This window comes from Aristolochia californica, unplaced genomic scaffold (assembly GCF_029961685.1).
Source record: "Aristolochia californica isolate CCGP_79_NKW_82.1479 unplaced genomic scaffold, dmAriCali1.0.hap1 SCAF_15, whole genome shotgun sequence".
NCBI classification, from domain to species: domain Eukaryota; kingdom Viridiplantae; phylum Streptophyta; class Magnoliopsida; order Piperales; family Aristolochiaceae; genus Aristolochia; species Aristolochia californica.
The window spans coordinates 1,708,364-1,816,754 of NW_027181826.1; the positions used below are offsets into that span (position 1 = coordinate 1,708,364).

At 38.0% G+C, this 108,391-nt stretch overlaps 13 protein-coding genes and 1 pseudogene across 15 annotated transcripts; 10 read left to right on the forward strand and 4 right to left on the reverse strand.

The window, feature by feature from the left end:
• Positions 1-392: 392 nt before the first annotated feature.
• LOC137952378 (protein NRT1/ PTR FAMILY 4.5-like) lies at positions 393-2,447 on the reverse strand. The gene is made up of 5 exons (XM_068799532.1): positions 2,378-2,447; positions 2,071-2,288; positions 1,514-1,954; positions 1,311-1,435; positions 393-1,244 (listed from the first exon to the last, which is right to left on the reverse strand). The coding sequence occupies exons 1-5, from the start codon at positions 2,445-2,447 to the stop codon at positions 404-406; spliced, it is 1,695 nt and encodes a 564-aa protein (XP_068655633.1). The 3' UTR covers positions 393-403.
• Positions 2,448-6,137: 3,690 nt separating this feature from the next.
• On the forward strand, positions 6,138-8,986 carry LOC137951551 (serpin-ZX). The gene is made up of 2 exons (XM_068798284.1): positions 6,138-6,630; positions 7,964-8,986. The coding sequence occupies exons 1-2, from the start codon at positions 6,241-6,243 to the stop codon at positions 8,744-8,746; spliced, it is 1,173 nt and encodes a 390-aa protein (XP_068654385.1). The 5' UTR covers positions 6,138-6,240; the 3' UTR covers positions 8,747-8,986.
• Positions 8,987-10,539: 1,553 nt separating this feature from the next.
• Positions 10,540-15,256, forward strand: LOC137951322 (nucleobase-ascorbate transporter 3). The gene is made up of 14 exons (XM_068797904.1): positions 10,540-10,990; positions 11,983-12,080; positions 12,191-12,367; positions 12,498-12,598; positions 12,704-12,779; positions 12,919-12,978; positions 13,062-13,246; positions 13,341-13,437; positions 13,522-13,608; positions 14,111-14,169; positions 14,279-14,370; positions 14,461-14,538; positions 14,629-14,789; positions 14,866-15,256. The coding sequence occupies exons 1-14, from the start codon at positions 10,840-10,842 to the stop codon at positions 15,100-15,102; spliced, it is 1,659 nt and encodes a 552-aa protein (XP_068654005.1). The 5' UTR covers positions 10,540-10,839; the 3' UTR covers positions 15,103-15,256.
• A 597-nt stretch (positions 15,257-15,853) lies between these two features.
• On the forward strand, positions 15,854-16,746 carry LOC137952130 (reticulon-like protein B13). Its single transcript, XM_068799198.1, has 4 exons — positions 15,854-15,893; positions 15,976-16,162; positions 16,298-16,509; positions 16,577-16,746. Exons 1-4 carry the CDS (start codon positions 15,854-15,856, stop codon positions 16,744-16,746), a joined length of 609 nt encoding a protein of 202 aa, XP_068655299.1.
• A 946-nt stretch (positions 16,747-17,692) lies between these two features.
• On the forward strand, positions 17,693-18,322 carry LOC137952131 (secreted RxLR effector protein 161-like). The gene has a single exon (XM_068799199.1). The coding sequence runs from the start codon at positions 17,693-17,695 to the stop codon at positions 18,320-18,322; it is 630 nt and encodes a 209-aa protein (XP_068655300.1).
• Positions 18,323-20,539: 2,217 nt separating this feature from the next.
• LOC137951738 (probable disease resistance protein At4g33300) lies at positions 20,540-24,000 on the reverse strand. The gene is made up of 5 exons (XM_068798618.1): positions 23,286-24,000; positions 22,673-23,064; positions 22,227-22,582; positions 21,922-22,127; positions 20,540-21,835 (listed from the first exon to the last, which is right to left on the reverse strand). The coding sequence occupies exons 1-5, from the start codon at positions 23,974-23,976 to the stop codon at positions 21,003-21,005; spliced, it is 2,478 nt and encodes an 825-aa protein (XP_068654719.1). The 5' UTR covers positions 23,977-24,000; the 3' UTR covers positions 20,540-21,002.
• Positions 24,001-26,838: 2,838 nt separating this feature from the next.
• On the reverse strand, positions 26,839-37,535 carry LOC137951433 (serine/threonine-protein kinase SAPK10). Its single transcript, XM_068798091.1, has 9 exons — positions 37,009-37,535; positions 35,944-36,018; positions 35,753-35,854; positions 35,626-35,679; positions 35,429-35,521; positions 35,090-35,182; positions 28,103-28,207; positions 27,914-28,012; positions 26,839-27,560 (listed from the first exon to the last, which is right to left on the reverse strand). The coding sequence occupies exons 1-9, from the start codon at positions 37,183-37,185 to the stop codon at positions 27,279-27,281; spliced, it is 1,080 nt and encodes a 359-aa protein (XP_068654192.1). The 5' UTR covers positions 37,186-37,535; the 3' UTR covers positions 26,839-27,278.
• A 5,299-nt stretch (positions 37,536-42,834) lies between these two features.
• LOC137951803 (protein TRI1-like) lies at positions 42,835-46,740 on the forward strand. Its single transcript, XM_068798727.1, has 6 exons — positions 42,835-43,321; positions 45,137-45,251; positions 45,365-45,533; positions 45,742-45,795; positions 45,864-46,036; positions 46,366-46,740. Exons 1-6 carry the CDS (start codon positions 42,996-42,998, stop codon positions 46,489-46,491), a joined length of 963 nt encoding a protein of 320 aa, XP_068654828.1. The 5' UTR covers positions 42,835-42,995; the 3' UTR covers positions 46,492-46,740.
• Positions 46,741-55,024: 8,284 nt separating this feature from the next.
• On the forward strand, positions 55,025-58,102 carry LOC137951480 (myb family transcription factor EFM-like). The gene is made up of 5 exons (XM_068798156.1): positions 55,025-55,366; positions 55,521-55,762; positions 55,904-56,273; positions 57,340-57,416; positions 57,513-58,102. Exons 1-5 carry the CDS (start codon positions 55,156-55,158, stop codon positions 57,792-57,794), a joined length of 1,182 nt encoding a protein of 393 aa, XP_068654257.1. The 5' UTR covers positions 55,025-55,155; the 3' UTR covers positions 57,795-58,102.
• A 3,019-nt stretch (positions 58,103-61,121) lies between these two features.
• Positions 61,122-68,297, forward strand: LOC137952244 (uncharacterized). 3 transcript variants are annotated; one of them, XM_068799345.1, is made up of 10 exons: positions 61,122-61,511; positions 61,755-61,862; positions 62,126-62,227; positions 63,122-63,167; positions 64,659-64,737; positions 64,808-65,174; positions 65,368-65,617; positions 65,902-66,144; positions 66,888-67,007; positions 67,580-68,297. In XM_068799345.1, exons 2-10 carry the CDS (start codon positions 61,791-61,793, stop codon positions 68,026-68,028), a joined length of 1,728 nt encoding a protein of 575 aa, XP_068655446.1. In that variant the 5' UTR covers positions 61,122-61,511; positions 61,755-61,790; the 3' UTR covers positions 68,029-68,297. The 3 variants fall into 3 exon arrangements, with proteins under 3 accessions (XP_068655446.1, XP_068655445.1, XP_068655447.1); XM_068799344.1 differs by having other exon boundaries at positions 61,122-61,330; XM_068799346.1 differs by having other exon boundaries at positions 61,122-61,278.
• A 3,616-nt stretch (positions 68,298-71,913) lies between these two features.
• Positions 71,914-73,815, reverse strand: LOC137951943 (LOB domain-containing protein 36-like). The gene is made up of 3 exons (XM_068798942.1): positions 73,234-73,815; positions 72,823-73,135; positions 71,914-72,093 (listed from the first exon to the last, which is right to left on the reverse strand). The coding sequence occupies exons 1-2, from the start codon at positions 73,813-73,815 to the stop codon at positions 72,857-72,859; spliced, it is 861 nt and encodes a 286-aa protein (XP_068655043.1). The 3' UTR covers positions 71,914-72,093; positions 72,823-72,856.
• A 7,517-nt stretch (positions 73,816-81,332) lies between these two features.
• Positions 81,333-86,460, forward strand: LOC137952108 (uncharacterized). Its single transcript, XM_068799176.1, has 3 exons — positions 81,333-81,765; positions 83,120-83,249; positions 86,005-86,460. The coding sequence occupies exons 1-3, from the start codon at positions 81,379-81,381 to the stop codon at positions 86,235-86,237; spliced, it is 750 nt and encodes a 249-aa protein (XP_068655277.1). The 5' UTR covers positions 81,333-81,378; the 3' UTR covers positions 86,238-86,460.
• Positions 86,461-87,172: 712 nt separating this feature from the next.
• Positions 87,173-92,933, forward strand: LOC137951756 (mitogen-activated protein kinase kinase kinase 5-like). Its single transcript, XM_068798644.1, has 11 exons — positions 87,173-87,860; positions 89,966-90,589; positions 90,693-90,780; positions 90,888-90,950; positions 91,048-91,211; positions 91,352-91,427; positions 91,510-91,569; positions 91,656-91,775; positions 91,860-92,072; positions 92,156-92,226; positions 92,336-92,933. Exons 1-11 carry the CDS (start codon positions 87,325-87,327, stop codon positions 92,523-92,525), a joined length of 2,205 nt encoding a protein of 734 aa, XP_068654745.1. The 5' UTR covers positions 87,173-87,324; the 3' UTR covers positions 92,526-92,933.
• Positions 92,934-95,242: 2,309 nt separating this feature from the next.
• On the forward strand, positions 95,243-102,414 carry LOC137952132 (mitogen-activated protein kinase kinase kinase 5-like; annotated as a pseudogene).
• The last annotated feature ends 5,977 nt before the right edge of the window (positions 102,415-108,391 follow it).

Genomic DNA, 108,391 nt, shown 5'->3' on the forward strand with positions numbered 1-108,391 from the left:
TAATATCTTTTGATGTGATAAGATGCATCCACTGACTAATGTCTTTAGATGTGATAAGATACATCTATTGATTAGTGACTTTTGGAGTGATAAGATGTATCTATTGATTAGTATATATTGAATAGTATAAATACCCATGTACTCAAGCTTTGTAAATAGAGCAAACAATTGTATTAAAGAAATTCCTTTTCTTTTGTCACTCTGTTTTTTCTTCTTCCTTTATCTCTGGTTGATTTGGTTGATTTGCTTGTCCACTATTGCTTTTAACGCAGTCAAACTCGTAAATTGACAACTACATTTGGCAGATATCTTCTCTGATTAACTAATAATGCAAGAATGAAGAAGCTGCAAATTATTTTTAATCCAAATACAATCGTGTTCGTCAATGCGAATTAAGAAACTTTTATCTCTCTATGAGTTCATGATTGTTGTTCAGATCATGCCTGACCTCTACCTCCTTGTACTTGTACCAAGAAGCACAGACCAAGTAAAACACAAAGTTCACCACACTCAACCCAGCCAAGAGCCAGTAGAAGTAGTTCAGTTTATCTCTGTTCAAATTGTTGCTGGCCAACCAACCCCCACTCGCCTTGTTCACCACCTCCACCAAAACGGAGCTCAGAAAGTAGCCCAACCCCGTAGAACACCATGAAATCGCAGTACCTAGAGACTTCATGCCTGCGGAGCTCTCTGTGTAGAAGAATTCCATCAGACCCATGAGAGTGAAAGTATCAGCGGCCCCGAAGATCAAGTACTGGAGAGACAACCAGAAGAGACTCATCGGCAATGGGGTTGTTGAATCAACCATGTTGCGCTCAAAGGCAACGTTCCTCCGATGTGTCTCGACTACTCCGGCGACTGTCATTGAGATTGCAGAGAGAACGAGCCCGACTCCGATCCTCTGAAGCAGTGTGATGCCGGTAGGGATGCCAGTGATCCTTCGTGCAGCTGGGACGAACACCCAGCCATAAAAAGGGACGAAAGCCAGCGTGAAGATGAAGGGGATGACAGGGATTGATGGCGCCGGCACCTTGAACCCGAAAAGGTTAGGATCCATGGTGAGGCCTTGTTGCACAGAGAAGGTCTGGAGTTGAGCATTACATGTGTTCATGAATATTGTACTGAGGATGATGGGCAGCATTCGAAGTAGTATCTTTGTCTCTTCCACTTGGCTTATGGTGCACATTTCCCACTCCGACAATCTTCTGTCTGTGGTCTTTATTATTGATGCTCTGTCAAAGAACCTGCAGGGAAAGAGACTCGGTCATTTCTCTGAAACTTGATGTAGTGAGTTCTCTTCAATCTCATACCTTAGCTGATCAGTTCTTTTCAGGATTTCGGTCTCCATTCCTGCCTCCTGAGAGTCCAACTCGTGCAATTTGTCATTTGCGGTAGGCAGTGGCAGCCTCCAATTCCGCACAGCAGCCACAAACACCTATGACAATCAAAACCATAACTCTGTTCATGTATCGTACGCAGAAGGCTTCTTCCAGATTCACCCAGGATAGCTTACCTGTATGATGCGAACGATGGGGCTTCTCCCCTTGGGGACGTTGTTTTTGAAAAAGGGCTTGCCAGTGGAGATGATCACAACAGAAAGGAAGAGGCAAACGGAGCAGATACTGAACGCCCAAGTCCACCCCAAGTGGGTACTGATCCACACCAGGACGGTCAGCCCAACAATAGCACCAAGGGTGAGGCTGAAGAGGAACCAATTGAAGAAGATGGAGCGAGCCTTGGGGTCTCCTTCATCAAACTGATCAGCCCCAAGTGCAGGCAGCCCGACCTTGATCCCACTTTGTCCGAGAGCAACCAAGTACAAGGCAGTATAAAAGAAAGCCAGTTGGCGGCTGTCGGCAGCCTCACACTGATCACCGCGTACAGCCGCGGCGCCTAGGCAAGGAGCAGGCCTCAAGACATCAAAGTGAGCTTGCATGGTGAGTGCAAGATACCCCTGTTACAGAACTCAGCTTCAGCTTTTAAGGACAGAAATGAGGGAAACTCCTCCCCCCCCCCCCCCCCCCCACCCCCACAAAAAAAAAAAAAAAACCGAAAACGATCGGTGCCCACCATAATCTGAATGCATCCAAAGACGAGGCATGTCATGAATCTTGTCAAATAGGTATCAGAGATGACACCACCGAGAAGGCTCAAGACAAAGGCAGTGCCCATAAAATTTGTCAGAGTATTGGCCGCTTTGGGCAGATTGAAGTTCATGTAACCTCTGAAGTAATTCACCAAGCTGACAGCATTTGACATGGTGGTCGTGAAGTCCAGTGCTTCCATAGCTTCATGGATCAAGCAACACAAATCCAAGTAAGAAAAACTGGAAAAACATCAGCTATAGTTTCATATTGACAGTGATGAGAGTGATGACCATAGACAAATAGAGCAGCCTTAGCTCCACCGATCTGTGGCTGTTTGTCGGATTGGAGCTTTTTATCCATGATGAGAGTGGCCTAATCATGTAGAAAACTACAGGAGTCAAAATCGAGAAGAGAAAGGATACTGTTTTGAGAGAAGAACTTCCGTCGTCTTACCCAACGAGAGAAAAAGCCCAGAAACCACCGATCTGATGACAAGACAATCAGTGGTTTCCGCTATCGATTCACAGCCTACTCTGTTAATCTGGACACATGTTTATATACACAACTAGTTCTGAAAGAAAAGAAAAAGAAAAGGTTAGGCTTGCAGAACTTCATTTCATGCATGCTTATTTACGGCTAGGAAAGCTGATGGGATAATAGATAAGGACCACAAATCAAATCAGCTCACTGGAACACCACAAAACCTATCTACTCTAAAAAATGTGGTAGCAGCCAAAGTGAAGACGTGGGTTTCTTGGGATTAAGGTCTCAGTTCTCCCTTCTTGGACTCCCTCTAGCTATATATTACTAAGACTGTTAGTTGCTAGGGGTGACAATTCGGCCTGACAAAAAGGCCAGTGAGAGTCAGATTTGTGAAAAAAAAATTGATTTGAACATGCTTTGTTTTGTCCAAAAGGGTTCGAATCCGTGTTTGTTTGATTGAAAATTTAAATTTGAACAAGAACTTGACATAGAGGTCTAACGTTTTCAGGCTTATGAAGTAAAATTTTCTGGTATAGTTAGCCATCTTTATAAATTTCCACTATATACATTAAGACTCATCTCATTTTTACTCTTATTGAATAGGTAGAAGGGAGTCTGATGATGAGAGGTACGTGAATGAGACTCATACATATAGTGGGATCGACTTCCATTGATGCACAACCAGGTGAGAGATGAAGGAGATCTCATCTCGTAGAAGAGGATTAACAACATAACCAATGAGAAAGAGTGGATGCCGTCCACAAAGACAATAAGATGGTAAAAAATTGGGATTGAGGGACCTTTGTTCCTCTCTCTTTACTTATCTTCTGGGCAGATCAGCCAGTAAATTTGCAGAACTAGACGACTAAGTACTCTAGCTAGGTGACTGAAGGTGATCACAAGGTGTGATAGCGGACTGTCTAGATGAAATCGAAGAAGAGGGCACCTGGTAAGAATCAACTGTATCTTCTGAAATTCTTCATCTAAAAAAGGACTGATGAACTCCTAACCTTCTTTATTCCAAACTCATTCACTTTCTTCATCCAAAGTCATATTTTTGCTGATAATTATCTTCTTTAATATAGGACTATACAATTCATAATCCTTAGTGTCACTATTATATCCCACAAAGATACATTTTTCACTATTAAACATGGAAGTGTTTAACATTAGGGGTGTGGTCACTTCAAGCTTCAAAAGGTGAATTGAAATCAAGTCCTAGTCATCTCGATAATAGTTATGTTCTTCCTCTTTGGCACCCTATTTTGTCGAGGTGTACATTTGGCAATCATTTAGGGTTTAATTATGTAATCCTTAAAATAACCATCCCCAACCAAATATATTGTGCCCTATTTTATTCTCAAAGTTTTAATAACAACCCCGCTTGGCTTTTCAATATAGGATTTGAATTCCTTAAACAATGTCATAGTATATGATTTTTGTTTAAGAAAGTAAAGTCTCGTCTTTCTACTGAAATCATCTACGAAAGTAATGAAGTACATTTAACCACTATAAAAAGGTATCTCTAGTAGTCCACATAAATCAAATGAATCAACTCTAGAGGTTTTTTTGACACGCCATGATTGTTTTGATAAAAAAAAACGTGTCTAGTTTTCTTTCATGTGACATACACTAAGTTAGGAGAATGAATGACATACCCTTTTTCTAACAATTGTCCCATGTTGAGTAGATTCTAACGTACACATTTGCGAGGTTTCTATGGACTCATCATTGGCTGAAATGATGTTGTATCCATTCCCCATGATTTGAACTCGGATATTGTTGCCGAATTTCACCTCTTACCAAATAATACTATCTAGTGCTCCAATAAGTTTATTCAAGCCATACATGTGACTATTACATCTTGTCTTTAAGAACTAAATATTCTTTTGATCATCCTCTATAACATCCAGGTGAGTAACTATGCCTTCTGGAGATATGGGTCACTATCACTTTCCTTTGACAATTTGGCATGTTGATATAATGCCCATACATTTTAAATTGAAATGCCGAATTATTGTTTTGTTTTTGCTTTTCTTAGTTTGTGCACCCTCTTCCCTTGTTCTGGCTTCCTTTCTTCTAGAGTTATTCCGCCTTGCCCTTGTCACACTTAAGAGTCATCTGGCTTTGTAAATCTTGTGCAACTTTTTTCTTCTTCATCATCCTTGAACCGAATCCCATATGCTTAAGTAATGATCTAAGTAATGAGTTAAAGGTTCATTTTCTCAAATCATTGATTCTTCCATGGCGCTCATTGTAGCTGAAACTTCTTATTGACAAACATCTTTTCTACTAATTTTTCATGGTCTCCTCATTATCCTCCATTTGGTTGACTAGAACCATGCGCCTTTCAAAGTATTCTAAAACAATCTTTGAACTAGTCATCTTTATTGTTTCAAACTATAGTCATAAATATTGTAATTTCACCCTTTTGATTGTTATCTCTCCCTTGTAAGTTGCATCAAACATGTCCAAAGCCTCCTTGAACCTACTTGTTTTATGTACCTTGTACATGATTGTTACAATGCCTTCATATCTTTCTTTTTCATCTCCTGTTGACTCTCCTCTCTTCTGGAGTCTATGTCGTTGCTTGATGTCAAATTTTGGAGGCACAAACATACGATTAGAACTATTGTTGGAGACCATTATAGATTTTTAAACACAAAATAGAATGTAGAACCCCTCTAATCTCCTTGCTCTAATACCAAATGTTGGAGAGAGAGAGAGAAAGTTCCTAAGAAGCTAAATTGCAAGAGGAATAAAAAGAATTATCGCACAAAGGGAATAAAACACTCCTATTATGGTATTTTATTGAAAAAGATCTCTTAAAATCAAACCAGGCAATTCCCTTACACATAGAGTTAGTCTCCTACTTTATCTGTTACTAAACTTAAAAAATAGAATACCGATAAACAAACTCTATGTGTAATATACCATTACTTTATTCTTAAGGAAAGAAAAGAAAAGAATTATTTTTTTTTGTAAAAGTCGGTTATTCTTGTAATTCCACTTTTTCCCTTTACTCGTCATATTTTAATTAAGAATCATCATGTTAAAAAACTATTTTAAGACTTAAAAGAATTAATTCAATTCAAAATTTTGATTGAATTTAAAATATATTATTCAGCTTGGTTTATTTTAAGCATATATTATAGTTAAGTAATTTTTTTGATAAATCAAGTCCACTATTTATTATGATTATTAAATAAAAATAAGGATATAAAAATAATTAAAATATGTTATATTAAAAAAATATGGAGTATATAAAAATATTATTTTAAAATATTATTTTTAAAAATTTGGATTTTTTAGAATTAATAAAATTTTCCTTTTCCATGCATCTTAATCAATTTCTTTTAAAAAAATCCAAAGAATTAATTTTCGTGGCGACTCGGCGACAAAGAGACCATCCACTGAGAGTGTGCCATTGCGCCGCACCACGTGTCCGCCTCGTTGAAGACCAAGTTTTTAAATAACGGTGAAGCCTACCGAACTTCATTCCGCAAGGGCCACTTGTCGTGGACCCAAACCTAAATATTAAGTAAATCAAGCCCCGGTTTGGAAATCTCCCCCTGTTTATGTTTTGGTCGTCTCATCTTCTCTTCTCTCTGGAGCAGTTTTCTCAACTGCGGCTCTGTGATTCCTCTTCGGACTTTCGAAGCTTGGAGCTATGGATCTCAGAAAATTGATCGGCTTCCAGACCGAGTTCGCTCTCCGGGCAGGGCGACACGTGCTCTCCAAACGTTTGAGAGAGTCCAACGTCGTCTTCTCACCGTGTTCTCTTCACGTCGTCCTGAGTTTGATCGCGGCGGGAGCCAAGGACGGGACCCTGGAGCATACCCTTTCCTTTCTCAAGTCGGAGAAGGAGGAAGATCTCAGCGCGCTCGCTTCCCAGCTCGTGGCGATCATTTTGGCCGATGGATCGAGCGGAGGGGGGCCGCTTTTATCGTTTGTGAATGGCGTTTGGGTCGACAAGTCCTTGCCTTTGAAGCCGTCTTTCAAGGAGACTGCCAGTGGGGCTTACAGAGCTGAGGCTAAGGAAGTCGATTTTCAGGCCAAGGTGAGTTCTTTCCTTCTCTTTATGGACCCCCTGTAGGGATTCATCACTGCTCTGTTCTGGGGAACCTTTGGCGAATTTGTGTGCTCTTTCGGCTCCTTTTGGTTTTGCTGGAGTCATCATCTCATCCCAGCCAAAGTACGGCAAAGCTGCACTGCCATGCTCTTCTTCTAGTATATCAACAGCCTTTCTCTCATCAAGCTCTAGATATTCTTTATTACTTCGACAACTCATAATACATATTTGCGTATTAGATAATGCACATATACTGTTTGTGAAAGTGGCATTGTCGGGGTAATCTGTGGTTACCCAGTGGTTGTAAATGTTGAAATATATACCAGGTGCGCTGAGGAAAGACAGTTGTTACTGTTTTAACAAAGCATACTTGTGTCCCCAGTTAGTCGTAAATTTTTAAAAAATTTGAAGTATCTAATTCAGTTCTTCTGAGGATACTTCTTTATAGCTCCCATAATTTACGGATCATGTACTTTGGATGAAATGCTTTTATTGATGCTTGTTTAATGCTTCCGTACTCATTGATTAAGAAATAAAATTTGGCATCTATGAGTGCCTGTCATATGATTTAATTCTTTCCAGAAAACAAAACTCTAGAGTACTTCTATTGGAACTAAAATCTACTTATCTGTGATTAAGCGTCTGCTGCAAATGAGTGCTTCCCCTTCAAGAAGGGTGTGGATATCGAAAGGGTCGTTGTTCAGAGCCTATAAGCTATTGTGGATGACGAATGTATAAAATCATTGGATTAAGATTGATCATGATATTTGCAAGTGGATTATCGGCACCAATAAGGTCACTGTAGGCTATAGATGCATAACTGAAGTGAATGTGCACTCAAAATCCTTGGTTTGCTCTATCAAAATGGTACATCCATTCTTCTAATTTAGATCTCTGGGTTATTTTGTATGCCTTAATCCTTAATGTAAAATGATAAATGATGAAGATAATTCACTTCTTGAAAGTGAAGATTTGTCAGCATAATGTACGCCTGACTGGGCCATCGTAGACCAACCTGATCGCTTTTAAGGACGAACACACAAGTATCTTGTTACCTGATTATTCAGGAAAAAAGTTTACTCTGATTAGTTTCCTACCATGGCATAATCATCTAACAGCTTGTTGTTTACTTACATCTTTGATATCAATTGTTGGAATTCCTTGGAAGTTATATGGCATCATTTTCTGGCCATGATGCTTATTCTGAAAATTTGTTGCATTGATGCATTAAATATGTTTCTGTTAGGTGGGCACCTTAAAGATACTATCAAATAACTTGCATTGATTTTGTATCGTGATAATGGTGTTTTTGGCATTGAAGGCTCTCGAAGTAGCTAATGAAGTCAACTTGTGGGCCGAGAAAGAGACCAATGGTCTCATCAAAGAACTCCTGCCATCTGGGTCAGTTGATAACTCTAGTAGGCTCATTTTTGCCAATGCTCTCTATTATAAAGGAGAATGGAAAGACAAGTTTGATAATTCCCTGACAAGAGAGTTTGATTTCCATCTTCTTAATGGAACCTCTGTTCAAGTGCCCTTCATGACAAGCAATAAGAAGCAATTTCTCACTTCTTTTGATGGCTTCAAAGTTCTCACACTTCCATACAAGAAAGGCGAAGACAGGAGGCAGTTCTCCATGTATTTCTTTCTACCTGATGAGAAGGATGGTCTGCAGAATCTGCTGGAGAAGATGGGTTCGGATCCTGGCTTCCTAGATCGTCACATCCCACTCCAAGAAGTCAAAGTCAGGGAATTCAGAATACCCAGGTTCAAAATCTCCTATCAGTTTGAAGCTTCTAATGAATTGAAGGAAATGGGACTCTTGTTACCTTTCAGTGGCGAAGATGGTTTAACCAAGATGGTAGACTCAGCTGCAGGTAGAAACCTTTATGTTTCTAGCATTCACCATAAATCCGTCATTGAAGTGAATGAGGAAGGAACCGAAGCTGCAGCTGCATCTGCGGCTGTAATAGCGTTGAGGTCTTTGCTGATGGATGAACCCATAGACTTTGTAGCCGATCACCCGTTTGTGTTTCTAATCAGAGAAGACATGACAGGGGTGGTTCTCTTCATCGGACATGTCATCGATCCATATAGCTACTAACGGAATGTAGATGTGTTAAGCTTGGGACTGTACTGAATCTTCAAATTGTTCTCTGCTTACTGTAATTGGCCTTATTAAAAAGTGAAGAGTTATTGTATAATATTGAGAAGTCCCCACAAGGTAACTGGTGACCCCTGAATTCCGGTCCCATATTTTATCTGTTTGACTCGATTTATATTTGCAGAAATTCACTGTGCACTGGTTAGACAAAGAACTGGAATATATGTTAGATCATGACTCTGCTTTTCTTGTGAAGCACCTTCTATAGTTAGACATCAGCATGACAGCATCCCATTCTCTATCTCTTTATCGAGAAGTCTCTTAACTCAAAAGCCAGTACTGTAGAGGAGGCAAATTAGTTGATTATTATAGAGGTCTCCCACATTGTTTATGATGGTGATAACTATTCAATAAGGTTGGAATTTGCATCTTGGTTGAGCTGTTTCTCGCAGCAAGGGACACAAGCATCGCTACTCCACTGAGAAAACCTTTTTCTCCACACAGCAAAGAGGAGTTCCATTAGTTTATTAGCTTCAAAAGGTGAAGCAATGCCGCCTTAAAAGTTTGCTTTTTATATTGATGATGGGAAAATTCACTATAAACTTCGTACCAAGTACAAACCTTTCACTGTAAGCTATCTTCTCTGCCAAGAAGCAGCAGCCAGAAGTAACCAGAATGTCAAATGCGTAAAGAAAAAGCTTCCATGTAATGGAGTTGTCTTGATTTAAAAATACCCTGTGTGAACCAGGTGTCTCTGCATTCATCAAGATACAATGTGTCGTAAGAGAAGGATATCTCTTTTACATCAAAGAAAACAGAGGTGGGACTTCCCCAAATACTCTATTATGATATTTCAATCCCTGTGCATTTGTCGATGTCGAAGAGCCTGGATTTTTCTCTCCATTCATCATTTCACAACCTCAGAATTCATTTTTCTACACAAGCGGTCAGCATTAGCTTGTTTGATGGCTGAAAAAGGTGTCTAGCTTTAAACCATGATAAGGGAATTTGGAGGTGTCTTTCAGTGAAGCAACGGAATAATGGGATCTGCGAAATTTTTTATCCCACTGACGTGATGAATGAGATTGATAAGATGGAACACCATCCATTACGGTCAAAAGTGTTGGGATGATTTTAATTATTTAAAGCTCAGGGGCCTCTCTGAAGATCCGAGTGGACTCGGGCGAGGCAGGTCTACATTGGATCCGAGTGGACTCGCCTGTCGATAGGCACTCGTCGAATCGAAGCAGGAGAGTTCGAATTCCAATGACGTTGACCTCCTCACGTGCCATCGACACGTGATGGCAACCCGGTTTGGCGGTCGCACACGTGCTTGGCCGGGACGTGGAGGAGGATAGAGGCGAGGGGACGCGGAAAAGACGGGTTCGTCGGTGCCGGCCTTGCAGGGACCGAGGTGGGCCCGCTTTCAGAATCCGGTTAGGAAACGCATTCCTCGTAGTCTTCCTACCGACGTCATCCTAAACTTCATCACTCCAAAATGAATTTTCCTCTCCGTCCCCAGTGTATCAACCATATTACGCTATTGCCACCAAGGCAAGGCAAGGGAATAGCAGAGATGAGTCCCAACTCAGTTTGGCTCGTAGTCAGTTAATCGAACTGAGTTGTCCCTGCGAGTCCTGTGACGAGCCTTGATTATTGCCCCGAGGACGGTGGTGGGAACGTAATTTGCAGCGTCAATGGGGGACATTCGCGGCGTGCGAAGCTTGTAAGGCGAGACTGAGTAATGACTTCATGGATCTCAAGGCGAAACTCCCACGCTGAGTCGTCGTCTCCCATACTTCTCACCTCGATGGAGACAAACCACCTTAAAAACCTAATCTCTTTCACATTTTCCTCTTGTAAATCACTCCTTTCTTAAGATAGTTTGTCTCGTTTTATAGATTTTTTCCCCTCTCGTTTCTGCTGCTTTTGTAGTTTCTGTAAAGGAAGAATGCTCGAGAAATAAGACAAAAACGAAGACATTTATCAGAAGAGTGTAAAGAAGCTCGTCAAAGAAAATACTAGGTTCAGATTGATATCAGACGGAGGAGGAGGAAGTCGTTGCCTCGTGGGAGTGGAAGAGAGAGACGAAGATGGTGGAGACGAATCATCCCCCACCAGTTGCTGTTGCTGCTGTTGCAGCAGCAGCTCCACCAACTGCGATTGCAAGAACTCCTCCTGTTCTTCCTCCGACGGAACAGCTGCATCAGATGAACTTTTGCATCCATACCCACCCTTCCTGGCGTTAGTTTGTTATAACTTTGTTCCTTTGTCTTTTGTGCATATTGATATATATCTTCTGGCCTTGTACAAAGTCTTACCTGTCAGCTCTCGCGATTGAAGGTGTTTCGTTTTCTGCTTAGTCTACATGCATGGTCTGGATTTCTTAATTCCGATTGTATTTAGACTACTCGAGAGTTTTGGCTTCTGGGTACTAGTGATTACTGGTTTCTGAATCTTAATCTGAAGTTTTCTGAGAGAATAGTCGACCGTACTTGATGAGAATTCTTGTTTATTTTGTGACCGCTTGTTCTGAAAGTAGAAATTCAAGCTTTTACTCCTTCAAAAGCAAAAAAAATTCACGTTTCTATTCGTTTGGTCCGTTTCAGTGACGCTTACGCTTATCTGTTCCCACGGTACAGTCATCTCTTCATGGACAGTGAATTGATTATTCAAACGATAAATTCATATATTCTTTCGCACTTATGATTCGAATATTCATATTGTTGAGATATCGACCGGGCCGGTCCCTGTATAAGGTCCTGTGCCTGAGTTTTGAATTTGAGTTGAATACATGCAATGGATTCGCTTTAGTAAATTCCATGGAATTTCGACTCTTGAGCCTTTTTCAGTTCTAGGTGTTTGTGGTTGAAGTTTGTCCAGTCTTGGTCAGAAAGGGAAAAATGACTTATGCATATTTAAACCCTTTTGGGCATCTTCTAGTTTCAGATTTAACATTCAATTTCTCAGAAAGATGGCTTCAAGATTCTCTCTGCATCTTGCTCTGTTTTACTCTGTTCTACTCTGTTTTCTTCTTTAATTAAATGTCTGCCTTTGTATTTTTACTGTCATCTCCTCCTGTTCCTCCACCATCCAGTAACCTTCTGAGAGTTGCGTTTCAGTTGCAATATTTGTCTCAACTTCTGCTTGTTAGCAGTCAAAATATTAAAATTTTGGCTTTTGTTTGCTTTTATTTGCTCTCAAATTAATCAGCTCCACTGAATTGAATGTAACAGCTGAAACGTTGATACTAGCTTTCCAACATTATATAGTGATGCTAGGAACGACAGTGATGATATCTACCTTTCTGGTACCTCTAATGGGTGGGAACAATGTAAGCTCACTTTTTATTTCGTTCTTTTTATTTAAGCACTGATCAGTTACAGCAGTTCTCTTTTCAAAAAATTTATTTTTTCTCCTTCATTTGTTTGAATTTTGATGAAGAGGGACAAGGCGCGAGTGATTCAGACATTACTGTTTATGAGTGGATTGAATACTCTTCTTCAAACACTTATCGGGTCTCGTCTCCCAACAGTCATGAATCCTTCTTTTGCATTTGTCATCCCTGTGCTGTCCATAATTCGTGATTATCAATTCCGGAACTTTGCAAATGAACATGAGGTGGGTAGCAATCAAATTGTTGGGATGTGTATTCTCTAGTTCAAACGAATTGCCAAGATCATGATATGTAGTACTAATTGATCCAGTGCTAATTCAATTCTGTTACTGACTATTCTGAGGGTAATAGCAGAGATTTACCCACACTATCCGAGCTATTCAAGGAGCTCTGATTGTTTCTTCATTTCTGAACATTATAATCGGGTATAGTAAAGCTTGGGGAAAGTATTCGAGGTCAGTGAATTTCAATCTTACAAATGAGTTCTAGTGCCTTTTAATGATCTCTACAAGGTTACTACTGTATGAGGTAACTGTAATACATGATATTCTTTCGTCCAGGTTTTTCAGTCCTGTGTCGATAGTACCTGTTGTCTGTGTGGTGGGACTCGGACTGTTTCAGAGGGGCTTCCCTCAGGTACTTGTGTTTCTCACACATCCATGCAAGAAATTTAGTAAAGAATTAAAAACACGAGTTTTATCATCATCATTTGAGCTCTGCAACATGAACATTTGTGGTAAACTTTTTGAAATTCCTTATGTTGTGTAACTTTCAGCTTGGCAAGTGCGTAGAGATTGGGCTTCCGATGCTAATTATATTGGTGATCAGCCAACAAGTAAAGGGTTCTTCAATTTCTTATTTTTTTTCTTATTCTTTCCTTAGATATGAAACATTTACTCATTTCTTTCTCTTGTGCAGTATGTCAAGAACTTCCATCAGAGAGGGCACTCCATACTGGAGAGGTTCGCTCTACTTTTATGCATTGGGATAATATGGGTCTTTGCGGTGGTGCTCACTGTTTCTGGAGCATATAATAGTGTTCCTGAAAGGACTAAGCGACACTGCAGAACAGATAGATCATATCTTCTGTCATCAGCACCATGGTATGGTTATCGATAAGTTATTCACTCAAATGGGCAGTGCTCTCTACCTTTGGTAAATTGTCATCTGAATACTTTCAATGCTTCCTTGTCCCAGGATTAAAATTCCATATCCATTTCAATGGGGAGCACCAATATTCAGTGCCAGTCATGTATTTGGGATGTTAGGTGCTGTGCTTGTTGCAAGTGCTGAGGTTCGACAAATGATTCAAAGTCACTTATATTAAGTTTTGCCAAACATCAGTCACTGAGTTTATTTACTCAATTTTTTTATGTAGTCCACTGGAGCTTACTATGCCGCTGCACGTCTCTCAGGTGCTACGCCCCCTCCGGCTCATGTGCTTACTCGAAGCATTGGCCTCCAGGTTGAAAACTCTGCCCATAATTTTATGTAATTCTTGTATGAGATTTTTTTTTTTTTTGTTGATTTTCATAAGCCTGCTGCGCAAAAATAGGATACGCATTCGAAATAGATGTCTGAGTTTCCACTTTGTTTTTACCTCTCCCTCCAGTTCTCATCCCATATCAAACATTGTCTGGCAAAATCCAGCATCTTATTTGACCAATGAAAGATGTCTGTCATTTCTGAACATTTACAAGTACATTTGACCAATGGCAGACAGCCTTTTATAACAGTAATTTCAGATGAGGAACTAGATGCAGAAAGTTCTAGCTGAATCAAGAAGTTATATCATCATGTAGTTTTGATTTTGTATAAGGGAAAACTTCCCTTCTAGGGAGTTCAAAAACTGGTTTGTAGTTCAAGTCATAAATTCAGATAAACTATGCCTGAATTTTTAGAGATGACCATAGCTAAAAGAAAAAAAGAAACATGAATCTTCAAATTCTATTTCTCTGTGAACACAGGGTATAGGCATGCTACTTGAGGGAATATTTGGTGCTGCAGTTGGTTCTACTGTATCAGTGTAAGCAAATATTTCTTCCATCTATGCCCATTCTTCCTTTTCATGATTGTGTTTGAAAACTTGTTCAGAAATCGTTGTTGCTTCTGAACAATCCTATGCTCTTTGACAGTGAGAATGTGGGGCTACTTGGACTAACCCGTGTGGGAAGCCGACGAGCAGTGCAGCTCTCAACTGTTTTCATGATCTTCTTCGCCATCTTTGGTCTGCTCAAGCTTCTACAAAGCAACTTACTGCATTTCCCATAATCTATACTCTGCGAGTATGAACAGAGTTTTTCTCATTTCATTTCAGGGAAGTTTGGGGCGTTTTTTGCATCAATACCACTCCCAATATTTGCTGCCATATACTGTGTCCTGTTTGGACTTGTCGGTGAGTTCAAATCTCAAAACCAAGATACTCCTCTCTCCTCTCATGACTGAAACCTCTTTGATTGAACATCTGCTACTTAACTATTTTCAGCTGCTGTTGGGATCTCATTCATTCAGTTCGCGAACCACAACTCCATGCGAAATCTCTACATCTTGGGCCTCGCTCTCTTTCTGGGTATATCTGTTCCTCAATATTTCAATGAATTCAGAGCCAATGCTGGTCATGGACCTGTCAAAACAAGTGCTGGTTGGGTAAGTGAAAGCAGTTTATATACCGCAACTATTAACTACTAAACAGTCAATTCACTCGGTTTTTCCATTGTTGCAGTTCGATGACATACTGAATGCCATCTTCTCTTCACCTCCTACGGTGGCTCTGATAGTTGGAACTTTACTGGACAACACGCTGGATGCTGCCCACACTGCCATCGATAGGGGTTTGCTTTGGTGGGCGCCCTTCCAGAGCAGGAAAGGAGATGTCAGAAATGCAGAGTTCTACGGTCTTCCTCTCAGGATACACGAATACATTCCCACAAAATTTCAGTTTCCCACAAGATTTCTGTAAAATGAAAAAGGGAAAAACAATTTCGCTGTGCTTGGTAGTGCTAGAAATTTGAGTGGGTTTTCTTGCTTGTAAATTTTAAATTTTGGGTTTCAGGAAATTTGTAGTGATGTGGAATTGAGCAATAACCTGTCTAATCGAGCTTCTTTACAGTTTACACCATTTTTTTTTCTTCTTTTTGGGCTTTTGGTCTTAATCTTGCAATTCTGCTAGGATAGTTTATATGCCAGATACATGAAAAAATATCAGACTGGCCGATTCTGCTGCGTCAATTAAATCATATTCACTTTCATTGTTTTTTGGTTTTTGTGTTGTTTTAGCTTAAACAAAGATGGAAGATCAAACTAAAGCTGAGAATCATAAAATGTTCAACGATGTATCGACCAATGGATTGATTCCGTGTAGTAAGTATTTTTAACATAATTGATGATACATCGTATTTTAGCAATAGATCGGTCCCTTCCAGGATACAAATGAGACTCATTTTTCCATTAAATTTAGTCTTTTTCCTGTTAGTCTAAAAGACTGGCCTTCCATGCATCAGTCCTGGGACAAACACGTCCTACAAGAAGACCTCCTACGTGTCTGCAGCCCTCTTCGTCCTCCCTTCTACGTGTTAATATCAAATTTCCACTCAGCACTCACCAAATCCTTGAAGATTCAAGGCAAGCGTCAAAATAAAAACGACAGATTCCTGGTTCCCACCATCAGCTGAAATCGTTAACTCCGCTGCTGTTGTCTTCTCCATTCATTCATGTCGACTAAAGAGCAAGAATACCCATTGCCAACCAGAGGTAAGCTTCTCAAGATCAGAAATAGAAGAAACAACAGAGACACTTTAGTACCCGCGCGTCTTTTACCTTCTTCTTTCTGTAGATACATTGAGAGACATATTTCTGTGGAGGAAGAAGATTCTCAGCGCAGAGATCCTAGTTGTTTCCACTCTAATATATGGCGCGCTGGAGATTTACCAGTACAAGTTTCTTCCGGTGGTTTGTTGGGTTCTAATGACTATCTTCTCATCAGCTTTTCTCTGGGTCAATCTTCTTAGATTAGTCAGCAAGTATATATTCTTGTACCCGTATATCTGATCTTCACTTCGAGTTTCTTGAACAGGGTTTTGGAGATTCCCAGTCCATGGTTTCAAGTTCTTCTTCGAAATTAGTAGCATTCAATTGTTGGTTTTTTTGGCGTACAGGGAGGTGCCAAGCTTGTCAGGGTTGGAAGTTTCCGAGGAATCTGCATTGGAGGCTGCAGCAAAACTAAAAGCACGCATTGAAGAAACAATCAGATGGATGTTCGAGATCACAGTGGAGAGAGACTGGTTTGAATTTGTTAGAGTTGTTGTTGGGTTGTATCTGCTCTCCTTGCTTGGTCGCCAGTTCGATTTCCTCGTAATCGTCTACATAGGTGATCAACTCTGTCTCTCTCCCTCTCTGAACTCTGTTCAGACTTCTGAAAAGAGCTGATGTCTCAGGTGAGCTGATGGGTTTTGTCGTTCCAATCATATACACCAAGAATCAGGACAGACTAAGATCATGGGAAGAGCGGGTGAGAATGAAGGGAAGAAGATGGTGCAACATGGCGAACGAGAAGATAACCAGTATGAAAGGAGGAAAGGTGCATGAGGAGAAGAAGATGGAGTAGATGAGCATAAGTAGTGCTGTGAAATGTGCCAGGGAATAGAGAAGAAACGTAATTTCTTTTCTTCATTTTGTTGTTGTATTTGTTTCTACTCCATTAGACGATCTTCGTTTTCCTGAATCAAACTCAGTCTGCGATCTTCACAGAGTGTCTGTAATTCCCTTAACAGAAGAAATATTTGTTAATAAAAACATCAATTCATTGAAGGACAAAAGACGACATAAAAAATTCACACCAAATTTAGAATGTTTATAAACATGGATAACCTTAGAGAACTAAGAACATAAAAAATTCACACCAAATTTAGAATATTTATATACAGGGATAATCATAGATAACTACGATAAGATAATAAAAGAGGAGATGAAAACTGATAAAATCATGACTATACAGCACAATTATGATTGCAATTGTTGGAAAAGCTAGCTAATTAGCTTCCAGGATCAACTGGTGTTGTGGACAGGTCTTGACTCAAAATTTTGCTATTAGAACAAAGCACCTTTTTTCATGAATTAACGAAACAGATAGAGGTTAAAACATTTGAATAGTGCAAACATAATGTTGTTTAAGAAAAAAATAAAATAAAGATTAAAACAACATTTAGGGACGAAATTGTAATATATATTTCTAAGGGTATTATTGTAATTTTTGTTTTAAATCTCTATTCTATCATAAGTGTACCGCGGGCACGGTCATTCTTCTGGTTTATGTGGATGACATCATTATTACTGGCACCGACTCTGGACTGTTTACCAAGCTACAACAGGTTTTACATGTCATTTTCCATATGAAAGATCCTGGCTAGCTCACGTATCCTAGTTAGCTCACGTACTTCTTAGGCCTAGAAGTCCATCATCGGGCCACTAATATTTTCTTAAACCAGTATAAGTATCTTCAAGATATTATTACCTTGGCTGGTTTGGAGGACACTTCTTCTGTTGATACTCCTATGGAGGTAAATGTCAAGTACAGGAAAGATGAAGGGGACCTTCTAGATGACCCTACTATCTATCGGTACTTGGTTGGGAGTCTCATTTACTTGACCATTTCTCATCCCGACATCTCCTATGTCATTCATCATGTCAATCAGTTTATGTCCTCTCCTCGTCATCTCCATATTGTTGTTGTTCGACGTATCATCCGTTATCTTCGAGGTTCTCCTACTCGTGGGTTATTCTTTCCTACTGGCTCCTCCCTTCAACTTATTGGTTATAGTGATGCTGATTGGGTTGGGTGTCTGGATACCCGTCGCTCTACTACGGGTCGGTGTATGTTTTTAGGTGATGCCTTACTTTTTTGGCGATGTAAGAAACAGGATCATGTTTATAAATCTTCTACTGAAGCTGAGTATCGTGCCATGCCTACTGCTTGTTCTGAGATTGTATGGCTACGCGGTTTTCTTGCGAAGCTTGAGTTCCTTCCTATCCCTCTTCATGTTGATAACACTAGTACTATTCAGATTGCCACCAACCCTGTTTTCCATGAACACACCAAGCATATTGAGGTCGATTGTCATTCTAACCGCGATAGCTTGGATAATCGAGTAATTTCTCTTCCTTACATTTCTTCGGATTTCTAAGTGGCCGATGTCTTCACTAAATCAATGATCGGCAGCGGCATCAATTTTTGGTTGGCAAATTGTTGTTAGGTTGATTTCCTAAGCATCAATTTGGGGGATGTTATGGTGGACGAAATTGTAAATATATATTTTTAAGGGTATTATTATAATTTCTATTTTAAATCTCTATACATGTGTATCGAACAGAAAATCAGGATCCTTCTTCGATCCTTCGTTTCGGAAAATAAAGCTAATTTTCAGAAACTTTGTCGGTATCATGGGTTGGATCCATACAGGATTCATGAATCAAGAACAGAAAATCAGGATCCTTCTTCGATCCTTCGTTTCGGAAAATAAAGCTAATTTTCAGAAACTTTGTCGGTATCATGGGTTGGATCCATACAGGATTCATGAATCAAGAATGAAGCAGCAAGCCAAACAGGGAGAGAGGGGGAAACCAAGGGAGTGAAGAGGTAAGGGACGGAATGTCTAGCTCCCATTTCTCTCTCTCTTCACAAATTCTTAGGGATGTAATTTCTCTCTAAGAGGGAGAAAGGGAGACGAACGAGGAGCAACCCCGAAGACTCTTTTGTCGGACAGAGACAAAACCGAAAGACTCTCTTCGGTTCTCTCAATTTCTTTGCCATGATCTCTTTAAGTTGGAGTATCTTTTTGGTAAAAAAAAAATATTAATTGTGTGAATGAAGCAGAATGGTTGATGAAGATCACATTAAAGGGTGGAAACCGGTGGAGAGGAGACAGAAGAGAGTGAGTGAAGGGAGAGGAGATGGAGGAAGACAAAAATTAGGTTAACCGAGGTTGGTCTGATGTTTTTCTAGGTAGTAGTTTTCCAGCATCTCGTGGCTGGAAATCCTTATCTGAAAAATTAGATATGCATTTCTTGGAAAAACCAGGGATGCATTTCTACCTGAAAATATTTTTCTAGCTTTTTCTTAAAAAAACGTACTAATAGGGTCATAGAGTAGTAAGGAATGGAGCATTTTCGAGCCCAAGAACAATAGGTAGGATTATGATTGTACTCTACTTTACTTAAATAATATATCTATTTACTGGATTCGGTGCGTATTCCTAATTGGTATTTGGGACGACCAGCGGTCAATGCTCTGATTCATTGAACTCGAGATCGAGTGGAGAGAAATAATTGAGAAGCCTTATTGTGTTTCTCTTCCTTTTTCTTCTGCTTTGTTTGTGAAAGTGACAACAGATGCTTCCATTTTTTCTTCTCTGAGAACGATAATTCTTCTTCAAATAGTGACCCGAGTCGTACCCATGTTCTGAGTATCGACGCATAAGGTTCGAAATGTCTGGTTTTCTGGCCCAGAACGAAGGATAGAGATGGAAGATGAAGAGCAAGACAGATGCTTGTAGAAAGTCACAGGCATTTAGCAGACGACGGCATGGACTTTATAATATGTTCTATTGAACCCTTCACCTAAAAGGATCAGAACAGTGAAGATTCTTATTGAAATTTTAGGCAAGCATTCGGATTTCGTAGGGCTCTCTACAACGCCAAGTTATTCATCAGCATAATTGGCACGAAAAAGTCAGCAGTTATGATTGATGGGATTCATCTCTGGTGGTTGTTGACGAAGACTATGAACATCAGGAAGGTGGAGGATAGCGTCAACCGTCCTTGAGAGTTTGGAGTCCACGCTTTGCTCCAAACTGCCACGTGAAAGTTTCAATCAGAGGTGGAAAACAGGGTAAGATGGGTCGGCTGGAAGTGAGCAGGAGTAGGCACTTTCGCCACCTCTCTCACATCTTTTATCACTAGTCAATAAGTCTACAGAGGGAAGCGATGGTCTCTGATTTCCTTTTCAGAAAGGGCTCTGATGCAGAGAAAACTTTGGCCTCCGTAAGAAACCAATGAATACTTCCAACGACCCATTTACTATGACAAATTCTGATGGGTGATGAAATTGACACTGGCTGGTCCGCAATCTGCACAGGATAACCCACATAGCTGGTTATCTGTGAGGTTCTAGCAAATACATGTAATTCCAGTGAAAAAAATCATTTCGTGATCAGGATTCACACGAATATATGTATTTTAGAGAATTTATCATCATGAACTACAGTTGGCTTTCTATGTTCCTTTTGCTCTATACCTGATTTGGTTCTTTGTTTCTAGCATGAAGTAAAATTTGATAATGTGGAAGGACAGATTCTCAAATGTTTCCTTGAAGTAATACCTTTAAGAGGATCACTGTGAACCCTGATCATGCAGTGAAGGAACACCAAGAACTGGAAAAGCTAGTAGCACACTAGCTTCCTGGTGAATTGAGTGATATTAACTAACAGAGAAACAATACATGATACACTGGGAAAGATAATCAAGATTCCACAGCAGGAGTGTATACAAAACCCCTAGTTTGGAATGAAACAATTTCTTCAAATGCAAGTTGAAACAGAAATTACACCAGCTACTCTTCTCTCCCAAATAGCAAGCTCCTATGTACATACAACATGAAGACACCTGATTGCCTAGCTATGGCTACTCAACCAGCAGAACTATTAAGGAGACTTACATTTGTTTCCTACATAGAGTATGTTCAGATGTTCCAAAGAGGCTCCATTTGGCCCTGTCCTTCTGTTCTCTGTATTCGGTTAGCAAACAGGGCTTCAGATTTGTGACTTACAACAACATAAATAATCAGTTTCAATTCTTAGGGAGAACCCATCACTCCACCAGCCAGTCAAGTGTAAATCGCTCTTCTGCCACCTCAATGCGGAGCTCGGGTATCATCTTCTCAGCTTCTTTCCAGAAAATTGCAACCTCTTCATCACATATGACATGTCCCAAGGATTTTAATGATAATGCAGACAGTGGTAGATCCATGATTAGTGAACATTCTCTCATGTCTATCTTCTCTAAGTTATCCAACTGACCTATTCCTTCGGGGAGACTCCTCAAGTTAACACATCGAGAGACATCTAAGTATTTCAGTCTCTTCAGTCCACAAATGGTCTGTGGAAGCTTAGTCAATGAAGGGCATGCATACAGTCTGAGAATCTGAAGAGAACTTAACTTACCTAACTGGACTGGTAACCCAACAAGATCATGGCAGTTGGTGAGGTTTAAGCTCTCAAGAGTCTGGACTTCACAAATGCTTGATGGAAGCTCTTTGAGATCAAGGGAATGATCCACTGTGAATTCAGAGAGCCTAGGAAAGATGACTGGGAGCTCCCCCAGTGACCCATTCAAGCTTTCATTGAGGTTGCAAAGGACCAGAGAGACTTTCTGCAAATTGGACAGAGGGACCGTTTTTCTGCTGAGTGGAGGGACTGTTATTCTTTCTAACCAAAGGCTCTTCAAGTCAGTGAGGGAGGAGAATACTGATAGATTGTGAAGGACAGCAGTAGAGTTTCCATAGTTTAGTAAAACCAGACATTTAAGATTTGGCATTTTCTTTGTGAAAGGAGGCAGGAAATAGGCATTGGAAGCAAAGTTCAGCATGAGAACTTCTGCATTAGGAAAGTACATGTCAAACCAGTCCGATTCCTTCATTTCACCTATTAAGAAGCAAATTTTAATTGAATGTCAGTGACTTCATGTGGATCGAGAAAAATTGTATTAAAGACATGAATGGAAAAGCTACCTGTATGAATAGAAACAATCTGGGCAGTGAATGGTTGATCTTTATTCCTGAGCCAATCTTTAGGCAGGCCGCTTTCTCTCTTCGGCATGATCAATCTCTTTCGCTGGGATAAGCTTCCACGGTTGTTTATGTGCAGAGCTAAGTCCCTCAATATATCATGCTGAGTAACTGAAATCTCATTGTAACTACAATAAATATCTCCAACCCTGTTTCAGCAGTCGGAAGAAATTGCAGTGAATTTATGTTTCTTTTGTTCTAGCAAATATAATCAAACCAGCAAACCCAAGAAAAACTCGACTGCTTACCTGCTATCTTTAAACAAAGTGAGAAGATTTTTGTCAGAAAGCTCGAAAAGAACAGAGAAAGCATCTACTTCATCAAGATCGTGGGTTTCCAACCATATGTTGATGAGCACATCCAGTGGGATCTTTCTGTCTTCCAGGAAAGATCCCAAATCAAGAAAACACTCCCGAACTCGGCTCGACAAACGGTCGACACTAACGGCCATCCTTTCCAGTAATTTGACCTCATGAAACTCTGAAATGGGTTCCCCTTTTGATAACTTGTTCTTGGCACTTTCCCAGATTAATGGAGGCTGACCCCGAAGGGATGCTCCAATTACTTTTAAAGCTAATGGCAGTCCTTTACACTCTTCAACAACCTGAAAAATACAGGAATGTCTAGAGTCTCAATAGGATTAAAAACAAAAAAATAGCAGATGTGAAGCTATGTGTGCGTTTATTAAACTCACCTGCTTCACCAGTTTTTTATTAGCGGCGACTGGAATCGAGTCTTGGTGAAAAGCAGACTGGCAGAACAGAGACAGAGCTTCCTCTTCTTTGAGCAACTCCACTTCATAACTGCTTTTGATTATTTCGGGAAACTGAAATCTAGATACCACAAGTATTTTGCACCCAGGTAAGTTGAAAATTAGCTGTTCGAGCTGGGAAATGGACCAGACATCATCCAGAACAACCAAAGTGGGTCCCCTCGTCATCTGCTCAAAACGAATTCTCCATTGAGGAATTGATTCATAGGGATTTGTTGAACTAGTACCCAGAAGTTGTTCCAGGATATTCTGCTTGAGGTGTTCTACGTTTGGTGACTGGGAGACAGTTTCAAAGATGATTCTGTTGAAGAAACCTGTTGAATGTGCAATGAGGAGTTCAGGATTTTTCAGAGTGACGGATACTACTGATAGTAAATCAAAATATTTTCGACCCATTAAAACCTGCACGTCCAAAACCTTTAAACTGTACGAAGAATATCAAAATTAAAAACAAAAGACGCCAAAAAATGGAGCGTGCAACATATCGTAAGAAAAATAAATGGGTAGAGAGAAGAAAGAAAAGAAAGTGACATACTCTTTATCTGTTTATCTCTGCAAATTTCCTTAGCCAAAGTCGTTTTGCCGCTTCCTCCAATCCCCCAAATGCCCACGACACTTAAATCTTCCTTGCAGGTCAATATCTCCTTCACCTTCTCCTTTCCGACTTTGATCCCATTTCCCAAAGTACACCCAGAGTCAAACCCTTCTCTTTCCTCCTCCGCCCTCTTCATCAGCTCCTCCAAATACCCAACTCGATCCTGACCCACTTTGACATTCCCAAGCCTCTGCTCGAATCTCTTGGCAAAATTCTCCAACCTATCAAACCTCTCAGCGCACTCCACCCTGATGTGGTGGACGTCGGCGAGTATATGAGCCTGCATCGGCCCGTTCAAGAACTTGGAGACGCTCTTCTCCAGCTTCTCCATCTTCTTGGAGAGCTGGAGATTAGAGTAGACGTTCCAACGGCTGGAGTCGGAGGCCTTCTGGACGAGCTGGACCCCGTGTCGGAGCTTATCTGAGAGCTGGCGGAGCTGGGAGAGACGGGTCTGTGGGAGCTCCACTCCGGCATCCTGAATCTCCTGAATGATGGGAAGCAACTGCTCCAGGGACATCTTCAGCTGGCCCGCGGATTGGCGATTGAAGAAGCAGGCTTTGCGGCAGAGCGTACCCAGCTCTTTGAGGAGCTCATAACTGACTTCTTTGGCGAAGAAGAGATCGGTGACCATGGAGTTACCTCAGGCTTCCGAGAAAGAGAAGTTGTTGAAGCAAGGTGGCATGACTTTCTGCTTCTAGTCTTCGTTTATAAAAAAGGCAAGTGAGAGTAGCCGGATAAAGGGTACTTTAGGAAATAGATAAAATAAGGTAGTTAGTACAGATAACAAGGGAAAAAAGAATAAGGCGGAGGGTATTTTAGTCTTTTAATATTGATTTATTGAGTTCTTCTTTACTTAAAATTCAAATTTTCTTTTAAAAATAAATAATAATTTTTACTTTATGAACCTATATTAATATCAAAGCTTCAATTAAATCGGGTTCAATTAGACCTAATCCTTCAACCAAATCAAAATACTATATCCCCAAAATCCAAAAACGGTGTGGCAAATTCGTCTTTACGACTTTTCTGATCTTATTAATTGTTCTTATAAATTTTGTTTAGAATTTTTTTCCAAAGAAATCGTGAATCTTTCGCTAGTATTAAAGATCTCATCGAAAACTTACAACAGCTTGCCAAACAAGTGCCAAGAGAAAAAAGAGTAGAGGTACTCCGATTAGTTGAATATTTATTTGTTAATTGGTTCATTAGTAGCATTGGGTACCCTAATCAAATTTACTTTAAGCTACATAATAATGTCCAATGATAGTTACATTTTTCGTTTAATAGTCACCCATGTGTGTACTCATATTAGGGTTGTAATGGGTAAAAATACTTAGAAGAACTAGGAAGAGATTAAACCATTCTTGTTCTAATTCATGATGCTTATTCCTCTATTCACTTCATATGCAATGAAAGATGTTTTTGTGACTTGTTTATTTATTTGATCAATTGACTATTTTGAGCAAATACATGGATATATTAAGTGTTTAAAACTGATAATATAATTAAAAATAATAAAATATTATAAAAATATGTAAAGAACTAAATACCTTGACTATGTCAGTCGCCTATAAGAATAGGACCCCTCTGACTCCTCTTAATCACCCTTTTGTTTGGGTGGTTCTTATTGTAAAATTATATATAAATACTCTCTAAATCAATACAAAAACGTGGTTCAGTTCAGTCTCTTATATAGTTTGAGCAGATCGTTAAATCCTCTGTATTTGTTTTCTTCTAGATTATTTTTTTCAAAATTTCTTCCTCTTCCTCTTTGCCTTTAACACTCTCTATGCAACAGCCACTGACACTATCATTGTGCCCGCAACTCGTTGTTCTTCAACAACCCGTTTGAGCTTTTATCACCATCAATTGTTCATCCTCTATCACTTACACTAGCTTGCCTAGTGCAATGGCAAGACATTAATAATCAAAAAAATATAAATAAAAAGGCTCCAGCAAAAACTCGTACAAGCTGAGCTTTTGTGTGCCTCCAACGAACCTTTCGAAATGATCTTCCGATGTACACTAGTGGTTGTCTAGGCACGAAAAGCACAACCGTCTCTGCTCCCGACTTTGCATGTAAGCGAGTCACATGGTGTCAATTTTGCACATGTATGAAGAAAAAGAAAAAAAACTCAGAGTCCAAGACTCATTGTTTCTGAGTTCCAATTCACTACCTACACTCAACCAAACCAAATCAATGGTTGTGTTCACTAGGAAGGAAACTCCAAATATTAATAAAGTATATAATTAAATTATTCTAAACTAAATATTCTTTAGAAAAACTCTTTTTATACACTATTATAATGTAATAATTTTATTTTTTATTACTTTTTCTATTAGTATAAACTTAATTTTCTATTTTTAATTTATATATTAATTTTAAATTAATTAATTTAACATTTTAATATTATAAAAATATATATATTATAACATAACTGAGTCTTATTGAACTCGATCACGATACCGATACCGTATGCGTCAGCAAGCATAAACGGGGGTCGCACCCCTTACCCGTAGGATGACGTCAGAATTTTAATTTGTTTACGTAAACGCGGTAAAATGAAAACGATGGACTGACGACAACCCAGAAGCTCAGCGAAAGCGGAACCGTGTGAGAAGATAAACCTTCCGCTGAGGAGAAAGAAGAAGATGGAGAAAATCAAATGAGCCAAGCAACGCGCAGAGGAGCCAAGAACAACAAATGAGATCCGACTACGCTTTCTCCACGCGCAAACGTTTACATCACACGAATACGATCCGTTGAAATCGGAGACGCAAAAGGACATGTCTCTCCTTGCTGATGATGCTTTCTCTCCGCAAAGAAGCGTTCGTCCGCCTTTTCAGACAGCAGCCGGATAAAATCCTTCGGTTCCTCCAGCTCTGCTTAAATTTCTTGCTGCGGACTCCACGCGACAAAACTCCAACCAGCCAGACTAGACTGATTTGATGGTTTGCCGCAGTTTTAAATTTTTTTTCTTAATCTCACACGTTTTTTACTGAAAAAGGGTGTTCTATCATCATCCTACAAGCTTAAGTGTGAACCCTTGTTTTTTTAGTTTGAATGCATTATACAACTGGATAAATCCAAATCTTCCGAATCTAAGGAGACTTGATGTAGAGACCTCGATTAGAAACTCCCCCACAAGATCAATTCATTTCAGATTTTTTAAATTTATTAATTTTTAATAATAAAATAATAAAATTCTTATAAATATAATAAAGTGAATGAGACAAAGATAGTTTAACAGGAATTCCTGAAATATAAGCATAATTGGTTACACTCATATAAACAAGTGCCACATCCTTATATTAAGTTGATCTAATTATCCAATTACCAGTACAGGCACCAGTTGTTAGAGAAACTGATTAGCATGGAAAAACAGATTCTCCAGAGGTAACAAATTAAAAGAGAGAACACATGCAGCAGAAACCATGAAGAAGGGAACCAACAAAAGAACATCTACGGTGAAAGTGGAAGAACACATACAAGTCACTGAAAAGTAAGAAAGTATAGCAAAAGAGAAAAGAACCAGTAGCATAATAAAAGAAAGGAAAAAATGAAAAACTAGAGCACAACATCTGAAAACGACAGAACATCAAGAAGGAACAACAAAGGTTTTCAGGGGATTTTCAACACCTAGCAAGCACAGACCAAGTAGGTTGTAAATATTTGAAATCCCCTTTGATAAACATAAAGCTTCCAAACATTACAAAGAAAGACATGGGGCAAGAGCTACATTTCAACAAAAGAAGTCACACTCTTGACCAGCTGGAGACTGACCAGAAGTAGAGAACTGAAGGGGCTCACTCACTCCCTATCTGCCCTTTACACTATCCTTGTTGCCTCCCTGCTCCTTTCAAGCACCCTAGGATATGGCTTTGAGGCACACTAGAGTCTGTAGGACTTTCGACTTTCTGAATCATGTCCTATCACATTGCATAGACTATCTCCCCACTACTGTCCACATCCAGTTCAGGGTCACTCTCTAAATCCTCCATGTCATCATCAAGGTCAAGGCTTTCCATCAAGGGGTCACGCTGGGTTCCAGCGGCAGGAACGGTGGCCTCCGCAATGATCAGCATAATCTGATCAACGCTCTGCATGGGTTGCTCAGGCTCTTCATATTGGTTCATTGAGTTATCATCCATGAGATCAGCTGGGAGGTTCTTCAGAAACCATTCGTGGTTTTTTATATCAGGAATGGTTATTCTCTGAAATTTAAGCAGCAGTACAACATAAGTCTCAGGTTGTGCAAGGCATCACACAATATATAATATCCTCAGCGCAGTGTTTGTGTGTGTCAGTGTGAGAAAGGGTAGGAAGCCAAGGTTTCAGTTATCCAACAAGCACATGTTCAGAACTCGATATGAACTTTTTTTTACCTCCATCTTATCTAACATGCAGATAAAAGTTCTTGAAAAGATTTACTAATGCTTTCCAACAACCGCACATGGGAACACAGTAATTAATAACCATTACTGCAGATCTCATGAAACAGGAAAAGAACTCCACACACATCATCTAGAAGAGATTAAAGAGTTCCATTTGAAAATTTATCACTAACCATGGCAGGATTGGCTACAAAGATCCTTGAGATAAGGTGTTTGCAATCAGGAGATATGTGAACATAGTCTGGGATTGAGTACTGTACATTTAAAATCCTCTGCAAGATATGAAAGGACAACTATTAAATATGAACCTAGAGATGTCAATTTCTTTCAGATTAATGCATTTCTAAAAATTAACAACTTACGTGTATCGTCTTCATGAAGTTCTTGGGCTCCTCAGGGTCTTCAAAAGGGTATGCACCCACCAGCATTACATATAGGGTGACTCCACATGACCACACATCTGCAAGCTGAAACATGTCAAAAGAAAGAAAAAGCCGAGCCAGTAAGGAGAATAATACTGAAAATGTAATTAAAAAACAATCAGAAAATAATTTCAATTCATGTATCTCAAACTGTTAATATCCCAGAGTCTATTATACATGAATCTAAAACAACTATTAGCAATGCAGTGCTCTTGAAGAAGCCAGTCATGAATTTACATTCCATATGCAGGGCACAGCAGGTGCAAACTAAGCTCTAGAAACAGCGCCAATGCAAATCTGGTAGAGGTTTACATGTGCAGCTAAGAATTGATGATTCTTTCATTTAACCACTAACAATTTTTTTTTTTCAAGTATCACAGTTCAAATGGCATAAAACTACTCCAACTTTCAGATGATATGTTTTCTCTGTGGTGACTCCATTTTACAGCCTGCGCTTCCAATCTTTGAAGAAGGCTCTACTTGAAATTTTTATCAATGAGAATGAATACCAGCTGGAGGACATGGGTTCTTGCATATGCCTCTTGTTAACTACTATCCCTAACTTGTAACTAGGATTTTCCGTTTCTTTGTTGATTATTAATGAGTTCCAGGTGCAAAGATTGGCAACTTCCATGGAAACCTTGCCCTTTTAAAGCAAGCTGTTTAAGGCCTGTGTGACTGATAAAAACAAGTCCTCAACAATGTCCTCTCTTTGTTTTCATTCTACTTCAGTTTAGTGCTGAGGTAACAAACTATCTAGCCGTAATACAAACGTAAAATTGCGCAGGATGGGGATTCCTCCAAATGACCACGACATTAAGCAGTAAGCTGCCTGAAAAACGAAGCTGCTTTTCTTATCTGACTCTGAATTTGATGAGTTTAGGTATTCTCATTATGATGCACTTGAATCACAATAAGTAAAACTTCTCAGTTAAACCCAGCTACTTTATGGAATTGCAATAGCAGCAGCTATCCTTTTTTTTAAAACACGAATAGCTTAGCTCACATCACTCGAAAAGGGTTTCTCTATAACCAGGCTATAAGGCATCTCAGTCCAAGCAGAAACCCACAATTTAAATGAAACCTGAAGTTGGAAACTGACAGAACGACTACGACAGAACAACTGATTCTCTCGAGATGACTCAATATTGAATAACTGATTCTCCGGTTAACCACACTGAAGATTCATTTAAGAGTCTGGATATAATCATATAGTTTTGAAGGGACCACTTCTAGCATTTTTTGCAAACAAAATGCTTCTTATTCTGTCCTTCCAATACATCAGAAGTGGTGACAGCAAGGTTTGCTATTTGTACTCATATTAGGAATATGACATGATAGGCAGCTTAACTCTCGAGCAAAAAGACAGGAAGCTGGTTAAGGAGCATGGGATAAACCTTATTTTGTGAAACTTCTAAGTCTAACAAGGCTTTTTAATGGGCAGTCACAAGTGAGGAACTTAAAGGCATGATAGAAGTGTATATAGAACAGCCAAGTAGGAGTTAGTGACAAAAGAAGGAAGAAAACAAAAGGGAAAAGCAGAAGCAGATAAGGTAGAATGGGGAGAGAAGAAGATCATGTGCCGAGACGGTAGCATTAACACATTGCTCTCAAAAAAAAAAAAAAAAAAAGAAGAAGAAAAACAAGAAACTGGGGAGTGTGGACCGAGCATACTCTGAACTCAAGAATCTTTTGATCGAAGGCAGACTGATAGATAACAACAGCAGGAAAGAGGGAGAAGTGAAACATTTGGAACTAGCTTCCATTTGTGTCTTTGTTCAGGAGAACAAAAAGAGGCACAAATATATGATTCTATTTCATGAAAACTTTGACAAAGAGAGGCAGAATTGTATGTTTTGAAATGACAAATGATCTTTTTGTAAAACCAGAGACCTGGTTACAGCATATCTATTTCTGTTCCATGCCTGCATCCAGGCTATTAAAATACAAGTTCAGGGGTATTTAGGTCATTTCTTAAATTTCCAATATTAAATTTTTCTCTTATAGTATGGCTATTAGATAGAGAATGTCTTATTTTATCTCTAGTTAAATTTTCATTCAATTTAGACATGCATTTTAGGAGATATGTAATTATGAGTATTGAGAGGCATTTTTGTCCTATTGTAAAATTTCACTTAAACCCTAATTATAAAGAAACAGGAAGGGCCTTTCTGGCTCACATTCTCTTCCAGAAATCCATTTTCTCTTCTATTTTCTCCCCAAATCACCTATTTTTCATTGTATCAGAGCAGTAACGCAAGTCTTGGGCAAGTTTCTTTGGATTTTGTGGATCTTCTTTCCATTTTTAGCAATCTCCTTGAAGGCTTTCCCCACATTTCTGGACTGGTAGGGTAAAATTTCCATTTTTCCCCTATTGGCTAATGATTACTGCTTCTATTTGATTGAATGTTAGGATTTAAAAGTGTTTAATGATCCCAATTTGAGGAAATTTCTCAAATCTGCCTGTGTCGTCAACCTAATGCTTGATTCATCATCCATATAGCCTACACCATCTTGATTTCTTGCAATTAGGTCATTCTTTCATTGCTTTATGGTCTCAATTGCTGGAATTGATCACTATTGGTTCTAAATTGAATGAATTGAGTGCAGCATTGCCCTAATTGAATTCGGTGTGGGGCCCCCTTGACTACGCAAATATTGAAATTTGGGGAAAGTGTTTCCCTTTGGTTAATTGACGCACTAGTGTACTGAATTGTGGTGTTTGGTGATATTTAATGGCTGATTCCAGCACACGGGTTGTTGTCTAAAGGACTGCTGAGAGCTCAAATGTGAAATTCTCTTAGTCTATTCAGATAACTACGATCCGGTTGAATGGATCAAATTATGTAAACTGATCTAGATTAGTTTTGATGTATTTGAGGGCCAAAAGAATGGCAAAATATATAAATGATGATCCCCCGATACCTGTTACTGAAGATTGGGTGGCAGAAGATAATTTAGTAATGACCTGGTTGGTCAATAGTATGGAATCCAGATTTAGTGATCAAATTTTGAGTTGCAATTCTACTAAGGCAATGTGGACTACATTGGCGTCCATTTTGTCTCAAGAAAGTAATTTGTCAAGGATCTATGAGTTATATGTAAAATTCTTTACTATAAAGTGTGGAGGTACATCAGGGACAAATTATTTCACCGAGATGAGGGGAGTGATAGAAGAGATTAGTACATTCCATCCTTTTACTACGAATATTGAAGACATCCGCAAGAAAGAAAATCAGATTCAAGTAGCCCGTTTTTTGGATGGCTTGGGGCATGAGTATGATGTTAGAGCCCGATTGTTGGTTAATGAGGATGTGACCACTCTTGAGCAAGCTTTTAACAGAGTTCTTCAAGCTAAAGGTGAATGAGTCAAGTGGAGCCCTCTTAGAAGCAGTTGCTCTTAACCTTCAATTTTCTACAGGTAAGCCCGACGGTCAGTTTCATGGTGGTAATAATAGAGGTAGAGGTCGCTCTTACACAATCCGTGGTCATGGCCGAAATGATTGAGAGGATCGAAAATGTGGTTATTGTGGTAGGACTAATCATATTTCTGAGAAATGTTGGGACAAATTTGGTAAACCTACTTGGGCCAATTCTATAGTCACAGATAAGGACCGCTCCTCACACACTAGATCGTATGAGGAAATTCAGTAGTTATTACAGCGACTACGTCAATTGACTGCTTCTCAGACTACTGAGACTCCTCCTTCTTCCTCAACGAGTGCCACGATGGCTAGTAAATGTGTCTCATTCCCCCTCTTGGATCATTGATTCAGGAGCATCTACACACATGTCAGGTATGACCTCTCTATTTCAGTCCATTAGTCCATCTCATTCATATCATCGAGTTACTTTAGCTGATGGATCCACCTCTCCCATTTAGGGGGAGGGTATAGTTCGCACTACTCCACAAATATCCTTAGATTCTGTTTTATTTGTACCAAAGTTTCCAGTTAATCTCTTGTATGTGAGCCATATAACTAAATCCTTAAACCGTTCAGTAACCTTTTATCCTACTTCTTGTGTTTTCCAGGACTTGCAGACGAAGAGGACGATTGGTTCAAGACATGAGGAGGGAGGGCTCTACATGCTGGATGATGTAACCGTTTCTCGAGTTGTAGCACTACACTTGTGCAATCTGCGCTTGGAACATCCCTCGCCAGCTAAGTTGTGTTAGTCTTTTCCGTCTCTGCCAGCCAATATTTTATTTAAATGCGAATCCTGTCAGCTGGGAAAGAATCGTCACTCCAGTTACCCAGTTAGTTCTAGTCAAAGCACCAAATTGTTTGAATTAGTCCACTCTGATGTATGGGGTCTATGTCGGGTTCCTAGCCCATTTGGTTTTAAGTATTTGGTATCGTTCATTGATGATTTCAGTAGAGTCACTTGGGTGTATCTCCTATGGGAGAAGTCTAAAGTATTTGATGTATTCCTCAATTTTTCAATGAAATAAAAAATCAATTTAGTGCATGTGTTCATGTACTTCGTATTGACAATGGTTTGGAATATCTTAACCATAAGTTTTCAGTATTTTGTGATTCTCATGGTATTACCCATCAAACATCCTGTCCTTATATACCACAACAAAATGGGGTGACTAAACGTAAAAATAGACATCTCCTTAAGGTTACAAGGACATTGTTATTGCATATGAATGTTCCTAAATCTTTTTGGGGGGATGTAGTTTTAACTTCGTGCTACTTGGTTAATCGTATGCCCTCAACTGTTTTGAGTGGTCAAGTTCCACTTCAGGTTTTAAAACCCAATTATAAATTGTTTGGTGTGGTTTCTCGTATTTTTGGATGTACCTGTTTTGTTCATATGCTTGGAACTTCGGTCGATAAGTTGTCACCTCGGTCTATCAAATGTGTTTTTTTGGGATATTCTCATCAACACAAAGGGTACAAATGTTATAATCATGTTCGACGGAAAACATGTGTTAGACAATGTGACCTTTTTTGAACATACTCCATATTTTTCATCATCTACTGAGCTTCTTGTATCACCTGAATCTCCTTCAGACTGTCATGTTCCTATTGCAGTTTTGGATGTACCAGCATCATCGAGTTCTTCATTGCCTCTTCGTGTTTACAGTCGTCGCTCTCGTACTCCTACAGTGCCTCCAGCAGTTACCTCTACAGAGCTCTCTCCTCATGATCCGCCAGCTTCCTCATTGCCTGCAGATCATGTTGTCTCTGATTTAGACCTGCCTATTAGTCTACGAAAAGGTAAACGGTCTTGTACTTCTCATCCGATATCCAAATACGTGTCACTTGATTTTTTGTCCCCATCCTTCAAGTCCTTTGCTATGTCATTGTCTACTTCCCATATACCTCGTTCAGTGCAGGAAGCCTTGTGCTTTCCAGAATGGAAACAAACTATGGATGATGAGATGAGTGCTTTGGTATCTCGGGGAACATGGAATCTATGTGATCCACCTGCAGGAGCAACTATTGTGGGGTGTCGTTGGGTTTATACTATCAAATATAATGTTGATGGCTCTATTGAATGGTACAAAGCTCGGCTAGTAGCGAAAGGGTATACGCAGATTTTTGGAGTTGATGTCTTTGAGACATTCTCTCTTGTGGCCCGACTTACTTCGGTACGTATCTTAATATCTATGGCTGTTAATAAGGGTTGGCCTCTCTTTCAACTCGATGTGAAGAATGCCTTTTTATATGGTGATCTACATGAAGAGTGTATATGGAGCAACCTCCTGGGTATATTGCTCAGGGGGAGACAGAAAAGGTGTGTAAGCTGTAGAAGGCTATTTATGGATTTAAACAGAGTCCACGGGCCTGGTTTGAAAAGTTTAGTGATGTGGTACTACAATTTGGGTTCTATAGGAGTCATTGTGATCATTCTATGTTCCTACTTAAAAGAAAGACTAGTATGGTGGTTTTGGTTGTCTATGTAGATGACATTGTGTTGTCTGGTGATGATCTTGATGGTATTACAGAAGTTAAACAATATCTGGCCACACATTTTCAGACAAAGGATTTGGGCTCTCTCAAGTACTTCCTTGGCATTGAAGTCGCTCATAGCAAGTGAGGTATTGTACTTTCTCAGAGAAAACATATATTGGATATGTTACAGGAGTATGGTTTATTAGGTGTTAAACTTATAGACACCCCTATGGAAGTTAATCATAATTTACATGACACCCAGGGTCCTACACTCAAGGATAAAACTCAATACCGATGGTTAGTAGGTAAATTGATCTATGCTACAGTTACCAAGCCGGATATTTCATTTGTTGTGGGAGTTGTGAGCCAGTTCATGGAAAATCCTCAAAAAGTCCATTTAGAAGCTGCTCAAAGGATTTTGAAGTACTTGAAGGATGCACCTGGAAAAGGTCTTTTGTATACTCATAATGGGAAAATTCATGTACTTGAGTATTCTGATGCCGATTATGCTGGGTGTAAGATGGATAAACGTTCTACATCACACGTGAGTGTCTTTTAACATAACCGAATCACAAAAAAAACAAGAACAACAAGTAGAAACAAAAGAAGGCCCAAAATAAACTGTGAAACAAACTATGACAAGTTCCCAGCAGATAGCTACATTATCGTTCATAGGACCAAATGTGCCTAAAATAAACACTTTCATTACGTGTTTAGTTTCATAACTGCATTCACTATAACTAAGGAAAGTTATAGGACTACAAGTACCTCATGGTTCGATAAACTTGAGGTGATGAACTAGACTTTGCAACTTTCTCCTCTCAATTTAATAAACTCCAAATAACAAAGGCTCTTCTAGTAGAGTTACACAAACAAATTAACTAAAGGAGAATGGAATAACAAGCATAACTTCTAAGATAGCCGTAAAAAATCTTCGTTTTACAAACATTCGACTACAATGAACATAAACAAAGACTAACATTCTGTATAACACAGTTCTATTAAAAAAATATCATCCTACCTTTCCATCATATTCCTTCCTCTGCAATACTTCTGGAGCAATGTAAGCAGGAGTACCAACTGTTGACTTTGGTTGTGAATGCAGCACTGACGACTAAGAAGAGTAACTAGACATTAGAGAACTTAACTAGACAATATAAATAGAAAATGCAGGTGAAGAATCATATTTTTGTAATATAAAAAAAGCAAGGACGTTGTACAATTACAACTTCTAGATCTTCTATATTAAAATTAAACTCAGCAAGAGAGAAGATCAAATTCATACTGTCAAATATATGCACATATTGTCATCAACAATCCGACAGTACATGAATAGAAGAAGATAACACATATTATATACCTTGGAGTACCCAAAATCACATATCTTCAGACGAGGAGCAGTGCTTCCATCCAAAAGGGTATTTTCGAGCTTTAGATCCCGGTGACAAACTTGCTTCATTGAGAATATGATAGAAAAGATAAAATAAAATCATCATACAAAGTATGCAGTAGAATGGAACCAAACATAAAAAAATAATAATTATTTACAATATTTACCATGGAATGACAATAGCTCACCCCTGATATAAGTTGTTGGAAGAAAAAGCGAGCCTGCAGGAAGAGCAAGGTATTAAAACAGCTAATAACACAGGGAGTTAACATAAATGTAAGTCAGATGAACAACCTCATCCTCACTGAATCGACCAGCATTGCAAATGCGCTCAAAAAGCTCTCCTCCAGATGCATATTCCATCACAATAGCCAGGTGGGTTGGGGTTAATATAACCTAAAGATGTTTTACCGAGAATAATTATCGATGGTGGCATTCAATTTTGGTAGTGAGCAAAAAAAGAAAAACATTGAAAGTGAACAAACCTCTTTGAACCTGACAATGTTAGGGTGCCTCAGTGACCGGTGGTTAATAATTTCTCGCTGTACATTTTCATCTATCTGTAGCATTAATGAGCAAAATGATGTTAAAAAAATCCTATCGCAATCTCACATAAATTTCAGTTTGACAGCTTCATTCACCACTAATCCATCAAATCCAAATTGACTGTACTAAATTCATTATATACACCACCAAGGCTTGCTTAGAGTTCGCTACTATGTCTATTGTCATAAACCCATTTTCTGTACTTTTGTAGATGATTTTACTGAATCAAACAGCAAGAGAAAATCCCAAAAAGAAGAAAACACATCAACCGTATTCTGTACATCTCTGAATCTCTATGTTGCCAATAAAATTTTAGCAAAGATTTCTGGTTGAATTCTAGCTAGATAACTGACAAAAAAATATTGGAGGAGAAGAATGACTAACCCTCTATTCAGATTAACTATGATAAGCAATCAAAAATGAATCTTCCGCAGCTACCAGTAATACCAAAAAGAGTTTCATCAGATTGTAAAAAAAACAGACAAGCAGAAAAAATAGTGGCAAACCAACATTTCAGAATTGCCAAATTCAGATAAAACATTTGCAGTTTAAAAAATCAATAGAGCCTTTTGAGTATAGATGGATAAACCGTAGTAGCCATAGTCAACCTATCTTTTGTCCGTTGGAAAAATAAATGCAAGATTTTTTTATAGGCAAAATCAAGTCCAGCAATTAGTACAGCTCTAAAGGCCTTTCCATAAGTACAACACCAACGATTTCAATTTCATCATGAGAAGTCCTCCGCATGTTAAAGGTCAGCCAAATAATATAAGACAAGAAGACTCATATTTTCCATAAAAAACGAGCATTTCAAGCTGCAGAGAACCAAGCGAAAAACATTTTCAACCACAAAAACAGCTCGCATCATTCCAAGCTAGACAAATTTGCCCCCAAAAGAAGAATCAACTTTCCAAATCAAATAGAAATGAATTAACCACGACCCAGAATAACAAAAAAAAAAAAAAAAAAAAAACGGACAACAGAGTAACATCATGTGCACTCACCTTTTCGCCTCTCTCGATGTATTTAACAGCAACCAGTTCTTTCGTCTGTTTATCCCTCATAAGCCTGGCAACCCCAAAATTCCCAGAACCGATGTCTTTAACAAGTTCATAGCGATCACTGTCGTGCATTATCGGCATGTCCATGCCCGGCCCCACAGTCACCGCCGCTCGATCCATCCCCGACAACCAGTTCCGTCACCCTTTCTCAACCGAAGAGAAGCAGCTCTAGTTTCATTATACAGCTGCAGAAGCCGTGCCAGAGACTGATCGGAGGAGGTAGACGTGGCAGGAGACGCGCCGCAGGATCAAATGGATAGATCGAGAAAGTGCTTGTCGGTTGAGGAAAGAGATGTTGAGCGAGGCAAAGCCCGTGAATTAGCCCACCTCACCCGTTCTCTTTTCTGGGTCTGAAATCGCAAGGCGAGAGAAGCTCGTGAAGTGCTTTTAGTTCTTCGATCAAAAACCAGAGAGATAGAGAGAGGACAGAGGACAGACGACAGAGACAGAGAAAGAGGAGATATTTTTATTTTCCGATCATCGCTAGACAACGGATTAAAATCCGAGAGAAACGTTAAAAAAACAAAAGAGTTACAAAAATGCCACGAAGTTTCTTCCAAAATGACTAAACTCTCCCTCTTTCTCCGGTCGACTGTTTTGTTTTTCCCTACTCTGACTAAACTACCCCTCTCGTCACCAGCAACTGAACTTATAACCTAATTTACGCGGGAAATTTTTGGAGTAGAAAACCCTTTGGCAAGCAATTAAATTTAAAAAAAAACAGATATTAGGAATTTTGTGATATAAATTGTATTATAAATTTCCAATGCTTGATAATAAAAATATAATATAATTTTCTATATTTAGCTATCATAGAAAACGCAACATAGACGATGTATATCGCAACATAGTGAAACACCTCATTCGATCGATAACAAATACCCAGTCACCTTTTTTCTAATATTCTATATTTAAGAGTAATTTCCCATTAATGATTTTTTAAAAAAATTCAATCAAAATTTCATGCAAAGATCTTACAACTTTACTAGAAAGTCGGGGGATTTTAAAAATCAAAATAATTAAAAATATAAGCACAATTTTATAATAATTAATGGTTAACTAATAAATATTTAAAAAATTATATTTTTATTTATCAAATTGATGGGAACAATATTTATTCATTCCATAATTCATAACAAGAGGTATTTTTTTTCAATTAAGCTGGGAAAATTGAGTCAAGTCCCGGGCGAGTCGACACGGAGAGGGCATGACCGGACAAGCCGTCCACTCGAACCATCAACACGCCATGTTCGAAACACAAAACCTCGCAATGACACTTCTACCCTTGCGTTCAGTTCAACGAAACCTCAGGCCGATAATGGCTACGTCGTTACCCACTCGCCGACTTAACATTTTACATCTTTACCCCTACGGGTGGACCCACCAAGGGTAATTTGGGGAAATAAGATAAATTTAAAGGGCTGTTTAATGAAAAGACGGTAGAAAATCGTTAAAAAGGACGATTTGATGGATTCTGGAACTTGAGATTGTCTCGGGAATTTTTTCCTCTTTTTGGGTCTCATTCTCTTTACTCTCTTGCTTTTCTCGATGGGATCACCCAATATGGAAAGATTCCAATTCCCACTCCCTTGTTTCAATTTTTTTTATTTTTTTTTAATGCATCCCCTTATTCCAATCTCATCCTTTTTTTAGCTCTTAACCTTGATTTATCATCCCTTAATTCAATTTTTTTTTTTTTTGTGAATTCATAAATGTCTTTGATTGGGTCAATATTTGTATTTTGGTTAATATTTTAATTTTGATTAATTTGTTGACCCAGTAAGGTGATTAGGTATGGTTCAGTCAATTCAGTTAGTAAAATTATTTTTTAATTTATTATTAATTATTTTTTTAATATCTTCTCATTTAATTGATTCAATTTGGCTCATATGGTTGAAATAGTGTTCTTTCTAGTGTTATTTATTTATTTTCTAATTATTTTTATTTTTTTTGGTAATATTCTTTCGATTATTGGATTCATAAGTTGTTATCGAGTCGGGTGATAGTTGAATTTGCTCAATAAATCAAATGGGATTAAGGGTTTTTAGCACACTTAAGTTTGTTGAATACTTGAATAGTGATAAAAGAAAATTTTGATACCCTTATGTTTTTTTTTTCTTCCTTTTCCCTCTTACCATATATACATCCCTAGAGTTGACTCATTCACTAGTAAGAATTTGTAACATCGATATTGCTTGTCTGCTTAGATATTTCTACTAATGATGCTTTGATTTGTATTTTTCTTGCACGTAATATAATATTTTGTTCATTATATGATCTTACAACTATAAAAAAAGTTCTAAGTTTCTCGACGTAAATACCTATTGATTATATGATGAGATTATTATTTTGAGAAAATGGTAGTTCCAAATGAGACATTCAACTCCACAGTTTAAAATGTTTCCTTCCCCGTTGGGTTTGCTTACACAATAGAGAAACAATGAGAAAAAATCTCTCCAATTCCCTTCTTCTATAAGCAAGGAATCTCAGCGAAGTGTGACAATGCCTATAATGAACATATTGTAAGGTGCTAGTTTCATTGCTTGTTAGCTAATGGGAGGCAAAGCCAGCAATGTCAACGAGTTTGTGATTGTTTATTGCACAAGTTTCAAAAGTTAGTTTGGTCTTGATTAAGGGTCAAACCGCCCTAAGCTTTGGATAATGAAAAGAAATGTCCCATGTTGGTAGGTCTCTTCTTGTCATATTAGAAATGGAGGGTTTTGCATGAAAATTTGACTTGTCAAGATGTGAAGGGTTTTGGGATTGAAGTCATGACTAACTGAGGTTTGATTAATGAGAAGAAGGGAAAGAAAAGAGGGAGGTGGTGATTGGAGAGGGAAACAAGTGTCTTCTTATTGCATGGGAGGAAATATATTAAAGCTTGTTTTCTCTTCTTCTCGGAGTTCGTTTTGTTGTTTATGAAAGTCGGAGTGGAATTGAGGAACCACATGCATATGGGGAGGAGGGAATCACCAAGTACCTATGTCATATAAGTTTTTTGGAGATGCCAAAGATGGGTGTCGAAGTTTTTTTCTTATTTTTAATGAGAAGAATTCGGTGCTTCCACTTTGGCTCTGTTTGGAACACAGAAAAATTGAGAGAAAAGAAAAGGAAGAGGAAAAAAAGAAATAAAAAAAGAGATAAAATGGAAGAAAAATATAGTTTATCTAATTAAGCTACAAAAAAGAAAAAAAATTAGTAATATTTTAAATTTTGATGATTAAGATTTTCTCTTAAGTTTCTATTACTTTTCTTTTTTCCCCAAATTCCATCATTTTGTGAGAGAAAATTTATTACTCTCTTATTTTCTTTTCTCTCAATGATTCTATGCTACCAAATAAAAGAAAATAATTTTCTTTACCCTTGTATTTTCTTTTCTTTTCTTTTCTATGGGTTCCAAACAGGCGCTTTGTCTTTGTTATAGTGATTTAGTCCAAAGAATGTTCATATAACTCATATCGATTATGGTTATTGTAGTAGATTTCAAAGTATGTATTTCATGTTAGTGTTGCATTAGACATTTTTTTGTTATATAAGGTAATTTCTAAATACTGATTCTTAAAATCTATTCTCAAACATGGCCAGTTAGATTCCATAATTTCAAATACAACATTGTGATTTAAATGTAAGGGATTAAAAGATATTAACATAAAATTTAAAATTTCTAAGATACCCTTTTAAATATTACAAAGATCACTAGATTAGCCCATTTGCTCCCTCCTTGAATGAGGGAGAAACAAAGGAAGGGGTCTGCAGTGTTCTCCCCTCCCTCCTGCCTTAGCAAGGGAGAAACGAAGGAAGGGGTTTGCGGTGTTCTCCTCTCCCTCCTGCCTTAGCAAGGGAGAAACAAAGGAAGAGCTAGATCTCAAGGCCACTAGCTCAAATCTTAGTCGATCAAATATGAAGTATATAGATCTTGTCGTTGCATATCTAAATCGAGGAGGAGAGTAAAAAATACAATCTATCATGGAGCCATCAAAACAAAAGAAAAAGGTTCCTTCAAGCAGCCATTCATTCACATTTAGTCGTTTGATCCTTGAGGAAGTGTTTTCTAGCTCTAGCTACAACTATGTCCCAATTTTGAAGAAAACAAAGAGTTAGAGGCTTCCACATTTGTGACAAAGATCATGCACCAAGTTGATCATTGGGTGGCCATGTCTGTAACAACTATAAGAAAAGGATTTCACCTTGAGACACCATCAGTAAGTCTTCCTCTAAATTCAAGCCTCAAAACGGTGTTGACAATGATCTAGCATTATGGACAAGGTGTAATAATCCATGATTTGATGGATGAACAAACAACTTCAAACTTTATCACAATCCTTTAAAATGACAATGGCGAAGATACACAACTCCAAAATACATGGCCAAATAATTTTAAGTGGTTATGTTAAATGGGTGAATAAAAAACAGTGTAGCATGGAAGTGGTTATAAGAAAAGTAGAGGTATCAATTTTATTTGATTATTTTATTTTTATCTGGCATATAATAACAATAAAATATTTTATTTTATCCGATTAGTTTTACCCGTTTACCTATTTACCAATTTAGTATTCTATGCACATTTACCTAATTACTAATTATGTAAGAATATTGTTATTACCATTTACACCCCTTGGTGGTAGAGTAGAAAAGAAGGGAGAGGAAGCAATGACCCCATCTTTGAACTCGACCGTTATCGAAATTTGAATGTAGCGTTTAAGAACATGATATGGAATTTCAAACCTTTTTTATTTTTAAGTCAAATGTTATATTAATAAGATATTTAGATTTGCAACTCCATGTAGCAGTAAATGAGACAATGAAATATGACTTGAAGGGAATAGACCTAATGCCAACATATAGACTTGCATATCCAAACCCTAAAAATAGAAAACATGTGGCATGCTTTAAAGTTTTTGAATGAGTTGGGCTTGATTGGTTCCCAACTATCCCTTAATGAAGATATACTTTAAAAAAGCAATGGCTTGTGAAGAAGAGCCAACCTTAATCATGGATGAGATTACAATTTTGAGGTGTTTAGATTTGCTAAAACATACACTAGCAACAGGGATAGTCTCTTTCAATAACATGACGAGGGAGTGATTAGGGGTGGTTATCAGTCGAGTTTTACAAGGAATCGACCCAACCCGATCCGAAAAACCTGGATTCGGGTTTTTAACTTCTCCACGCGGGTTGGGAATGGGGTGGGGAAAAAAAACTTGTCTTGTTTCGGGTCAGGGACGGGTTTTTCTAAAGCCGAACCCAACTCACATATGAGATAAAAATATAAAACAGGGTTGAAATGGATCGGGTTTGACAAGGATGGGGTAGGGACGGATCAGGTTTAGGTCGGGTTTACAAGGACGGAGCGAGGACAAGGTTACAAAGATGGTGATTGGGTCGGGTTCGGGTTTGATGAATCGGATTTTTTTTAGCTCGGATTTTGGGGTCAAAGATCGGATTCAGGTTCAGGTTTTGGTAATCCCAACTCTAGGTAACCCCTTTCTATATATAAATGGGTCTTATTCATCGTCTCAATGTAATTGAAACCCTAGGAGGATTCACGTCATCCAGGCCTCGTGAAACTGAATGGGCCTTCCCAAGGCCGCCCATCCAATGACTAGAGGCCCAAATTCAATCTTAGTGATCCGAAGCCCTAGTTGGGCCCACCTCATCCACTAGTATTTTCACTCCCCTTCGTGTATGTGTCGTAATCAGAGAGCGAAAACCTGCAAATTGCGGCTCACGACGAGGAAGGGGAACGTTACGCAAGGTTTATTTACCATTTTACCCCTGACCTCGCATTGTATGCGCCAATACCGTCATCCTTCTCCAATATCCTTTCGAGAGAGAGAGAGGGAGACTTCCCCTCTCCCGCAGAAACGCGACTCATTCCTCGTATCCAAATTTTCAAACAAAAAATAGAGAGACGGGAAAAAGGAAAAAAAATGGTGTCTGACTCGGAGCTCATCGAGCGCCTCCGGGAATTCCTCCTGATCTCCGACCTCAACACGACGACCACCGCCATCGTGCGGCGGAAGCTGGAGGAGGATTTCGGCGTCGACCTCACGGAAAAGAAGGCCTTCATCAGGCAGCAGGTAGATCTTTTCCTGCAGAGTCAGCAGGAGAACGAGAAGGAGGAAGAGGAGGAGGAGGAAGCGAAGAATGGGGAAACGGAAGCTAACGGGACTGATTCTGAAGAGGATGAGGGGGATGAAGTGGTGGAGCAGGAGGAAGAGGCTGGGCGGAATGCAAAGAAGAAAAGGAAGAAGCCGTGAGCTCTCGTGAATTCTTTTCTTGTTTTAATTCCTTATTCGAAATGGATTTTTTTTTTTTTTTCTTGTCCGGTTTTGCTTAGTTGGAGTTTTAGTGTTCTCTAAATTTCTTTCATTTTCGATATGTTGTCTTGACTTCAGATGATACCCAAGTTTGTTAGAAGATTCGTTCTCTAGGGTTGCTGGGTTTTCAAGGTTGGGTGTTAGCTGTTATAGTGCTGATATTTTGGTTGAATGTGTTAAATGTGAATTTTGTTCAAATGCATTGATTAACCATTCCAGCTTGGCCCCTTGAAAAACATTTTTAGAATAGGTAACATTTAGTGCGCTAATCTATAGGTAGATTATTTCTTGGGTTGTTGTCGAGTTTGTAAAGTTTAAGGTTCCATTTTTGCTTTAGGAAAGTGATAACCTGTTTAGCTGAGGGATGTATTTGCAACAAGTGTTCTCTTTATGTGTAGACATACTAATGATAAACTACCACACTGCGATTTTTTGCCTTGTCTGTGACACTGATAAACTAGACAACCCTTGTTTCTAATAAAGAAATTTTTTGACTTTGAATTTGTCAGGATTTAACTCCTATAAGTATTTTGGAGGAGCTCATAAACATCACTGTTTGAGATGTTTACAATGACACGCTCTACCCTAATAATTAGGCTACTGATGGAGCGACAAACTTATGCCCTACCTGTGGAATAGTCTTGGCTTGAGTTTTATTTAAAGTCTCAGTTGATATGTTATATTCATATTAGTGCAAGTGGAATTCCACTTCTTTGTTGGGTAGCTTTGTAGATGATAGAAAAGGTGAAGTAGTATAACATAGTAATCTACTGCAGTGAATGAAATGAAGGCTTTGGATGGCTACATCGACAACATGCATGCTATGTTTGACATCATGTTGTAGCCTGTAGGAGGTGTCCAAACATATGCAACTCTTAACTTACATAAACTTATGAGTACATGTGATTTACCGGGAAAAAAATAACCTAACATAATTATCAAAGCTCAAACTTTCATCTAGCTGTGAAAGACAGGGTAAGATGGCACTTGTATCCAGTTTACTTTTAAAATATTTTCTCTTCTTTTCCTCAACCTGCTGTAGGTTGTAATGTATTTCTGTTTTCACACATAACTGCAGCCATACTATTGCATCCATTTCCACTTATTACACCACCGGTAATGTAATGTTTATGTATATGATTCTGAATTTATGATCTGCTAGCTGCTCTTGGAAAAATATGATGCTGTTTGATTGCAACAACTTGACTATGGAAATGCTGAACAGCTTTGATTTCTGAGCTTCAGTAGTACCTTCATCTATGAGAGATTTTTATAGGGTGGATATTCATGGAAGCTGAAATTTCACCAATGGGGTTTGTAATATTATTTGGAGCATTTTATGAAAATCAGCAATTTCTCTTCATTTCCCTTTCTCCTCCTGAAAATACCACTTCTTTGTGTAGTTAATGTATCTATTCTGAAATCTGACATTTTAGCTGTCCACCATTAAACTGCTAGCCTCATTTTCAAGGTATTTGCTTCTGTTTATCCTAGTAACAGTTTGTATTTAACATCAACATGTTAATCAATGTGCATTTGCAATTTTCTCAGCAAACTATAAATTGCATCAAACATCTAAAGCATCTGAATGGGGCACTGTTCATATTACAAAATTAAATCTATCAATTTTTACATGTTGCTTGTGATTTTCATTTCAGTTAGTAACCTTGTGTTAAAATTCAGAGATGTACTTGAAAATGGCAGGGTGGTAAATTGCAATAACCAATTAAAAATGTTTGGTTCTCATGTAGAGCAAACAAGGACCGTGAAGACAACAAAAGAAAAGGTGGTGGATTTACGAAATTATGTAGTCTTTCTCCACAGCTTCAAGAATTTCTTGGAGTAGCCGAGTTGCCAAGAACTGAGGTAGTTCTCAATAACAAAAGACTTTATTTTATTTTCTGCTAATGGTTCTTTTAGAAAATGATAATACATATTTGTCCCGCAACTTAATTTTGGTTCTTTTTTTGTTTGTGTAGGTTGTAAAACAGCTATGGGCTTATATCCGTGAGAAGAAGTTGCAAGACCCAGAGAATAGACGCAACATAATATGTGATGCAATGTTGCATACTCTTTTTAGCGTTAACAGTATCAACATGTTCCAAATGAATAAGGTTTTATCGAAGCATATATGGCCATTAGATGAAGGTAAACAAAATGGGATCAGTCAATTTGCTATATCTACTGTGAAGCTGGCTAGAACTTCTTTCTATTGTATCAGTTTAGAAGCCACAACTGAAGTAAGGCAGTCTGTGAAGAAAATATTTCTGCATCCATAATCAGCTTCTTATAAATGAAATGGATCAATTTTTTGGATTATCAGCACGTGTCTAATTTAATTTCTTTACTGATTTAGCTGGTCCAGCCAAGTTGGAGCAAAAGGAAAAGCAGCAAAAACAAGAGAAAGAAGGTGGGAATTGTCTTTCAAGAAAAAAATAATTAGCGATTGATAACAGCATACTTTCTCTGCTTATTCAGGTTCGGATGAGCTGATGCCAAAGGAAAAGAAACGGAAAGGAAGCTCAGGTTTTCTTGCCCCCCTTCCACTTTCCGATGCTTTAGTGAAATTCATTGGCACTGGTGAAAGTTCTCTATCAAGGTCTGATGTCGTAAAGAGAATTTGGGACTATATTAAACAAAATGACCTACAGGTATTTTTTCTTTACCTAATCAATGACATTCTATGGATCAATATTTACTTGCAAATGACCATTTTAGTGGATAGACATGGCAATTGACATGTATTTCCTAGACATAGTAGGGATCAGCGATTTTATATATGCTGTGAAATTTTCCCTAAATGTGATTTTTTTCTGTGTCACCTGCCTAATTTACAGGAGGAAAGAAAATTTTCATGAGCATAAGCTGTTATCTTTTCTTTGCACATGGGAGAGAATTGGAACAAAAACTTTTAGTGTTCTTTTTTTAAGTAATATTCAACTGCATGTATTTTATTTAATTTATCCTTTTATCATTGAAGGATCCTGCTGATAAAAGGAGTATCATATGTGATGACAAGCTGAAAGAATTATTTGAAGTGGACTCCTTCAATGGTTTCACAGTTCCCAAGCTATTGAAATCTCATTTCATCAAGGCTGAACAGTGACATTATCCGACTGGTAGTCTGAAGCTGTGAAGAGAGAAGGAAAACTTACCATGTAATCTGGATTGTTTTCACTGATCCTCTATTTTTGTAGCTCTTGGAAGAGAGAAAGAGGAAAAGAAATTTGCAGAGGAAATTAGTTCAGCCAAAATACAAATGGAAAGCTTTGAACTTCTTATCCAGTTACCTCACATACCTAAAATATTAGCATAATATAATCTTGTCTTATTTTTCGTTTTGAACACTTGGCACTGTGGTTCTCAATTGAGGCTACTCCTACGAATCAAATATTAAACTAGTTAAGAATGCAAACTTAAAAAAGCTTCCAACAACATGGAGGAGCCAGTTTGAGAATCATGCAAATGTTGGTCTTCCAGAGTTGACATGGTTCTTTAGAAAGCTGACAATTTTGGGTAAGAGGTGCCCACAGGTTAAAGGACAACAGTAAAAAGTATGACACAATGCCATACCGATGTTGTCAACTCCATTTTCAGTTAATGAAAGAAGAAAGGAAATAGAAGAAATAGAAGAACGGTGTTTCATTTGAGTATGTTGCATCAAATTTTTTATTAATATAGTTCCTCATATTCTCTTATTCTTGACCTGAGGCTAAATCAAGCCCCTAATTCCTGTTCAAGAGTATCTGCTTGGTGTTTAGTTTACAAAGATGAGGAACTTTGAGCAGCTTGCAGTTCTATAATGGAGAAGGTTCTTGCTATCCAAGCAGTGGAAGAGAGGTTCAATCTAGCAGCTGGGTTGACAAAGTAACCAGGTAGTTTTCCACTATATCCGTGAATCTTTTCGTGCTCTGTCCAGTCTCTCCTTTTCATCTTCTGCTCGAGTCTCTGTTTACTTCAAGAGGGAAGATTCCTAACTTGGAGACTGAATGTAAGCATGATAGGTCTCTTTAACAACCTGTTGAGGAGTTGTTGTGGGCCTCAATCTTGGGTTATGATGATGTCCAATACAGTGTATATCTCATTGTTCTTTGTTTCTCCAATTTATGAGATGTCAGAGAAGGTTATTGCAGATCTTGTCACTCAAGAGTCGGCTCTTTAGCTAAAAAATTTGCAAACCAATTGGAGGTAGCACATTGTAGATTATCTAAGCGTAAGAAATCCATGTAAGCTGACCCCTTAGTAGCTATTACATATGCTGGAGATGAATGGTGAATCGATTCTCCATTTAAGCTACTTGTGACTTTCTTAATGAGCTGAAAATATCTGTATTTACCATTTTTTTTAAAAAAAGGACTGTTTTGAGACATGGTTGTATGTTCAATAAGCTGTTCGCAGAGTTTGCTGTGCCATCGAAATGGCCACCTCTCTTACCGAACAAGAAAAAGAACGTTGTATCAATTTGGTGGTTCATCTCAGGTTTTGAGGTTGAGATGTATTGGTGAAACGTTGGGAGGTTCATCAGGAGCTTTGGCATTTTTGTTTGCATTGGAGGGCTGTCATCTGAATGTTGTTTGACATGGTCCAGGGGCTCCTTTAGGTGAGAAGCTTGGATAATCCTCTCTCTTGGGTCCTGAAAGATTATATAAGCTTGATACAACTTAAGAGGTTTGTATTAGGTACATGATATCAGTTTTTTGTTATCTTGACACGAAGCTGATATGGTTCTAATATCCCCAGGGGGTGGCTGTGTCATGTACTGGGTGAAACGTTTCAGCTGTTTAAAGGAGGCAATAGATGCTAAGAGGGTGGTGCAGGGGGTTATCTCAGTTGACAAGGGCGAATTGAATTAGAAGACAAATACCTTTTCTTCATGGATTGAACTTTAGCCTTGCTTGTACCCAAATGATAAAACTAGTTCAGAGTCTTGTGACATGTTCAGCAGGAAGGGATTCAACTCTGCTGTTCTGGCTGAATCCCTTTCGTTTCACCCCAAGTTTGGTCACTGAACCGGTGAGTTTTGATCTAATGTGGTCGATCCGATTTGGATTTTTATGTGTCTGAATCGGGTCTCAAGTCTGAATTGGAAAACCTTGGTTATACCTCTTACTACCAATACTTTAGGGGTCTTATTTTCTATTAAATGGGTGAATGGGCAAGTTTGACCTCCCCATTTAATTTTAATCATCTCCGAAACTAAGTGGAACAGGGTTTAGGGCTTAGGGTTTAGACCAGGGTCGAAACACCATATTCATATATCAGAATCATATTTTAGGGTTTCTAAACAAATACCCAGTACTAATATGGGAACCCTTATTTGAACTCGAACCTCTCTCTTCCCTGGTAGAACTTGTACACATCCCATGGAAAACTGGAATCCATGTTGTCTGTAATGCTGTTTCTGCTGCGTAGTTGGACCGAGCACAGACAAATTCCAAGCACTGCATTCACAAAAGTGGTCCATTTGACGTTGGTCCATAGATCATACGCTCCCGTTAGCGCCATATAAGTATTTCGGAGGCCTGTGGTCAATCACTTTTATTAACAATTTGACATTGAAGGCCCACCCACTAGTCTTGGCCCAATGTTGGTCTCTTATCCTCAGTAGCAGAAAGGAATATGAAAACGGAAAAGAAAGGAAAACACATTGATTGATGGAGCTTAAAAGGTGAAATGAATGGGAAATGCTTCCCTGGTTTCAGACTACCTCAGCCAATCAATAAGAACAAGTGAAAGACTTGGCAAAAGCCAGCAGCAAGAAGAGAATAACCTTTTTGGGAGACTCATGATCAAGGGTGCAATATCTTACATGAATTAGGATTACGTGAATGAGTCTCGTTCATAAGAGCATGAGATCCCCTGTGATGAGCATCAATTGGGAACCTCTTGGTAAGCCGGGTCAATCGATTTTAATCTTATTAATCCGATTTTTGCCTAAATAAGAACCAACATTGTGAGATGGAGGGGACATCTTTTGGAAAAAGCATTAGGAAAGATTCTTGTGCCCCTAGAGAGGGTTAAAGTCAATCCACTTGTGGATTACTCCTCTAACATTATCCTCCCTTTTAATGCTAATATGTTGAAAACAAGATGGGACTCATAGGACACTCCTTTGTACTTGCTACCACTTAGCCAAAAGTGGAATCCACAACCAAAAACACAAAAGCTCCCTCTCCACATCCTCTCTCTTCTTCCATTTCTAGGGCTATGAATTGATCTAGTGGGGGGGACCCCTACCCTTCAATATTTTTTATTTTTTTTCAAAGAACCATCATTGTACATGTAACTTTATATCAGGTGAATTGATGTTGTAAATTCGCCTCGTTTTTGTATTAAAATTTGATCTTCTTCGTGTTTATCTCCGATGTATTTTTTGTTTCGATTGATAGAATTCCTTTAAAGTAAGGTTCTTGGCTCTTTTTTTGGTTCGAATGATCTTACTTTTTTTGCCTATAAAAGTATGTGGACAATTTTAATTAATTATTAAATATTTTAATAAAATCATCTAACTTAATTAGTATTTTTATGCAATTAACATAATAATATTAAGCACAACAAAATATTTTAGCTTATTATTTTAAATTTCCACATAAACATACTTGAATTTTATTTATATTTTTATTTAAAATTTATTTTTATTATTTACTAGTTTTTCAAACAAAGAATATGATACACTCTATTGGCTATTGTGAACCAAACCACTTATGTCACTAGTGCCTACATGCAATGGACCACCCTAATGTTCCTCAAAGTAGTCAACTAGAATGAGGAAATGAAAGTGGTGCACTTTATAAGACATTGAAGCATGCTTGTTACTATTCATCCAATGGTGGATCACATCATTCAAGCCAAGGTCCATGTGTATTGGATTTTGTTGGGTTAATATGTGTCAAATTTTTGTCCTTAGTACAAACTTTGATATTGAATATCGATGACAAAAAAATCATTTAATGGGTAAATACTACTTTGATGCTCGATGTGAGTAACATGTCTCAACTCATTTTACTTCCATCCAGTTGTATATATTTTAGGGTTTTATTTTTATTTTTTTACTCAATATTTTAATAAAATAGTTTTTAACATTTGACTCGAACTTGACCCGAGTCATAATATTTTATTTTTTACAAATAAATCTTTAAAAAATAATTTTTTAAATTTTTTTAATGCAAATTGGTTTGCCTGTACATATTACATATTTAACTATAAATATCAAACTTTCAAAATAATAAAATACTTTAAATAAAAAATATCTATTAAATTGTTATAACCCTAACTTTTGTTTAAAAAACTAATATGTTGCGTCATAGAAGCCGGCTCGGTTCGAAGCCACCCTTTTCGCCCGTTGCGTCATTTGACTTGATTTGAAAATATGAATAATAAAAAAAATATTATAATTATTATTTTAAAATATGAACCACTAAAAATTATAAATTACGTGTGGGTCCCGTCCCACCTCCCATAACAACTTAGATGGCTGCAATTATAACGTAAAACTATTAAGATAAGATCATTAGATTCCCCTTTTGACGCATTTTCTTGGATCCACACAGAACGGTTGGATTCCCCACTTCTTCCCCAATTACGAATCGGTCCCTGATTCCCACTTTTTCCTCTAAAAGTCTCTCTATCCCTTGTTCATCTTCAAATCACAATTATGGCCTGTGTAGTGATTGCGCAGGGAGAGAAGAGGGTTTCTTTTTCCACCGTTGGATCCTAATCTTACGGTTCTTAACAAAAGTGAGTGCTCTAAAGCATTTCTTTTCTTTTTGACTTTGAGGGGCCCACACCTCTCATTATCACTTTATCCTCCCTTTTCATGCCTTCTCCCATGAGAAAACACTCAAAATTAATGAAAATTTTCTCTTTATTATAATAAATTAATTATTTAATAAAATTCTTTAAATATGATATTATTTTATTTTAAAAAATATATTAAAATTATTTTAAATATTTATATTTTAAAAATTATACAACTGATCTAATACGAAAAGTCATTAGTACAAAACATGTAAAACAGTAATCTCAATCGTGACTGATCAAAAAGTTGAGATAGTCATTGATCGTAATCGGCCGGCTAAGATACTATTTCTCATATTTGGCACCGAATGACGTTTAACATTGGATCAACACTCTTTCAAATTATATACATAAACTAATCATTAATTCGGAGGTTAGCGAGGAAAAGAGAACAAAAATAACAATTATCCATCTAATGACTTTTGGACTTATGCTCCAATCTAAGTCAGGTCAGAGACAACTAACCCACTGAAAAATAATTGTTTTAGTTAAGTTATAATTAATCAGATAATTATCTTTTAATAATGTAACCCAGTTAGATCAAATAAGTCAAAGTGTCCAAAGAACAAGGTCATTTTTGGAAAATCGCACCACGAGCTCGTACCGGTTCCGCGACGTTACATGAGACGACAAAAACGCTTTTTCCGAGACGTAGCAGTGGTGCCCTTTGCATACGAGAGAATCCTGAACTAGCGGCGCTCGTACGCGGCGAAAATCAATCAAAAGTGGCCACGTCAGAATTTCGAGATACAGGGACAAGTGGACGGTCAGAAATAGCGGCAAGTCGGGGAATCTTCCGTTTCTGCGTCTTCTCTCTCTCTCTCCTCCTTTTAGTTTTTTTTGCCTTCTTTGGACGGCAGCGGTAAACGCTTTTAAAGGGAATTGAAAGGAAAATAAAAAATTATAAAAATACTAAGATAAAGAAAAGATTTTCTCGCTTTTTCCGTCAACTGGGAAAATAGGGAAACAGCAATCTAGGTTTTCCCTTCGCCACATCTTTCAACTCTTCTGTCCTTCAAAAGTCGATTCCCTTTTAATGATGCTCATCCCCGTTAGTGCCGGGCTGTTTCGTCTTAAGGAAATTAAAAAATTTCATTGGCTGTGATTGGAGATGACCCTTATCTTAATAAATTATCAACTAAGCAAGTGGCATGTTCTTTCCATGATTTTTTATATACTTCAACTTTTATAATATTGATTATTTTATATTATCTTAATAACCATTTCTAAGCCCGATTTCTCTGGTGGGAATCGACCTGATTCCAAATAAGTTTACTTTGACGCGTATTGAAACCAGTTGCACTAAAACTTCGAGGCAATAGTGAAAACACAACATGAATATAAAATGGATCGGCTTGATCGATATTAAATTCTTAATACTCCCCCGTACATTGCTATTTATGGCTCGTGGAAACAAGTGGGAGCGAGACTCAAACTCGGGACCAACCTTGCTCTGATACCATATTGAAACCATTGTACTAAAAGGTTTGAACCTTGAGGCGATAGTGAAGGCGCAACATGAATATAATAGGGATCGGCCCGATCGATATTAAATTTTCAACAACTTGCTTCGAATTCGATCATTAGATCAAATATTCCTGATCCAAAATTTGATTGATTGACTTCAAAATTTAGATTTTTATATCTGATTGATTTAGTAATGGATGCTTTTTCTTGAAGTGATTGATAATTTTGAAGTATTAGGAGCCATTAAAATGCAAGGTTTTATGCAGTTGAGGTTTGTAGATAATTTTTGGATGCGACTCATTTTATCCTAATACCATGAGAAAGACCTTAGACCAAATGTTTTCATGTTGCATGAAAAATAACTTGACCTTATACTCAATAATATTTTCTCTTATTTGTGGTCCCATGAAAGAAAACAATCTCAATAGTAAAATTTATTTAATAAGTGATTAACTATTGATGTAAAAAAGTAATAAATTTCATTTTTTTGACAAAAAATAAATAAATTACTAGGTAAAAAATTGGAGGATTTTGGTTGTGATAGTAATTATTCTTGAAAAATAATTAATTAAAAATAAAAAACCTTTTAATGGAGCATAAATAATATGTTTAGATAAAAATAAAAAAAGAATGGAGTCCACGGCTACATTGAATTGGACCGGAATCTGTCCTTTTGAGTGTCCCTCTCTTGCACTAACGTGACCTTCCGTTCCAAGGAATCTTTTCCTCGTCGTGACTCACGCTTGGGATTATTCTCATTTCTAAAGAAATTATAGAAAGCCCCTTCGTCTTTGCTTTTTTACTTTAGCATACATTTTGTGTGTATGGTTTGCAACCTTTTCTTTTTCTTTTTCAAATAAAACTAGAGAAAATATGGTTGTAAGCTCAATCTGTACAGGAATTTTTTTTAAAAAATAAATAGGTCAATTTGTCCTTTTTTAAAATTTTATAATTAATGGGTTATATTTAATTAAAATTATTTTTTTGCATAATTTAATGAGGTCGGTCAGGTCCCCTTGGTCTGGATTCCAATTCCCATCGTCTTTTCTCAAAAATAATTGAAAGTTATGTCCTCCTTTGAAAATCCTATAAAGAAAGGGACAGAGAAGAAAATCTCAACAAACTTGAGAAAACAAAAGAAGAAAATCGCTTTCCGTAAAAAAGGGGTGGAGGGCACGAGGGCATCAGCACATTTGTGGCGGAATCTAACGGCAGTAGGACACTTGTCATTTAGCATGAGGCCATAGCATCTCCCCTCTGTCCTTTCACCCAAATACAGGGGGACACCCCCACCCTCCGCGGCCCCACCGCCTAGAATCCTCATCCCCTATATTTCCGAACCGAATATCTCACTTAAAAAAAATCGTCCACGTCCAGGTGTCAAATAGCACGTGGCCTACAACAAGAGCCTAGAAGGAATCGTGCGGAATTTTTTCTTTTATTTTTAAATTAAAAAACGGGCAAGAAAAGCGCCGAATCGCGAGACGTCTGAAAGTGACGAGCTCCTTTAGACTGAGAAACCGAGGCATCTCGAACTGGCGAATAAGGGAATCTTTTAGCCGGAAGTAGTGGTGATTCTGTCCACGCGTCGAAGTTTGAGTGGGTGGAAGGGGAAGGGAGCATCGTACGCGGCGGACATCTGCTCTCGTTTCACTTCGACCATCCGAAGAGCCGAAGGGGCCATGAATCGGACTGGCTTTTTATCCTTTTTAAATGGCGAAAGTACCCCCGAATTGAAATGTATAATTTTTGAAATTTGAAATTTGAAAAAATATCAGTTATTTTATATTTTCATAAAAATATTAAAAAAATAGGTTTTCTGTATTTGGTTGGTGATGTTAGTGACTAGGTTATTATTATTTATAAAAATTATTATAAATATTTATTATTTAAAATGATGCAAAAAAGCATGGGTATTTATGTAAATTCATCCGTCATTTTTTATAGATTCCAGACAGGTAAAAGTGAAATGGGAAGTAGGATTTACCGAATCGTGCGACAATTTCAAAAGTGAAATTTTCAGTTATTTATAGAATTTTTACAAGAATAAAAAATTAAGAAAAAGCAATATTTTTAATTACTTTTTTACTTGTACCTTCACACTCTACCGACTCCAAGGAAAAGAATCTTCAAAAGCAGAAAGCGCCGAAGAAAATAATATTTAAAAATAGAAAGAAAAAAAAAAGAAAAGTCAGGAGAGAAGACGTATCAAAGATTCCGACTCGCGCCTTCTTTGCGCGTATCGCCCGATTCGTATGTTTTTCTTTTTCTTCCGAATATCGCGACATACGCGACGACGCGACGATGGGATATATACTGTCGATAACCGGCGTTTTTTCTTGCTTCTCCCGCAACCGAATCTTCGTATTTTAATGCCCATTTTCTGTTCCCGGAACAGCTTTTTGGATCTCCGATTCTCGTTTTTTCATCTATAAAACCCCTCTCCCGTCTCGCGTTCCTACCTTTGGAAGAGGGGATTGGGAAGCAGAGATCTGGTGGCCGAGAAATGGGGTCCTCGTCTGAACTCAGTTTAGATTTCAAGCCTTCCTTCATTTCTAAAACGATCGCTGGCCTTCTGCGGGAAGTGTCCGGGATCAAGGACGGGTGTGAGAAATTTTCCAAGCTGGAGGATTACGTTAAGTGTCTGGAGGAGGAGAGGAGGAAGATCGACGCGTTTAAGCGGGAGCTTCCGCTTTGCATGTTCCTGTTGAGCGATGGTGCGGTTGAAGCTTTTGAATTTGAATTATCTCCTCGTGGGGTTGATTTTTTTTTTTTTCCCTCCTTTTTGTCTGTGGGTTTTTGGGGTATTGAATTTGCGTTTTGGGGGATTTTTGGGAGATGGGTTTCTGATGTTTTTGAGTGTTGTTACAGCTATTGAAGCTCTGAAGATGGAGGCAATGCAATGCAGGTCGGTGAACGCTCGGCCAGTGTTGGAGGAATTCATGCCGGTTAGAAGCAAATTCGAGGATGACGGAGGGGTAAAAACTGAAAAGAAGGATTCTAGAGATAAGATGAACTGGATGAGCTCCGCTCAGCTGTGGAGCGATAATTATAACGAGAACAGCAATAACAACAACAGTGCCGACAATTATAAGAAGAACAAAATAGTAGAGGTGAATGAAAGTCAGAAAAACAATTTCTTTATACTTCTTTTTTTGCAGTAATCTGAACTTTATCTTTCGTATTTTGGGTTAATTTTTTTTCTCCCGAATGCTTTCTCTGGTTTCCTCATATAGATGTTCTGTTAATCGTAGAAAGTGGAGGAATCCAATCGATCTGTTATTGGGAGCCCTTTCTCGGAAAGTAAATATAGGAGCAGTGGAGGGGCTTTTATGCCATTCAAGGAATTTTCTGGTTTTCCGGCGAGACCGAGGAAGGAAGAGAAGGAGGTGTCTGCAGTACCAGACCTTTCTCTTTTGTCTCCAGGTGTTAAGAGTGTAAGCACGGAATCTGGTGGCAGTGGTGAGAGCAAAAAAAGCGGTAGCAGAGCTAATCCATCGGTCTCATCAAACGCTCAATCTAATATACAGCCACAGCAACAACCGAGGAAGGCGAGGAGGTGTTGGTCGCCCGAATTGCATCGTCGGTTTGTTAATGCTCTGCAACAACTTGGCGGACCCCAAGGTGAGACTAAAACTCTTTATAAAACATGAAAATTTTCTTTTTTTTTATTCTCCCCTAAAAAGGTAATTGGTTTGGATGCGCGAGAGGTTTTATTTATTTAATTTTTTTTCTAAAGGTGTTTTCGATGAACTTGGTTCTTCACCCTATTTAGGATGATAAGAAATGAGATTTAGAAAAAAAAAAAAAGAGAAAAGTGTGCTTTTGACTGTGTGAAATGGGATCACTGGTTAGTTTTCTATTGAACGGAGATAGTTGAAAAATCAGTAGACTTCTGCTGTTGAAATCTTTTGAGTCGGATAGTTGAGTCAGGGTAATGGGTATTAGGGAGTAAATTCCGTGTTTAGGCAGTTCAGCAATCTGATGCGGAAAAATGATCGGCTTGAAGACTTGATAGATCGCATTTGTCTGAACAGCGATAAGGATTTTGTTCGTCTTTTTCATTGGTGACGTTGTGGAAGAGAGGCGGAATTCAAGTAAGGTTAGCTGATAGTTTTCCCTTGCTCCTGCCTTTGATGGCGAATCTATTTTGATCTTTGGAAATTTGAAAACAAAGAGAGTACATTCTGTGGTTCTAAAGTGTGTCAGAAGCAGTAAACTCGCACATGAAGAAAAAGAAGCAATCCAAGAAAAAATTGGCATGAATATGTAAACAGGAATTTATTTCCCGGTAAGTTCTAGCAAGCTTTCATGTATTTGGTGACTTTCTTGCAGTGGTTGTTGGAATCTCAGGTTGGAGGCTAATCAGAGAGCTCAATGAGTGGATAGGTTTCTTTTGCCATTTTAGTAAGGTTAACAAAGTGAAGTCATTTACAGATGTGTTGTACACTTCGAATAGAGAACTAATGGTAGGCAGCAGTACATAATGTTTCTTTTCGTTATTTGGTTTTTGGAGAGACAAGAAGACAAGATGAATTGTTTGAATTCAATTAGAAAGCGATCCAAGTGAAGACATAGTAGTAAAAGATTGACGAATCATCATAAGATCGCTCTTCAACCCTCACTGATATTTCTCCCTCAATTCATTCAATTTTAATTCAGTTCTCTTTTTTCTGATTCTTTCTGACAGTGGCTACTCCCAAGCAAATCAGAGAACTTATGAAGGTCGAGGGACTTACAAATGACGAAGTGAAAAGTCATTTGCAGGTTAATTTCCTCCCTGTTCCTAAAAGTTAAACGTTCTTCTGTTCTTTCACTATTTTGTGGTTCTTTTATTGAAGGCAAATTCTTTTTTCGTCACAGAAGTACCGATTACACACCAGAAGGTCTCCTACATCTGCATCTAATTCCTCTAATCAACCTGTGGTCTTATTGGGAGGCATATGGGTCCCGCCTGACCATTACCAGTCCTCAAAGCCGAGCACATCTCAATCAGGCTCTCCACAAGGTCCACTTCAGTTGGCTGGGAACAGTAGGGTAATCTCAAATACTGGTGCTGACAGCTGTGATGATGAAGAAGAGAAATCAGAGAGCTATAGTTGGAGAGGTCACCTTACAAGATCAGCAGAAGATGAGACTGAATAAAATGATAATCCATTGAGGAAGGAAAAAAAAGCCTGAATTTTGCAGATACTATACAGGGAGTTTAAGATGGCGTACGAGTATATGATATACTAAACAATCATGGGAGGGACTTGTGCTGAAGAGAAAAGAAGAGAGTAATGGGGACTTACTCCATGAAATTTTGTAAGTTCTAAATTTTCATAGAAGGCTCTTTTAAGTTCTTTGGCTTTGAGTGGGAAAGAGGGGGGTTTATCATATGAGGATGTGTTGTAACGTTCACTAGAGCAGGGCCCTATGTTTCCCTTAACATAAAATTAGCCAGTTTTAAATATACAGCTTTTTTTTCTTCCAATTTTGAGTTAATTGCTGGAATTCTTTCTTTCCAAAAATAAGTTTTGAGTTTGACTTTGTTACTTGAAATTTCATCAATATCCATCCATTTTGATGGTTCCATTGACTCCTCAAAATAAAATCAGGAATCTTTCTTCCCATCTGAGAGGTCTTTTTATGACAATTGAGTGTTTGATAAGAAGCTGTAGACAAGTAGGCTTCTTCTCTACAAGATTAACCAGGATGTGCAACCTCAATAATTTAAATTTTTTACAGGCAAATTACTTCACTCAGGATCAATAACATCAAATATTGACAACACCCTTGACAGAATCTTAGTTTGGTGTTTGTCATGTCTGAGCTGTTCTGACCTAGACTGTACCTAATTAATTACATAATACTCTTTATTCCCTAATGATTCCCTTGCAGACAAATCTCTTACTGTGTTTTGCAATACTGGAACTTGTTTAATCACTTCCAATGATTTTGGCCTCCACAGTCCATAAACAGGTTAGTCAACACTGGAAGGATGAGCACCTTGATAGTCAGAATAGTCTCTTCAGCACCAATAACACCCACTTTGAAAGAAAATGACTTACAGCTTCTCCTGAGTAAATGATACATATCTTTCTCATTTCCTCAGCTGAAGTAAGTAAATTTTGCATCTGCATGATCTTAGGTGCATCTGTTTTTCCACAACTGAAATTGAAAGCAAAGCTGTTTCAACAACTGTGGTGTTCTAAGTTCTTTCATCCTTTACCCCAACATGAGATGTCCTGTTTATCATCAGTAGCAGCCCCAAATCGTAATCTTCTTCTAGTTTTCCTCCTCTTCTTGAAAAGGGTATTTGACATACTGAAAATTCCAAACATTCTTTATTTTTTATTACTTGCCCATTTTTTACCTCAGAATTTGATCTCTGCAGCCTTTGTCCACACCTTATCCTAAAAATCTTTTGCCATGTGTTCTGCATCTGATTTGAGAATCTTCAACTGCTCGACAAAAGAGTCCCTCTCATGGAAAGGGAATAAAAGCTTGAATCTCCTGTGCCGGATACTGTGAACCCACATGAAAGAGATGCCGCTGAGAGCAAACTGTAGTAGTGAAAACTTGAAAGAAAATGATGGAGGTGGCATTATTTTTTCTTGGCTCTGATCTCTGATGCTTTACGAATGTTAAGTTACAGCCTTATCTCGGTCCCAAGCACGTGGGCTGGATGAGATGTGAATAAACAGCACAGAGGGAAAACCTTGGAGATTCTTTCATGGCGGATGTTGAATAAAATAATATCTTTTGTGTCTGGGTACGGAGAATAATTCCGAGTAGATAAGATAATGAGTTTTTGTCAATCTAATCTGGCTTTAAACTGATGGGTTTATGACAACTACATAATGAGCATCATTGGATTTCATTGCTTTTTAAATGCTGTCATGTCTCTTATCTCCGTCAATAATGCCTTTCTGGGTTTTGTGGACAAGGTCAACCATCTTCTTCTTCAGTGGAAGAACAAGATATGAGGGAGAACAGAAGCGAGCAAGAGGGATGGGATGGTTGTAGATAAACTAAATCTCTATGTCATATGGAAAATAATCTTCTGCAGGACGGGAATAGGTCCCTTATCGGATTTTGCTTTGACCTACACGAATCAGATTTCACGATATACCTTTCTTTATTCTCCGGAGTCTTTGTGAGCTGCCACTCAGTATGAGAAAGGAGTCAGGCTTGCCCATTCATATGGGTCTGTCCCATACTTTTAACTAGTAGTTCATTCAATCTTAAATGAATTAATTTAATTTTAACTCATCCTTATATATTAGGGTAGATGAGTTCATGTGCACTGAAAAACAGATTTTTGTGTTAGTGTTCTTAAACGAAAAGTTTGATATAAATAAGAAAATGAGTAATTTTTTATAATATACTTAAATAGAATATATACCTAAGTAGATAATTAACTAAAATAAACATGATTATTATACTTATAAGTTATTTAACATGTAGTATTAAAATTTATTAATATCCTAATTAATAAAAAATTATATTATATTACTTAATAATTATAATTTATTATAAATTAATACAATAATTACGTGTTACTAGAATAAATTATTAAAAATAAATAAATAAAAGTAAAAAATAACATAAGCGAATATAATAAATATATAAATTATTTTTTAATAACATAAGATATATTAAAAACATTCTGGTTTATTTTGGACTAACCCCCCCTTAAGGGTAAAACATGAATTCACCCGGAGTTTTTAGGGGCAGCCTTAGGGTTGTTCCTCCCTTACTCTACTTGTGAATCGTAACCTCTTGGAGGCAATTGTCTTTGTTATTACCGGTTCACTTTCTTATTGCCAGCCACATGGAATAGTCTCTCCTTCCCCATTTTTAGGTTTATAAACGAGGGACTCCCCCCTTTTTCATTTTTAGATTTTCCTCTTCATCTGTACCCTAAACCCTTTTATTGCGTTATGAAAGTGAAAACACTTTTGCTTGTGAAAATAACCCAAAACCTGTTAGTGTGCACTGAAAGTGAAATCACTCTCTAAGGTTACTGAATTCACTTTTCACCCGTGCACTCACTTGCTCTCTCACTCTTGTTCTATTCCTTCTTACTTCTCACTCTTACATTTGAATATAATAAAATTAAATATTTGTTTAAATATTTAATTAGTAGAATAGTTAAATAAAATTATCTTATGAAAATTAAATTTATCAGAATAATTTTAATATTATATTTGATTTCTAATTTAAGAGTGAAAATTTATATATTAAAAAAGTAACAATTTGGTTAAGTATTTGGATATTATAAAAGTAAGTATTTGTTTAATCATTTTATTTTATATATTTAATTAAATAACCAATTTAAATTTACTTTAAAAATAATTTATTAACACAAAAAATTACTTTCCACTCTCCTTTTATTCGAGGGGTGTGAATAAGACCCTTTTTTATATATAAATGGGTCTTATAAACGGGTCGGGTTTAAGCATTCATCTGACCCGTAGCCAACACTCGGCGACGCTCGTAGCCCCCGGAAGTTAAAAAGTCGCAGTAGCCCCCGGCGATAAAATTTGCCTCCAAAAGTGTTCAGTCCCTTCAAGAAAATTCGAGAGGCAAAGCGTGAGCTCTTAACTGCGCTCAGCCAACCGGAAGGAGAAGACAGACAGACGTTGAGAGCCGCCTTCTCTGTACATTTTTTTTTTTTTTTAAAATAGCACAATGTAATTGTAACCATTCCTTTCCCATTGCGTCGAATTCATTTCTATTGGCAATGTGTCGTTACTTTATTCCTCCATGCCATCTGTTTGCACAAATGCCTCACAGGATACACTAATCTAATTCTCTTCATGGGTGCTTTGTAGACAACATGTTATATGTTTGCAGGAACGCGAATTGTCTAATGTCTGGGATTCGTTTACTCTTTTTGTTTGTCGAGAAAACCTTTTCAGTGGTTCTTACTAAAACACGTGGTTGCTTACTATTTACGTGATTCAGCTGTTTTCGGGAATTGGCTGAAATTTTTAGGAGTGTGGATACTTGTCCAAAGTTTTGCCCAGGACGTGTCTGTCAAAATGTCGCTTTGAATTGATGCACAAAATTTGTAGCCGTTCGTTGTTAACTCTGATGGTGTGTTGGTTCTGACAGAATTTATTGTTGTTCTGTGCGGCCTTTGTCGGGTAAATGAAGGAAATTGTGACCATCCAAGTGGGTGATTTTTCAAACTACATTGGGGCTCACTTCTGGAACTTTCAGGTTAGGTTTACATGATGTACTTTGCTTCCTCTTGGTTCCTCCTAGAGTTAAGTCTTTACTGCAAATACTCTTTTGAAATGCATTAGAGATGAGTTGTTTTATTTCAACATATTTATTACATTATTTCCTTACGTATGAGGAGCAAGTCAATTACTTTATACAAAGTCAGTATAAAATTTTAGTTTTAAGCTTTCTGTTTGATTTTTCTTTCTATATATTTTGTTACTCGATGTGATTTATTGACTTGATACATCTTGTGGAAGGATGAATTGCTTGGTTTGGCAGAGGATCCGCAAGGAGATCCTGTTTTCAGGAATGAATTTCTTGATATGAATGTCCTATATCGCTCTGGAGAAACACAGCAGGTGCTTAATTTATACTGCTATTCTGTCTTTCTCATTCTATGCTTCAAACCGTGTAAGAAAAACTTATTTTGGAAATCAGTTGGAAGTCATTTCATTAAACGAGGTCTGAGATATGTTGAATACCATAGAGATTATCCTCCTTCTTGGATATAAGTTGCTTTAATCACATGGAAATAAATGCATGCAGCTGCCAACCCATTTTGTTCATCTTCTTGGTGAATATGATTTTTGACCAAGTACATTACAATGCTAGTTTACCCTCATGTTAGAGATATTATCTCCAATCAAAATCTGACCTAGTACATTTGTTAGCATCATCCGCTTGTCTCTTTAAATAATATGACAATAAAAAACTTAATATATCCATTTGATGTCTGGGATTATTATGTTGGTGACTTTGGGTGATACGCCATAGAGTGTATTTGCTTTCAAGTTTTAAATCCAGAATCCTCATGTATCTGCATGCATGTGAAGCAGTTGCCAAGGATTTTTTTATTTTTGGGTGATGTTGTGTGTGAGAAAGAAAATTTACAATTATTATTGACCAGAGAATCCATGTGCTGCACATCAACTTTGATGACCCTTGCTGCCTGAACCACATCAGTAGGTATTACTAGTTGAATGCTTTAGGATTAGTTAGTGCATTCAATCATATGATCTAGTCCATTGGTTGTGCCTGTAGAACTATCTGACTTTGAGATGATTATACTCTTGAGGAGCTATCCATGGTGGGCTCTGTACACGGTGTCTTCAGGACTTTCAGATCATTGTACAGGGGCTGCAAGATGCAAATTTAATTTGCATTCATCCTGTTAAATTCAATCAGCTATATAAAATTTCGATCTTCAAATAGTTTATAGTTGATTACATCCTGACTTTTTAGATTTTGTGCAGGGAATTCATACTTATACACCTCGTTTGTTATCCATTGGTTTTCAAGGTGATTATTACTTACCCTTGATATTTGTATGGATCTAGTTCCTTCCTGATCTGTTGTAAGTACTTCAAATGTTTGTTACTCCTTCACTTGCATGACATACAAAATTGCTGCACTCATCTTTTCTAGTTTGCTCTTGTTTAGGTTTATATTGTATGCACTTGTAGCATTTGGGATAAGCTTGATCTTGTCTTTATTATATCTTGTCTGAGGTAGAGGAAAAGTGACAATCAATTTATAACAGTATATGTATCTGTTGATGATCGTAGTGAATCACTACAAATAATCTTAAACTTTACTGAAGACTTCTTAGATATGATTTGGAGCTTTGGAACATAAATATTTCTGCCATTCTTACCTCATTTATCCTTTTTTCGACTGCAAAGACATCTAATTCACTCTAGTGTTTTTAGTTTCCTTGAGTGAAAAGAGAAAAGAGTAAATAATTTTTTATGACATTGGAAAAGGTCTTTGATTACAATTCTGCTATAATTGTCCTAGTTTTATAACCTTGCTGTGATATCGTTCATTAACAAATTTGGAAGCAGTGAACCTTTTTTTATACGTTTTTAGTGCAAGTGCTTTCGCACTTGGCCACATGAGCAATCATATTCTTCAGGTGAGGAATGGTACAAATTCCCTTAAACTGTCTGCAAGGGAAAGGCAAAAGTTTGCTTATGCTTTCTGTTATCCTTCCTAATTTATAACTTGTAGGTATATCAGTTTCTGGGCTTATAACTCGTCATACTTATTAATGTAAATATGAATGTTCCTATTTGTTTGCTTGAAAATGATGAGTTGATCTTATTTCGGACCAGCAATTCATCTCATATTGTTGCACTCATGATAGTGTCCATCTTTCTTAAAAACTTCTCTCCTCTTTACTTTAATCTATTTTTTGCTCTTCTTTCCTTAATACTCGATACCTTCTGGCTACTGCTTAATCTTGTCTTCAAAATTATCAAGTTCAAAATGTTTCAGGTCTTTACTTTTTCAGCTAGCTTATGTAGCTGCAAAAACCCTTCACATCTATTCTCTTATTTTTATTCCCTGGTTTCCTAACTTTAACAATTTGTCTTGTTCCCTTATTAAGTTCTTTTTGTTAAGAACAAGTTTTTCAAGGTTGAACACCATTTTTCTGCCATTCCTGATACAGTAAAATTAATTGAAACAGTCAACCTTATGAAAGTTTTAACAACCAAGGCCTTTGATTCTTTTTTATGGACTACCTTTACCTGTTCATATACCTTTAAAGTACCGTGTTCTGGTTGGCGATACTTTTTATTGGTTTTTACTTGGGTGTGTTATCTATCTTTTGTTACACCTTCAACTCTTGATTGGAATGAAGATGGATAGCTGGTATCTAAAGTCTTTTACTTTTGGTCTTACAAATTGGAGATCAATAGTCTTCAAGTCTTATATTCATGTTGGAAAATTTCAGCAACACAATTGAATGTGTATTTATATCTAGTGTGATTTCGATCTTGTTTACAGGATCGCTTGGTTCTTTACGCTCCCGTGGTTCTTTATATCATGAAAGTCCATCATCTGATCCATCACATGTTGTCACTTGGTGAGGCATTTTTTAAGGTTAAACTTAAAACCAAAAATTTCTATAGATGATAAAGTCAATTCATGTGCAGGACTGGTAAAATTTCAAGACATGCATCTGAACCTTGCAAGAAAAATCTGTTTTTGCAAAGTTTGGAGGAAGATGAGCACAAACTGCCAACTGTTTTTGCCAATGCTAGTGTCAGAGAGGACTGTTCTGGGAGTGACATCCAAGATAAGGACCGTGTGGAATGTCTTCAAAATGGTGTTGAGTTCTGGACAGATTTTTCTAAAGTACATTATCATCCACGAAGCCTATATGAATTAAATGGCTCGTGGACAGATGTTCAGGAATTTGATAATTATGGAATTGGCAGGGATGTCCTCCTCAGTGGTTCTCAGAGTGAAGAGATGAATGAAAGGCTCCGTTTTTTTGTTGAAGATTGCGACCATATTCAGGTAGATTTGATTTCAATGTTCACCTTCCACTAGATAGATCCGGTGCAGAAAAAAGATCTCCATAAATGTTAAATGAGGACTCAACAGAGTCCGAGTCCAGGAGTTGTACATACTGCTCCTTGTATATGCACGAGTTATTGACACGGTAATCTTATATATTTTTTTCAATTATCTTAATCCATGGCTCCTGCAGGGTATCCACTTCACAGTTGATGATTCAGGCGGTTTTTCCAGTGTAGCTGCAGATTTTTTGGAACATATTGCAGATGAGTACACAAACACACCTGTATTGCTTTATGCTGCAAGAGGTCCCAAAAGTCATATGGATACAGAAAGCAGGAAACAATTTGTCTTGAGAGCTCTTCATGATTCAGTTTCTCTCTCAAAATTGTCATCATTTTGTAAATTGATGGTGCCTATTGGACTACCTTCCCTCAGTAGAAGTAATCACTTCTCCCTTTTCCTTTAATTAATAGTTGAAGACCAAGGATTTGGACACCCTATATTTGGTTCTAAGTGATGTACTTAAAAGTATTCAACTTGGTTAATCTGAACCAGTATAAGTGTTTTCCATTCACATTGAAAGTGGAGGAACAGAAGGAATGTTCCTTAGTATCAAATACACGAGGTGTCCAATTCAATGAGATTAATTTTATAATGATGCTGCCAGTTGTTGTTATGATAGTCTGCCTTGCTCATGTAATCGTCCTTTTTTTCACTGGTGAAGGTAAGGCGGCTACTTTTCTTTCCATAGAAGATGAAAATCCATTCCACTGCAGTGCAGTTTATGGTGCTGCATTGAGCTCTATTTCACTTCCATTCAGAATGGACACATTTGGGTCTTCAGCTGCCTCCAATTATGTTTCTGGTGCTGTTGACATGGGTGGTTTGGTATATATGCTAGCCGATCAAGCTAGGTCAAACCCAGTCGCTATTCTGGATGTAGCAATGCCAGCACCTCCCTTGACAGGTTTCTTCTGAATTCTTTGTTTGTTATCATGATTAATTAAGTAGGATCATAAGTATTGGAGTTTGGCCACTCATTTAAACCTTAGCGATAGATTTGGCTGAAACTAAAGAATTTGATCCAACCACTGGTTCTAGCCTCATGGTGGATCTCCTACAGAAATGTGAAAAGAATAACCATACCAACAGTGCCATGGAGGCAAACCTGTGACCGGCTGTACCCTGGTTAATATTGGAGTCACTATTTATATTTATTATCTATGTACACATGGGTGACCTCAGCTTTAACTATTGCACTGGTCCAGCTCAAGTAGGCTAGTTAATTTTTCTGCAGCAGCTTGATCTGGTTCTCGAGGAAGAAATATTACTTGTAGATGAAGTTAGATATCTAGAGTAGGTGGCCCCGTTATATGGGGTAGTCTCTGATTTGGTTGCAGACAAGTTGCCCCTTGACACTAATAATTTAAATAAGGTTAGATTACTCAACTTGTTCAGACTGGAGTGTTCTTAACACCAACATTCCCTGTTTTTCTCCAATAGGATTCTTATGTTTGATCCAGATCTAAGTCAGGGCTACTAGTGATGGTCTTTTATGTAACAGGTTGCGCGGAGGACTTTTAAGATCTGCAAGAACTTATATTCTATGCTAGCCAATGCAAAGTATTATTATGATTGATATGAATGCACTAGATTTACTCTACTAATATGGGCCTCACTGACTATATTATATTTTCGCCATTTACCTAGGTGAAGGAAGAAAATGGTCATTTCTAGGAAGTTTGCATTCCTTGACACCAGAAGTTGCTGAAGATATTGAAGATGTGTGCCGAGCAGAGACGACAGTGATACATGGAGCCATCCATGAAGGTGATCATCTCATACCTTGCCTCATAGCCATAAATGTAGGTTCTTCTGTTTGTGGTCTTTCTGGTCTCATGAGTTCATTGCATTTTCAGCACTAGGGATTTGGGTGGATCAGTTTTACATTCTTTGCTAAATCAGAGTTGTCTCAGCTTTTTCTATTCTTTACTTCAATCCTTGTCAATTTTGAACCTTCATCCTTCAAAAAAAAAAAAAGACCTATATATACTTGTTGATTATTCGGCTGACAATAATACAGCCTCTCTCAGCAATGCACATGCGGAAATCATAGCAGACAGCCTCTTATGCTCATCTCTTGGAGCTGCTCTTTACATATTTTGTTGTGCTTTATCACATTTCCATTTCAACAATTTCATCCATGTCATGCTCATTGTCAGTAAATGTTGCTTCACTCTCCAGTGTCAACTGGCCTTGTGGCCATCTTTTAGAAATTTCCCATCATCCTTTTCAGCATATGCTCCTATCACATTGCATTCCAGACACGATTCACCACTCACCTTCTGGTATAAATTAATTCAGAGATTCTCTCATGCTTAAAATACGGTTTTATCTTACAGGAGGTCGTGGGGCTTCAGTTTCAGAAGTCAAGGACTCGGTTTATGAAGCATTTCAAAGCCTTCTGAGTAAACCAATGTTCTCCCACCTCTCTGTGGCTCGCTCTCCTCTCCCAATACCCCTCCCATTCCCTTCAATCTTTGGGAGTCATGTAGGGCCACAAGGAGAGCTGTTACGCTCTTTCATTCGTGATTCTCTACCAAGAGGATCCCTTGATATCCACTCAATCCCTGTGGCTGCTAGACTCCGTTCAAGCAATGCCATATTGCCATTCGTGGAGAAACGGCTAGTGCACCTGCAAAGGTTTGGGATTGATAGAGGAGCTCCTGGGTCACACCTGCTTAGAAGCTGGGGGTTTCAGAATGATGAAGTGGAGGATATGAGGGAGGTTCTTTCCAAGATGGTGATGTCTTTAAAGCCTCATTCGGAAACGTCGTCTGGTTCAGAGTAGATTCCCATCCAGTTCTGAGTGGAATTATTGTTATCTTGTGCATGAAGTTTTGGAGAACACTGTATGTAACCAAAAGAGCAGGCAGTTTAGTGCAAGTGTAACTGAACGATATCCTAATGTTACCAGCAATATCTACAGGATGAGCATGGGTCTGCTGAATTGCCCATCGGTTTGTAACTTGCTGTTATGGTAACCTTGCTAACTGTTATTCTTTTACTAATTGGTCTTTGCGATTCCTGACCTGCATTTACCTGCAAAACAAAAAGTATACTGGAAGCCAATGTGCTGAAGAATGTAAAACCTGATATACTTTGCTAGTAAAAATCAAAAGTTTTAAGTTCCATTCCATTTTGCTGCTCACCATGAAGGCAAAACAGGGGTCTGGTAGGCTTTTTCAAAGCCAGAACAATAAGCTCATCCGCTCAAATGGACAAGCTTATCGAAGAGGTAGCTTTACAAACAAAATCATTATCTCATTTTTACTAACTATTTTGGCAATAATAATGGTGAATTTTTTTTTCTGTTTTTTTCTTAAAAGGGTTCCAAACAGACCCGTTAAATCCCTCTATTTGATCATCAAGTCGCTGAAGCTGTTGTTTAACCCATGGAGGATCACTGCGGCTGATCCACAAGCACTCCTCAGTATCTTTATGTCTAAAGTCTGGGGACTTTGGATTAATTTTACATTTTCTATTTTCCCACTACTCGTCTGCAAAGAAGATCTGCCATAGTTGTAAAGGGTTCCTCCTGTTCTGCTCTGCAGTGCCTAATTGGATGAAAAACAGGAATTAAACAGGCAAAATAGGAAAAATTCAATTTGTAGAATCACTGCTTACCCAGTAAAATATTCGACTTCTGGAACTTACAAGAATCAAGCAGTGTCTCTATATTTTTATCTGAACTTTCTGTTGGGCTATTTGTTTCTTTATTTTGCACTAAGCACTCTGATTCATGGCTAATTTGATATTTATCTATGACCTGCATAATCAGAAAATACAAAGGATGAAGTACAACTTTTCACAAATGATTCAGTCAGGGAGGAAACATTAGCTCACCTTATAAACTATTTCAGGCTTTCCCATGTTGGAAACCTTTTCATAACAGCTCAGCTGGCCAGAAACATAAATAAAATCATTTGGTTTCAAATATCTCAATGAAATTTTTGCCAGATCGTCTGATATCAACAGAATGATCCTGAACAAATTCCAGAGTTAGCTTAAGGATATCATCCAAGAAGGGAAAAATTTAATCTAGTCTTACTTTTTTTTACCTTTAGTCGATCAGGGTTTGATGGAAATCGGTCTCTAACAAAAAATTTGTACTTGAGAGATAGTGGCCTCAGGCAACTGGAAGAAACAAAAACTTAGAATCATCAAATCTCACCGCAATACAGTCCCGGATTTGCGCGGTGATTCTAACTCAAGCAACTTATGAACACCCAACCCACCATGTTTCCTGTTGCATAACTTAACCTCGCGAACGACGGACCCGATCAAACTGACGGCATTCACCAACCGTCTTTCGAACCTAATAGTCGGCGGCCGCCGAGACCGGAGAGACCTCCTGTACGCGGAGCTCCCCCTGTTCAAATCCAAATCCGCGGAATTTGAAGAGGAAGTAGAAGAAGCAGTGATGGGGATGCTGAACATCTGCAAAGAAAATGAATAACGCATTCCGATAATGGAAGAGAGATGATTACTGCCGAAGCCACGAATAAAACAAGACATAAGCGCTACAGATCGAACCGACGACCAAGGCATCCGGACCTTCTACGATCATCATTGATATTACCCTTTCAAACCGGCATTTGTTCTGAAAACTCTAAGAGCCGGCACGCTGAGAAGCTCATTTGGAGAAAGCTACAATGGGCAGTGAGTTTTCTCACTAGATTTGATTTCCTCGAAGAAAAAAAAGGACGATAAATCAACTAGACAGACGAAGATTTAAGTAATTTGATACCACAACTTAACGGAATTCTTCATTGCTGGCCTGCATAAAATTATTTTATCACAACTTGTGGTCATGGAATTCTTCATAATAGGTTCTATCACTTACCTGATTCGTAACGATCGTAACGATCCTTCTGCTTCTCTCAAGCTGGAATTCAATCTTTCTTTTGCCAAAGGCTCAACTTGACAACTGTGGCACAAAATCAGAAAAAATCAAAACACTAGACTTTGCAGCTAAGTTAGAATCGATGCCACCCAGCAATCTAACTGAAGTAATCAAGCAAAATTCTTGGGTCGATTGAGAGATTGCACTCGAGTTCCAGTAAGCCAGTGTTCCACAGATCGGAAGAACAAAAGGCTTCCCCATTTTGTTCCAGTTTCTGCGACTCTCTCAGCATAGACAATGAAACGCAAACAATAATAACAACGATGAAGGTTGTCGGCTCTTCATTCGCTCCTCTTCCCGAATCCACTAAAACGATCTTTCTCCGATTAAACGAACCACAAGGTGAATCAACGTGCAGTGGCGAAATCAACCGAACCTGCGCCCGTGTTACCTCAGAATGTCCCGCCGTCTGAAGCAGTCCATCCTTGAGTTGCTCTGGGAGCTTTTCGTCATGAAAGAAATCCTCTTCCTCTTCGATTTGGAACTGGAAGCCCCATGAATCGCTTTCTTGAACCGTTTGCTGGAGTCTAGTGGAGGCTCGGCTTCCTTTGAAGTTGACAGACACAGCATTCGTTTCACGCTGTCCTTCGTGTGATGATATAGAGATCTATTACGAAATCTCAGATCTCTACCTCTAAAATGCTTCCTCCATCTTTTTCCTGTTCTTGGCCACCTTCCATGGTTTCTTCATCGTCTTCGTCAGCTTTTGCTCCACTATTAGAGTGACAAATCTTGTCTGGTAGCAACTGAAGTGAACTAGCATTGGCTATGTAAGTAGATTTGATTTCCTCGAAAAAGAAAAAAGGACGATAAATTAACTAGACAGAAGAAGATTTAATTAATTTGATACCATCTTAAAATTCTAAGGGAGAATTGATTTAAATTGTGTACATCGCTGTGTCAGTGCTTCCCCGATTCTGAGGCCCCAAGGGCTCTGGAATCTGTTTCCGAATAAAGCTCAGTCAACTTGCCCATCCTTCGTTTTGTCATCCCAGCTTTCACAATTCACAGGAGCCCCCGAATTGAGAAATCTCCATATCGATCGGGTATTAGAATATTTTTCCCAATCCTGCAAATAATTAATATCATTATACTATAAAAACCTTCCAACCCCTTTACAGATGCTTGATAGGAAAGACAAAAGACAAATCTCTTCTCAAAAGTTCCTTTCTTTTTGTCCCATCTCTCCTCGCCGGAGAGAGTCGACTTGTTATCATAGAAGAGAGCCAACACTCCCCTTAGACTTCATCCCTCTCAAGGAGTGTTATAGAAATCCGTGTCCAACAAGGAAAAGCTTTCTGGCATTCTCAGGGAAAACCCAGACACCTCATATAAATTTCAGTAACTTAAAATCCCGATTCTCACAGTCCCAAAGCTCGAAGTTCCAAATGAAAAACGCTACACAATCAGGGTTTTCTTTATGCAGACCCCGAGGCAAAAGCAAGCTGTTAATGAATAGTAGCATTTATTACAACGTGGATGAGATGAATCATGAACGAATAGGTGGAGGAAGGAGAAACAAAAAATGGGTTTTTGAATGATCACGTCAGAACGAAAGAAGACGGTTGCATTACATTCAGGTTTGTCTTTCACAGCACATTCGCAGGCAGGGTATGGACAGCGGGAGAGGCCTAACATATTTTGATTTCTAGTTCGACAAAAGTGTATGTAAGGGGACCCAAAGAAACTGTAAAATTTACTGCTTTTGCTACAAGGAAGAAGCCTATGGAGGACTGAAATGGAGAATAATGAAGAAAACCTGCCAGCGGTGTGAACAGTGAAGAGAAGTATGCTAGCTTTGACTGGTTATGGAGGATTCATTCCAGCCTGCCCACGGATGATTTGGTTGTCTCCGTCTTTTTCTTCCTTTATTCTCCTCCTCTTTCGTTTTCTTCTGCCTTTTTTTTTTGTTTTGTTTTCTGAACCTTCTGTTTCAGGTGGGAAGAGCACCTGTAACATTTTCAAAGTAGGTCAGCGAATCAGCTCTTATGGAGATGAGAAGGAATATATTTTGACATTAATGCAATTCAATCAATTGACTCTTCGTCCTCTTCCTGCTTCTAAGACAAGTACAGTATCACTAGATATAAACACAAGAATGAAATAATAAACTCCAGTATCAATAAGATAAAAAGAAACAGATTAGAAGTTAACCCAGAGAGATCTGGCCTCTCTTGGCGCCCGCAAATTTAAGCAGTCTTATTATTTTAAGATCAACTAAAGGGTCTTGACATGAGAACTACTTCGAGATCCACAAAGCCAACAGTGATGACTGACTTCAATGGCTTAAATAGAAAGCATTTTGTCAAGCACAATTTGCTGCAAAAATGCTGAGGATGAATTAAATTATCTTCCCTTTGTTTGTAAATGTGTACATAATAATTTTGCATTCAAGGGTCACGATCCTGGGTTTCATTACATGAACAGAAACAATCAAAATCTCCAAAGAAGGGTAACCAGACAAATATTAAATCAGGAGAATTCTCAATTTGCACTCCTGTCAAGTATACTGCGCAGAGAAAAGCAGAAAACAAGCTGAACTTGAGTTCAGCGAGTTTCTCTAAATAAAAAATACTCGCAGAGAAACGATCTTGCAGGTGAAAACGAAAATGTGAAAAGCGGGAAAGCGTTCTTGCGAGCAGGAACGGCAGGAAAACAACAGAAAAAGAGGAAACTTACAGGAAAGAAAAAAGAAAAAGGTGGTCCTGTGCAATCAAGAAGATGGACCGAAGCTCCTGCCATCTTCGCTTCCGGTTCTCTGATGATGAGGGTGATGTAGGTGCTGCTGCTGCTGATGGAGTTGCAGGTGCTGTTGTTGCTCTTCTTCCTGCTGTTGGAGTTGAAATGGGTTTTCGAATGGGACAAGAGCGACTGAAGATGGGGACGCCGCCAAAGACATTGAAGACGGCGAAGCAGCATTCATTTGTGGGAACCCTGTTGCGACAGGCCCCCCTCCGCCCCCGTCAAAACCACTATTGAACCTCACCAGCTCCTGCAAATACGAACCGCCACATGAAAAAACAAATTCATTTCATGAAAAAGCCGCGAACCAATTTTGAAGCCCAAACAAGAAAATCAAGGGAGTTGCACCTGTTGTTGCTGCTGTTGCCCATAGTTTCTCATCATCTCCTGCTGCTCCCTCGCAGCCAACGCAACGGCCAGCGCTTGCGCCTGTGCCTGTGCCTGTGCCTGCGCCTGAGATGCCCCAGGGGTGGGGATACTGAGGCCGACCGAGGGCATTCCATATTGCGGACCTGTGGAGTTCGACGGATGTGCTTGGTGCGCCTGCTGGAGAATGTGGTGGGGGTGCGACAGAGGCAGCATCGCCGACGGACCAACGAAGGTGGAGAGCTCGTTCTTGGCGTTGTAGAGGTCGCTCTGGATGTGTTTCAGCCTGTGCTGGAGAAGGGAGACGAGACCCACGCAACCGTAGACCGGATCCCGTAACCTAGCCTCCGCTTCATAAGCGAGCGAATTCACGGCGTCCTCTCTCTGCATCGGATTCAGGTCGTTCAGCAACTTGGAGACATTACTTGCACCGAACACCTTGTGGACATGCGCGAACTTCTGTGGATGATCCGGAGGGAAGTAGGGCGCGAAAACACATTCCTGTGTGCATTTTCGACGCAGAAATTTGCATGCCGCGCACGGAGAATTGGAAGAAGAGGCCATTGTAAATCTCTCTGATTTCAGAGAGTTTTCATTTATCAAAAAACAAATCTCAAATCTACAAAGCCGACGGGTTTCAATAACCCTAAAACGAAAACGAAAACGAAATGAGTAAAATACAAAAATACCTTTGGAGAAAAGAAAAAAGGACAAGTATGTCCCTTGGAGAAAAGAAAAAAATACAAGTATATCCATAATCCTATTATCTTCTAATCCTACTCAACTGATCACTTCAGAGATGTATTTGGATTGAGACAAAATAGGGAATTTTACCAAAATACCGATTTAATAAAACTTATTTATGAAAATACCGATGATTCCAACTTATTTGCAAAACTACCGAACTTTGACCAGTCCACTGTACATGTGGACATTCAAAGGCGGCACGTAAGCTTTCACTGCTTACGTGTCGACACCTCATTGGTGCAGTATGGTGTTGAACACATGGGCTGCCACGTCAGTATAGTTGACACGTATTATGCCATGTCATTACTTGATAAAATTTTGAATAAATTTTTAAAAAATTAAATACACTTTTTATTACCTTATATTTAAAATAATAAATTATTAAAAAAATTAATAAACAATTAAAAAATTAACTCTTACTTATTTAACACCATTTAATATCAATTAAAATATTTATTAATTAAAAAAATTCGTTACACTTTTTATTTCTTCATATTTTAAAAAATAAAATAAAATAAGTAAGTTAATTAGATTTAAAATATTTATAAATTAAAAAATTACAAAAAAGTTATTTTAGAGTTTAAAAATAAAATTTATTTGTATACTTTTTATCACCTTATTTACAAAATAATAATATTTACAAATTTTAAATATTTATAAATAGAAAAAATCTTACTCTTAAGTATAACCCATATATTATAGATTCAAAATATTTAAAATTTTAAAAAAATATATAAAAAAGTTATTTTATAGTTTAAAAATACAATTTATTTGTATACTTTTTATCACCTTATCTACAAAATAATAATATTTAAAATTTTTAAATATTTATAAATAAAAATAATCTAACTCTTACCCATTTAATATGGATTTAAAATATTTATAAATATTTTTTTACTTTTAAGTCTTGCCCATATATTATCCATATAAAATATTTATAAATAAAAAAAATTTACTCTTAAGTCTTACTTATATATTATCCATTTAAAATATTTATAAATTAAAAACATATAAAAAAAAGTTTTTTTAGTGTTTAAAAATATAATTTATTTGTATACTTTTTATCACCTTATTTACAAAGTAATAATTTATTAAAAAATATATTATTTAATTAAAAATCTTACAAAACTTTACAATAATTTTAATTTGGCAGAAATTTTATTAACATAAAATCAGAAATTAAATAGTAAATCACAAAAAAATCAATACAGTAATTAAACACCTAAATTCAAATCAACATTATAATTAAATACAATAATTATATTCAATTAACCAAAACCCTAAAAAATCACCCTCCTAAATCGGGTGAGTAGAGCTTCGGTTCTGAGAGAAGGGGCGGCCAGAGGGAGGCGGCAAGAGGATGAACAGAGGGAACGGAGAAGAAGAACGAGAGAGGGGGGGCGTCGAGGGCGAGGCCGAGCGGCGGCAGCAGGGGAGCGGTCGTGGCCTAGCGGCGGCAGCAGGGGAGCGGCCGAAGCCGAGAGGCGGCAGCAGGGAGCAGTCGTGGCCTAGCGGCGGCAGCAGGGGAGCGGCCGAGGCCGAGAGGCAGCAGCAGGGGAGCGGTCGTGGCCAAGCGACGGCAGCAGGGGAGTAGCCGAGGCCGAGCAGCGGCAGCAGGAGCGAGGGCGAGAGGAGATGAGAGGAGAGGAGAAAGACCGAGGAAGAAACATAACGAAAAAATTAAAACGAAGGGCTTACGTGGAATGAGCTGACGTGGCAAGAGATGACGGGGCAATAGCGGAAATTGATAATGATGTGTCAAATGGCACGCTTGTAAAATAATGATGTGGCAACCCATGTGTTTAACTACCTTACTGTACTGATGAGGTGTCGACACGTAAGCGGTCAAAGCTTACATGCCGCCTTTGACTGTCCACATGTACAGTGGACCGGTCAAAGTTCGGTAGTTTTGTAAATAATTTGTGGTCTTCGTTATTATTATAAATAAGTTATTTTAAATCGGTATTTTGGTAAAATTCCCGACAAAATATAACCTTCAGGAGAATAGGCAACGTCAATACCCAAAAAATACCATAAGTAGCCAAGATCCTTCATTTCAAAGAGAGAATGAAGTTGCCGTTTAAAATCTGCAATGCCATCTTCATCATTACCCATCACAATCATATCATCAACATAAAGAAGAACCACAATATGCCCCACAACAGTTGTGCGAATGAACATGACAAAGTCATAGTTAGAAGCAATAAAGCCAAGACGGATCAAAGAGGAACTGAACTTCGCAAACCAAACGCGAGGAGCTTGTTTGAGACCATATAAAGCCCGTCGAAGACAATAAACATAACCAACAGGAAGATGAAGGCCCGGTGGGGGCCGCATATTCTTCTGCCAAATCACCATTCAAAAAGACATGCTTAACAACATTGAGACTCTGAAACCATGTAAATCTCTCTGATTTAAGAGAGTTTTCATTTATCAAAACCAAATCTCAAATCTACAAAGCCAACAGGTTTCAGAGAACCCTAAAACGAAAACGAAAACGAAAGAGGAAATGAGTAAAATACAAAAATACCCTTGGAGAAAAGAAAAAGGACAAGTATGTCCCTAAACACTTATGTACATTAACAACCATTTTCTATGCCTACTGGAGATTCCCTCCCTACAGTTATTTGCAGAAATTAATATCAACGCAAAAGAAAGATGCAATCATGTCGTTTGAACATGGGGAAAACACATTAGCCGAGATCTTTTAAGTTGGTACATTTTTTTTCTGGATCCCACGAGCTTATGTGAACAAGCATAGGTTAGCAGAACTGCCGTAAGGAAGGACTCTAATGTTGCTATAGCTTGTCATCAACTTCTTCTGAATAAAACAAGAGAAGGCTTAGCAAAAAAAATTTGAAACAAGAAAAAGAAAGACGAGGAGAATCAAATCATCGAACAACTTTGAATCTTTAAAAGAAGAATTAAAAAAAAAAGTACTCTGTGATGGGATTTCAGATCTGAGATAGAGGGGGAGAGACAAACTAGAGAACAGGGGCGACGACAGTTAAGGTTTAATTTTCTGATTATTGCTTCTCAAACTTAGGTTACAGAACTTAAATAGTGCAACCAACAAATTCCAAAAAGGTCAAAACAAAAACCTATATTTACAAATAAGTCTTGAATGAAATTAGGACCCAACATGGATCAACATGGTATCAGAGCTGGGTTTGTGCCGCGTTCGAATCCTCCCGAGCGCAGAGTGGTTTTTGTTTTGACCTTTTTGGAATTTGTTGGTTGCACTATTTAAGTTCTGTAACCTATATTTACAAATAAGTCTTGAATGAAATTAGGACCCAACATGGATCAACATGGTATCAGAGCTGGGTTTGTGCCGCGTTCGAATCCTCCCGAGCGCAGAGTGGGTATCATCGTTTATGGGGCGTGTTTGAAGCGAAAGTGGGCGGTGCTGGTCCCCGTGCCCGCTCCTCGAGTGATGGGGTGTGTTGAGATTCACGCTCAGCCCGGTCTTAGGTCCATTTTACATCCTCACTAACGCCTCAAGGTTTTGGCGCACATGGTTCAACATGGTATCAGAGCTGGGTTTGCCCTGCATTCGAATCCTCCCGAGCGCGGAGTGGGTATCACCGTTTATGGGGCGTGTTTGGAGCGAAAGTGGGTGGTGTTAGTCCCCGCGCCTCGCGTGATGGGGCATGTTGAGATTCATGCTCCGCCCAGTCTTAGGTACATATTGTGCCCTCACTAACGCCTCGAGGTTTTGGCGTTCATGGTTCAACATGGTATCAAAGCTGGGTTTGCCCCGCTTTTGAATCCTCCCGAACGCGGGGTTGGTATCACCGTTTATGGGGCGTGTTTGGAGCAGAAGTGGGCGGTGTTGGTCCCCGCGCCTCGTGTGATGGGGCGTGTTGAGATTCACGCTCAACCCGGTCTTAGGTCCATATTGCACCCTTACTAACGCCTCGAGGTTTTGGCGCACATGGTTCAACCTAGTATCAGAGCTGGGTTTGCCCAGCGTTCGAATCCTCCCGACCGCGGGGTGGGTATCACCGTTTATGGGGTGTGTTTGGAGCGAAAGTGGCGGTGTTGGTCTCCGCGCCCGCTCCTCGCGTGATGGGGCGTGTTGAGATTCACGCTCAGCCCAGTCTTAGGTCCATGTTGCGCACATGGTTCAACAATAACAACCGATCAATGCTCTCTGGCTCGTAGATTTTCACCGGTTTTTTCCAATTCTAGAGAACCAGAATCGATTTCGCCTGTTCTTCCTCTTCTTCCTCCCAGTTCTGCCCTAGAATTCTTGAATCTTGATCGGATCTTTGACTTCTTGAGCAGGTTTCAAGATCCCAACAAAATCAAATGAAGTGAAAATAAAACGAAAATTTAAAGAAAAAAAACAAAGAACGGAGTAGGAGTCTCGACTCGACTCGACTCGACTCACCTTTCTCACACAAGCCTAATAACAAATACTAGCGATCCGATTTATCAGCGGTGAATGCTAATCGTCCAATCAACGCCCAAGGATTTTCTCTTCAAACTCCTTCGATGTTGAGGACTCCGATTTAATAACGAATATGCCTATCCCACATTGACGAAATTGTCCTTGTTTACTCAAATCAACTAGCTAAGGATGATGTAAAATTCTGTTCACATTGACTCCTGAAAATTGCCCATTTAGTGCACTAAGCAAGTTTATAAATTAGTGTTATATAGAACTTAATTGAATTATATTCTTTTTCTACTAAGCAATTAGATGATCATGATTTTTTCGAAATCTTGGCATAATTCAAACCAAAAACATTTCAAAATCGAATGTTCGCCTCTTGTTTGGGTTTTAGAGTTTTTGAGTTTTTCGACAAGAAAGACATTGTTTAGGGTATCACGTGTTTTGCTTTGAGACAATGTTATCATACTTTGTTTCCACTAGCTTGACCTCATACCGACATATAGTGTTCATGCAAAAATTACTAGTGATTTTGAACATTTGGGTTGATTATCAATATGTATGGTTATAATTATAACAAATGCATTAATAAAAATAATTATAAATGATCGAGTTAAGGGATATCAAATATTTTTATGAATGCATGTAGCAAGCTTATAATATAAATATTTAAATACACAATAATAACCCAATGTGCATGTCTTCCTTACCCTATCCTTTCACTTATAAGCAATTTAGTAGACTAACGAGGGGCATTTACGGGAACAAAACAAAACCACACCAACATCCCAGAAAGACACGGCAACGTAATTATAGAGTTTTCAGGGGTATTCACGTCATTCAATGAAAGATATCGTGGGTCCTCACTTTCCACCTGGCCTGCCGAGTTACGAGGCAGCTCAATTCATCGCAAGCGCTCGTGGGGGCCGACGGACCTGCGACCTGCTTTTGTAGGCCAACTGCGCACGGGGACACCGTCATCGATCCCACATTAGCCGGTCATCGACCGCCTGGCTCTGAAGTCTGAACAGTCGCTTCGAGCACCTGCGCGGAAATGACCAGTTTTACCGGTCCCGTCGACGTGGCTGAACCTTAAGAAATCGGCAGGAAGGCGATTCATTCCAACGCCGATTCGCCACGTGTGTGTCGTACTGTCGTTTTTTGTTAGGAAGTCAAGAAAAAAGTCAAACTTAATACTCCAGAGACGTATCCCTAATCCCTGCCATTCGTTCTGTGGGCCCCAAAATCCACGGACAGGATACGTGGAGATAATGGGTCCTTTTCATAAATACGGGAAAAAGCGATCAGTAATTCGAAATTTTCTAAAAACATTTAATTACTAAAGTGCCCATTGGTAAGCTGAGAAAATTTCTCCGAACACTCCGAGGGATTGTCTTTTCTGTTTCAAAACAGTTATAAAGAGATAAACTCATGACAAGCGTGTCCATAATTTCCACATAGACTGTTGACGTGGAAATTTGGCAGTTTATATTAAAATATAAAAATAATATTTAATATTATTAAATTACCAAAAAAAATTACTTTGGAAAGTGATGGGTTATTGAATTTAAGAAAAATAAATTTAAAATTTTATTTTTTCTTTGGTAATGGCATGATTGTAATTTAAATTTAATTAGGAAGAAAAGAGGGTTACATGCATGGATTTGACCGGAAACGGTGAAGGCTTAAATATCGTTCCTTTTCTCTCTTTTGCTTCTCTTCCTCCGACTATAATATTCTTTCCCAACTCTTGACTTTTTAATCTTCGGTAATAAAATATAAAAGTGAAATATTGTACCCTTAGTCAAACATTTCACACCAATGGTCACTTTCGGTACGCACAATAGAAAATGCAGTGGAAACTAGAGAATGAGTTTATTCATAAAAAAAATCTCTAAAGAAATAAAAATTTTAAGCTAATAGAAAAAGTCAAAATTAATTGAACAACTAAGAATGGGAAGACAACTTACAAAAAGTGAAGAACAAGATAAATCTTTGTTGACGGGGAGACTTGCCCTGATACCACGTTGAATTTCATTGGTTGTGTGTGACGTGAATACATTAGTCCTTTATTTATAATACAAAAATCACATAGAATGAGAGTTAAAATTAAATTAAATTATCCATGTCCGAGTTACATTTAGAATAGAACTCCTAATTAGAAAGAGAACTAAAACACTTTCATTACTCTTGTTTCATGAGCCTCTTGTAAAACTTTGCCATGTAAATATTCCTTTATGAGATTCCTACCATGAGAGTCATGTAAGACTTTCTCATATATGTTCTTTAACACTCTAAATGCCCTAGCAACAATTGTTCAACGGGCCAAAAGGATGCTAAGCATAGCAAAGCTATTGTCCAATTGGTGTGAAGCCAACCATTCCATGTAAAATATTCCTTTATGAGATTCCTACCATGAGAATCATGTAAGACTCTCTCATATATGTTATTTAACACTCTGAATGCCCTAGCAACAATCGTTCAACCGGCCAAAAGGTTGCTAAGCATAGTGAGCAAGGTAAAGCTATTGTCCAATTGGTGTGAAGCCAACCATTCGGCCAAATAGGAGAGGGCAAGCTCCCGGTCGAGGTTGTTCACTTAGATGTCCAAACAACCAATCTAGAAGAGGCAATAAGAGAAGATTTTTTTTTTTTTTTAATAGATAAGGATCCATTTTAAAACAAAGTTGAACCCCCTACTTGTTTGTTCTTTAATTTTGTTTTGAAGGTAGGGAAGATGAGGAGCCCCTTCCTTGCAAACAAAGATGGTAAGAGTCCTTGAACTCCCTCCTTATTTGCATACTTGAGAAGAAGAGGCGTAGATCCACTTTTGTTTGTAAATGGCCCAATGGAGGCCCACAACTTTATCGTTGGTATGCGTCACTGTTATGTAAAAGCTCTTTGCAGGGTGCGTATCTGCTTCAAAACCCTTCCAAGTTGCAGCTGCGAGTAGAGAACAAGAGACAAGGGGGGAGAAGGAGGATGTTGAGGAGGTGTTGCAGTCAAGCTGTTCGAATATCGTCTCCGGGGGCATTGCAGGAGTTCGTGTCCTCTTTCTGTACTTTTTCTTGTGCTCGGCTTCGCACGATCGACGCAGTTCCGAGGGAGGTCTCCGGTCACAAAGCTTCGGCGAAAGAGAGGTCTCAGGGTCAGATTCCTTCTGTTGTATTGAGCCGGGCAGAGAACAGCGGGGATGGATTGCATAATGTTTCCAGGAAGCAGCTTCTGAGTACTGATAAAAAGCAGATCAAATCGCTTCTGTGGATCGTAAAGCCGGAATTATTTTGTTCAACTCCCTTCGAACTTCAAATCCGTGCTGGGTCTGGGTCTTCGTGCATTCTCCAGTCCGGACGAGTTCTACCTGTTAAGGTGTTACTGCGTTTGTTTTTTAATAAATTTTATTGTTCATTTCTCATCGTCATCATATCTTTACCTTTAATTGACTGAAGCCACTGATTTGGATTCTCTGATTCATTTTTTGTACCTTCTTGACTGTTTTTTTCGACTTTCTGGTCATTTTAGACATATCACATGAGATTGTTTGAATGTGTTTCTTTCCTTCTCTCTCTCTCTTTCTCTCCAGACAATATTCATTCCACCAGAGATTCTTCAAGATTTCACTGATTAGCATGAGAAAAATGGGTGTGATGCACTTTCCTGTGGTTTTGGCCTTTCTCAAGGATCGACTTTTATGCTGATATATCTGCACATTTCAGTATTGAGCTTAGTATTCAAGAGATGATAATTTAGTTTATATTGTGCTGCTAATAGTACAGTGTTAGATGATGAATCCACAGATGGTATGAATGGGAGAACAGATTATGAAGTGAAACTGTACAAACTCAAAGCTTTTAACTTAGCTGACATAAAAGCCAGGGAATTGAAAGTTATATGAAACCTGAGGAACAAATTTATACCCCAGAAGAGATTCCTTCCCTTACTAGCTCTTCCTACAAAAAAGATGAAAATATTGGGGAAGACATAATACCTAAAATAAATGTTGAATGAACATGGAAATTGGTTTCTAGTGCCATGTGAAGGAATATGATGGGAAAGGTGAAAACAAACTTCTACAAGATGGACCAGGAATGCTTTAGTGGAATTTTGGACAACGAAAAGTAGTATATAAAGAGGTAAAATTATGAGATGTACGAATGACAACAATCAGAGAAGAAAATTCACAAATAAACTTACTTGGAAAAAAAGGAATAACAATTATAGATGAAAAAAATAGAAGGAAAAAGAGACATAAACTTACTAGGAAAAAGAGGAGTAAGGTAGCTTTTGCCATGTTCAGGCTGCTAGTTCACTTGTAGCTTTGACGGAGTTGATAACCTGATTAGAAAATAGAGATAAGGTAAAAAAAGGGTGAAAGTGGTGAAGAAGGATTTGGAAAAGAGCGGCAGTGATGACCCCACTTTGAAGTTAGTAAGTGAAGAATATAATAATAGAGGTTTCATGTAGCTGACTCTTATATAGATGGGATAAGATTCTGCTGGTGAAGCTGTTGACAAATTCAAATAGTTTCATGTCTATATGATGTTTGGCATTTTGAAATTCGTTCAGTTAATGGCTGACCTGAATTTCTTAATTCTTTTTTATTTGCTCACTCTATTTTCAGCTTGCATTTGGATTAATAAGGTTCATTCTGGTTCCTCATATTCTTCCTCTTTCTTTGGGTTTGTTTACTTTCAATGAATTTGGGGATCCTTCACATGTGCAGCTTCATGTAAATCCTGAGACAAGAGAGGTCCTCAACCTGGTTTTTGAATGGCTGGATGACAAGTCAGAGATTTCAGTCGATGTACCTGTTGTGTTTAGAGGAGAGAAATTCAGTCCTGGACTTCAAAAAGGCAGGCCTATTCCCTTTAACTTTATCTATTTGATTTTTCTTCTTCTAAAGCTGTACCCTTCCCAGACAAACCAACTTGTGACTAACAACTTCAAACTAAAGAAAGAAACTAATAGTAGTAGTTCTTATTTGGTGGAGAATGGTTTGACAAGACATCATAAAACAGTTTCTTTAATGTAGCAGCTGTAGTCAGCTGATAACAACAATATTTAGCTGAGGGGAAGCTACATCATGGATTATCAATACAAAAATGAACTCTGCAAGGTACTTAATATTAGAGGTTTGCATTTGGGTGTTAAATGCTAACGCAAGAACAATTCATATTAGCATTTAACATCCAAAAACAAGCCTCTAGTATTTTATCCCTTGTACTGAAGTCTTCTTTTATAAATTCCAGTTTAATTTTTTTTCTTTTTGAAGAAATATAAAGTGAGGTAGCATTTCTCACTGATGCTATGATGTTAAGATGAGAAAATAGGTTCAATTATAGTGACCGGAAGTGCACGAAATGGGACATGTGGGGAAAAAATTAATGGAATGTCACTAAATCAAGGAAAAAAGGAGTATAGACCTAATGACCGAAAAACTGTTCTACTCTTATTCTACATTTATTTATTAATCCATGCATTCATATTTATGTCCATTTGAGATTTTTTCTTATTTTTATTAATTTTTAATAATAAAATGGAGATAATGGCATCATTGTAAATATTAATGAACCAAATGGCATTTTTGTGATAAAGTGACTTTTCAATGGAAGAGAAAGCTGGATGCAGCCTAGGTTTGTTGGACTTGAGTCCAGTCTTCTTTCCCTCTTAAATAAATGGACAGAACATGCTTTAGAAAGTAGAATCTTATATAAAATGTAAGCAAACAAACCAAAAAAAACATTTAAAAACTTCTAAGAAACAAACAAAATTGAATGAAAAACAATTCTATGGATTATATGATAGACGATTTTAAGAAATAATTAATGTTAAGTTCTTATTGACAATGATTACTTATAAAGTTAAAATTATTTCGATATTAGAAGCAAACACTAAAGAAGTACCAATCTAGAAAAAAGTACACTTTAAAGAGGAGAGACACAAACAAATGGTAACTTATGAACATTCAAATGAGCTCCCTCCAAATTTGAGTACAAACTTCCTAAAAATTTCAGAAATGTTTTTGAATAATTTCCTTGAAGTTTTCTAAAAGTTTCTCCTAAAATATAGGAAACTTTTCTTCTTGTTTCTGTATGAGTTGCAGGGAAACAAGTTTTCTGCCCTCTTAACCCTTCTGACGATATATATATCTGTTAATTTTTTAACTTTTGTTGGGTTATCAAATCTTGGTAATTACACTGTTATTTTCAACTTGACCTAGGCCAGGTTTAGTTGAATGAATTATCAGTTCTTAAGGTGAGTTGAAGCTCTGAGGAGTGTGTGAAAATGTTTTGTAGCCTTCACTTTGAACTCTGGTAAGTCCTTAGCCAGGACTTCTTGTCCATCAGGCGAGGCATTTGATAGTTCATCTCCTTTATTCACGGTCCTTGTTAAAGGAAGGGATCATGTGATTTCCTAATTTGTAGTTGATCCAAGAAATGGGGACTAATGGGTATTGAACTTGGAGTCTGTTTTCATCTTTGTTAGTAATGTTAAGCAAATGTTAGATTTATTTTACTGGACTTATCTATGAGGTACCATTTTTAGCCCCTAGTCTTCTGTCTTCCTTGGCTTCTACAACAGAAAAGAGTAAAGGGAGGATAGTCTTCAGTGTTTCTCTTTTTCTTAACTTGGTATGCAATGGATCTAGATACTATGATGTGTTTATGCCATGGAGTAGGGATAAGGATCATGTGATGAATTTGATGTACTGGGATCATTAGAGTCCTTGATGGACCTCTTATTTTCTGTTGTTACATTTTGTTTATTCCGCCCTTGGAGATGTCTCATGTTCTTGATTGTGGAATATGGGGTAGTTGGCAAGAATAGATTAGTGATAGTGCTGGATTCGAAAGAAACAACAAGCATTATTAGATTATTCTATTATTAATACCCCCCAACAAAAAGCAAAAAAAAAAAAAAAAAAAAAAGGTAACTTCAGACTCTATTCTTAGAAATGAAACATAGATAGGTCACCTTGACCTGGTTTTAACTGTGTTGGACTTGCTTACATGAATTATTTAACTGCCAATCAAGGGATAGTCCTTCTGGTGTTTGTATATGTATGCAGTAGAGAACACAGAGGAAGTGGCAAAATAGTGGGGTCTTGCAGTATTGGTTGAAGGGCCAACAAAATGTAGCTATAAATGAAAGCTATGTTGCACTAAGACCTGAGAGAAAAGTATCTAGGGATGAAGTTAGCTATTGAAAGAGCAAAATGGCAGAGGATTCAAATAGGTGACCCCCAATTTGTTGGGAGAAGGCTAAAAAGAAGAATAAGAAGTTACTTTGTTAATCTAACTTGGGCTTATGCAAATTTAACTCTTACTACAAGTTGACCAGTGCTGTCTTCTGCTCAAAGAGGTGCTAGACTGCACTCTTCCTAACATCTGATGGGAACATTTGTCCTGTGTTGTGTGCATCTTGATCAGTGTTTTAAGTTTGTCAAAATTCCTGATCTAGAAATTTTTGTTGTAATTTGTTTCATTTACATTTCCTACAACATGTGATTAATTCCCTTGTAATGCTTTTTGGTCCTCTCTCCTTCCTAACATTTTCTCCTACCATTTATCTAGAATTGATTGTGAAACTTCCTTGCTTGTTTTGCAGGAGGAACTCTTAACAAGATCATTAATAGTCTAAAGTTTTGGTGCCCAGTCGATGACATCCCACAAAAAGTTGTAGTCGATGTGAGAAATTTGGATGTTGGAGACAAGATCACCCTCCAAGATCTTGAGTTTAATCCATCTTTGAAACTTCTGAGCAAAATCGACAGCATGCCTATCTGTAAGATCGTGAGAAAACAATCCAAAATCTCAGAACATATGCCTGTTGACCAATAGACCATATGCAGCAGGTAAGGAAAGTAAACAAGGACTTTGCTGGAACTGAATGTTTGGTTTTAATACCCAACAAGCTAGTTTTCTTTAGAAATTTGTATTTGAATAGTTCCATCTTCATTTTTCTAATCTTTCCATTAGCTTATCAATCGTCTTATGTAGACTAAAGAACGAAATTGAGTTACTCTTGGTTTTTTTATTTGATCCTTGTCATACTGGAAGATCATCAGTACAGTTTCTGCAGGATAAAAATCAAAAGCATAAGCTGCAAGAAAGCAGTTTTTGACTCCAGTTCAGGTCAATAGGTGTTAGATTTCAAACAGGGCGACGTGGGAGCTGTAGACTTATGAGACACGTTGGGCACTTAAAGTCTTAATTTATATTATTTATCATAATTTTTTGTTTAATTTTTAGAGATAAAATTCTAGTTTTTGAGAAATAAATTAATATAGAGTAAATTCTAATTTAATGAATAATAAAATTATATTTAAAAAAATATTTTTTACTAGAAATTTAATTTATTTAAATATATTTAGGATGGTTTTTTAATTATATTATTAAGTATTTGATAAAAAGAAAAATTCAAATGAATATCACAATCCTAATTCAGCCTAGGTGTAAAAGTTGCTACAGTCGAGTGTGGGTCCCAATTTTGTCCTGCTCTTTATTTTTACCTTTCTAAATTTTTTTCTCTCCTGGCTTCAGCCAATGAGTAGGGAACACGTGGTAAGACAACTATGAGTAGAAAAAAAAGTAAAAAGTAAAAAGTCGGGGGTTAGTGGATAATTAAGTATTAAATTAAGTGAGGTAAGATTAATTAAACTTTGTATGGTGGGCTTTCCTCGTGAGTCGCGACTCACCGCGTTTTGACTTTGTTTGGGGAGGAGCCCAAAATGGGAGAAGAAAGCTGAAAAGTCCCCAATTTGACTTGGCGGAGATGGAATTCTTCTTTCTGTTGCAAGAGAAAATGGCCAGACTCGCAAACCGTGTGGCAGAGTTCGTCTAGGGTTAGGGTTTCGACGTCCATGGCTTCATTGGCCACCTTTCTTTCATAGAGATCCGTTTCCGGCCACTAGGCTTGCGGTCGCGGATGCCATGTTTCACCCCCCCAGCAATGCATTGGTGGAAGATTGCCAATTCTCCCTCCTCGACCTCGTCTCCTAAATCGTCTCTTGATTCTCCGACTTCGCCGTCTAAGCAGAGGCGCATCCTGAAGGACCTGAACCTGTTCAGGTCGCGGCGTGACGCAGCCCCTCACCCGCGCCTCACGCGGCTGCGCAAGCTGCGGCATCTCAGCAACCTTGAGGTCGCGAGGTTGGCGTTGGGAGGGCGGGGTTCCCCGAGGCCGTCGGCGTCTGAGCATTCGACGCCCGAGTCTAGGTCGCCTAGCGGGAGGGAGTTCTCGTCCGCGCGGTCCTCATCTGCTGACGCGGTTCCGTTGCCTTTGCCCGATTTGGGGGCGCTGTTGAGGAAAGATGCCGCGTTTGTGGATTCTAATAAGGGGTGTTGTCGGCTTCCTTCTCCGAAGGACACACCAGGTTCGAGCAGAGATGACGCTGATGGGGCAGAATTATTAAATGCTGGCGCCGTCGGGGAGAAGATAATCCCCAGCTCCCCGTCTGGATGGTGGGTTCTATGTTTTTTTTTTTTTTTTCTGATTTGTAGTAGATGGAACGTTGTTTTTTTTTCACTTTGACCTGCGAAACAACTTACCCAATTATTCTTATTTCCTGTTTCGAATTATACTATTCTTACCTCTAAACGTAATTCATCCTCTTCATTTGATTGTGGTATAGATTGATGTTTTATCTATTGTTTATGTTTTAAATTTTGGGCTGACTTTTTTGTGACTTGGTCTCGTATTGAGTTAAGGTGTTGGCTGACGTTTGATTTGGGTTATCATATCCTTGTATATGACAAAATAATAAGGTTTTAATGGGCTCAAATTCTGTTATTTAATAGTAGCATTTTTTTTCTGATTTATAATGTCTATTCTAACTTTCAATTTAATTTAACATCATATGGCTTAGCAGCATTTGTATAAACACGTTTATCCCGCCTTCCAAATAGCAAGGTGAATTTAGACTAATAGTTGATTGGTTGTGATCAGAGATGAATTGTGGTAAGGAGATGAATATAAGATGAAAGATTGGTGGTTATAGATTTGTTGAGATGTAGATTCTGTTGGTCTTCATGATTACTGAAGACAGATGTTGAGACAATGATGAAGATTCAGATCATGGAAGTTGAGAGTAACCATATGATGGTTTGAAATCGGCTCATTTTGTTGAGTGATGGTAATTGTTTGTGGTTTCTGTGTTGGATGTTTGACCAGTATAACCATAATCAGAGATTTAAATAGAAATGGAATCATCTCTGTTGGATTTTTGGTCTCCAATGTGGTACCGATACCATTTTGTCAGACCTTGTTTACGTGTATGCAGAAGGGGTAGCAGTCTAGCTAACTGCAGTGGTTTGTTGGCAAAAGAAAGGTAGTGGACAATCTCTAGCTAAGTGCTGTGGTTTGATGGCAACAAAAGGTTGTGGGCAATCTAGCTTGGATAATCTCTCAAGAAAGCTGGATTGTAACACGGGATTGTCCTTGCTGTGATGCTGAAGTTATGGAATTTGATGAAAATGCTTTCAGGCTGCCAAAATAAAAGCTCAATGTGCTTTCTTTGGTTGATGTGAAGTGTAAAGGTTATCAGTAATTATAGCGTTTATGCATGAAAATGGCAAAATGAATCTTCCATATTATGGTAATATTAGTGTATGAGCAGGTGTAATGATGTGTTTGAGAGGGTAAGGAACTGAGTTCCTAATTTATGTGATTCTGCAGGACACCTTTTTGTTCTTTCTTTATTTTTCATATTATTATGTCTTGTAATGAACTGTGTTGTTTGTTAGCAGGTCATCCACAGGTCTTTTTCTTTTAAAATGCTTTATGGATTTTATTTCTTAAAGAAACAATTGGAAGGCCAAGAAACTCCTTTGGCCAACACACCAGAAATACTATATGAAGGTCTAACAGTGTGCTGCCCAAGTAATTAAAATAGAATTACCATCTACAGGTTATTTTTATATAATGGTTATATAGAATAATTGCTGGAAATATTCAGAGGCCTAGTAGTTCAGATATGAGGAGAGTCTTGTTGTTGCCAGTTGAGGAACCAATAACAATAGAGGAAGGCAAAAAACAACATGGATAGAGGTGAGACAAGAAGAAGGATGACTTAGAAAGGAGTTAATTTATTGACAGCAGAATTGAGGATGCTACATGATTAGGATTTAAGATGTGTTTGCCAAGTCAGGAGCAACCTTTCAATCTCTTGTTGTTATGGATTTGCTCCTGGTTTCTTTGTAATTCTTTTTGTTAATATATACATCCTTTTTTTAAAATAAAATAAAAAATATATGGTTGGGATTTAAGCTAAAAGGTTTTGGTGTGTTGGATACGATGAAGCTGGAAATTTCAATCTGTTACAAATTCTTCTTGTCACTTCACACACTGTCTGCTGTCTCTTCCCAGTGTCCTAGATTTTTTTTCCTGCTAATTAATAAAGGTTGCTCATTTCTTCTCAGCAATACTTTTGTGTTGTTGAAAGAAGAACAGTTTTGACTGGTAATTTGAATAGAAAGGCTGGTAACATTACATATACTTAAGAAAGTCTTTATAGAGTAATAGATGCGGTCTCAATTTTTTTTAAAATTTATTTCTTTTCATATTGCAGTATGTTTGCTTATCCTTACAGTCATAAGGGTGAAGAAAAGCTATATGCAGCACCACATGGATCTATCTTGAATCATGGTGCAAAGATGCCACGGACCTCGAATTCTCTTGAAAAAATACAAACCTTCAGGCAAAGTGTGCCTCCAAAGAGCGCTCCAGCTAGTGGCTTATCTAGTCCAGAGCAAAGTCCTCGGAGATTGAGTACAGGGTGCTACCCTTCATCGTACGCACACATGCAAGGACCTCAATTTTGGTCTGTTCAAGAGTTGCCTTCCTTTGATAAGATGGGGTTCTCTTCTCGTAATTCACTAGAGAAATTTGGACACAGTTCTGAGTGGTCACCACTCAATAGTCCCACAAGGAGAAATCAGAGTTTGCAAACTGCTAGCCCAAGTGGGGCCACCACTCCGCTACATTCAAATACCCCTTCAGACTCCTCTGCAGCATGGCATGAGGGTCTGGTTTCTGTCCATCCTCTGCCCCTTCCTCCCGCAGCCACTGTGCCTTCACAACCAGCTTATCCACCTCCAACAAAATCAGAAGTCTCATCAATGACACGTCAGTGGCAAAAGGGAAAACTTATTGGAAGTGGTACTTTTGGAAATGTTTATGTTGCCACAAATAGGTACTCCGTTTTTTGCTTTAATAACATTTAGGTGCATTTTCTTTTAACGACTTGTGGTATGGCCCTGTTGTACTATGCATCGATACTTTCTTTTCTTCAACAGGGAAACTGGAGCCTTGTGTGCAATGAAAGAAGTTAATTTAATTCCTGATGATCCCAAATCGGCAGAGTGCATGCAGCAGTTAGAGCAGGTTACTATACAGAAATAGTTCATTTTTTAGAAAAATAATTAATGGGTTTTGAGTCAAATTTCATTTCATGTTAGTTTTATTCTCAAGACTTTTTCATTTTGGGGCAGGAAATAAAAGTTCTTAGCCAATTGAAACACCCAAATATTGTGCAATATTATGGAAGTGAAATAGTAAGTTGTTTCCCAAATTTCTGCTTTGCTGGTTCCTGTTAGTAGTTGGATGCCTTTGTACAAAGATACTCAAATGCCCTTTTTTTGTTATTTGAAGGTAGAGGATCGTTTCTACATATTTTTGGAGTATGTTCATCCGGGTTCAATTAGTAAATATGTTCGTGATCACTGTGGAGCTATGACCGAATCAGTTGTTCGCAATTTCACGCGTCATATTCTGTCTGGATTGGCTTACCTGCACAGCAAAAAAACAATTCACAGGTACTTGTATCATTTTTCTTCTAGAACATGCTTGCTAAATACTCAAATGCACTTTCTGGCCTGACTCTTGTCTTTGATTTAATTGTTTTCGCATTGTGTTTTGCGGAATATTTCATCTTCAAATGTTTTACTTTCTTTAGGGATATCAAAGGGGCAAATTTGCTGGTAGATGCATCAGGAGTTGTCAAACTTGCAGACTTTGGGATGGCAAAACATGTAAGAAACTTGTATACATCATTCAAGTGTAAGAAAGAAGCAACATACTCATTTTTGATTCTTATGTATTTTTGTTATTCAGCTGAGTGGTCAGGCTGCTGCACTTTCAATGAAGGGTAGCCCTTACTGGATGGCACCAGAGGTACATCTTATTGATGTCTGTTAGTACTGGCTCAAGTATAGATTAATTTCCAGCCACCCTTAAATGCTTGTGGTCTCCATCGGCAGGTCATGCAGGCAATGATGCACAAGGATTCTGGGTATGATCTGGCAGTTGATATTTGGAGCTTGGGTTGTACTATTATTGAGATGTTCACTGGGAAACCTCCTTGGAGTGAATACGAAGGGGTAAGCTTTCTGCAGGATTTTATTCATGTTCACGAGGTTCTGAAACTTGAATAAAGTGATATTAATATTTCTCTGTCGATACAGGCGGCGGCAATGTTTAAAGTCATAAAGAATGACCCTCCAATACCTGAAATGCTGTCTCCTGAAGGTAAAGATTTCCTCCAGTGTTGCTTTCGGAGGAATCCATTGGAACGGCCATCTGCAAATTTGCTTCTTGAACACCGTTTTGTAAGAAACTCCAATCAAACGCATGATATTCCCGGTTGCATACAGGCCATTTCAAGAATGAAACTTTCAGTGAGTTTTAGTTCTCGAATACTCATTGCTCAAGTTTTCCAAACTGCTGATACTGATGGATTGTGGGAATTTTCTTTTTACAGGATATAACAAAAAGTCCCAGAGACGGAACAATTTATATCCCCACAAGCAGAGGGAAACACTTATCAAATGGGTACGATGCGATTTCCAAACCGATATTTGTGTCTTCGACAAACACATCCATTTGATTTTGCATGATTACCGGAGCGGGGCTTCATGCATATATTATTGTTTTTCTCCAGCGAGACTGGCCAATCTCAACCTGAAACTTCCAAATCCACAGTGGGTCCTCGTCACTCCCCTCGTTCAACGCTTGAGGCCATAACAAGTCTGTCTCCCCCACGTTCAAATCACAGCCCTCGTGGTCCTGGCCAACACAACTTGCTAAATGGATTCTATATTGCAGCTACTGAAACCTATAGGCGTTTCTAATTGGCTGGCAAGGCCATTGCCTCTCTACTTTCAAAATTCAGATGGCTGGTTCGAGGAACGGCATTGATTCTTCTGGGGGAACCTTCTGTACCCTACGCAACACCCAACTAGAGCCTAGATGTTTTTGTAACATTTATTCTTTTCCTTCGTCTGTCTGTACATCTTTCGTTGGAGAAGTGTTTCCAGAATTGGAAGCAGGAAATGTTGTGTAATTATGTTCTGTAGTTTTAGCTTCAGCAGGCACCACGTTACCCACCACATATTGTGATCATCTACAATACGATGAATAATCAAAACCTCATGTAGGTATGAATTTGTTGCTGTCATCAGTCAAATGTGCTGAACTCTGTATCCAAAGTTTTATTAAGAACTGATATGGTTTTTAATTGAATATTTTTGAGAAATCTAATCAGGAAAGAGTTTCTGACATTTTCTAAAATAGAAATTTGTACATAGGGGCACTAAGAGAGCCTAAATTTTTAACTGAACCCAAGAAAGTAGAAAATAAAATTTCTGAACCATTAAAAAAATCAGATATTATCGTAATCCAAAAAATTAAAAATAACATTTTCCGAACCATTAAGAAATGGAGATTACTAAAACTTGAATCCGAATAAAAATAAAAGGGAATTTTACCAAAATACCAGTTTGAAATAACTTATTTATGAAAATAATGAAGATATCAACTTATTTGCAAAATTACCGAACTTTGACTGATCCATTGTATATGTGGACAGTCAAAGGCGACACGTAAGCTTTGACTGCTTACGCGTTGCCCCGTCATCAGAGTCATCTGCCACGTCATTACATAATAAAATTTTGAATAAATTTAAAAAAATTAAAAAATCAAATACAATTTTTATTACCTTATATCTAAAATAAAAAATTATTAAATTTTTAATAAACAATTAAAAAAATAACTCTTACTTATTTAACACCATTTAATATCAATTAAAATATTTATTAATTAAAAAAATTATCGTTACACTTTTTATTATTTTATATTTTAAAAAATAAAATAAAATAAGTAAAATAATTAGATTTAAATTATTTATAAAGAAAAAAAATCTTACCAAAATATTATCGATTTAAAATATTTATAAATTAAAAATATATACAAAAAGTTATTTTAGAGTTTACAAATACAATTTAAAAATGAAGAAATGGCCCATTTGATGAGAGGTAGTTTATGGGACGAAAATAGTTCCTCTTCTACAGCTACTGCGCATGTGAACTACCCTTTCGCTCCACCACCGATTCTGTCGAAGATCAGAGCGGGGAAAAGAAACCGAACTAGAGTGAGCGGTGACACGAAAAGGAAAATGCAAGTGGATAAAACTAGAATGCGGATGTGAGGAAAATCTCTTAATTCCCGTTCACCCGTCGTCTCCCCTTGCATTTTGAAGATGACTCTGAAGGCAGCTGCGAGTTGCTCAAGCGAGGGAATTGCAGATGCTTCTTTTGCGAAGCGGAATTCCAAGAAACCTAAATGTACTAAGTTTCTTCTTTTTTCAATCTCAGCTTATTCTAAAACTTTGTTTAAGTCTTTTAGATTTTCTTTCCAAATGACGAGGTTTTAAATTTTGTCTTTTTAACAAGATTTACCTCGTTTTTAGTTCTTGTATTTTTTCGATTGCAAAATGGGAGTTTTGCTTAAGAAAATGCGTGTGTATGTAAGCAATATGGGTAGCTGGATAAAGAAGAAGGCATCTGGTTTTCGATTTAGGATGTTGTGTGGATTTTTAAATTCTACAATCTTCTATTTTGTAGTTTGCTATTTTGTATTTTTAAACTCTAAAATAATTTTTTGTATATTTTTTTAATTTATAAATATTTTAAATCGATAATATGTAGGTAAGACTTAAGAGTAAGATTTTTTTTCTTTATTAATATTTTAAATCTAATTATTTTACTTATTTATTTTATTTTTTAAAATATAACGTAATAAAAAGTGTAATGATAATTTTTTTAATTAATAAATATTTTAATTGAGATTAAATGGTGTTAAATAAGTAAGAGTTATTTTTTTAATTGTTCATTAAAATTTTTAATAATTTTTTATTTTAGATATAAGGTAATAAAAAGTGTATTTGATTTTTAATTTTTTTTAAATTTATTCAAAATTTTATCATATAATGATGTGGCAGATGACGTGTCAATAATAATGACGTTAGTGGCAGCCTCTGTGTTCATCTATAGTACGCTCTGATGACGGGGCGATGCGTAAATAGTCAAAGCCTATGTGTCGCCTTTGACTGTCCACATATACAGTGGACCAGTCAAAGTTCGGTAGTTTTGCAAATAAGTTAAGATCTTCGTTATTTTCATAAATAAATTATTTCAAACTGGTATTTTGATAAAATTCCCAAAATAAAACCCAATTCATTAAACCCAACCTGATCAGTATCTTTGTAACCCAGTCCCAACCCCGATCCCCGTAAATGTAAAACCCGACCGGTCTCAACTCTGTTTTATATCTGATACGTGTGGATAGGGTTAAAATTGGGTTCCGGTAAACCCCGACCGGATGCCCACCCCCGCGTAAAAGCCTCCTTGCTTCGTAATTTCGCTCCAAAATCTCAGCAACTTCATTGTCAAGACTGAGAGACCAAAGACTCGAATCAACGGAAATGCAACGTTTCCTCTACGTCGATTTTCTTTAAATTCCCAGAACAAACCTGGACTCACCAACATCGATGCTCTTCCCAGTCCCAGCAATGGCCGCAGACGACATCCGCGAAGAGGAAACCGAGCTGATCATCGCTCGTCTGATCGCCGAGAACCAGAAGCTCCACGAAGAAAAACAAGCAGCTTTATCGCAGAGAGATTCGCTACAGAGAGAGCTAAATTCGAAGCGAGAGGAAGTCCACGACACGTACAAGAAAATTCTCCGGTCGGAGAAGTCACACGAGGAGGCTCTTCTGGAGCTACGGAAGGTACAAAAAGAGCGAGACTCGCTCACGGATGCGCATGGCGAACAGGAGCGGAGGATCGACTTGTTACACGAGGAATTCACCTCGATCATTTTAAGCGTGTTGGCGGCGCAAGGCGATCTGGAGGAACGGTTCGAGAGGAAGACGAGAGCGCTTCAGTTTCTATCGGAGAAGGCTTTGAGGATGTTGAAGTGGACGAGGGAGACGGTCTGCGAGGAGGAGGGAGCGCAGGGAGGTCCGATCGACGGTGGAGAAGTCGATGACGAGGGGACGAAGACGATGATCGAACCGTTCGTTGTTGAGGTAGAGAAGATCAGACAAGGATTGCTGAAACTAGGGATCGGTCGGATTGAACAAGAGAAGACTCTGTGCAGGTTCTAGTATTTCTTCATCATTACTACTTGTTTAGAGTAATGGATGCTGTCTCAATTTTTTTTTTAAAATTTATTTCTTGTCATATTGCAGTATGTTTGCTTATCCTTACAATCATAAGGGTGAAGAAAAGCCATATGCATCACCACATGGATCTGTCTTGAATCATGGTGCAAAGATGCCACGGACCTCAAATTCTCTAGAAAAAATACAAACCTTCAGGCAAAGTGTGCCTCCAAAGAGCGCTCCAGCTAGTGGCTTGTCTAGTCCAGAGCAAAGTCCTCGGAGATTGAGTACAGGGTGCTACCCTTTATCGTACGCACACATGCAAGGACCTCAATTTTGGTCTGTTCAAGAGGTGCCTTCCTTTGATAAGAAGGGCTAGAGAAATTTGGACACAGTTCTGACTGGTCACCACTCAATAGTCCCACAAGGAGAAATCAGAGTTTGCGAACTGCTAGCCCAAGCGGGGCCACCGCTCCGCTACATTCAAAGACCCCTTCAGACTCCTCTGCAGCATGGCATGAGGGTCTGGTTTCTGTCCTTCCTCTGCCCCTTCCTCCAGCTGCCTCTGTGCCTTCACAACCAGCTTATCCACCTCCAACAAAATCAGAAGTCTCATCAATGACAAGTCAGTGGCAAAAGGGAAAACTCATTGGAAGCGGTACTGTTGGAAATGTTTATGTTGCCACAAATAGGTACTCCTTTTTTGCTTGAATAACATTTAGGTGCATTTTCTTTTATGTTGCCTCACATGGCTGCTCAAGCATTTTGTTTTAAAGACTTGTGGTATGGCCCTGTTGTACCATGCATTGATACTCTCTTTTCTTCAACAGAGAAACTGGAGCCTTGTGTGCAATGAAAGAAGTTAATTTAATTCCTGATGATCCCAAATTGGCAGAGTGCATGCAGCAGTTAGAGCAGGTTACTTCTACAGAAATGGTTCATTTTTAGAAAAATAATTAATGGGTTTTGAGTCAAATTTCATTTCATGTTAGTTTTATTCTCAAGACTTTTTCATTTTGTGGCGGGAAATAAAAGTTTTTAACCAATTTAAACACCCAAATATTGTGCAATATTATATAAGTGAAATAGTAAGTTGTTTCCCAAATCTCTGCTTTGCTGGTTCTTGTTAGTAGTTGGATGCCTTTGTACAAAGATACTCAAATGCCCTTTTTTTTTGTTATTTGAAGGTAGAGGATCGTTTCTACATATTTTTGGAGTATGTTCATCCGGGTTCAATTAGTAAATATGTTTGTGATCACTGTGGAGCTATGACCGAATCAGTTGTTCGCAATTTCATGCGTCATATTCTGTCTGGATTGGCTTACCTGCTGTTGAAACCATTGGGCTAAAAGGCTCGAACCTGTTAGGAAAGTAACCCCACGGATCTTATACAAGGACTGGCCCGGTCGATCTAAACACAAATTCCAATACTCCCCCGCACGGGAAAACCCGTGGACAAATTCACCGGAAAAACCCGGGACAAACTCCTGGAAAAACCCAGGACAAATTCACCAGAAATACCTGGGACAAAATTCGGTGGGAGCGGGACTCGAACTCGGGACCAACCTGCTCTGATACCACCTCAAGGCCGTGCATCACCTACTTCGTTATCTCAAGAACAGTCCTCGTCAAGGTTTGCTGTTTTCTTTTGCTTCCTCCTTGCAACTGCAGGCCTTTTCTGATGCTGATTAGGGATCATGTCTTGATTCTCGCCGCTCTACTACGGGTTTTTGCATCTTTATTGGTGATTCTTTAGTTTCTTGGAAGGCCAAAAAGCAGACCACCATCTCTCGCTCCTCCGCTGAGGCTGAATACCGTACCCTTTCTTCCACTGCCAGTGAAATTATTTGGCTGCAACAACTTCTTCAAGATTTTCAAGTCAAAGTTGCATCTCCTGCATTATTCTATTGCGACAATCAAGCTGCGATACATATTACCTCTAATCCCACCTTTCATGAGCGTACTAAACATATTGATATCGATTGTCATTTTGTTCGTGAACGTGTTACTTCGGGAGTCCTCAAGTTACTTCCCATTCGATCTCAATCCCAGTTAGCCGACATGTTCACTAAACCTCTTCCTTCTACTCAACTTTTTTCTTTGTTGTCCAAGATGGTTGTCAAGGACATTTACAAGCCACCTTGAGGGGGAGTATTAGAATATACATACGTTTATCTTTTTTTTTTCTTATTTTTAATATTTTATTACATTGTATTATACGTATTTCATTATGTTATATTTTTCCATCTTGATGTATAAAGACCCTTTGTATATTTCGAAACGGTAAGAAATCAGAATTTTATTTTTACCTTCGTCTTCTCGGCTGCGCCTCCCCGACGACGAGCAGAGCTTAACGGCTCTTTGATATTCTGAGTTCTAACATGGAACACTGCATCTCTTGAAATAAAAACTTGTTTGGACTCCACATCATAGAATTTATACCCTTTCACACCAGCTGGATAACCAAGGAGCACACAAATCCGAGCACGAGGGTGGAACTTGGTTCGATGAGCAGCTAAGGTGGAAACAAAAACTAAACAACCAAAGACGCGAAAAGAAGGATAAGCAGGAGCTGTGTTGTATAGCAAATGAAAAGGTGTGTTGTGATTCAAGAGAGGAGAGGGAGTTCTATTAATCAAGAAAGCCGCAATCATAATACATTCTGTCCAAAAAGAGACTGAAATTCGGGATTGAAAAAACAATGACCGAGCCACATTCAAGAGGTGTTGATGTTTGCGTTCAACAACAGAGTTTTGCTGAGGCTTTTCAACACAGGAAAATTGGTGCAAAACTCCTTGATCTTGAAAAAACTCGACAAAAGATAATTCAGGGGCATTATCGGAGCGGAAAACCTTGATTTTGGCATTAAACTGAGTAAAAACCATATTAAAAAACTTCGGTATCACGGAAACAGCATCAAATTTAGTTTTCAATAGATAAATCCAAGTAAATCTAGTACAATCATCAACAAGAGTTAAAAAATACCGATGACTAGTATAAGAAACGGTCTGATATGGTCCCCAAATATCACAGTGTTCAAGATCAAAAGGAAATTTTGATAAGTGGTTATATGATTCAAAAGAGAGACTTCGTTGTTTAGCAAGAGGACAAATATAGCAAGGATCTGACTTATGTAATCCAGTTACATCACATTTCAACTGATCTTTCAAAGAAACAAGTTTCTTAAAAGAAATGTGGGCTAGCCTATTATGCCAAACATGAGCAGAAACATTGTTAACAAAAGCACGGTTCAAACATGGAGCACGAAGAACATATAGGTCTTGGATTTTGTTACCCTTGCCAATCATCCTTTGGGTGGATAGATCTTGGATAAGAAAACAATCAGGAAGGAAACGTACGGTAAGCCCAGATTCAGTAACTAAGGCACTAACAAAAATCAAGTTGAATTTGAATTGAGGGACAAACAGTACGTCTTTAAGCACAAGGTTAGAATGTAGTTTACCATCACCAACAAAATGGACTAAAATTTGAGAATGGTTAGGCAAAGTAACTGTAGTATGGGGAATAACATGCAAGGAAATGAAAGCAGGAGCTAGAGAACAAATATGTCGAGTAGCTCCTGAGTCTACAATCCAGAAATGTTGTGAAGAAATAAGGGAATTTAAAGACACAGAGAAACAAATACCTGCCAGGCAGTTGGTTGTGGAAGATTCCGGAGCAGTAGAGACCTTTGCAGAGCTACTCAAATGTGTGGAAAACATGGACATGAGTTGCTGATATTGAGTTGAGTTCAGATTCTGAACAAAACTTCCAACAGAGGGAGAACCTTGACTATCGTCAACAGTAGAGACTTGATGAGCAACAGCATTAGAATAGTTGTTGGTCTTGGCTTTAGGTGCAGAAGGGTAGCCATGGAGCTTGTAGCAACGGTCCATGGTATGTCCATCTCTCTTGCAATGATTGCAATGAAACTTGTTGCTAGGCTGATTCCGGGAAGGATTGGAACTGGAATGAAATTTCGGAGAGTGTTGAGAACCAGATTTAGCAACGCCTGTTTTAACCACAAAAGCCATGGCGCCAGTGGGAGTGTTCTGAGTGCTTGAATCAGAGACATGAGTAGTCTTCCTTTGGTGTTCCTCTTGAACAATCAGAGAAAAAACACGATTAATCGGAGACATCAGATCCATGAGAAGCAACTGACCACGAACTTGGGAGAACGAATCATCAAGGCCCATTAAGAAGGACATGATATACTCCATGTGATGATAATCAGTAAGGTTTTTGACGCCACTACAGGAACATGTCCCACAAGAGCAATTAGGACGGTAATTACTCAGTTCTTCCCAAATAGTCTTAAGCTTTGTGAAATAAGTGCTAACAATATCCTTGTCTTGACGCAAGTTCATTAATTTGCGTTTAAGCTGAAAAATGTGAGGGCCGTTTCTCTGTTGAAAACGATCCCGAAGGTCGATCCAAATCTCTCGGGCAGAAGCAGCAAAAATAATACTCACAAAAATTTCTTTGGAAACTGAATTTAAGATCCAAGAGATAACAATATTATTATTTTGGGTCCAGGAGTTGAGCAAATTGTGATCAGTACTTTGAGGTTCAGGAATGGAACCGTCGACAAATCCCACTTTGTTTTTCACGGACAAGGCGATCAACATCGCACGACTCCAACTAATGTAATTTTCACCGGTAAGTAGCTGGGAAACAAGAATTTGCCCTGGGTTGTCCGAATGGTGAATATAGAAGGGGTTCGAAGGTTATTCAATGGCGGAACGTGTTGAACTGGAACGAACACCAGAATTGGAAGAAGTCGCCATTGAGTGAGGAGATACCACAATAAATCAACGGAAGCAACAATAAACCAAACTGTGTCAGCTAAAAAAAATTCGGCCAGCCCTCGGCCAACAACGACCAAATCCAAAAAAAATATTGAACTTCTCGGTCTCCAATAATCAATCTAGAATGTTTGCCTCTGCCACCAACATCCAAACCCAGAAAAAATTCGGCCAGCCCTCGGCCAGTACCTCGGCAGCAGTATCCAGACGAAAAAAAAATTTGAGAGAGGAGGCGAAATCTGACCTCTTTGCCGACGGAATCAGAAACCCAACAATCCCGCCTGATGAGCCAACCGTCGAGGAGACTGCGTTCGACTGCGTGTTCGTCGTCTCGAGTTGTTGTCAGAAAACTCAGAGGGCGTCGAAAAAGCAAGAAACAGACGCCCGAAATCTTCAATCACGGAGCTTCTTCCCAACAGAGGAGAAGAAACGAAAACCCCTCTGTCGGAAACAGAGGAGGATGCGCGGGTAATCGTTGTTGGAAATAATCGCCGAAGATGGGCGAGAAAGATGACGACAAATGTCCGTCGTCGGGAATAAAAGGAACCTTACGCCGACGATGAAAAAATCAAAGAAGGAGGAGAATCATCCACTCTGATACCATGTTGAAACCATTGGGCTAAAAGGCTCGAACCTGTTAGGAAAGCAACCCCACGGATCTTATACAAGGACTGGCCCAGTCGATACAAACACAAATTCCAACACCTGCACAGCAAAAAAACAATTCACAGGTACTTGTATCATTTTTCTTCTAGAACATGTTTGCTAATGCATATACTCAAATGCACTTTCTGGCCTGATTCTTGTCTTGGATTTAATTGTTTTCGCATTGTGTTTTGAAGAATATTTCATCTTCAAATGTTTTACTTTCTTTAGGGATATCAAAGGGACAAATTTGCTAGTAGATGCCTCAGGAGTTGTCAAACTTGCAGACTTTGGGATGGTAAAACATGTAAGAAACTTGTATACATCATTCAAGGGTTAGAAAGAAGCAATATACTCATTTCTGAACTTATGTATTTTTGTTATTCAGCTGAGTGGTCAGGCTGCTGCGCTTTCAATGAAGGGCAGCTCTTACTGGATGGCACCAGAGGTACATCTTATTGATGTCTGTTAGTACTGGCTCAAGTATAAATTAATTTCCAGCCACTCTTAAATGCTTGTGGTCTCCATCGGCAGGTCATGTAGGCAATGATGCACAAGGATTTTGGGTATGATCTGGCAGTTGATATTTGAAGCTTGGGTTGTACTATTATTGAGATGTTCACTGGGAAACCTCCTTGGAGTGAATATGAAGGGGTAAGCTTCCTGCAGGATTTTATTCATGTTCACGAGGTTCTGAAACTTGAATAAAGTGATATTAATATTTCTCTGTCGATACAGGCGACGACAATGTTTAAAGTCATAAAGAATGACCCTCCAATACCTGAAATGCTGTCTCCTGAAGGTAAAGATTTCCTCCAGTGTTGCTTTCGGAGGAATCCATTGGAACGACCAATTGCAAATTTGCTTCTTGAACACCGTTTTGTAAGAAATTCCAATCATACACATGATATTCCCGGGTGCATACAGGCCATTTCAAGAATGAACCTTTCAGTGAGTTTTAGTTCTAGACTACTCATTGCTCAAGTTTTCCAAACTGCTGATTCTGATGGATTGTGGGAATTTTCTTTTTTACAGGATATAACAAAAAGTCCTAGAGACCGAACAATTTTTATCCCCACAAACAGAGGGAAACACTTATCTGTTGAATTTAGGATCCCTTTTCCATAATTTTGAGCAAGAGAAAGAAGAAAAGGGAAGAAGAGCTCTTGGGTAGAGAGAAGAAAAACTAAAAAAGCAAAGAGAGGTTACGCCAAGCAAAGGGAGAAAGAGAGAGATTAACTCGAGAATGAGATGTGTAACTTGATTAATTCTGAATTACAATACCTCTATTTATAGTAGAGGAGGAGGTAGAGTCCTTATACAATTAGCCTTTTAATCTTAATTACATTCCAACTCTAACTCACTAAGATAAGTCTATTCAAACCAATATATTAGAAGCCTAATATGAGTTGAACTAGGACTCTTGCTGCATTCACGTGAATATAAGGGAGAAGGCCATCTCATAGCCTTATCCTTGTGGGTCCCTCATGATCTTCCAGCTCATCTTGATAAGGTTGACAACTCGTGAGATATTTGTGGGTCCCACTTGATCTTCAAGTCTTCTAACTCAATTCAGTTGTGCTTCTTAATTCATTGACTCGTGCTTACTTGGGTAAGGACTCTTCTTGGTGTCCCACGTCTTCATGGTGGGTCTCACATTATAACACTCCCCCTCAAGCTGGGGGTGGGAAGACATCATAAATGCCCAGCTTGCTACATATGGTAGACATAATCTTGTGAGTAACTGACTTGGTGAGAATGTCTGCAACTTGATTTTGTGATGATATATGCTTCAGAGATAAGAAACCAGCTTGGAACTTTTCTCGTATAAAATGGCAATCCATTTCAATATGTTGTCTTTTCATGGAAGACTGGATTCAATATAATGTGTATTGCTGCTTGATTGTCACAGTATAGATCTATTGGAGCTTCTTTGTAGAATCCAAACTTAGTGAGAAGAGATCTTATCCATATGAGTTCACTAACAATGTGTGCCATGACTCTGTATTCTATTTTTGCACTGGACCGTGCTACTACATTTTGTTTTTTGCTTTTTCATGTAACCAAATTCCCTCCAACCATCGTACAAAATCCTGAAGTAAATTTTCTGTCATCCGGGGATCCTGCCCAGTCTGCATATGAGAATCCTTCGATGTTGAAGTTACCATGGTTTTTATAGAGAAACCCCCTTCCAGGAACTCCTTTAAGATATCATAGTATTCTTTCAAGTGTTTACCAATGACTAAGTTGTGGTTTGTGCATTTATTTACTTACAACACTTACTGCGTATGAAATGTCTGGCCTTGTTATACACAGGTAAATAAGTCATCCCACTAGTCTTTGATATTTCCTAATATCTACATCTTCTCTAGTGCCTCCACATAATTTTATATTTGCATCCATAAGAGTGTTTGCTGGTTTGCATCCCATCATTCATGTTTCTTCTAGTAGATCAATGACATACTTCCTTTGATAGCACAATCCCATGTTTGGATTGTAATACTTCAATACCCAAAAAATATTTGTGTAATCCAAGATCCTTTGTCTTGAATTCAGCACATATTTTCTCTTTTGTTTTCTGAATGGCCTCGGAATCGCTCCCAGTTAAAATAATATCATCAACATATATAGCCAGAATCACCTTACCTCTCGTTGTATTTTCAATAAATACTGAGTGATCTGTAGAGCATTTGTGAAAATCGGTCTGTATGATGGCTTGACTAAATTTCTCAAACCTTGCTCTAGGGGATTGCTTTAGACCATATAGAGATTTTTTAAGGCGGCATACGGACTCCCCCTCAACCACATACCCAAGTGGTTGGTGCATGTAATTTTTTTTTAATATCACCATTAAGAAATACATTTTTAACATCCAGTTGATATATCGGCCATGATGAATTGGCTGCCAGAGATAATAATATACGTACCGAGTTCATTTTTGCCACTGGAAAGAAGGTTTCTTCATAATCAAATCCATAGCACTGAGTATAACCTTTGGCAACCAATCGAGCCTTCAGTCGTGCAATTGACCCATCCGAATTATGTTTGATAGTATAAACCCACTTGCAACCATCAAGTTTTTCACCTGTGGGAAGAAGAACCAATGACCATGTATGATTGTTATTAGGTGTCTTTATTTCTTCATCTATTGTTGCCTTCCACCCTGGATGTAGCCTCCTGATATGATTGTGGAACAGGTATGGATGAAATAGAAGAAAGAAACTGACAACATAGAGGTGATAGGCGATGATGAGACACAAAATTGGAAATAGGATGAGAAGTAGAAGGTTTAGTGCATGATCAAGGTTCTTTCCATATAGCAATAGGATGAGTATCATATTGAGGACCAAAAATAACTGGTGATGAAGGACTTACCTCTGGCGGATCTGTTAACTCAGCAGGTGTGGTGTCAGCCACTTGCTCTGGGGGTTGAATAATCTTTGTATCACGAGGCACAACTGATCGAGGGGAACTTGGTACTGAGGACAGACTAGGAGGAGCGCTATCAAAATAAAATGAGGAGTCTTAAAAAAATGTTACATCCTTGGACACAAATAAACGTTGAAGAGTAGGAGTATAACAAACATAACCCTTTTGTGTGCGAGAGTATCCCAAAAAGATACACTTGATAGATTTAGGATCAAGTTTGTTGTGTCTAGGTAATGAATTATGAACAAAACATTGACATCCGAAGACTTTCAACGATAAAGAAAATGGATCATCATTCGGTAATAATCTAGAGTAAGGATATTTATTACTAAGAACAGTAGATGGTAGATGATTTATAAGAAAGCAAGTCATAAGGACATAAAAGTATGGAATTTTCATGGCATATAATAAACCTCGAGCTACCTCAAGAATATGACTATTTTTTCGTTCGGCTACACCATTTTGTTGAGGAGTGTAGGCGCAAGACGTTTGATGGATAATGCCATTTTCTTGACAAAAAGAGTCAAGGTCTTTGGAAATATATTCTTTGGTATTATTAGACCGGAGAATTTTTATTTTCTGACCAAATTGTGTGAGTACCATAACATGAAATGACTTAAAAATGAATGGTATCTCAGAACGCTCCTAAAGATAAACAACCAAGTTGTGCGAGTGAAATCATCAATAAATGTAATAAAATATTTTGTTTGAGAAATATTATAGACACTCAAGGGCCCCCAAACATCAGTATGAATTAACAAAAATGGAGTGACACTTTTGACTTCTTGATGAGGAGAGTATGTACTCCTTTGATGTTTACTCCATTGACACACCTCACAATGAAATTTTGACCTTACTTTAAGAGATGGAAACATATAATGAAGAGATTGTGCAGAAGGATGTCCCAACCGATTGTGCCATTACCGTGTCTCATTTTCAGTAGTAGAAACCATATTGATTTTTAGCATGTCCAAGTAATAAAGTCTCCCTTGTTCATGACCTCCACCAATCACCTGCTTCGTTATAAGATCCTGAAAGACACATGAAGTGGGTGGGGAGGTAACCGAGCAATTAAAATATTTAGTCAGCTGACTAACAGATAATAGATTCAAAGGAAAAATAGGAACGAAAAGAATATTAGTGAGCGGAAGTGATGGGGTGACAGAAGTGGAACCTTTCCCTTGGACTTTGGTTTGAGAACCATCAGCTATGGTAACAAACTTGTGTGAAAGACTCGGAGATAGAGAACGTAATAATTTTTTTTTACATGTAAGATGCTAGAAGGCTCCTAAGTTAATTATTTAGGATGAAGATGATGCAGATAGCATACCTAAAGCGCTAGTGGCAGCAGTAGTTGCAGAGGAACTAGGAGAAGAACCAAGCATTGTCTTCATTTTCTGAAATAGTTCATACTCTTCATCAGTAATATTTTTCTGTGCTGCTGATTTTGTGAGATGTTCTTCTTTTGTATCACTCATAAAGGTTTGATTAGCCCTTGTCAATTCTGGTTGTTTATTGGCTTTATAACATATTTCTTTATAATTGTCATATTTTCCATTGTAAGTGCATGCCCTGTAACGGCACTGATCTATAGTGTGGCCAAAATATTTACAATCAGTATACTTGGTATCTTCTTTCCCATTTGTTTGGCCACCACCAGTCCTTCCACCTCTTCCTCTGCTCCGACTATAACCTCTATCTCGGCCTCGACCGCAGTTAGGGGTGGCATCGAGCCGAGTTGAGCCTGAACCTGCCTATGTTCGAGCCGAGCTTTGAGCCGAACCTCGTCTCAAGCCTAAAATTGTTATCGAACTCGAGCCCAAAAATTTTAACCGAGTTCGAGCCGAGCTTGAGCTTCAACATACATTTAAAACTTTTCAAAAAAATATATAAAATAAATTGTATATAAAATTATACATATATTTTACATAAAATTGGGCATAACCTATATATATATATATATATAATACATGTATAAGATTGGGTATGATCTTTACTTAAAATTGAGCATAATCTATATATATATAATACTTATATAAAATTCGGCATGACCTCTACTTAAAATTGGGCATAATCTATATACATAATACCTGCATAAACACTCCATAAACACTCCATAAAATTGTCTATACATTCCATAAACACTCCATTAAATTATTTTACACTCCATAAAATAGTCTAAACACTCCATACAATGCATAACATTATGAATAAATTCCATACAATAATCAAACATAACAAAATTAAATGAAATATCACTATCAATTTACAATCACCCAAATAAAAACTATAAATCCTTTAAATAAACTCCTATTACTATTAGAGACTTACTAGAAAATTACAAGAAATATTTTAAATTTTTTTAGGAAAGTTAAATGGACCTCTTATTACCTTTTCTAAGGAAATAAATAATAATTAATAATTAATCTAATATATTATTATACTTATCAATAAATTTTTAATCAAATAAAATGTCAAACACAAAATTTCTATGAAAATTGCCTCATGCTAAAAGGATTATATCATCAATTGTCAAATATTTATTCAAAAATTTTCTATACGGTTTTCTATCCCATCTCGGCAAGAAAATCTTACTTAGAAAATTATATGATTTTTTAACAAGAATTTATAATTAGAAAAATATTTTCAAAAAAAGATGAGGGGCTAATTGTCCCTATATTTCTATTAAAAATGTTTTTCAATATTTATTGAAAAAACCACTAATAGTCTCTAGAAACGTATTTCTACTAAAATATATTTTCAATTTCTTCAAGAGCCATGAGGAAGGGACAAAGAGTTTTTTTTTTCCTTGTTTATGATCTCGCATGTAGGGGTGGCTTAGAATAAATTATATATAAAATTATGCATTCATTTAAAAAAAATGATAGGGAAGGTTCAGGATTGAATTTCAATAATAGATTAAAATGCACCAATATTAATTTTTTTTTACTCCAATTGTTGTCTAGCTTATTTTGTAATTTTTGAATCTGGCTATAAATTTACTATGACCTCCTTAGTGCCCCTAGATGAAAATTTATATTATAGGAAAAACTAGAAATATTTTCCTATGATACATATTCCCAGAAAAACCTTTAAATAAAATCCTATTACTATTAGTGACTTAGTAGAAAATTACAAAAAATATTTTAAAATTTTCTTAGGAAAGTTAAATGGACCTTTTATTGCCTCTTCTAGGGATATAAATAAAATTAATAATCAATCACATATATTATTATACTTATCGATAAATTTTTAATCAAATAAAATGTCAAACACAAAATTACAATGAAAATTGCTTCATGCTAAAAGTATTACAGCATCAACTATTATATACTTATTCAAAACATTTCTATACAGTTTTCTACCCCATTTTGGTAGGCAAATCTTATTTAGAAAATTATATGATTTTTAATAAGAATTTTTAATTAGAAAAATGTTTAAAAAAACAGGAGACATCATAGAAACTTATTTCTATAAAATGTATTTTTAATTTTTTCAAGAGCTATGCGGAAGGAGAGTTTAAGGAATTTTTTTTTTTTTTTTACTTTATGATCTCGCACGTACGAAATCATCTTCGAGCGGGGGAGGGGGGAGATTATTTCTCCCCTAAACTTACTGGTTTAGGTTTTCCGCCGAGACGACGCGGAGGGAAGGGGGTTACGACGCTGGGGGGACC

What these genes read in the sequence shown, in the direction of transcription:
- LOC137952378 (XM_068799532.1), bottom strand. Translation starts at nt 2,447, where the DNA reads ATGGATAAAAAGCTCCAATCCGACAAACAGCCACAGATCGGTGGAGCT. An exon ending in CCATCGTTCGCATCATACAG is followed by an intron (nt 1,436 to 1,513) that starts GTAAGCTATCCT and finishes TGATTGTCATAG; the next exon opens with GTGTTTGTGGCTGCTGTGCG. An exon ending in AAAAGAACTGATCAGCTAAG is followed by an intron (nt 1,245 to 1,310) that starts GTATGAGATTGA and finishes CTTTCCCTGCAG; the next exon opens with GTTCTTTGACAGAGCATCAA.
- LOC137951551 (XM_068798284.1), top strand. Translation starts at nt 6,241, where the DNA reads ATGGATCTCAGAAAATTGATCGGCTTCCAGACCGAGTTCGCTCTCCGG. An exon ending in AAGTCGATTTTCAGGCCAAG is followed by an intron (nt 6,631 to 7,963) that starts GTGAGTTCTTTC and finishes TTGGCATTGAAG; the next exon opens with GCTCTCGAAGTAGCTAATGA.
- LOC137951322 (XM_068797904.1), top strand. Translation starts at nt 10,840, where the DNA reads ATGGTGGAGACGAATCATCCCCCACCAGTTGCTGTTGCTGCTGTTGCA. An exon ending in ACTTTGCAAATGAACATGAG is followed by an intron (nt 12,368 to 12,497) that starts GTGGGTAGCAAT and finishes GGGTAATAGCAG; the next exon opens with AGATTTACCCACACTATCCG. An exon ending in TCAAAACAAGTGCTGGTTGG is followed by an intron (nt 14,790 to 14,865) that starts GTAAGTGAAAGC and finishes CCATTGTTGCAG; the next exon opens with TTCGATGACATACTGAATGC.
- LOC137952130 (XM_068799198.1), top strand. Translation starts at nt 15,854, where the DNA reads ATGTCGACTAAAGAGCAAGAATACCCATTGCCAACCAGAG. An exon ending in ATACCCATTGCCAACCAGAG is followed by an intron (nt 15,894 to 15,975) that starts GTAAGCTTCTCA and finishes TTCTTTCTGTAG; the next exon opens with ATACATTGAGAGACATATTT. An exon ending in CCTCGTAATCGTCTACATAG is followed by an intron (nt 16,510 to 16,576) that starts GTGATCAACTCT and finishes CTGATGTCTCAG; the next exon opens with GTGAGCTGATGGGTTTTGTC.
- LOC137952131 (XM_068799199.1), top strand. Translation starts at nt 17,693, where the DNA reads ATGGAGGTAAATGTCAAGTACAGGAAAGATGAAGGGGACCTTCTAGAT.
- LOC137951738 (XM_068798618.1), bottom strand. Translation starts at nt 23,976, where the DNA reads ATGGTCACCGATCTCTTCTTCGCCAAAGAAGTCAGTTATGAGCTCCTC. An exon ending in ACTTTGTTTAAAGATAGCAG is followed by an intron (nt 22,128 to 22,226) that starts GTAAGCAGTCGA and finishes CTGCTGAAACAG; the next exon opens with GGTTGGAGATATTTATTGTA. An exon ending in GATTGTTTCTATTCATACAG is followed by an intron (nt 21,836 to 21,921) that starts GTAGCTTTTCCA and finishes GCTTCTTAATAG; the next exon opens with GTGAAATGAAGGAATCGGAC.
- LOC137951433 (XM_068798091.1), bottom strand. Translation starts at nt 37,185, where the DNA reads ATGGATCGAGCGGCGGTGACTGTGGGGCCGGGCATGGACATGCCGATA. An exon ending in ACATCGAGAGAGGCGAAAAG is followed by an intron (nt 36,019 to 37,008) that starts GTGAGTGCACAT and finishes TTAATGCTACAG; the next exon opens with ATAGATGAAAATGTACAGCG. An exon ending in GTCGATTCAGTGAGGATGAG is followed by an intron (nt 35,680 to 35,752) that starts GTTGTTCATCTG and finishes CTCTTCCTGCAG; the next exon opens with GCTCGCTTTTTCTTCCAACA.
- LOC137951803 (XM_068798727.1), top strand. Translation starts at nt 42,996, where the DNA reads ATGGTGTCTGACTCGGAGCTCATCGAGCGCCTCCGGGAATTCCTCCTG. An exon ending in CCGAGTTGCCAAGAACTGAG is followed by an intron (nt 45,252 to 45,364) that starts GTAGTTCTCAAT and finishes TTGTTTGTGTAG; the next exon opens with GTTGTAAAACAGCTATGGGC. An exon ending in TTAAACAAAATGACCTACAG is followed by an intron (nt 46,037 to 46,365) that starts GTATTTTTTCTT and finishes TTATCATTGAAG; the next exon opens with GATCCTGCTGATAAAAGGAG.
- LOC137951480 (XM_068798156.1), top strand. Translation starts at nt 55,156, where the DNA reads ATGGGGTCCTCGTCTGAACTCAGTTTAGATTTCAAGCCTTCCTTCATT. An exon ending in ACAACTTGGCGGACCCCAAG is followed by an intron (nt 56,274 to 57,339) that starts GTGAGACTAAAA and finishes TCTTTCTGACAG; the next exon opens with TGGCTACTCCCAAGCAAATC. An exon ending in AAGTGAAAAGTCATTTGCAG is followed by an intron (nt 57,417 to 57,512) that starts GTTAATTTCCTC and finishes TTTTCGTCACAG; the next exon opens with AAGTACCGATTACACACCAG.
- LOC137952244 (XM_068799345.1), top strand. Translation starts at nt 61,791, where the DNA reads ATGAAGGAAATTGTGACCATCCAAGTGGGTGATTTTTCAAACTACATT. An exon ending in CCATCACATGTTGTCACTTG is followed by an intron (nt 64,738 to 64,807) that starts GTGAGGCATTTT and finishes ATTCATGTGCAG; the next exon opens with GACTGGTAAAATTTCAAGAC. An exon ending in ACATGGAGCCATCCATGAAG is followed by an intron (nt 67,008 to 67,579) that starts GTGATCATCTCA and finishes TTTATCTTACAG; the next exon opens with GAGGTCGTGGGGCTTCAGTT.
- LOC137951943 (XM_068798942.1), bottom strand. Translation starts at nt 73,815, where the DNA reads ATGGCCTCTTCTTCCAATTCTCCGTGCGCGGCATGCAAATTTCTGCGT. An exon ending in GGCAACAGCAGCAACAACAG is followed by an intron (nt 73,136 to 73,233) that starts GTGCAACTCCCT and finishes TCGTATTTGCAG; the next exon opens with GAGCTGGTGAGGTTCAATAG.
- LOC137952108 (XM_068799176.1), top strand. Translation starts at nt 81,379, where the DNA reads ATGTTGAGGAGGTGTTGCAGTCAAGCTGTTCGAATATCGTCTCCGGGG. An exon ending in GACGAGTTCTACCTGTTAAG is followed by an intron (nt 81,766 to 83,119) that starts GTGTTACTGCGT and finishes TCACATGTGCAG; the next exon opens with CTTCATGTAAATCCTGAGAC. An exon ending in CAGTCCTGGACTTCAAAAAG is followed by an intron (nt 83,250 to 86,004) that starts GCAGGCCTATTC and finishes CTTGTTTTGCAG; the next exon opens with GAGGAACTCTTAACAAGATC.
- LOC137951756 (XM_068798644.1), top strand. Translation starts at nt 87,325, where the DNA reads ATGCCATGTTTCACCCCCCCAGCAATGCATTGGTGGAAGATTGCCAAT. An exon ending in AGCAAAAAAACAATTCACAG is followed by an intron (nt 91,212 to 91,351) that starts GTACTTGTATCA and finishes TACTTTCTTTAG; the next exon opens with GGATATCAAAGGGGCAAATT. An exon ending in CTTGGAGTGAATACGAAGGG is followed by an intron (nt 91,776 to 91,859) that starts GTAAGCTTTCTG and finishes CTGTCGATACAG; the next exon opens with GCGGCGGCAATGTTTAAAGT.